This window comes from Scatophagus argus, chromosome 5, assembly GCF_020382885.2.
Source record: "Scatophagus argus isolate fScaArg1 chromosome 5, fScaArg1.pri, whole genome shotgun sequence".
NCBI classification, from domain to species: domain Eukaryota; kingdom Metazoa; phylum Chordata; class Actinopteri; family Scatophagidae; genus Scatophagus; species Scatophagus argus.
In genome coordinates, this window is record NC_058497.1 from 19,851,852 (window position 1) to 19,976,726 (window position 124,875).

General features: G+C 40.5%; 11 protein-coding genes, 1 long non-coding RNA gene and 1 other non-coding gene across 16 annotated transcripts in view; 5 read left to right on the top strand and 8 right to left on the bottom strand.

Moving 5' to 3' along the window:
- Positions 1-18,908: 18,908 nt before the first annotated feature.
- On the bottom strand, positions 18,909-53,183 carry traf4a (tnf receptor-associated factor 4a). Its single transcript, XM_046389517.1, has 7 exons — positions 52,585-53,183; positions 27,845-27,896; positions 24,516-24,620; positions 24,120-24,281; positions 23,373-23,534; positions 22,916-23,071; positions 18,909-21,835 (listed from the first exon to the last, which is right to left on the bottom strand). The coding sequence occupies exons 1-7, from the start codon at positions 52,725-52,727 to the stop codon at positions 21,203-21,205; spliced, it is 1,413 nt and encodes a 470-aa protein (XP_046245473.1). The 5' UTR covers positions 52,728-53,183; the 3' UTR covers positions 18,909-21,202.
- An 825-nt stretch (positions 53,184-54,008) lies between these two features.
- On the bottom strand, positions 54,009-65,876 carry nek8 (NIMA-related kinase 8). Of its 2 annotated transcripts, none has more exons than XM_046389516.1 (15): positions 65,446-65,784; positions 64,492-64,697; positions 63,172-63,404; positions 62,924-63,055; positions 62,314-62,522; positions 62,144-62,223; positions 61,857-62,041; positions 61,116-61,263; positions 60,558-60,634; positions 60,124-60,241; positions 59,829-59,979; positions 59,115-59,278; positions 58,702-58,854; positions 57,025-57,183; positions 54,009-55,710 (listed from the first exon to the last, which is right to left on the bottom strand). In XM_046389516.1, the coding sequence occupies exons 2-15, from the start codon at positions 64,625-64,627 to the stop codon at positions 55,682-55,684; spliced, it is 1,974 nt and encodes a 657-aa protein (XP_046245472.1). In that variant the 5' UTR covers positions 64,628-64,697; positions 65,446-65,784; the 3' UTR covers positions 54,009-55,681. The 2 variants fall into 2 exon arrangements, with proteins under 2 accessions (XP_046245472.1, XP_046245471.1); XM_046389515.1 differs by lacking the exon at positions 65,446-65,784 and adding an exon at positions 65,791-65,876 and having other exon boundaries at positions 54,010-55,710.
- A 4,871-nt stretch (positions 65,877-70,747) lies between these two features.
- tlcd1 (TLC domain containing 1) lies at positions 70,748-78,662 on the top strand. Its single transcript, XM_046389521.1, has 4 exons — positions 70,748-71,497; positions 72,485-72,567; positions 74,827-74,909; positions 76,707-78,662. The coding sequence occupies exons 1-4, from the start codon at positions 71,292-71,294 to the stop codon at positions 77,103-77,105; spliced, it is 771 nt and encodes a 256-aa protein (XP_046245477.1). The 5' UTR covers positions 70,748-71,291; the 3' UTR covers positions 77,106-78,662.
- Positions 74,470-74,575, bottom strand: LOC124060001. Its single transcript, XR_006843484.1, has one exon. It is a non-coding gene; the product is annotated as a U6 spliceosomal RNA (small nuclear RNA).
- A 1,863-nt stretch (positions 78,663-80,525) lies between the features above and the next one.
- Positions 80,526-86,697, top strand: rab34a (RAB34, member RAS oncogene family a). 2 transcript variants are annotated; one of them, XM_046389518.1, is made up of 11 exons: positions 80,526-80,776; positions 82,111-82,189; positions 82,277-82,368; positions 82,462-82,530; positions 83,142-83,243; positions 83,367-83,431; positions 83,587-83,638; positions 83,723-83,804; positions 84,798-84,888; positions 85,923-86,030; positions 86,120-86,697. In XM_046389518.1, the coding sequence occupies exons 2-11, from the start codon at positions 82,115-82,117 to the stop codon at positions 86,185-86,187; spliced, it is 804 nt and encodes a 267-aa protein (XP_046245474.1). In that variant the 5' UTR covers positions 80,526-80,776; positions 82,111-82,114; the 3' UTR covers positions 86,188-86,697. The 2 variants fall into 2 exon arrangements, with proteins under 2 accessions (XP_046245474.1, XP_046245476.1); XM_046389520.1 differs by having other exon boundaries at positions 80,527-80,776; positions 82,465-82,530.
- A 70-nt stretch (positions 86,698-86,767) lies between these two features.
- zgc:174895 (uncharacterized protein LOC100126024 homolog) lies at positions 86,768-89,282 on the bottom strand. The gene is made up of 5 exons (XM_046389522.1): positions 89,092-89,282; positions 88,822-88,915; positions 88,397-88,543; positions 87,360-87,455; positions 86,768-87,275 (listed from the first exon to the last, which is right to left on the bottom strand). The coding sequence occupies exons 1-5, from the start codon at positions 89,212-89,214 to the stop codon at positions 87,133-87,135; spliced, it is 603 nt and encodes a 200-aa protein (XP_046245478.1). The 5' UTR covers positions 89,215-89,282; the 3' UTR covers positions 86,768-87,132.
- Positions 89,283-92,957: 3,675 nt separating this feature from the next.
- proca1 (protein interacting with cyclin A1) lies at positions 92,958-97,379 on the top strand. The gene is made up of 4 exons (XM_046389523.1): positions 92,958-93,791; positions 93,896-94,028; positions 95,024-95,158; positions 95,276-97,379. Exons 1-4 carry the CDS (start codon positions 93,263-93,265, stop codon positions 96,999-97,001), a joined length of 2,523 nt encoding a protein of 840 aa, XP_046245479.1. The 5' UTR covers positions 92,958-93,262; the 3' UTR covers positions 97,002-97,379.
- On the bottom strand, positions 96,329-99,566 carry LOC124059499. The gene is made up of 3 exons (XR_006843397.1): positions 98,852-99,566; positions 96,651-96,696; positions 96,329-96,452 (listed from the first exon to the last, which is right to left on the bottom strand). It is a non-coding gene; the product is annotated as an uncharacterized LOC124059499 (long non-coding RNA).
- Positions 99,567-101,781: 2,215 nt separating this feature from the next.
- On the bottom strand, positions 101,782-105,814 carry LOC124059497 (dehydrogenase/reductase SDR family member 11-like). Its single transcript, XM_046389526.1, has 7 exons — positions 105,548-105,814; positions 104,043-104,252; positions 103,298-103,392; positions 102,495-102,624; positions 102,210-102,302; positions 102,055-102,120; positions 101,782-101,908 (listed from the first exon to the last, which is right to left on the bottom strand). Exons 1-7 carry the CDS (start codon positions 105,677-105,679, stop codon positions 101,867-101,869), a joined length of 768 nt encoding a protein of 255 aa, XP_046245482.1. The 5' UTR covers positions 105,680-105,814; the 3' UTR covers positions 101,782-101,866.
- A 2,780-nt stretch (positions 105,815-108,594) lies between these two features.
- LOC124059496 (dehydrogenase/reductase SDR family member 11-like) lies at positions 108,595-111,568 on the bottom strand. The gene is made up of 7 exons (XM_046389525.1): positions 111,257-111,568; positions 110,421-110,630; positions 109,676-109,770; positions 109,390-109,519; positions 109,094-109,186; positions 108,939-109,004; positions 108,595-108,792 (listed from the first exon to the last, which is right to left on the bottom strand). Exons 1-7 carry the CDS (start codon positions 111,386-111,388, stop codon positions 108,751-108,753), a joined length of 768 nt encoding a protein of 255 aa, XP_046245481.1. The 5' UTR covers positions 111,389-111,568; the 3' UTR covers positions 108,595-108,750.
- Positions 111,569-112,314: 746 nt separating this feature from the next.
- Positions 112,315-116,681, top strand: ca4b (carbonic anhydrase IV b). The gene is made up of 8 exons (XM_046389527.1): positions 112,315-112,486; positions 112,661-112,705; positions 112,798-112,962; positions 113,347-113,492; positions 113,583-113,675; positions 113,886-113,952; positions 114,217-114,380; positions 115,406-116,681. Exons 1-8 carry the CDS (start codon positions 112,426-112,428, stop codon positions 115,589-115,591), a joined length of 927 nt encoding a protein of 308 aa, XP_046245483.1. The 5' UTR covers positions 112,315-112,425; the 3' UTR covers positions 115,592-116,681.
- Positions 116,682-118,999: 2,318 nt separating this feature from the next.
- si:ch211-105f12.2 (RIMS-binding protein 2-like) lies at positions 119,000-121,353 on the bottom strand. 2 transcript variants are annotated; one of them, XM_046389530.1, is made up of 5 exons: positions 121,030-121,353; positions 120,549-120,705; positions 120,098-120,201; positions 119,901-119,972; positions 119,000-119,821 (listed from the first exon to the last, which is right to left on the bottom strand). In XM_046389530.1, the coding sequence occupies exons 1-5, from the start codon at positions 121,249-121,251 to the stop codon at positions 119,756-119,758; spliced, it is 621 nt and encodes a 206-aa protein (XP_046245486.1). In that variant the 5' UTR covers positions 121,252-121,353; the 3' UTR covers positions 119,000-119,755. The 2 variants fall into 2 exon arrangements, with proteins under 2 accessions (XP_046245486.1, XP_046245485.1); XM_046389529.1 differs by having other exon boundaries at positions 120,098-120,219; positions 121,030-121,341.
- Positions 121,354-124,419: 3,066 nt separating this feature from the next.
- The window catches only part of ywhag2 (3-monooxygenase/tryptophan 5-monooxygenase activation protein, gamma polypeptide 2), a 6,883-nt gene continuing 6,427 nt past the window's right edge, over positions 124,420-124,875 (top strand). Inside the window, exon 1 of the mRNA XM_046389528.1 lies at positions 124,420-124,684. Within this exon, the coding sequence (XP_046245484.1) occupies positions 124,598-124,684 (87 nt within the window). The 5' untranslated portion in view covers positions 124,420-124,597. The remainder of the gene's footprint in view (positions 124,685-124,875) is intronic.

Below are 124,875 nucleotides of genomic sequence, written 5' to 3' on the forward strand. Positions count from 1 at the left end.
GCATTCATATTTACCAACACTGGACCTGAATTTACTTTTAAAAATCTTATTTTTGCCCCTCCTCACTTTCATAGTTTCAATTTGATTCAGTCACTAAAAGACCACAAAACTCTGAGTGTGACAGTACTAACAGGGCACTAATCAGGGCTAAAAGGTCCCACAGTTTCATTTTCATGTGAAAAATAAAGATAATTCTGATAAAAGTGATAGAATTTATCGTTGTTATATTTGCGTTATAATGCAGCAATCTATGTGATCTTTATTACAGAAAGTATGACACAAAAATGTCATCATAATTTGTTATTTACTAGATTAATTTATTAGAAGAGGAAAATAGCAGTATTTGTTGAAGAACCTCTGACTTTCGAGAACACACCAATGCCCCTGTGTATTTGTTTTTCCCCACCAGCTGAGTGCCGGCTCCTGTATCTGGTGACACTGACATATTACCTCTGTGTTGACAGAGCTCTGCCGGTTCATGCTGCTGGCTTGTGTCTTGTTTACTTCTCCTCTTCAGCCTCCCTGCAATCATTTACTATCAATGGGACCCATCAGGAAAGGCTGCAGGCCAACCAGGACCACCAGCAGCACCACCACCTCAACAACTGCACCAAAGTCAGTCTGGCAAACTCTCTGCAAGAACAAAGGCAGAAACAAAGTGTGCCAAGAGTTAGTGTGTGGCATAAAAGTGCTGATCTTGTGTGTTAATCAGGGAGAAGAAGTGCTGAGGCTGCTCATAAAGCCTAATGTCTCAAATCAGCCTTAGGACGCACTACAGAGGGTTATAAATACTGAAGTTGGTGAGATGATGCAACTAAACTGCACTGTCTGACTTTAAAGTTTTGAGAGTCTTGTAGAGACAGATCCAGCTGGTCCTCCACTGCTGCAGATAGCAAGGTAACCCTCCCTCTGGGCTTTGATGGCACAATGTTTAATTCATGAAGAGGCCACGACTCCCGCCGATGCTTTAACACTCAAGTTAAATGTACCAGAGAAGAGAAACAACTCCCTTACTACAAGACTACATGTCAAAATGTGTCCACTTCAATTATTTAACAGTAAGAGCAGAGCAAGAAAAGCATTTTGAAAAAAAAAAAGGTCGGCTGACAGCTGCAAACATGAAGGTGGTAGGTTTTTGTGTAAGAGCTTGTTTTTAATACTTATCCACACTTTCCCTTGTCATCCATGAGCGGCGAGATCCGCTGCATTTTGCCTGAGTGCATGTGAAGTGGTGCTTCCCACAGAGAGGTAATCGTGCCGCTTCAGGTCCTCATGAAGCTCACAGAGAGATTACCAAAATACACATTCAGGTGGGGACATGATCAGTCAGGGAACTGCTGGATTAGTTACCAGTTAACTATCACGACATCTGGGAAATTTAAATTCTGAAAGCGGCTTAAATCCACATTATGTTATCGAGAAAATGTACATTATATTATGTTACCTGGTGAAAATATGTGTTACATGTTGCTAAATCAGATTTTGGACCAACAAAGTAAAAAAATATTTGGTTTAGGGGTTGTTTGTGAAGAATAAAAATAATGTCAAGAATTTATCATAGCATCAGAGGCCTCTAAAAGAAGTAGAGAAATAGTTACGCTGACAAATGTATAGCACATAGCAGTGTTTTGATGTGCTTGCATGAACCTGCATCTCCGCATTACAACAGGGATTACCAAGAATTGAGTGGATTTCATAATTGCAGGTGGGGATTACTGCATTATCTCCTCAATCCCAACCCTGTTGTTCAATATTTCACCTGCAGCTTACAGGACACGCGGCCCATGTGTGAGACTCTCTGTGAAATGCATTTGTCAGCAGGGGTCAGCGGCCACTGGACTGCCATTACATAAATCCTATTCATATCTGACACATGATGTAAATCTCTTCAGAGAGAATCAATTCTGCCCTGACTGAGGCAGATGAAGACGTGAGGTCTTCCCCATTTTGGGCAGAGGTGGGGGTTGAGAGGACTAGAAGACATATGGCTGTTTCCCCTGATGAAGGACTTTTTCTTTATGTTGTCAGAAAAGCAGCACACCAGCAGCAGGCAGAAACACCCCTACAAGAATGGGGATCCTGCTGGGGTCAAAGGTCAGGACCGTCCCTGCCAGTCAGAGGAGAGAACTGTGTCCATCTGCAAGCTCGTATCAAACCAGGAGATCACATTTTGCCTCTTCGTCCTCCTTCCCCAGTTTCTGCTCTGTTTCTGAGAGGTTTCCATGCACTGACTATGGTTCTCTGTCTGTTTTGGCGACATTGACAGAAGATGGATTGTATCACAGGCAGATGTGTGAGTCACCTCCTCTACCTATCATCTATCTTTATTTAATCTGTCTCCATTTAGCTCATAAAGACAGTTCATGACCTTCCAACCTCTGTTCCTTCATCCTCAGCTGTCCCGAAAGGCTCAGCGGACTGAGATTTATACCTGCTCAAGGCCATTACAATGCTATCGCCCTGATTTCTCACCACCTTTTGACATATTACTTACATGTTCGATCGGCGAGTTTCTGAGTCTCTCACTCATCCTCCACCATAATCTAGTTTAGGGAGACTTACAGTAGATTCTTTCCTTGAGCTGGACAGCAGGTCCTTTCCTCTTGTGGCTTTAGGACGGGTAATTTTTCTGTAAAAGGAGGTCTTTCTTTCTCTCTCAGAGGGCTGTGACTGCGTTGTGAAATGGTTTCAATCTGTGGTTGGAACAAGAGATTGAAATGTGAATTACGTCTGTATGAAAGACAGCTACAGTGGGACAGTTTATGAAGTGTTGGCTTTTTAAAACCCTGATTGTTTCACAAAGAAGTTTTTTTTTTTTTTTGAATTTACCATTTAATTCAAAAATGCTTGTAGCAGGGGCAACACACTCTGTGAACAGCTAATGCAACGTAATACAGCTGTTCTTCCTACTTATGGATGCCCATAATGTTCAGTTTTGGTTTGCACTGTAATAGAGGACTTAAATTATATGTTTCTTTCTTTCTTTCTGTCTCATGTATGAAAATTTGAACTTAGCCAATTTTATTAAAAAAGCAAATTGCATACACCTAACCTTTGGCTGAGATTTTTATGTATCTGCCTCTGAGATTTGGATTGTGGATTATCCAGAGTGACCAGGACACGGTTTCCTGAAAGGCAAGTTGTAGTGTTTGTTATTGTAACTTTAATGTTACGGGCCTGTTTAAAGAGCTGGCAGCTCCACAAATGAAAGAAGTCACACACACACAAATCTGAAATCCAAAACTGTGTGCCTGGCTGGATATCACATGAGGGGTTTAAGTGACTGTGCTTTAAATCCTCACTCTACACAAGATTCACTGATGCAGAAGGAAGAATCTGAGATGTGAATGACCTCATCTTCATGTTTACCTCACTGAGATAAAGATGAACTACAGACATCCATTTCTGAGTCACTTAGACGCATGTTTCAAAGAGGCCATGCCAGGCTCTATTAGCTGCGCCCTCCTCCACATGTACATCCTGTCACTGTGACACTGTCACACACGTATATGACTTGATAAGTCAGCGCTAATATTACCAGAGCAAAGTGTAGCTGCAGCTAAAGGAACAGGATGGGAATGTGAGACATCCTCGCTGACGTTTTCCAACAGGGCACTGGCAGTGTTACATACTGTACAGCCTTGGTGACTGAGATAACACATCATTATCTATTTTCAGTTGGCTTTATTGAGCTCAGCCTGTTATTATGTATGCAGCATGGAGACGTGGAGGAGAGGGGTTAGGCTATAGGCAGAAAAGACATTTTCATGGTTTGAGCGTTGGAGAAAGTGAATATTTTTCCTCAGTGTACTCACTTCTATCTTTGGTGTTGATTATTAAAAATAATTCACTCTGAATTGTAATCTGGAGAAACTTTGCTGAGACGGTTGTGACTCTCTTACAAAGCCGAGATATGAACACTGACAATGAGAAAATTGTATGATTTTGATGGAATTCAAAGATTTAAAATATTTTGCCCTGGTTTGAAAGGAATAGCTCTGAATATGAGACATGTTGTGAAATATGCTTATTATGCATAGATTAACAGACAAAGACTGACTTTAGAGGTACTGGTAGGTGGATTTTCTTCCCTTTAGATAGGGCCAGGCTAGCTGCTAAGATTTCTGTTAAGGCCCCAAATGTGATGGAAGTTAATGTGACTTTAAATTTCAAAAAGCAACAATATATCACACAAAACAATGTTTCTGTTTCTCTGGTGGCAGAAATCTCAGACAATATCAAAAGTTTGCCAAAGGAAACCAAAACCCTCTGTTACTCCAAGAGGTAACTGAGAAAACATCTTCTCTTATTTTGTAACTTGGGTGACCCTTCAGAATTGTTTGGACAGCAGTTTGTGCTGTTTACCTTCGTGCAGCAGCTCACTGACTTTAACCCAAGCAGGGAATAAGTTCAGTGTGTTAAATGGCAACCTGAGCGCAGCTTGAAATGGGACACCAGACGTTACACTGTAATCTCCTGACACACTGAGCTTCCCCCGTCATTCATGGGAGTTTCAGCAGAAGCCTTGCTTTTTCTCTCATCTGACTTCAACATTTTGCGTTAAAGAGTAGGAGGGCACTTTGGAGTTTCAGGTCCATTGTGTTCAGGTTCTGCAGCCAAGCCTCCTCTGAGGGGAATGAGGGCACTGATGTTGTGCTACAAATGGTTCCAGTGGTTTATCATTGGTGGTCCATGATGCAGGCTGAAAGTCCCTGAGTTGTTTGACTGTTCAACATGGTTTAATGTTTTACTCTTCCCCCAGCTGTAAAAGTCCACGCCTATATAAATGGAATGTGTGATTCATGTTGAGTACTTTTCACGATGACACAAAGGACGCTGGCGACACTATAGTGTATTAAAAAAGCAGGAATGTTGAGTGCAGTCCAAACTGAAGAATGAAAGCCAATCATGAAGTCAGTTTACAATCTGCACACAAGGCTAAATGAAGACTCAAAGGATTTCTGAGGTGTCCTTGAATAAAACGCACACAATCCAGGGACCGTTGGACTGTAGGTGAACCTGTACTCTCACTCTCTTTGATACACCACACACATAATTCAAGAAGAAACAAAAAACATCAGCGTGATACCGTATTGCAGTGTAAGAGCAAACACTGGTGCTGCTGACCATTTCACAAAATGATTCAATTTAATGGACAAATATAGAAAACCTTACAGCTGCACTTTTCAACATTTTTGTATTAACGGGATATAAAAGACTGCATGTAATATAAAAAGGGTTGCTTACAGTGTCAAACCCACAGAGAAATATTAGCCAACCTTGCAGTTTCAGCATTTTGGCATTTTTCAGCTCATTGTTTTGGTTTTACAGCATGAAACTTTACTTTTTTGATGCACTCTCACTGCTCTCATCCACCCCCTTTCCACTCACAGCTGGTAGTTGACAAGACAACCGCATGCTACCTGATCAGCAAAAAAAAAGACAAACACAACCAGCAACTAACTGGTAATCATAGAGGAGAACTGACCTGAAAGATTTTTCAAAAATAGAGAGAAACAAGGTTCAGTGATGGACTTGGATTTGTTGACTGGCCCGTAACACAGCTCCAAATAACACAGTATCTAATGTTACTCTATGTTTGCTGACTAAGTAATTTGCTGTTTGCGAACACATTTGTTGTATTTTAGTGTATTATTTTCAGTTTGTCATGCTCCCCCAATTTGCCAAAAAATTAATTAATACTGCTTTAGGCTGTTTATGTCTCTCTATTAGCAATTTGCTTGGATTAGCTGTATCAAAATAAATCTAAGCTTTTAAATATGGCCTAATTTGGGGGAAGAAGAAGTAAAACCTCAAACACATAAGTTGTGGATCACCCCTAAAGAAACTTTTCTTCTCGTCAACAGTGGGTGCCAAATTCCTGCAACATTCCTCAGACTGCTTTACAAGAGTGGCCATCCTGCAACAACAAGTCTTAAATGTACATTGTGTTTATAGAGAAAACAAAGTGAGACCTCCTAACAAAGCAGTCACTGCTCAGTCAGGGCGTGGTGGACGCCACCCTGTCACATATAGCTAATCCACTCCATGTGCTTGAAACCCAACACACTGACCGACAGCAGAGGCACCATGGATGGCTTGTCAGTGATGGAAGGCTCCTCGGTGACCCATCAATACACGACAGCACTGCCTAATGATCATATTCTTCATCTTCCATCACCTGCCCAAGACCAGCAGCTCAGTCTGCTCCAGCATGCAGACTACAGCCAGGGCCCATGAAGCAAAAGGTCACAGGGGCCACAGTCCAGGCACCATGAGGCTGTATGTTTAAAGCCCTAAAAAGAATAAAAAAAAACAATACAAAATGCCTTTTGCTGGGGAAACTTAAAAAAATTATCTGAACACTGCCTGAACTTTTTGCAAGTCAGTACCTGTATGTTTGAACGAAGAAATACCAGTACTGACTTGCAATGAGTCAGTACTGGCATGTGTGAATGAAGATATCCACAGTAGCAGATTTAAACCTAGTACTGTAAACTCATGAGAGTGAAGATTTTAGATTGGGAAAACAGGTCAGTTTGAAAAACACATGCATCTATAACATAATACATTAATTTTTGTTAGTTTTGCATTCACAGCTGCTCAGGTTATTGTCGTCAATAATTGATACATCATGATACATCAGTACTTGATATTTAAAAACAACTTTACAGCAGCTTTGTGCTAACATGCATACAATGACGGCACTAACATGCTGACTCCAGCAGGTACAAGCATCTTTGCATAAGATATGCGCATGCTAACATGTCATTAGTTCTGCAGGTATTTGGTCATAAATCAAAGCAACATCTGAGAAGCATTCTTCTTCTTTTTTTTGGCAATCCATTCAATAGTTATTGAGATGTTTCAGTCTGTACTAAAATGGTGAACCAACCAAACAGCAATGTCATGTTTCAAGTGCTATTGTTCTGTATGTGTCCATTGTATAGTTGGTTTTACAGTATTTTCTCTTTCCTTCTTGACACATAGTGTGCTTACATGAACATCAGTAGGGCTAGCATGTGTTAACCATTATTCTAGACATTTTCTGCACTTACACAAATTTGGTCAGACAATCCATGAACAATGGATTGTACAAAAGTACGAGACTAAGGGTTTAGGGTGGTGTAGGATCAAACCCCCCCCTAAAAAAAAGAACAATCAACCAGTCCTGATCTGCACTCTCTGTCGCTTGCCTTTTCCACAGATGTAATTATCCGGCTGTATTTGGCATGTATCATTTTCATTCAGCTGGTGAAATTAGCAATAATCACAACTCTGAGCACGACAGTGGCGTTCCAGCCGGTCAATCAAGACAATAGTTTTGGATCCTGCAAACCCAGAAAAATGTACCGCAGATCCCTCTCTCAGCATCTCTCGTCCCACGTGGCTACGCCTTAATCAGAAACAGGCAGACTGGATCAGGTCCCACATGTGGAAGACTGGATTATGAAAGCTGTGAACAATTAACATGCATGAGGGTCTGCCCTGCCTCGGTGAGGAAGGAATGGTATCTGCTTATGTTAATTTCTCAGGATTAATTTAAGAAGCTTTTAAGGGCACTTCAGTGGGAGGGATTTTTAAAGGAGAGTGACTTTTCTCCTACTTTGTCAAGCCAAAATGTTCCCTGCATTACTGAAACAACTGCTCATCTTGAGAACTGCCGCCTGCATGAATGAGTCGAGTGTGAGCAACAAACTGCTTTGTGCCACCACACAAAAACAGTTTGGGACTTCCAGGGACGAGTTTGTGTTTCTGTGTGTGTCTGTGTGTGTGTGTGTTTCTGTGGTGTTGGCTGGCGCCATATTTGGCCTCATGGCTGCAGTTCCAGATGTGATTTGTCTCTTACTGTGCAGGACTGCTCAACACACCCAGAGGAAGAGGATGAGGAAAGCTCGGCAGCAGGATGGAGAGGGAGGAGAGACCGCTGCAGGGTAACTGAAACGTGATCTCCTCCTTCTCCTCTCCCTTCATCATCCTCAACACCCTGAACTGCCCTGTGTGACACATAAATCACTGTGAGAAGGTTGGGATTTCAAGGGACCATACAGAAATCCCTTGGGCAGGGAGGGGGTTCAACTTTGTGTTTCAATTTTAAATAAAGTGAGGCCCTGCCCAGTGTTACTACTGATTTCTTTAGACTGTCCTCTTGACTGAAACATTGTTCCCCTTAAGCGGTAAATTGGTTCGACTCATCTAATTAAAAGAAGCAAGAATAACAAAAAGAAGCTAATACTTACGCTATTTTGACAGGTTTATTTTCCTTTATTTTTGGTTCAACCACTGACTGGTTGACGTGACCCCTGTGACCCCTGTGATCTCATTGCTGTCAGTGCATTAAGATATTTTATACATTCATATGTAAGACACCAATCTGCAGCCAAAGACATGTTCTGTTTTCTGTTTCCAAAAGAGGAATGATGAGCCTTCATGTATTGCCAAAAGATCTGAAAATCCAAGAAAAAATTCCAGCAAAAACAGTGTTTTTTTAATTATTCTACATAAAAACAGAAGGGTTTTGCTACAACACTTAAACTCCGAAGTCGGACGCTGTTTTTCATGTGGACACTTTAAACTATATGTTGGTCGACTGTTTAGTTTTTCTTGTTTGTTTTTGTTTTGTTTTTTTATCTGCTGAGTGGTAGCATCTGTTAATGTTAGCCAATAGTCTGCCAAGGCACATGCAGATTCCTTTCATATTCTGACAGGACGTTTTATATGGCTTGGAGGTGTTGACAAAGAAAGTCTGACTGTTCTTCGGAACTGATCTCTGGTTTCAACATGCTTGTCTGAATTACTCGTTTAACCACTTGCCTCTGAGTCATGTACAGTTTGTGTCTGTTTGGTGGTGAGCAGAGTCAAAGGTGTGGTGTTACACTGGAATGTACAAAATGGATGGATAAATTAATGTAAACAACCTGCATGCATCTGCTGGGTCATGTGTTGTATGATCAGTAAAACAATATGCTCCTCCATCAGCTTAAAATTACAATACCCTCCCACTTTTCTGCTCTCGCCATCTCTTATAATTTTCATACAGTGCCCAGAACAGAACCAATGAAATCATCTCGTTTGATTGATACTGTGCTGTGTGCACTATCAAACAAAGTTGAAGAGATCCCTGTGGTCTGTTTCTACCTCCCCCAGTGGACGCCTGCCAGTCCTGCTGCAAATCAACCTCACTGGACGAATTCCGTTATTGCATTAACTCTCCTGTCTTGTTAGGGGCCAAATATTGCTGATTTACATACGCAATTAGCAGTGCTGAAGGGGCAGATTTCAGCCTCACAATAGTTGTCATGGTCCGGAAGAGTAATGCAATTAGAGCCAATTGTTTAAAGACGCCCGCCCGATTCAATTACTCGTGTGCAGCTGACAATTACTGTCTGGCTGTTTGAGATGCACGACTAATGAATGACATCAGGACACGCTTCCACCTTGCATTACTTTACGCCTGCACGAGTTTCCACAGACACAGTTGCCAGATTTCTACAGGATAAATGTGTGTTGTCACTGTATTTTGACTTCCTTTATGTGTAACGTGATCTGGTGAGAACAGAAGCAACAAACAATTTAGCGTAATATTACAATCAGAACATTTTTATCATCTGCTTTTTGCAGTTTTACACTGCAAGAAGAACACTGAAGTCTTTGTAAAGATGTTGTCTTACTCACGCCGGAGTTATAAAGGAGGTAATAAGCAGTAGGAATACTTAGAAGGGACAGAAAGCTCCACAGAGAACACTGAGCTCATTGTTTTTAAACTTTTGCAAAAAGTTGAGAAAGTTCATGTCCCACAGCTTCAAACGGCCTGAAATCACAGAGGGATGTGATTTTATTAAGAGCAGGGAGGATCTGTTTGTATGAACTGCCCAGATTTAATAAAGTATGAAAATAATTCCTGCAAGCCTGAAATGTGTAATATTAAGCTTTGTTTGACATATTCAGCTGAAATTGTCCTTTTAGATTAGATGAGATCAGCATCTTATTAAACCTGCAACAGTGCGCTCGTTATAATAATATTTATACTTCATGCAAACATCAGCTGCTTATCTCAGGGGTTCTGATGCTACACAGACTCTGAGTTCCACATGAACTTCATGCATACAAGGTTGATTTGGCTGGTAACCATTGGTAATCAATATCCAGTACAACCGAAGGGATTTTTACACGTTTGCAGGTCTATGGGAGTTCTAATGTGAATGTGAAAAGGTTTTATGAAGCCTATTGGAGATCCAGAGGGAGACGTGTGCGTCAGTGCTGACTGGGACTGAGGACAACAAGTTTGAAATCTGTTGGCGTTTAGTTAGAGAGAAGTGAACTCACCAGACCTCTGCTCCTCGTATCTGATTGGGACAAGCAGTTTAGCAGTTTATGTTAGCTGCTAGTAGCATAGCACACTGAAACTGCCAGCAGAACAGTTGACAGTTGGGGTTACATTGTGTGTAATGTAGGCATCGTGTTTTGACAAGGAAATGATATGTATGAAATAGAAGATATCTCTGGTTCTCCTTTATGAAAGTGACTTTCTGCTTTGCCCCATGATGCACTTAAGATAAAAAGACATCATCTACACTTGAAAAACAGTTGCATGCTGCAAGTTATGACAGAATAATAGTAAGTATTGTTGTTTTTCTTATTAAATTTCATTTCTGTTTACCAGCCACCTATTTGTGTTTGTGGGAGGCAGATCTAATCTACATGTTAAAGATGTGGATTCAAAACTATGGGGTTCACAAGGGATACTTGATTATGTTATTTATCTGTGTTATTCATGGAGTAACACCTTGGTAGCAGCTTGGCATGCTTTACTGGGATTTATATCAACATGTTAGTTATATTGCTATTTACATTAAAAGTCACACAAAAACATTAAAAATGAAAACTACCATAAAATAATAATATATCATATGTGACAATAATATGAATTTGGACATTTTGCATTTTATGTGTATTTTTATTGGTAAAAAATTATTTTCTACAATTTAGTACTGATATTTTTACACATTCTCCTACCACTGATATTGGGTCATCTGTCAGTTTTTGAAGAGAAAATAAAAGTCTGTCTATTCAAGCAGAAGCACAAATGACCATAATTGTTAGCCTTTTTTATTTTTTATTTTTAACTGCCACCTTTTAAAACCTGAGGAGCAATATTGTTGCAAATAAATGTCAGCTTTGTGTCAGGACAGCTTGGCCTGGCAACAAAACATCAATTGTTTCCAATTGGCAGAATTTCCTGCCCTCAGCCGTGGCTGTGGCCAATCAGAGGCCAGCTTGGTGGAACGGAGCACATTCACTGTGGCAACCGCTCCACTCTACCTCCACTCACTAACACTCCTCACACCGTCCTCTCTGTCTTTGTCAGATGTCCAAAATAACACCCAAAAGGTGACGTGAAGCTGGCTGTTCCTGCTGCTCAGGATGGGGTAAATCCTCACCTAGCAGAACACGGGGTTTGCATGTGTTTTATATACTGAATCCTGCTTTTTTGAAGACCTTTTCCCATTACACCAGCGTTTATGAGGCAATACTTCACATTAGGAGCGGAGGTTATCTCAGAGGTTGAGGGCGGTGACTACAAATGAGTAAGACATGAGACAATCTGACCAGAGGCTTGTGCAAGGCAGTGTCCCCTGCCTATATAGCAGATGCTGGTGGGAGAAGCACTGATATTTGAGCCACACCACAGATGTGGGAATACGGCTCAAGACAAGTGTGGGTGGTGCTGTGTGTTTCAGCGCAGCTCGGTCAAAAGACAAACCATTCTTGTTTGAGTAACCCTTCACTGACTGACTGCATCAAAACACATGTGTACACAGGAACAAATACGCACAGGACCCCAGTGGGGGGACCCGCATGTGCTTATTCCTCAACTTGAGTGAAATGACAGTGTTGGCTTTGGGAGCTCAGAAGACTGTGAAGCCATGTTTAGAGGATAATCTTGGTCAGACCATCTGGTCAAGATTTTCCTCTTTTTTTCTCTCTAGATTTCCTCTTTTTCCCATGAATTCCTTAAGGATGGAAAAAATATCCTTTTGTAGTGTTGAAATGCAACTGAAAGTCACATGGATATTCTTCTAATGGATAACTGAGCTGCTTTTGTAGAGTGAGCAGACTGTGCAGCATCCCAGTCCAGTGGTGAACTGTATAATCTATACTTATGCTATTACTGACCACTTCCAGTTGCTTCTGCCCATCTGGATGCCTCAGCATTCCCATTGCCCACCCAGTTTAATCGCTGTTGACACAGGAAATTTAATATCTTGGTGATGATGAAAGTGGTTGTAATAGGATTAAACTGGGCTTGACAGGAGTGTGACATTGCCACTGCAGGGCATTACTCCAAGAGTACAACACCGAATTATACTGACGACGGGATGCAACCTGCTGTGTATATGCATCAATGAATTTTAAAAAATGTAAGGACATATCACTTCATTAAGTTAAATATGAAAAAGGCCGTAAGTACTAATTTATTTGCATGTCTTTAACTACAGAACATACACTCTTTAAATGTCAGATTTTCCATTTTTAAAAGCAGGTTATAGCTTTTTCAGTGCAGCCATTCCATTTCATTCACCTCTTTAATGCATAAAAGAAATTTGCTTATCATCTCAGTGATATCAAATTTGCATTAATTTATTGTCATTATTACATGTTCTTGTGTGATAAAGCAGTTTAAGAACACAGTCTTTGTCTCTTCTCTTTATTTGTGACTATTTTTTGTGTCATTATACTTTGTGGTTACTATTTATGTTTGTTGTGTATAGTAGACACTCATAAGACATAAGATATTCTAGTTTTACTGCTACAGATCTTTCTCGTATCTCCTGCTGTCACATGCCACTTTCCCTGATTACAATCAATAAATTTTATCTTATCTGATTGTTGATTAAACAAAAATCCTCGTATCATAACACACTCAGCCTTTCTGTCAAAATTTTATGATGAAAAAAAAATCATGATTGCTAACACACAATTTTGCTAAATTATGTGTTAAAAACCATTACTGAAAATCAGTGGACACAACAATCCACAGTGTAAACACATACTGAAAATCAACCACGCTTTGAAATGACCACTAAGTTATTGGCTTTACTGTACATGACTTTAATTGCCTAATCAAACTAATTGCTTCTTCTGAGGGATAAGAGGTTTAAGATAAATGGATGTGTAAGACTGCAGCTTCACTATATGTCATTTTCGCTAGCTGATGCCTGCTATTCATCTTAAAAAATCATTCAGTGAAACTCCAGAAAATGTAAAATAAAAATAGGCCGAAAGACCATAAGATTTCTTTTTTAGTCTGGACTCAAGGGATCTTAAAGTCTCTTGCACTTCTCATGTATCTGCCATGTGGCCTTTTACCATGTGGCCAGATTATGGGTTGCATGGATAGAGCCACAGAAAGCCATTACTTAGGGCTAAAGGCAGGAGTTAAGATTATCTACAGGACTTCAGGCCAACGAGATTTGTTTCCACAAGCACAACACAACACTGTGTTTAGTAGTGAGAGGATTCTGGGGTGGCAACAGTTAAATCCAAGATTAAGCTAATTTAATTCAGCTTGACAAGCACTTTAGTTGAATTTCTGAGGAAATTTATGGTATTTAATTACACATGAATGTGTCTCTCACAATGAAAACGGATGTCTGTCAAAGTAAGTGAGGTATTGTTTCAGTCAGTATTTACTGTTAGAAGGAGAATGGCTCCATGTTACTTGGAGAGCACTGAGACAAGGAGCAGACACAAAATTGTCATCTCATAAAGTTAATGTGGTGAGCTACTGAGCAAAATTACTATTAATATAGAGCCGTGATTGTTTCAAACAACAAACCTTCAATATTCACTCTTTTTTAGCTTTGTTTTTGGTCCCCACCAAATCCTGAGGGAAATATGTCGCTCTTTACCTGGTAAATCCTCCACTCCATTACCATTAAACTGTGTATGTTGCTGACCAAGAACTGAAAACAGCTGCCTGCTGCGGTTGAAAACTATGTCATGAGCGCAGTGAAAGTGAACCAAAAAAGTTATGACTAAACAATGACCTGAAACATGCTAAAGTTCCATACAGCCAAGAGGGGCTACAGGTGATTTCAGGTGATAATTTTCTGCATGTTCACAGAGTTTAGCTTCAATTTTCTTTAGATTTTGGTAGCCAAATAATATTGTCCCAGATAACCTCAAACTGGGCCTTAGATCCCTGACTAGTTGGGCTAGTTTTTAACAGAAAGGGTTCCTTTTCACTTTGGATATGACTGAAACTGAACATCTACCCTGGGTATCAGGGGAATATGAAAAATAATGTAGAGCATACCAAGCCACGAGGTCACACAGTACAGTCAGAGTGACATTCTTCATCTGAGGTTTTTATTTGGATGACCACGAAGCCTCCAGAGGTTCACACGCTGCTGGGATGATTTGTCATCCTGAATGTCGACTCATGTAAGCAGCGGTCACTGAAGGGCCCTTTCAGGTTCACCGACTCGGACCGCAAACCTCCTGCATACACACTGCACACATGACCATGAAAGTTAAATGTGCACTGTTTTATCTTAGAGGGTGCTTATTAAAATGCCAAACCCTGGGAATGAGTTTTATTCTTAGATATGCACACAGAAAAATGCTTAAAATAAAAAAAAGGAGGTAATTGAATGCTGAATGTTTGGCAACGGAAAGAGTAAATATTGAACCTCTTGCCGTTTACTCTTGCTCTGTGCACAGTTGTGGCACACATGGTAAAGTTTTATTTGGCTTGCAGTGATAGTTTGGTAGTTACACAGTGCATATAAGGAGAAATATTAGAACTGGTATAAGTAATTAAAATCTCAGTAAAAGATGGAAAAAGTATTAATGCAAGATGAGTAGTACCATCTCTGCAAAAATGTTTACTATTTTGTGTTACATTAGTTTACAAACCTCAGATGACCTACACATATTACAGCTTGTGTGTTGAGATGAGTAAGGTTTTGGACAGATTTGGACAGCAACAGATTTCAAGAAGCCATATGTCAAAAAACACATTTTCTCTTTCACAGTATACAAACAGCAGCTGACAGACCCTCACACCTCTCTGGATTTTTGCATCAGAGCTGTTGGAGAATCCTCACAGAGGGTGTCAAATTCTTTTTAAAGTGTGTGTCTGCAGCTGATGATGAATCTCAAATGCTTTTGTGTGCTTTTCCAGTTGACAAGAGAACAATGATGAGCCCAAACATTATTCAGATTTTAAGAGGTCAAGCTAAACAATATGAAACACCTGCTTATAATACGAGAACATATTAACTATTCACAGTTAAAGCTGTAACAGATTTTCTTTGGCCACTTGGAGGTAAGCTATAAACACATCATTGACATCATTAGCTTTTAAATTGATATCTTGACATTTTTAGCAACCAGCTGCTTTTCTTTATTTACACACCACACAGTACAGTATCATCATTCATGTGGAGTTGTTTATTTATCTGCCTGATGAATGTAAGTTCAACATTCACACTCTTTTGGCTCTGTTTTTGGCCTCCACCAACTCACCAATATCTGGCTCTATAGCTGCTACAACCTCCACCAACTTTATCTGTCAGTTCTGGAGCAATTACAGCTTGATAAACAGTTCATAGTGAGTGTTATTGAATCAGAGTGCCCTGGAGGACAATTTACATTTTGAATTTTTGAGAAAATTAATAAAGAAGCAGAGTTTTTGTGTTTTGGATTCCAGCAAGGGTCCTTCAGAAACAACAAAATATATTTTATTTGTCAACTATTTGTTAACTTTTGATGCTGAATTTGATCTGTCTCTATAGTCCTCCTTAGTAGAATCAACCATTCAGTAGCTGAAAGACATTTATTACAATTAGTCAGAGTCTCTGGCTGAGCTGAACACCTCCAGGTTCCTTCCACCTAAACGAGTGTGTTATTCCACTAATCCAGGCCAGCAATTGATCCAGGACTGACAGCATCTGACTGCTGAGAGGTAGCCACGGTGGGTCTGACTGACCTTTGGCCTCAGGTCACTGCTCCCGGTCTTACACAGCTGGCTTTAAAAAGAGATGAAAACTATCAATCACTCACTGGATGGATGCACATCAGAGGCGAGAATAAATCAATACATAGAAGAGGCTTTTCCTTTTCTTTCCAAACAATAAACCATCCAGCTTTATTTTGCTGTTTTTTTTATTTCTTGCAGCACAGCTGTTGTGTCAGGGTAGCTAGTGGGTCAGTGAGGCCAGACAACCTTATCATAAACAGTGTGGTATACAACTCTGCATCATCCAAGGCGAAGGTGCTTGGAAACACTTTGATGAGAGTTTATGGAGAATCTACAAGCTTGTTATCAGGGTGTGCATGAAGCACAAACAGTGAGAGCATCAAACAGGCCTCTCATTAGAGTTTCAGCTTCAGATATTATTTTTAATGATTTATGTACGTAATGTGTTTTCATTGCATCCTCTGCTCATGTCACAATGTTCCCAAATGTTATACAATCATTTTACACCTTTGCGGCTGTTCCAGCTCATTTCAGATAAGTGGAATTATATCAGTGATTCACAGCTAATGCCTCTTGGTTTGGAGGGATGGGTGGAGTGGAGCTGCCCGTGAGTAATAACAGACTAGATTTTGGATAATCCAAGTCAGAACGTGCAAGAAGGTCAGATTACTTGATAAGGTAATTCTGAGTGTCAACACCCTTCAGATAGATTCAGTCATTGTTGAGGATTTGTTGAACATGAACATCAGTGAACATTTACAGTGTAGCTAGTATCACTAACATACTGGGTACCTGTACTGGGACAGATATGCACTGTAAGACTAGAGGTCCTGGCACGAGAGGGTGATAACTCTACCCAAAATACTACGTAGTAACTATAAGGTACAGTATTTCTCGGTTCTTCTGAAATTAAAATTTATTTGTTCCATTTTTCCCTCTACTTCTCCCCTTTGGAAGATGTGTAAAGCATTTACAATGGAATTTCAGTGTTACTGAGAATTTCACTCTGACACCAATGAGCTTGATAAGAGAGCCTTAGTTGAAGGTGTTCCCAGAGCTTTCAACCATTCCTCACAATCTGCCTCAGTGGACCTTGATTTAAGATTTTATTTGCTTCGAAGCTCAGTGTTTAGATTTCGAGCTTCTTGTCAGATCATTTGTCCAACTTGTGAGTGAACTCCCGATGTTTACCTTCCCTGTGAGTTTTGTCTCCCTGCTGTAGAACACAGATTCACCAACTCGCTCACCCCCATTCAATTCCTGCACTGTGAGGCAAAATTGTTTTAACTTCAATATGAGGGATGACAGAATGGCACCGCCTCACAAGCCACAGCTCCTCTTTGATGTGTTATTTTTTTATGGGCAAGGAAAGCCTCATGGGTTGGGCCTTTCTCCGCCCTCTCCACCACCACTGCCACCTCCTCCTCCTCCTTCAATCCAGCTGCCATCTAACTTTTAGCATACGTTGACCAAAGGTTGGGTGAGCTCACCGAGCAGGAACGTCACTGATGTGTGTGCAGCGTGTATGAAAACGTGGCCGTACCTGCAAATCATTTACCACAGTGAGCAGAAGGTCATTTGAGAGAGAGAGAGAGCAAAGCTGAAGGGCAAACCCTGTACACCGAGCTGCACGTGACTCCGCTCTGCATGGGAAACATGGAGCTTGCTAACATGTAATTAGCTGTTACTATTTTAATTCTGCATCGCCCTGAAGCAGCACAGGGCTGTTGGTTGTGCACCATGTGCCAGGAAAGTTTGAGGCTCACAAGTCTCCTTAAGTTCAACTGTGAAACTTCTGTGTTGGTCTGAGGAGAGAGACAGAGGGGCCTGTCCAGACCAGAGGACCCCTCCCTGAAATTAATGAATGTGGGGAAACTTAAAAACAGCTGACCTGAATGAAAGATAGCTTTTTTCATCAATATTTTCAAAAGGGAGGTTGTACAGAAGCGAAAAAAAAAGTCATGATGTATTCCTAAAACAGATGTTGTTTTCATATTAAATGGAAAAAAGTAGGCTGAGAAAGTGGAGATGATATGTTTTAGGAAGACTTTGGCCAGCTATTGTACACTAAGTGGAAAACAGGACTATCCTCCTGAGGGACCTCTCAGTGACTTTCACGTTAAAAGCTCATTTTCCTCTTCCCTAAATCCTGCTGCACTGAACATCATCCAAACTGCAAGCTAATGCAAACTCCTGGCAAGGCTTCAAAGCAGGGCTGGTGTCTGCCTCACTTCCTCGACCCCCTTTCCTCTGCTTCTTTGCTTCCCTCCATTTCAAGTAGCATTGGAGCTAAAGTTACAGAGAAGACCGGACAGAAACTGCATTCACCTCTAACCTAGATCACTGAGTAGGTGTTGAGATGGAAATGTAGCAAATTGGCTGTAGATTTTCCAGAAGCAGTGCCTCTTTTTAGGACTGGAGTACATTCAGGGCTTTGCTCTAATAAAAGTCTTTCGCTGTTAATAATCAATAAAACAGCACAAACTTTGCACATCTGACTGGAAAACTGAAGCTAATAAACAAAACCCTGTACCCCTAGCATCCTAGTTTTGAATATTAATGAGTGGAGAAGGCAGGACATCTTTCAGTATCATTAAGAATTAATACTGATTACATATTTTATCAATAGTTCAGTGGTGTTTTAAATGCACAGTATGCAGCCAGGGATCTCTTAAACACAAATCACAAAAATTTCCACAATACAAATGTTGTTGTTGAATTTTTTTTTTTTTTTGTATGGATGTTGGGAGGTGCTGCTGGTATCCTATGAGTGGCTTCTCCTCAGGCCAGATTTACAAATATGGTGACCCAGTGCTGCTGTATGAATTTTATCAGATGAAATTCAGAGGATTTAAGGAAAGTGGATACAAGTGATGTTTTTTGGCTTTGTCAGTAAAAAAATACCAACTGGTAAAACAACTATAATATATGGTATTTTATTTCAATTAAGAAATTGACAAGCACTCATCAATCAACATATTAAAACATTTGTGCCATCTGTGCAAACTCACATGATGGCTTTCTAAAATAAATACTTTTAAGAGGAAATAATACAGACAGAATATATGAGGCTCAAACCACAAGTACAAACAAATTATCCAAATGTCCAAGAGACGAAAGGGTCTGAAAATTCCCAAAGTCAACCCCGACTCTCCAACGAAAAGTGTTTCGTATAAAACAGCTAAGTATTTTTAAAAATACAGAATCTTACAAAAAAGTTGTATCTTCTCACTTCTTTAAATCACTGTAAAATATCAGCTGGTATTATGACAAGAAATCATGATTTTTTTTTTTTTTTTCCATGTAGAATAATAAAAGACAGAATGTGCTTCTGCGTTTTTTACATCAGTATTCACAAGCATCATGAGTGTAGTGAATCATCAACGTCCTCCACCCGTCTGATGGTGCTGTGATGGAGACAGGCGTTATCGCACAGGGCAGAGTCCTTCCAAACGTTGGTTGCCATCACACCGTGTGAAGCTGAAGACAAACACCAGTGACAACAAAGGTGGAGTCAGTCCAGAGACATCCACCTTGTCGTTTACCATCTTTACAAACAGGATGCCGTCCATGCCCAGACTATGTAAAACAACACACTTCACAGCCAAGTGTTCATTGTCTTTATAGGTTATATTACCAACAGAGTTCACATTTTCTGTGTATAAATCAAAACAAACTTAAAAAAAAAACTATTCCTTTTGACAACGTGTCAGCTTTTAAATGGTCCAAAAAAAAAGAAACAAAGTAGCCATCAACAGGAGAGGATTTCAAGAATACAGGTTACAGTACAAAAATGTGGTCCAGGTGGTAGCACATGAAGCATGCATGTGTTTATGTTGCCCTGCTCACCCCTAAAACCCTCATGCGAAGACATACTGTATAAAAAGGCCACATGGCTTTTCCTTCACTACTAAATGCATGTGTAATCCGACAACTGGCCTCTTTTTGATCTGCTCATCCAAAGTCTGGTGAAAGGTGCTTTTTCTTCCTATTGGTGGACTCCACATTAGACACGAAGCCTCACAGCGTCCCTATAAAGTCTGTGTTTGGTACATCTGCACACTCCTGAAGCTTTTTACGACTGAGTCAAACTACTGACAAACACAAGTCACACACAGGTCCCGCGATGGGAGCAGTTCACTAGAAGAGACAGTTGTGACAGTGTTTTTTTAATGTGGTTTTAAAAGAACAGTTTGACATTTTGCTAGGAGCCAAATGAGAAGAATCATACCACTCTCATATCTTTCTGCTCAATATAAAGTTGCAGTCATACAACCCATATAACATATAAACAGTAAATTTATCATTTTTATGCTTCAGCTTTTGTACAGATTAAAAAATAAGATAAAATGTTTTAATTAGTGGGATTTATTTTAATTACGATCCAACAGAGACTCACTGTCTCCCTCTTTCCTAGTGTTTCTTCCAGGCTGAAGGACAGAGAGAACCAAATGGACAGTCGTATTGACCTTCTCAGTCCACTTTAAATCAAAATGTCAAAGCAGTCCTTCAAATTCCGAAAATCACCAATCACCAATTCAATCAAGATTGAAGCTGCAAATTTCCCACTTCCCATTTCGATTTGATGCTCGTGTGTAGACAAACCTCAGGAGTTCTCTCCTGCCAAGGGCTCTGTGTTTGTTAAGGGATCAATGGGAGTATACTGTATGAGCGTGTAAACAAAAGGCAGTTGGGCTTGAGCTTGAGTCTGGTGAGCTCCCTCTTCTTTAAGTCACCCCGACGGGACATCTCTAACCAGCTTCTAACTTTCTCTCTAAGTGCAGAGGCTTAGTGAAGCCCTTCACCTCTATCCTTATATCTTTTCCATAATCTTTAACATCTGCACTGTGGAAATAACAACAAAAATATAACTTAAGATAAACTCTCTAGGCACTGTTTGATTTCCAAGGCTTTATGTTGTAGACTGTGATATAAAGGTCAGCAAACAGATTTTTAATAAAAAAAAAATTAAAAGAAAGACCAGAAAGTGACGGTTCTGCAGACCAAACACTTTACCTCTCACCTCTGTGAAACATCTAGGTCCTCCGAGTCAGCCCACACAGCCAAACAGACTCGTATCAAGCTCTGTGGTGGAGAGGCTTTCAGGGCAGAAAGTATCTAAAGGGTAAGTGTGTCGAAGTTTTCAAGGTTAAGAGTCAGTTCCAGTCTTTAACCTATCTTTCTCCTTCATAAAAAGAAAAAAACAGCTGGATTTTAAGCCATTATCTTCTGGGGGATCTCTATAGAAGCCTTGATGAAGATGCAGTTGTCTCGGATGTAGTTTCTCTTCTTGATCTCCTCGTGTGAGATGAACTTGGGGTAGCCGAAGCCCAAGGTGCTCTCGTCCAGCGAGTTGCGGCTGCTGCAGGGCTTCTGGAAGTTCTTCCAGTTGGGATCAGGGTTGAAGGTCTCAGTGATGTGCTGGGGTTTGGACAGTGACGGGTCGCTCTGATCCAGGATGGAGAAAGTCACCTTGTAGGAGAAGGGCCACTCCAGCAGGCTGTCGTACTCTCCGGGCAGCACGCGGATGTAAACGGAGAGGTGGGAGCCCTCGCCGCTGCCGTTGCCATTGAGGAAGGCCGACACCTGCAGCTTGTAGCCATAGCGGTGAGTGTAGAAAGGCGGGCTGAAGAACTCATGGTTGCTTCGGAGTTTAGCCTCCTGGAGTTTACGGGAGTAGTCGTTGAGCTTCCAGATGAGAACACCGTCGTGACTGACAGACAGCTCCTCCATCTCCCTCCGCAGCTCCAGGATCTCCTGTCGCTGACGCCCCACCAGGTTACACATCATAGTCAGGTGAGACTTAGTGGTGTCTTCCAGGTGACGACCAATGGCCAGTTTGGGGCACTGCCAAAGAGACACGAGATTAAGCATGCGGAAGCTGCTGCATATACAGATTTTACACATGCACAACTATATAAAGTATTGAGAAGCTAATATCTGTATCTGTTTATTGCACAAAAAAATACATATCTGGAGAATTGCTAATTTTTCTGTAGAATTGCTTTACAGCCATTTATATGTTCAAGAATTGCACTGAGCCATTTAGCTTCTCTCTTGTCCATTTTGGATGCACTTTTGAGATGGTTCCTATAACTTCAGCTCCTCAACTAATATGGGATTGTGAGATAAAAATAACTCCTGCGCACAACATCAGTTCCATCCTCCACTGCATAAGAAATAAATAATCTGGTGAATACTGATGAAAAGTTATTGAGGATGAACCTCTTTGAGTGTCTGAACATCAAACTTAAAAGCACCTGCACCTCAGTGTTTTTAGCCTTGACGTGTGAGCACAATGTGAAGTCATGCTGTAAAAATATGGAAACATTAATATTAGTGTGAGAAATATGGATGCTGTCCGTATCTATTAAGTTCAGAGTGCCTCGTGTTCATGCATGGATATTACATCCACAGATCAAATTCTAATGATGAGTCTGCCACACAGTGAAATTCATAAAGAAGCGAGCATTTGACTTTTATATTTAACGGTCACTTTGCTGTTGTGGAGACATGTTATTTTTTTGCTTTGCATTAGGCCAACAGTAGATGTCAGATATCAAGCTTTCCAGATGCTTTGTAATTCTTAACAGAGCGAGGAGCTGACAACATGAAGTACGCTGCTCATCTGCTGCTCTCCCTCCAACGTGACCACATTTTCTCAAATTGACGTCAGTTTCAAAAATAGACAGAAATGTGCTGTCAGAATACAGAAGCGTTGCTCTCATTAAAATAGACCCTACAGGCAGTACTGTATGTTTGTAAAATCATTACTTTGGCCACAGCGATCAAGGATATGAAGGAAATATAATAAAAACAAGCATGTAAACAAACAGGATTAGCATACTTCAACAACAGTGCTAACAGAAAAGTTTTTCCAGAGGGTGAAATAATCTGCTGAGGTCAAATCATGCAGATCAGTCTTACTCTGTGTTTGCAGCCGGCGTCTTTGAAGGGGCACAGAACGAGTGCGCTGCCGCAGTTGTCCTTCACATGGTTAGCCAGATCCTCTCGGGCGATGTTGGGTGTGCCACACTGGTTTGGGCACTGGACAGGAAACCGAGGGCAGTGGTACTGGTGGTTCTGCAGGGGAGTCGGCAACAGTGTAAATAGCAGCGACCGACAGCGTGAGTGATAAGAACACAAGCTGCACAGCGGGATTGCAAAGGACTGGCTGCACAGGGACAAAGAATGTCCTCGAAGGTTTCAAAAAAAATACTTGTGGTATTAAAAATGTGGCTACAAAACAAGACCGGACTGGAAGAATGGAACCTACTTGAGTAAAGCAAGTTATCAGTTATAAGCTAGTTATGTCACTAAGAAGAAAGAATTTAAGCAGTCCTTTGGGAAGAGTTTTTGGGGGTTAACTTTGTGTGAAACTGACCTGGATTGTGTCAAAGACAAACTCCTTGCCGCAGTATTTGCAGGGCTGTGTACGTTTGGGACACTCGGCCATGCTGTGTTGGGACAGCAGTCGACGCATCATCCTCGCACCGCACTTGTTCTCACAGTAAACACTCTCCTGAGGACACACGCCCTGGTGGTTCTGGAATAGAAGGCAAACATGACCAAAATTCAGAGTTGTGTCAACACATGCCACAAATACATCAGATAACATTAAGTGCTACTGTTCACTTAAATCCAGTTTATGTGCAGTGGTTTACAGGGGTCATTTCAGGCCTTACTCATCAATCATTTGTCAGTGGAATTAAAAAGGTTTTGACTGGTATACAGTCTTTAACATGGCTCCGTGTAGTTCCAAAGTGAGAGCCAAAAGTCCCTGTATTCATGTACAGAGGCGAGACCATGTGGGCCAGAGCAAACAGCATGGAGGAAATGACAGAGGTGTCAGTGAGGAGACTCTGAGGTCCTTCAGCCTGCTCGCTGACGAAAACACGCTCAGTATGAAAGACCCAGTCAAAGCTTCTTTCCTTCTGCCAACACACGTGTTATTTCAAAACAGACCAGCGCTCTCTGAAGGCAGCGACACACGTGCGCTATTCTCCCCTGCTGCTTTTCACAAAGACGTCTTTCATATAAGGATGGAAATTATGCGACGGCACCTTGGGTTGTTTACGTCAAGCTCACGCTGAGTTTGGGTGGTAAAAACAGGTTTGGAGTTGGTGTTTACCTCGTAGGCTTCACCGGTGAACTCGCTGCCACAGAACTCACACTTGACCTTGCGCTTGGGGCAGTCATGCTGCAGGTGGTCGGGTAAGTCGCGGCGCGTCAGCTTGACGGAGCAGCGATTGGGGCAGGGTATCACATTGAAGGCGCAGGTGGAGAAGTGGCCCTGAGGGAGACACGACAACAGAGGCATTAAGCTCGCACCCACCGACATGTTGGGTGTTCAGCCAGGCCGGAAAACAACAAGAGGAAACTAGGGAGGAAGGATGGGAGCAGGTGTCTGGGTGAGATATACAAGTCAGATTGTTTGATAAGGCAGCAGAGATAAAAACAAAAATAAAATAAAGACAGAGGGGAAACAAATGAAGGGAAAGTGAGAGATAACATCAGAGCTTCTCACCTGCAGCTGCTTCATCTGGCCAGTCCAGCGGCAGCCCTCCTCGCTGTGGATGCAGCGGATGGGCAGGGCCAGGATCTGCTGCTCAAGCTCCGGGTCCGGGTAGATCTGAAGAGGAGAAGCAGGATGAGGTCACAAGGTGCCAGAGCATGCTGGAATACTGGAAAATACCACTGCCATACAGCAACAACGTTGATTTTTAGTTTTTCAGATACACTTCTATCCTATATCTGCGTTTAATTCTTGTTTATAAAGATTTAAGCATGTAAATTTTCTGCATTAAAATGTCTAAGTACAACACAAGCTTTGTCACATACAGCACTGAGTTGCATACTTATATTATCCCAAAAGTTCAGTTCTCCCAACAATGCCCAAATGCGGAGAAATCAAGAATATCACCAGTCTTACATTTCAAATTTACTCTTTATTCTCACAAGTCAAACTGTTTGTGTTAGAAAACTGCAGCAGTGAGTCGACTTGGCGACTGCAGTGATAATGACTTGGCTCATTTATTTATTTATTTATTTATTATTATGGGACCTTTGAAAATAGGGATGCAGAGAGAGAAAGAAACAAAGAGCTGTGGAAAAGATTTATCTTTGCTCGGTCACTGAGCGATGGGGATGAGTCAGTTTTCTGTCCAAACACCCCAAATCCTCCCCTACAGTACACAGTCCTGAGGATTTACAGCTCTGCTCTGCATCTCCATCCCCCACGCTGTCACACGAGCAGAGTACTGGTCAAACAAGAAAAGCCACTTCCTCAAAATGTCACAACAGCCTTCTAAACAAATAACAGCCGAGTAACAGCCCAACTGCGTCCACGTGCCTCTGCACAGAAACATGGGAGCCATTCAGCAAATCATCTACAATAAAACTCTTCCACTTGTCTCTTTCATTGTTTCTAGCTGCTGTGTTGAAGAAGAGGCGCCTTCACCAGGCTAAATGCTTTCTTTTCGGCATCTTAAATCTTCACCTGTTAAATATGCTGTGCAACATTAAAACACATGCTTGACTTAGTGCACTCCACTAAGGCAAGGAAGGAGACTTTTTGCTGCCATAATCACATTCTTTCAGGAGAGGCAAAGAGGGAAAAATCCTCTAAAGCAAACTGAAAACACCCACTCATTGTTCCAGTCTTGGAATCTGCAGGGAGATGGCAATAATGACCTTTTAATAACTTAGTCCCAGCCAGATCAGGGGGGTTAAGCTCTTTGGAGCTCCAACTTAGGGGTTTATTCTGTCTGCTTTAGCCATTGTTAGTCCCACACTACTACTAGAACAACCAGGAGCACAATCCTTTAATGACTGCAGCGCACTTCTTTTGGAGCGAGTTTGTGCACCTTTTCATAGGACTGTGTGCAGCGAGCATTACAGTAACCCTGATCGCAGACCACCAGGATGGGGTAATCTGCAGGCGGCTGGGAGCATGTGAGGATAAATAACGTCTGACAGGTGTGCCATAAGCCCATCCTTCCTGTGGGGAGTCTCTGCTATTACAGGCGCCTTCATCGTACTCATCTCAGCATGCATACCCTCGCTGCTGCCCTGCTGATCCTGCTGCAGCTCTGGGTTGATGGCTAATTCAGGCTAATGCTAAGCAACTGCATGGAAGCATTACATACAGCGGCCTATGTTCAATCAATGCCAAAGGCTACTCAGGCACAGGGGCTATCATTTATCTTTGGTTAGTTTGTTAAGCATAGTTCAGAATTGAGCCCTTCTTCTTGTGCTGCACTCTCTCACTTTTCAGCAACAACATCACGTGAGAGAGAAACAGCCTGTGACTCTGAATACAGTTAGTCACCACCTTTTTGCCCCAAGGGGACAATCTGATTAACTGCCTTTAAAAAAAAACAAAGAGAAAAAGAGCTCAGTTAAAATTAAGTTCTGTTTTTCTGGACTGAGAGGGATTTATTTAGAAACAAATGCATACTGGCTAAGACCAACCGAACGGCCTGTTTTCTTGCTGTGATGAAATGAAATGAAATGCAACCTCTGACTCTGAGTTGAGGGTTACTGCTTAAATGTTATCCAAAGATTCCCAAGTACAAAAGTTCAGTTTTATTTTAACATTTTAAGTCAGTCCTATCCTAAAGTTATTTTGCTCTTCAAATTTGGCAGTTTGCATGTCATATCCCAACTATATGCAGATGTAATGTCGCAGGATTATATATATGTCACTATCTGAGATGCGTGTTTCCTCTCTGATTTGCATGTTATTCTGGTTGGACGTGCACACAAGGTTATTAGCCTTTTTGCAGCACCTATAATTACACTATTATTCTGTTATCTCTGTCAAATCTGCCAGGCCTGTCAGTCAAGACAGAAACATCTCTATAATACTGGATGAAATGTTTGTGATCCTCTGACTTTTAATTTACATTTCAATTTAACTTATACTTTGGTTTTATGATCATATACTAGCAAAACTAATCAGTATCAGCTGGGCTTTGTGTTTATTGCTAATCAGCAAAATGTTAGCATGCTTAACTCAGATGACGTTACCTGCCTGACATCAGGATGTTATTGTGAGCATGCTAATGTGCTGACATTAGTATTTAGCTCAAAAGTATCGATGCTACGTGAAATACAAGTGTGCACAGTGGTGTTTATACTCAAACAAAACATTCTGTGAGAAAGGAAAAAGTCAATGACGTGTACGGCTTCTCAATGCTGGATGATGCATTGATCGATTAATGGATACTAATGGAGACTGAAAGATGTGCCTGAATTGGATTGTGTTCACTGAACAGTACAGCGTTTGAAAAAACGTGTGTGCGAAAATTCACAATTACAGGAACAGATGAGCCACAGACATAAACATCGTGAACACAAGCACATAATACTGTTGATATGTGTGTTAGAGCTCTTAAAAACTAAATAAATAAATAAAAATTAAAGAAACAAAAGACAAAATTACTCTGTGGTTTCTCAGCAAAGGATCATAAAGGTTCCTGTAGAGGCGAACCTGTTCAGCCAGTCTACTTCCAATGCTTTCATCTTGAAATGAAATTCACAAGAAGCACATGACCAAACACCAGAATCATTTGCAACAACTTTTGTGCTCGACACAATAGACCTGATGACGCCATTCATGACGCGCACCCTCGCAAAGGGGGCACTGAGTCAAGAATAGCTTTAGTGTTTTTATTGTTTAATCTGTTATTTTACTGTTATGCACTTTGTAACTGTTTAGAAAAGCGCATTAATACAGTCAATACTATCATATTTGACGGGAAAATACTGTTCTAACAGCTCTGTGAAGTTACATAATATGAAGTTCAGGGTGAGGAGTGAGTGAATGTATGTTGCGTGAGGTATTAATCGCACCTTGGCATAGTCCAATGGCAGCTGATCCTCTGGACACTTGAACACGCCCTCACTGCAACAGAACAGCAGAAAACATTTGTTATTATTGGAATCACTCAAAATGAAAGATGACAGACTGTTTTTCTCTTTATTTTCCACTGCTCTTATATTATATAGCATTGTGTATATTTATATTTATTTTTTGTTAGGCAATTGGGCTTATACTGGGACCGGGGAAACTAATTTCGTTCCACTCATGTTCTACGTGTGTGAAATGACAATAAAGCTCCTTGAATCCTTGAATCCTTGAATCCTTGACTGCAGACAAAAACTGTGTACAAGCATCTCAACAAGGACAATCAGCCATTTTTAAATCACATTCAGCGCTCAGTGAGATCACCACCTCTGACCCTGACTGAGAAAAGCCTGAGCTAAAAGGAACTCCTCTGACAGGCTGTGAGAGCAGTGCTGCATTGACCTCAGCTTTACCATCTCTTCAAACGCTCTTAATATGAGAAGTTCTCTGAGTCATCACACGATATGACGTACAAACTCACACTCACAAACACACACTACACAATAAAGTCAGATCTGTGAGCCGCTGCCTTTATTGACTTCGGCTCTCTCATCTTCTCCCCCTCAGAGGATCCGTCTGCACAGATTTTTATTACTACAGAGGACAAAAATACAAGTTGAAGCCTGATCAGTTTATTATAATACATGAAGTGATGATCAACTTCCCACCTACTTTTACCCTCTCACAGCTTCAAGTTAGCGTATAATTTTTGCAGACTAGATAACATGTGCTAGTTTGCAACAGGCTCCCGTTTTCTTGAGAATAAATCAGTGTGTTCCTCAAGTAATAAATAAATGACAACCTAGTGGTTTGCAAGAGTAAGAAGAGTTTTTGTTATTTTCCTCGTTTTACTACAGGCCCCCACGCAGCTTTTGTGGCGCCACAGAGGAGCCCTTACTTTCCTGTTTTAGGGCCAGATGAGCGAGTGCCATTGCTCATTAAGGCCGACCCTCTCGCAACGGTCCAACCCTGATGTCATCATGAAATATTCACACTAGTAAATAATGGAGGCAGCAGACACGAAGGTCAGCTGCAAAGCAGTCGTAGCTTGCAGCCGCACAACTGTCTCAAGCGCTTGGACTTTTCAATTTTCAATTATCAATTAAATGTTTGGGCAACATTGCTTCCAGCTGCGATTTATTGCTGAATCAGTAAAATAATCTGCACTTTCATTGATAATGAAAATAACCCTTAGCTGCAGCCTTAACTTCACATGAAGCTTAGGCTTCACTGAAACTACCAACAACAGGGATGCACAAAAATGTGTTTTGTTCAAAGGTCACATGCCCTGAAGCTTGATCTGACCTCCAATGCAAAGAGGCCTCTCATAGCCCTAGCCATGCTTAAATCATGTTTAAACTAATTAAGGGACAATGGTGTGCAAACATTAAGTGTTTGCCCCTTATTACTTTAATTTGGTTGGCTGGAGTGTCACCTGACTGTAGCTCCCAGAGGCACAGGGACATGTGACAGGACATGTGCACTTCACCCCGTCTACCCAGCTGCTATGAAACCAGGGAGTGTATGCTGAAGGGGGGGATGGGAGCAGAGGTTAGGTCTGAGAGGGAGGGAGGGTGATGAAAGGGGGCTGTGGGAGGGAGGTTAATGCATGACGAGACAGCAGTAATTCTCCTCCATTAGGGTCACTGTGCCAGCAGGGAGCTGGAGAACAATTAACAAGCCACAACGGGCTATAAAAGAGGGTCAATCGATTGGAGGCTAGGAGGGCCCAGTCAGCATCTCATGTGTAGTGTAAAGTCATTTACAGTACTCAGCGTCATCACCAAGGAATCATCTAACACAGTGGAGGGAAAAATATAGGGAGCACTGCCTGTCCTGAACCCACACTGCAAGAGGAGATGGGAAGTGACAGGCCCTCAGCTCCAGACAAGGGGACAGCCAGAGGCCTCCATCCAGCTTGGGCCCCATATCTGACGCACAGAGAGGCAGACAGGCGAAAAGAGCCTAGTCACAGACTGTCAGGATAATTCCTTCCCTGGTCGCAGAGAAGCTCCTGCAGCCACACATTCATGTGTTCGGCCCCATTGCTGATAATACCACTCGCTCGACTTTTGGTCGCTCGTGAGAAGAACTCGCTGCCGCTTTGTGACAGCACATTAGCAGTGAAAGGTGGAGGCGATGTGTAACACAGCTCCACTTCAATTCCATCCAGCTTCTGCGACTAACAATTTCTGTGACTACTGAGGACTTCCTATCAGAGACAAGCAAGCAAGACAAAAAGATAACTAAGCATTGCTAATAGAGATGTACAGAAATTACTATTTAATCTAGGTTTAAATTTTAAGTCATTTAATTGTTTTATCTGCAAAATGTCAGAAAGTACCCCAAGGATTCAAATTAGGCCTGAGTGATATGGCAATTATTTTGATAAATACTGTGATAAGTCACAATATTAAGATGGTGAAAATGATGAACTTTATATCTGCTCACTAACTGCTCCACACTTTAGCACTGTCATTACGAGTAAGTTAGCATATGAGCAGCATCATGTTAAACTGGCTGTTACCATAGAGACATGCTCAACAAAGTTGATTAACATGTAAGATAACGTGCTAAACATCAGCATGTTTGCACTGCCCTTCTGCGCATGTTAGCATGCTAACAGTTAGCTAATAAGCTAACATTTAGCTCAAAGTGCAATCTCACAAAGCTGCTAGCATGGCTAAAGGCTCTTTGACTTGTGCTTGGCCGTTGCTTCTTGAAATGATTAAAAGATTATCAAATTGTTTCCAATTAATTTTGCTGTTGATCCACGAATTGATCTTTTCCACTGTAATAGCAAATTTGACTCAAGGCAAATACATTAGCTGAGAGACTGAAAACAATGTTGATTATTGAGAAATCATCTAAGTCATTAATTAGGCAAAAAAACAAACAAAAAAAAAGCCAAAATGTTTGCTTTTGGTCCCAGCTTCTAAAATGTGAGGAACTGCCCTTTTATGTGATTAAAATAGGTTTTGGCTCCTTTGCCAGACACATCAAGCATCTGAAGATAGGCCTTGGATTACTTGCCCTTTGTGTAGGCCTACATCATAGTGCACCTAACAAACAAACAACCACCTACACAAATGTCACACAAAGGTTTGTCTTCTACTGATCCCTGACCACAGTTCACACCCTTGTCAGCGAACATTCAGGACGAGTGCTGATAAACAAGTGTTTCAGTGCTGTGTTGGGATGCCACAGTGGAGCAGCTTAAGACTGGACAGCATACAGTATAATACAACTGCCTCATTAAAATTTCATTGCCTCCTTCTGTCCGCTCATACAAATTCACAAAGACATCACATTCTGTTAGAAGAAAATTTGCAGAAAAAAAAACACCAATTCTCCTGCAGTCTCACCACTCAAATTCATCAAAAACGTATCCCTCTCCTGTTTAATTGCCCCCCTTCTTTTCCCTGGCCTGAAATCTTCTTTTCAGGTGCAGATTAGACAGCTATCCATTCATGTGGATGAACCACGAGAACAGCCGTCACAACATGCTTCGTCACTCTGCGCACGGCGCCTGACAGGCAGACGGTGAGACGTACAAATCCCTCAGGTTTAATCTCACCGGTGCAGAGCGGAGGGGTGTTGTACAAGCGACAGCAACCAGCCTGCAGGCCACACGGTGGGGACATGTTGGTGACACAGACCACAGAGTAACCTTGAGACCTGCCCTGGATTAACCAACAGAGAGACTACTAAACAAACCCGCTTATGTTTGCCAGTGTAGCAGGCAGGGCTGTTCAGACACACTAAACAAGCTGAATGAAAACCTTTGGAGAGCACAAGTCTGTGGCACATAAACACTTTAAACATATCTCCGCCACATGAGGTATTTTCTCATTGACTCAGATAGCATTGGGATTGACTGAACATATCTCCTGCTGGAGTTCACTGCCAGCTTTTATGCACACACTCGCTCTAAACCCTTTTTGTCTTTTCAAGTTCTAGCCAGGATTAACTTCTATACACACAAGCAAAACCTTAAATTCCACCAGTAGCCTTGATGCAGGCTTTTGGTCTGACAGCTGAAATCAAACTCCCAGCTTCTCTTCTCAGGAAGTTGGGAGAAAACAAGAACTTTGTTTTATCTCAGACAGAGTTCCTGTAATCTGTCAAATCCCTCTGGTTTTGAGTTTGTATGTATAAGACTGTTTGCCATCATGATTTCTTTCTTTTGAGCCTCTTATTGTGAACTATAATGACTAAAGATATTACAGAGATTATAGATTATAGTCTGGAAAGTTTATCAACGCCTTCACGACTTTCTCATTCCCTTTTATGTTTTATTGAGCAAGCACTTAATAGATTAATGGAGAAGATTAATGCTGAAGAAAATAATTGTTCAGGGTACATAAAGAGTCTTGTATAGACCTTAATAATATGTGTGACTTATGTGGATCGCTGTTGTACTTTAATTGTGGAAACTTCACAAAAAGAAAGCATTTTTCCAAAGATTTAGTAGTTTATTTTCATGTTTTCTCAGTTGTCTCCGGAGCTGTCTAGCCACAACCCACAATTAAAATTCATTTCTTCCCAGTGAAAACTGAGGAACTGCCTGTGAGCAGCTCAACATTTTGGTTCAAACAATCTGGGACAAAAGTGTATATCCACTCCAGAGTAAAACTAATTTAGTGTGTGAAATGTCACCATACCTTAAAGTTAATTTTGCAGGATGAACACACAAAGATACTCAAAAGTTTGTATTAGACTTAAATATGGAACTGGGACACAGCTTAAAGGTGTAACAACTCCTTCTAGCAGCCCCTACAGGCTGTGCTATGTCTTAAACCAACCGACAGCCCATTCTTGAAACAATCTGCTCTCATTACCTCGACTATAAAGCTGCAGAAAGTGTTTGGCCTGCAGAAGCTCTTCCACTCATCCTCATGACTAGCTGGATTAACACTAAGGTGAGCACACTATAGTGGCCACTAAAAGGATGCTGAGTGACAGAGCTGAGGTGGGGTGGTGTTCCCACCTGTGGAACCTGATACATCATGAGCACAGAGATACCTTCGCCCACGGCCGATTTGGCTTTGAGCAGAGCTCTCTGCAGCCCTTTTGTTTTTCTGAAAAGGGAGGAGCAGCTCCTACTTTCACATGAGTGTGATGACACACCAGCCCACAGGTGGATCGACTGCTCGTTCACAGGCTTTCTGTGTGGGACAGCCACACAGAATGATGCTGTGACAGCTTCTTGTGTGGGATTTAATACTGACAAGATAAGCTGTCCATACCTGTGGTTTGCTAGAGATTATATTGTGCATAAGCCCTCCCTGACATTTGTGGTGACATTCTCTTCAGGTGCTAATAACAGGAAGGCATTGCTAATGCGTATGAACAAGTCACCTTCTAACACACTGAGCTACACCTCTTGGTAAACTAATCTCTTCCAGTATCGATAAAGAAAACCACCAAAATCTGTCTCCACAAATAAATAACTTAAATAAATGTATTCATACTCTGTCTTAAAACCTGATTAGGTTAAGCTTTAACATTACTTGTTGTAGCTTCTGTTAGCAGGTATACAGTTACTGCTAGCTGGTTGCTACTGGTCTCATCTGTTGATTCACAAAATCTTTCCCTGTAAACAAAGCAAGTTAGAGATAAAGTCTTGCTGGATAACAGACTTCTTTTTGTGAAGCTTATTATTGTCCTTCCAAGACCCAGAGAAGCCTTTCACCGAGTTAAGCTGTGAATACTTAAATCCGTATGAAGAGATACTGAAAAGAGCATTATCTTATTTGTAGGACTGCTACAACTTACTGTTCTCCTGTAATTATAATAAATTTATTAAAGGTCACCTCTGTACTTAATTTTGTTCCAATCTGCTCTGTCCTTAGTCTGTAAAGTGCACATTTTGTCATTAAGCATTGATCATATTTCACTAAACACAAGGCCATCTGATGAATATTCATCCACTGTGATTTAGAATTTCAGTAATTCAGAGGCTTTTACCCACAGGCAGCTAACAGATCTATTATTTCACAAAGGATCCATCACAAACTCAGCGATTTTTTGTAAAAAGCAGACTTTATTTATCACATGAATTTCTCCAAAAAGCACAGAATACAGGGACAAATTCTTTATATGCCCTGTCAATTCTTGTTCTTTGCAAACAGGACATTATTCCCTTCAATGTATTTTCGACAGTGAGGGTTTTTTTTTTTTTTGAAAGATTTGAGGAACCTGTTTGTTGAGGCCTGTCCATAATATGACACCTGTAACATCCCATCTGATTTCCTCTGTCCCTAACAGCCACTGGCAGCTGTTTCATATAGAGTAACAATGGCTGACAGTCTGCAGGTCATGGTCGTCAGCAAGACAGAAATAAATTACATCTGACTCAGTGTCAGACAACCCTGAAAAGACAGCCGGAAAATTAAACTGCTTCCTACCGTGGTTACACATATTCATATAAATCTAGCAGAGCTTAACTTTTAAGTGCAGTTTAAAATCTCTATTTTATGCTTCCTTATCCAGAGAAATACTATCTTTATTGTGTTGCTTTGCCAAAGCAGTACAAAAAAAAATGATGCAAGTGGAAGAAAGGCACTACTACGAGAGTACTATGTGTGTGGGAGGATGTCTGGCCTCTTTCCCTGGCTTCATCTCCAGCACCCCATGTAACACACCCACTGGGACCAAATGTGGACCAAGATAGAAAAAAAGACATTAAAATGAAACAAAATGGGAACAAAAGAAAGCAGGTTCTGATGCTAGTGGGATATTGTATCCTCTCTTTTGTAATATGCCTACGCAGAGATAATTTCACATTTCACACAAGCACTGTATGTTTGTGGATCCTGACTGTCCAGGACACCTGAGGCCATCCTTGCTCATGCCATCTTCTCTTATGTAATGATATTCATTTACCCATGCAGTTCACCTCACCATGCTGACATTTGTGAGCACAAGCCATCTGTGAGCGAGTTCACACAGCTATAAAGCTTCCAAAGGTTAACAAATTCTCAGTTTGTTTTTCTTAAATGTCAGCCCTGCTCTATAGCACTTGCAGTAGATGAAAAGCAATATAACTATGTACCATATATTGTTTAAGGACTCTGATGGAGCTTATTTATATTTCAACCTGACAACAACCCAAAATCTTGGGTCCTTAATTTTTTCAGAATGGCAAAAGCTCGTGAGGAGACAATAACAATATTTGGAACAGAAGCTGATTGCTCATTTGCTACTTCATACCTGGGCAAAATCTCTGATAATCTTTTGGCACGGGATGAATATCTCTTTAAAACACCTTTGGCTACTAGCGCAAAAGCTTTTGCACAGAAATGGCTGCAAGCAAACCCTTACAGCACAGACAGTGAAATACTAGTGTATACTGACTACTGTTTCAGCATGAACGTAGAACAGAACCAAATACACGGCTTTCAGATGAAACCCATGTCACTGAAAGACCCTGTTTCTGTGTTGTTCATCTGCCCATTTTACCAAAAAGAAAAGCTCAAAATCCACAGCCAGCAAACTGTACTACTAACCTAAAATATGACACAACAAACAGATACATTATGCCAAAGCTGTTAATAGAGGACATTCGTGGATATTCAGATCAACATATGTTGCAGTTAATGATGTACTAATTCTGTTAACATAATTTTTGTATTATTGCATGTAAGAGGGGAGGGAAATAATTACACACTTTCATGTTTTTATGCTCTTTCTTTTCTGAAAGCAGATCTAAGTTTCCTGTACAGAAATTTTTTTTTTTGTTTTATTTTTGTTTTTATTTAATAAAGGAATATCTGAGAAACTGCTGGGGCCAAATCAAACAGTCAGTTTGAATTTACGAGCAATTAGATAGTGACTCATCAAACTGCCAGAGGTGCAGCGTAGACACACTGCCATGATAGCAAGCTGAAAAGGAAAAGAGCCACCTGCCAGAGGACAAGCTGGCTACAAAACAGAGTGAAAGAAGGAGAGGGGGGAGAGGAAGGAAGGAAGGAAGGAAGGAAGGACAACTGAATAGATGGAGGGAGTATCAGAAGGAGGAGGTGCAGCCATCTGCGGGCTGAGCGCAAGCCTGCAAGATGCCATAATCCATCCTTAAGTGTGCGAGGAGGGGGAGACAGCGCTCACAAGTATTTATAATCCCCTCACACTGTCTCCTTCCATCAGTGTGATCAGGCTTTGACATAGAGTCTTTATCAGAGAGGGGAGGGTTATAACATGAAATGCTAATCCAGCTTTCACATATTCAAGATGTTTAGGATTCCCTTCTTACTCGCACCTGTGATATAATGACTTCAGAGGAACAGGTCAACATTAGGGAAGTGCAATTATTTTCCGTTTTGCATCGAGTTAGATGAGACGACTGATACCAATCTCATGTCTACAAGCGGTATCAGTCATCTCATCTAACTCTTGACAAAAACTTATTCACATAATGTCCACATTTGATGTTATGAGTAAAGCTGAATGGTACATCATTTTGGGAAATACAGCTAGCAGCTAGTTACCAAATTAGTGGGCTTTAGAGACTAGAAGTTAACTGTTTCCCCATTTCCAGACTTTATGCTAAGTTAGCTAACTGGCTGCTGGCTGTGAGCTTTACAGTACCATGCAATCATAAGAGTGCTATCAGTCTTCTCATCTAACTTTTTGGCAGGAATGAAAATCAGCAGATTTCTTCTCGAAATGGTGTGGATTTCAGTGGCTGTATGCAATTTCATACCTACATACCAGCCTACAGATTGCTTTTTACGGAGCTTGGCAAGCAATCAGATGAATAAAACTGCAAATGCAACAGAATGCTGTAGGATCTTTTGTTTTCCTGGTCGATTTCATCCCCCAGATTATATGCTGTACGCAGGAGGTACTGGAAAATCAATCCACTTTCATTAACTGCTGCTGATCTGGGTGCAGGGTGGGGGTTGAGAGAGTTACAGAGAGAAGTCTATCCCAACAGTTGTACCAGGAGCTGAGCTCACACATGCATGAGTGCAGTCACCCTCACCCACGCAGTCCACAGCACATTAAAAAAAAAAAACAAAAAAAAAACACACACAAGACCACCATAATGGAGGCGTACCCACACGCAAAAAGGCCTGCAGTGCCTACATTAAAGGAAAGGAGGGCTTGAAAGGATATGCTTTACGTTTGATCTGGTTGAAGGGCGGTTGGTGGAGGGGCGGGGTGGGTGGAGGACTGTGCCTGGAGATCAATGAAAGTCCTGAGCTTTAACATGTCGCACATGTGAGAAAGACCTACTGGCCTGTGAAAAAGCGCTAAAAGCTGCTGTCAAGGTTGCAGCAGGTGTGAAATACTCCACTCTCCATTTTACTACCCACTGTCACACATTTGTGAAGATTCAAATGATGCGACAGAACAAGAGTGATCAACCGTTATTCACCAGCTTAGCCCAAACGGGAGCAGTTTCATGCTATAAATTTCTCTAGACATGTGTGAATTTTAGCTGTTTAAATCGGCTGTTCTAATTTTAGCTCAGCCGAGGGCAGACTTCTGCTCAAAAGGGCGATCTGCAGCAAAGATGGTTGGCTTCAAGGAGCTGTGGCACTGCCACACTAATCCTGTGGAATGTCTGCACAGGACAGAGGGGCTCTGAGATTGCCAAGGCATTGCCTGGCCTATTAAAAGGAGGGCTGTCTGCCAACTGTATGCATATGGCTTTGGAAAACCAGTACTAAACACAGTCGCTTTCAAACAGCATTAATGAATCAGCTATTGGAGTCACAATCATCATGAAGCACAGCATGAAATCGCAGCACTAATACAGATTAAGTGTGGAAGCAGCAATGCGCTTCGGGCCATTGTACAAGCTGTCTATCAAAATAAGACAAAATGGATGTTATGCATTTTCAGTCATTATGTGAATTCTGCAATAATGAGCTGTGTCATCCAGGGAACAAAACCTTGAAAATGTACAGGGGTATAGTTTGAGGAAATTTCTGTTATCCTTAGTTCTGAATTTACGCAATTCTTGGCCAGTGATTTTCATTTTATTAACCTATGCTTATTCCCTTTTCTTGCTTATAGTAAGACTAAAAAATTGATACCACTGTCATGTATGTCTGTTAAATATGAAGCTACAGCCAGAAACCTTGCAGCTTAATCAGCTGACATAAAGAGCAGAAACAGGTAGAAACAGCCTGGCCTGGCTCTGCCCAACAGAGCTACCAACACTTCTGAAGCTCCCTAATTAACACATTATATGTTCTTTGTTTAATGTGCAGAAAAACCTGTTTCCAGCTGCTGGCTATAACATTAGCTTCTGATTTAGCGGACAGATAAGGAAGCCATATCAGCCTTATCCCGGCAAGAAATGTCAAACTGTTCCTTTAAGTTTCAAGTATTTTACATCCTTTTTATAAACATCTCACTGAGCTAACATATTGTTGATGGCTGGAATATCTGACAGATGGTTCACAGGGAGCTTAGGCGGGTAATGCTCTGTAAATCCAGAGATAAGCATATTCTGCATCAAAAAGTATTTCACTATTAACAGCCTTTCACTGAGTAGCAGCAGATGAACCGTCCTTTAAGTAAACAGGAGATTCACACAAGATTTAAAGGCCAGGAAAGTTGCCGTTCATCCAGGTGCCATCTTGCAATATGACATCAAGCTTTAATGGAGTTTTTCTACTATCCTGCCTCATAGTATTTCTAAAGATGTTTTTAAAAATCCTGAGACAAAATCCCACAAGGCCTTTGTGTTTAAGAGACATCAAAATTCAAAAAAGATTTTCCATGCAGAGTTTTCTTGCTCCTTTAACCAATTAAGACGCCTTGTACGAGGTCATCCCATAGCAGGATCATTCACAAGCCTAAATTAAGGGATGTGAATTTCAGCGCAAATTAATCACCTGCTCTATGAATACTCATTCAGTATTTATGTATTTGCTCTGTTTGCATTGTTTACAGCTTAAAGAACATTTGATTTGCTCAGAGCTATGAGTTTATGTTGTTTGTCATAGGTGCTTTATATAAATATATTCCTATTTTTTCACATAGCCGAATTTCTTTGTATTGTACACACACTTGGCAAAAAAAAAAAAAAAAAACCTGATTCTGACCACATGCAACAATTATTTCTTGTCAAGGCAGTCTTAACTCCTGAGGCAAAACGTAGGGGAATATGCCAATGGGTTGTTAGTTAGCCCTAACAGCTCATTATTCCAGCATAACGACCTCCTTTTGCTCTCTGTGGGGCTTGTTTTATGAGTTTCAAAACCACCAAGATCTACCTCACCCAGCCCAGAAGGCAGGAGGGACAGTGACTGTTTAAAGAGAAATTACAAGGCATCAATCAGGGGCCACTGAGAGCTAAAGTTTCAAGATTTAGCAGCACCTATACACATATGAGCCCAGAAGAGGGAAAGATAAGCTGTTGCTTTGGATGCCCTCATCATGAATCATATTTTATTGCAATTCGTAAGGAGAGTGCTTCTGCTCCCTCGTTTATGAGCGTGTTCTCTCAATGCCAGGGCCAACGGTAAGTCAAAGAAGACAGATGTTTTTAATGCACGCAAATCTACTGTGCGACTAAGGGGTAAAGAGCCTCAGATAAACACAGCTCTCATCACCCTTCAATTAAAACTATTTTTTATCGCTGAATGACTGACGCTCCTTGAAAATAAGCAGCGCAAAAGTGAGCTGTAAACAAGCTGAGAGGGAAAACAACAAGCTATCTGCAACTAGACAAAACAGACCACGACAACTTCTTATATCACATCCAGGAGGAGACTGACTAGTGTGCAGATTATCTCACCTCACTTCGGTCTCGCCTCCACTGCAGCAGCAGGTGGGCAGCGCAGATTATCTCTCCGACCAGTGACATCTCACGGATAACAGATCTTTTAATTAACCTGCACCTGTTCACCCTGAGCACCAGAAAAGGAAATGAAATCTGCAACCATGTCGACAATGTACCCATTTCAGTCTGTTTAAAGGAAATCTTTCTTGTTAGATCCTAAAGTTTCATCCCTCAGTTGTGTTACATCATGCACTTTATGTGTGATTTTATGCTACAGCTGCAACTTGTAAACTCTGAGAGTACAAATCTTCAGTAGTACTCCTAGTCAGCATATCATGATGCTTGTTGCGTGTATTGAACATAATCTGAACAGCTCTGCAGTCATGAACCAGCTGCCTTTTCTTTTCTGACCTTCATAGATAAGTACTCCACACACACACACACACACACACCTCTTGAGCTGACCTGCTGTTTGTGTGCAAGATAGCAGGTGTGGGTAAACCATTATCAGCTTTGTTGTGGGAGGGAGTTATTTCAGTCCAATCCCACAAGAACACCTTCGGAAAAAAAGGTGCAATGTCCTCTGTGACACTCCCATTAATTAGCTAGAGGAGGAGGAGTCCTATTCTGCAGAATCATTAGAGTATATAATTTTTTTCTATTTTTATGTGTTGACACATTAAGTCAGACTCATTGATTGTTTGATTTAAATGTCGTGAACCTGATAAGCACATTAGTTTCTGCATCACTTGTCTGCCAGACAGCGTCAGAGGTCACAACAAACTAACGACGGTGCAGAACAGAGATAGGATAATGATTTGGATTTTCTCTTGTCAAAGTCTGTGACCTGCCTCGCTCTGATTCACTGTTATCGCACAGCCGAGTGCGGGAAACACAGCCGTGAGTCTGACGTTTCATGAGTCACTCGTGCTCCTGTCAAGCAGGAAAACTGCAAACTTTTCGCACTCCTCAGTCTCATCTTAACTTTCTTCCTCCATGCTGCTTACTTTCAAAAAGTAGTCAAACTGCGGCCTCACTTTCCTCCCAGATATCCAAAAAGAAAACAGTTATATAATGTGAATTTCTGCTTCCGGCTAATTTACATTTCCATTGAACTGAGAGCCGCAAAGCTCCTTTTCCTGATTTGTCAGTCTGAGGTGTGCACATCACTGGCAGTGACAATTTTAGGTCCTGTGCTTTTGTGTCCATGGTAACTGGGAGGGAAGGTGAGGGCTTTTTAGGTGTGTGTGTGTGTGTGGGTGTGTGTATGTGGGTGCAGTTGGCAGACACTGAGGACGCACACACATACACATGCACTAATTCACAAAAAATAAACAATGACTGCTTCTATTATCCGCCACTATAATCTCATCTGCTCTGGCTCCCGTTTGCTCTTATCAGTCTGAATCTGTGAAGAGGACATGTAGATAAAGTCCAAAACAATACAGAGACCCGCCCTCGGCCCGTACGTGTCCTCCCGCGGATGACTGTGAGCCAGCTCAGAGCTGCCCCTCCTGCAGTTGTCCACTTCTCTGCTTTGTGGATGCAATTTCTTTGTTCAGCGAGGCGAGGTGCTGACGTCAAATCGCCTGCTTTGTTTCAAAACGCCTCAGCTGTATTGTTCCTCTAGCATGAATTCTTCAACCTGCCCGTTGCTGGGAGCAACAATGAGATAAATGACAAGATTTTTCAATCAGCGCATAAAAGAGCAGCGGAGAAGAAAAGTACAAAGAAGTATTAGCAACGAATAGAGATGTCATCCCTTCCTCATCAGAACAACTCGCTTGAGCAAAGAGAAAACACTGCACTGAAACGCAATTTTTTTGATTTTTGAATTACACGCTGTGCTTTTCTGCAGTGTGAGGAAAAGAGTTGTTTAGTTCTGCAACAAGTTATGTAAATAAGAAGAGGTGTCGCTGATGGGCTGCGGCTGATCACATGTTTATGTAGCCTATGGTTTGTTGAATAATCAAAGGTAAATTTTACTCGCTTCACATCTTCAAGGTAAAATACTTTCTAGTTTTTCTTGTCTTCATTGATATTAATGTCATTTTCTTTTGGTTTTGGATGAACAAACCAAGTAACCAAGTAATCTAAATGTGTCAGTAGGGACATTGAGAAAATATGATGGCCCTTTTTTAAGATTATTCCCTGACATTGTATAGATCAAATGATTAACAGATTAACTGAGAGCTAGTTGGGAGATCAACTAGTAATGAAAATAATCATTAGCTGCTGAGTCATGTGTCCCACAGTCAGCCAATCCCCAGCCAAAAAACCTGGAAAACAAGTGCTTCTTCATCCTGAACAAGCTGACTGAATGATTCATCTGGACGAGCACCTGACAGAAGACTTCCTGCACGGCTCCCTTTCATGGGATCAATAGTTGGCTTGTGTGGAGGGAGAGGAAGACGGAGGTTCAGAGCATTAAAGTGTTGACATATCTGAAAATGAGCTGCAAGCGAGAGTCTGAGACACAACACAAGGGAGTTAGTGTACTCAACAGAGTCATTGAGCTGTTTGGTTAAAGGACCACCACAGTAAACAGACCAGCTGATGAGAGGAAGACGGAAGAGCCTTGGCAGGAAGGAAGCCCTTATGGCTGTGTGGGAAAAAGAAAAGGGCCGCAAAGGCTGAGGGGGCAACTGGGCAATGACCTTAACACTGATGTGGCCCCTGCGGATAAATGACTCTAATTCAGAATGTGTTCGCTTCAAGTGGAGGGCTTAACTGCTCCACCAACACCTGTTCAGCCCTACAGAGGAGCCTTTCACTGATGGCAGGTGTCTCGGCAGCGAGTCGCCCACTTCCCCGCGCTCTCTGCTCCTCTCCCAGCTGCTCTTCTTTCAGGCCTCAGACACAGATTCCTCACATGCCTGCCTGTCAGCTCAGCAACCGCTGCAGCGATCACTCAGCCGCCTGCTACTATAAAGACTACTCCCTGACAACACCTCTGCCAGAGCATCGCAACGGCATCTCGCATTAAGCCTACTAACGCCGCAGCATCAATGTGTTTATGATAAATTGGCGTGTACTTTTCCCTATGCTAGATGGCAGACGTTTCCTAACAGTGTGTGTAAGCTTCCTATATGAATAACAACATGATGTTGCTTCTGTTACAAACACAAGCTTGACTCACATTCGACAGAAATCAACTCAAGTTTCAACTTGCTGAATCAGTCATTTCCTGACTTGATCTTTTATATTCATTTCCTAACTGGGAAATTTCCAGTGATAACTGAGGGTACGGCTGCAACCAACAATTATTGTTTGTTAATTAAATGAAGGAATGAAAAAATGGCAGAAAATAGTGGGAAAACAAGTTACAGCTCAAGCTATTCTTCATACAGCTTGTTTTTGTCTGAAAAAACTAAAAAAACATACAATTAACTATCAGATAAGACAAATAAAAGCAAGTTAATCAAATATAAAAATAGATGCCAGTTAATTTTAAACTAATTAGCTAATGGGCTTTGATGTGGGCTTATTGGTGTCTGACTCTGCTTTCTTCAGTTCATTTAACACCCCGTGCACAAACATTTGACGCAAATCAGAAAAACAAAAAAAGCATCCTGCTGGAATAATTTCTGTGGGAGTCTGAACATGTGTGTATTGCTGTATGCACACGCACACTGGGTCTGTCGGCCTTCCACTCGCTTCACTGACCTGTGCGCAACACAAACAGAGGGGGTGAGGGGGTGCATTCAGTTAGCACAAGACAGAGCAGATGAAGACAGGCTGAGCACTGAAATGGTCTTCTGTGTAACACCCCCACGCTACAAACCTTCATTATAAACTCTTGCAGGGGCTCAACTCAAAGTCTGTGGTGCTGCAGTGGGAACAGGCAAGAGGACATGTATGTGTTATGATAAATATACCTTTTATCTAAGCTGTTTCACATAGCATGCATACCCGGGCACGTGTAAGCACTAGCCATGCTATTCAGATCTGGGCCAACTGGCTGCAGTCCAGCAGCAGCAGCAGCAGCAGCAGGGCTGGGTTTGGTGGCTCGGCCTCAGCACGTTCGCTGTGCGAGGGGTAAGGTACTTCGCTGCATAGCTGGAATGTTTTCCGTCTTTGTCTAGCCCAAAAGGCTGGGAGATTGGTTTTAGAGGAGGGCAAGTTGAGGCATGTCTACCAACTGGTTCTTATAGAGCGGCTGTATACATACTGCGGCTGCTCATTTAGTTTCCTCAGATTCTGGAACGTTAATATAAATCACATTGATAAACAGTAGGTAAAAAACATTAGCTGTCAAACGGGAGTTAAACCAAATTCCCTGGATAGTTTGGAACAGAAAATAGAGATGAGTGGTTGAATTATTACCCAGACTGTCCAATGAAAACATCAGCAGACAGATCCTCTTGGAAAATTCAAAGATATCAGCATTTGCATGGCACTTTTGCTTCAAAGACGACTCAAACTGAGGCTACGTGAAAAGAAAGAAAAAAAAAGAAAGAAGAAACAAAACATTCTTCCTCTCACAAATGAAAACTTAAAATCAAGACACGAGTTCAGTTGACTCAATGAGGTCTGGTATGACTAGGAACTTTACATTATGTACTGCTGTGTTAATCAACATTAGTGAGTCATTCTGCTGACTTGATAACTGATCTTTTTGTGGTCTGACTAAGTTTACCTTCAAACCATTACCCTCTTTATGTCCACCAACTAATCTAGTCTAGATTTAGTTGCTAACTGATGGTTTGTTTGATTTGCTGTTTATTGCTTATGTGCTCATTTTTTAAATTAAAAATGATGCCATTTAAATGTGATAATCAAACGTCAAATCCTCAACCAAAGTCCAACATGTTAAACTACTAAACAAACAGCGATGCCAGAAAAAAAAAAAACCCAAAAAATCCAGAGATATGAGCAAACCACCTGCGACGATTGCTTGTGAAACAGTAATTGCAGTAATCTGAAGTTGGTGAATTCAGGTGAGTGGAAGTTGAGTCACGGCTTAAACACTTTCTATAGACCACAAATTGCCCAGATCTAAACTTACACATCGTTCTCAACCACACAGCGGTGAGAAGACACTGTGTGTGTGCATGTGTGTGTGTGAGTGTGCATATGTGTGCGTGGGTCACTAATTTGGGTAAGCAGTTATGGTTAATACTGAAGTCAGCCAGATTTCTTTAGAAGCACACACAAAAGTGTGATCATTTGGGATGTATTCCTGTCTGAAGCCACCGCTGGCTGAACTCTCAAGGTTGTTTTGTGAATCAAATAAAATCAGTCACTTTCAGAACTCTTTCAAAGGCGATGACTTGCGCTTGAACTGGCTGTCACTAATAAACTCTCTCGCAGCAGACGGATGACCTGAAAGTGATGCGTGGAGAGCTGCCCCGTCACATCGAGAGGCTCAAACATCTCAATGAGAAAATCATCCACCTCAGAATGTTAAAGTGCCCCTCCATCTTCCGAGAGTTTCATCCCGACACAAGTGCCTTTTCTCGTTTCTTTACATCCGCACACACAGCTGTCACAATACAGAGTCGTGTAATAACATATCTTCTCAGTGTTGGGGGACCTGTGCAGCTGTGTGAAACGGTCAGGGCACTTTCTCTCAGCGATGTCATCATCACAGCTGCATCTCTAAAGCCTCTCAGCTTCCTCCCAAGAGATTTGCCACAATTACCTTATCCTGAAATAGGCCGGCTAACATCTCTCTGTTCGTCTGTCTCTGTGGAAACACTGGGAGTTTCACAGCAAATTCAGAAATGACAACAGTGAGGATATTAAGGCTAAGACAGTTTCTTCTGCAAATGTCTTTTTGTCCATCAAAGCTACAAATTACTAGAAAACTAAATTATTATAGCAATTTGATTTTTTTTAAAAAAATATACACAAACTGCTTCACTTTGTTTTCTTTACTTAAAACTACAGTGGAAAAATGTAAATTTTGTTTACAGCTGAATTGAAAGGCTCACGTGTTATTATGAGTTATTCGTCTGTCCGTAATGTCCCCTGCAACCTCTCTGGTGTTGATACAAAGTGAAAGTAGACTCATTTTAAACCAGTTTTGTGGGTCAAAACTACACTTCGACTTCATTTTGCATGCTAGCTTCTCTAAACATGGGTAATTACTGGCTATTGAATGTCAACATCCATTTCCTTACACCCATAAAACACTGTGATTTAGGCTCGCTTCCTGTTGTTTGTTTGTATTACATCCGCAGGCTTTCATTTTCAGCTTAGCGCAGCTACTTAAACGTAAATCCAAGTCCAAATGTCATTCTTCATACGAGACATGACAAGAAATTCAGCAGATTTTTAAATAACGATTCATTGTTTCAGTCATTTATGGGGGCATTTTTTTGACATTTTATGGTAAAATGATTTATTTTCTCAGTTATCAGTGATTAATCATTAAAGCAACTGTCAGCTGCAGCTGTAGTTCATAAAACCAAAACTGAACCAAACTCTACAAGTCAAACTCATTTTCAATAAAACACTTGAGACAAGCTCCTTTTGTTGTAGGAAGCCTTATTCTAACTCTAAGTTTCTAATTCATAAGGTAATACATTTGAAGCAGCACATTTGAACATTTGAAGCGTAAACATCCATGTTAAAGTTTAAAGATCAGTGACGTCTTCTATAATCACTGGTTTCAAAGTCCACGAGTGTGAACATTTAGTAACTAGTGACTGCTGCTAGAACAAGAGAAACGTGCTAACTGCACCGTCCCTTGACTTGAGAGTGTAGGTACATTTAGGCATGGAGAACTGACGGATAAATTCCCTGGATCTCACAGCACTTCCTCTCCCTGCACGTGTCTCTCTTCTCTGAGTGAACGGTAACTTCTATGCATTGATGTGTTAAAGTTCACTGGGCTCTTTCCAGCTCCGTCACCCCAAATACATCAGCTGACAGTAGCCTCAGTGCACGGCTCTGAAGAGGCCTTCACAGACCCCAAAGTGCCGAGCGGAGGCCTGAGGGCTTTCACTCGGCTGAACACAACATCTCTCTGTGTGCAGCTCACTGACCATCGTTGTCGTCGGAGAAGGATGGGACAGCAGAGTCCCCCGAAGTCTCCGGATCTGGACCCAGGATGCCTGTGCAGCCTTTCGGACACCTGCGGGGGACTGTGAATGTCTCTGTGATAGGACTGAGGGATGGGGATGGTAATGAACACACAGTCATTCATCAGCCATCCATGGCATTGCTCCCATTCAGATACAGATACCCACTGAGACACAAAGCCCCAGCTGCCTCAAGTGGCAGACTTACACACAACACTGGGCACCAATGCAACACAGCTCCATTTAGCCCTTTAAGAAACGCCCTGTCACAGCAACCAAAGTGCCTCCCTATACATCCCTCTGCACAGTCGCGCACACAATGGACAGAAGTGGATCCGTCATGTGTTTAAAGGAGAGGAATGGCTTCGATGTTGACAGAGCTAAATGCATTTCAGATCTGTTGTTTGATTTTAAATCATTTTCTACAGCTTTAAATTCAGCAATTGATCTAAACAACTTTCTCTTTGAGAAGTGTCCAGTCTTTGTGACATGCTAATCTAAGCTAAGTAGCAGCTGGCTGTAGCTTCAGGTCCACTGTAGAGGCATGAGAGTTGTATTCGTCGTCTCATCTAACTCTAACAACTTATGAACGCATGTAACTGCAGACCTTTTGGCTTATTAGTTGCCTTTGCTGCTTTTCTCTGTTTTATCTCACTGTAAATTTATTATCAAAACTAACCATCTAAACTAAATATCAGGGCTTTTTTTGGGTTTTCTGAGAGAGCGAAAGGTGGACATTTTATGGATTGAACAGTTAAAAAACTGAAAAACTAAAAATCCTTATATGCATACCTAACCTCACAGGAGGTGTCAGTTTATCTCTGCCTACATATTCAAATAAGACTGACAGTCGCTGGTGGAAGAAGACTGTAAAATATGGAAGAGGCGTTTGAGTACTTATGATGCTCGTGCTTGTGCATCAGCACATTCAGACTATGAAAGTGTGGGAGGATACAGCAGAAAAAGTGAGTATCACCTACATCAGTTTGGAGAGAAAAAACTGCAATGCACACAAAAGATGTGTCAAAGTTACAATGAATCACCGCCCATTCCAGAAAAGCATTCCCCTGGCTCTTGGATGGTGAATAATCGAGCCGAGGAAAATACTCATATTAGCCTACTTTGGAGATCCTCGTGACTCTGGGTAAGTCAGCAATTCCAGTGCTACATGACTGCGTGGAGGCCTGTATAGGAAGACGCTTCCGAGCCCAGCAAACCAATTACACCCTTGTCAGAGCTGTGGCACAGCACTGCATCATCCCTGCAGAGACACCGAAGTCACACTGCAAGGCACTGCTGTGGTTCAGAGGACCCAGGACTGATGAGCCATGAGGCCTGGCATCTGTGGCACGGCCGTAAGCCCTACCATTAAGTTGTTGATTCGCCTTCATTAAAGGGGCAGTGTTGCTAAAACAAAGGCCTGCCCCAGCCAGCACACGCAGTTGTTAAAGCATGTGACTCATATTTGATTGCAGTGGGTGTTAAAGCTGCAGGGCTGGGCTGCATTTGCCCCAGGATTCTCCCTCTAAGCTGGGGCAGCCTCCAGGACGGCTGCTGCCCTTCAGTATTTACACATTCCTCCCGGGCTGGACGCACAGCCCATTAGCATCACATGCTAACTCGCATGTAGACACAGAGGAGGAACACACCAGGCTCATTTTCAGCATGGAGACATGGTAAAGTAAGAGCAATTCATGCGTTTCCTCGAGTGCCTCTCAGGGAAGTCCCACTTCAAGACGAACCCTCTTCAAAATAACTGTGACTGAGAACTGGCTAACACTTTAGCATTTATTAGCAGTATATTAAAAATCTAATGGTTTACAACACACTAGAATGTAGTTTAAGCAGAAATAAATGTTTATTAATGTTCTTGCCAACAGCTACAACCTTTCCAGTGTAGTGAAGGCTGGTGTATAAATTTATTATATTATATTATTATTTTTAATTATTAATGAGCACTTACATCTATACACAACTTCAGTATAGTGTGTTATAACCTGTTTATTAGTTGTTTATATAATGCTAAATGCTAAATGGGGGTGCTAAAGTGCTGCCATGAAGGCAATATTTTAATTATTGTTGAGACAGAACGATTAACAGTGAAGCAATGCCATGCAAGGCCCCGACTGGATGTTACACAGCCCACAATAATTGCAGGGAAAAGGATCAACCTTGCGGCACAACGGGTGAAGCATTAGCTAACTACTGTCTGTCAGAGTCAATAAACTCGAACTCAAAAGATGCGAACGCTCAATGACAGACAAAGAGCTGAAGCTGGCCTCAACTGGCACACTTTGGTAATTAAAGAGCTGCGGATTTGTTACGAGTAAGCGAAAGGAACATCTGCTGAAACATCACCTGCTGTTTATAGAAATGTTTACTTAAGCGTTACTCTACCTAAGAAGTCAACCAGGACCTTTGATTTATCTGGGAGACGATGTTTGATTATCTGAAAATCTATATAAAGTGTACTTATTTAGACATCCCTGCGACACAATCGACTGTAAAATCCGACACGAGATCGTGGGGCACTACTTTTTCCATAAGGCAGCTCTTTGATCGAAGTTTTTGAGTTGTAGCTAATGATTAATAAAGTATTCACTAATCCTTTATAGATAACCTTTAAGCCATCACAACATAACATTTATATGCCAGGTTGTGAAAAACTTTCCCTTGGGAAATAATGCGGTTGTGAATGTTTTAATCAGGTCTTCACTGCTCAAGTCTGCAGTTAATGAAGAGATGTAATCATCAAATCTACAGTTGCAAGTGTTGACCTTCTGTGATGGTTAATGTTAATAAGTCATTGCTAAAGAGTTTTACTCATCAAGTCTGCAGTTCTAAATCTTAATAGTCAACAATGAAGGTTTTTAAGGATTCTTACTGATGATATCCAATAAAATCCAATATAAAGAACTGTAAATGTAAATGTTATAAACTGTTAATAAAGCCATAAAGTTTCATAAAGGGTCACTTTTTCAATTTTCCATTTTTGAACTCTACATGTGCACAAGACATGTGCACAGGTTGCACAGCTGTAACATCTGGAGATCATGCAGGTCAGACAGGGAGGAATCCCACTCATACCTGCACCCACATCCCAACTGAACAGTTACTCAACAAAAACTTTTGCAAGTTGGGAAACTTTTATAAAATTCAGTCAGTCTGTGGGAGTTTAACAAAAAAAATAAAAGAGCGTAAACTGGAGGACGGAGGCGGAGGCGGGCAGGATGAGGCAGACAAAGCGTCGGGCCAAACTCATTGATCAGCGGTGAACTCTGTTCCTCCCTCGCTCTCTTTGTTCATCAGAGTTTCTGCTTTTCAACCAGATGCATTTTGCTGCTGTTTAGTGAACCAGAGGAGGCTTCCTGATGACTCAAGGTGCAAACGAGGAACTCACGAAAGAGTTGTTAATGTATTCCGTGCATTGTTGATTCACATCCCTGCGTCTTTCCTGTCAACTAGCAGACGGTTTTTATCTGACGTAGGGATGCTGTGAGAAGCATAAAAAGTTGACAGAAGCTTTACATTAAACATCCCATCTTTCCAGGGTTTCTTCAACCTTCATGCTGTAAAACTGAGGACATTTTAAGATCTTTTTCAGTCACAGTTAAATAACAACAAGAGCATTTTTGTAACTGAAATAAAACTGCAGACCAGTCAGACTGAGTTGATTTCTTCCTGTAGAAATGAAGCTCACTGAACCACAGAGTTTTTATGGGCTGTAAAACAGGCTTTAAGAACTAAAATGTTATATCTAACTGTATTCAAGCACTTCAAGGCTTGAACTTGTCCACAGAGAGTGACGCAAAGAAACACAAGCCAGTGGCAAGTTTCTGTTTTGTCTTTCTCCGTTTATCTTTCATCAGGGCACATGAGATGTGAGCCTGCAACACAAAGGCCGCTCTTCAAAATGAGCGACAGATATGACTCAGGGATTAGAAAAACAACAACTCTGTGTGTGAATAAAAGAATATGCACTTTCATTCACAACATGTGAATGAATGAATTAATGAAGCTTTTAATTACCTTCTCATGCACACATCTACAGCCAGCCTGCATGGGCTCATGAGAAGCCACAAACTGGTATGAGTCACAGCGTTACATTTCACAATCAGTACTACAAAGAACTCCACAGGAAAAAATACTAATTAAACAAGCTTGAGACCAAGCGAGCAAACCCAAAAATATCAAGGCAATTATTTTCATGATCAATTAATATTGCTTTCTCAATTAATCATTTATGAATGTCTATGTGTCCAAACAGTTTCCCACATTCCAGGTTGGAATCTCAACGCATTCAGCTTAACACTGAAACCATTATGAAAAGTTGCAGATCATATTCTGTGATTTTGTTCATCCGCACACGAGAACATTTTAGGGTCTCATAGAAACATTTCAGTGGTTCTTATCACTCCTAAATCCTCATTGTTTTTACTAGAGCTGAAACATCTGGTCAACGAGGGAATGAATCCGCAACTTTTCTGACTGTAAGTGTACACAAACTGGTTGTGGACTGAGAAATTGAAAATATCAAACAAATAAATTTCCTGTGAGAAAACACAGTGCTTCCAGCTTCTCCAATGTGACAACATGCTGTTTCATTCCTCTGTTTTATATCTTCGTTAACTGAATATCATTGGGCTCGGACTACTGGTCAAACAAAACAAGACCTTTGTGAAGACAATGCTTTGGGCTAAACTGTGGTGGCCATTCATCTAGAATGAAAATCATCATCAGCTGCAGTTTTTGTGCTGTACAAGTGAAAATAGGATTCATTTTCCACCTAAACCAAACCACACAATCTGTTTTCCTCCTGAACATCTTTGAAATCTGACAACACCAGCTCGCACCAGTGCAACCAAAGATCTGCAAGATAAACAACAATTCGTTTATCTTAAAACATCAATGGAAAGACATGTGATTCATGTCCACGTACAGAACCTCCTCAAAGTCTGAATGGAGCTCTTCTGCACACGGAGACACCACACACACACAGAAATAAAGCAGACAGTCTGCTCCATCCAATTCAAGGTTTGCAGTTAAGCTGTTGGTTTTAAAAACTGAGTTTCCTTCAAGTGTGTGACAATTACTGATTGTTTCAGGACATTGAAATCTACCTCCAGACAAAGACTTTCTTTCTACAAGTCTTCACACAGACTTCAATGTTCAGCAGATAAGGAAGAGGAGGAGGAGGAGGAGGAGGAGGAGCAGGGGGAGGCAGACTCTCCCCCACACACATCAACCTCATCATCCTCAACCTGCGACCCCATGCAGTCTGAGCCACCCTGGGGGCAGAAACACAGACAGGATGAGGAGGGCAGGGGCCCTCTGCAGGACACAAACACCACAACATGAAAGGAATTAACGCTAATAATCACGTTACCCTGAGGATTTAATGAGTTAAAAATAAACACAATCTCCAAAAGAGCAAACTGATAATCTACATCACTGCAAATGATGCTGCCACAGCATAAAACCCAATGACAACATCCTCGAAATACCCTAAAAGAAATACGCGACTGCTCAAAAACAAACAAACAAAAAAGCAAAAGCAAAGGGGAAAAAACCCTCAGTCATGTTTTTTCATGTTGTCACAGTGGCACATAAACGCATCACCTAAGTCGCTGCATATGTGGCGGAGAAACAACACCTGCAAACCTGCAACAAGGAGGATTTTCAGTCCAGGTAGTGTTTACCGGACTGGACTGTCACAGTAATTGTGCGGCAGTAGAACAGACTAAAAACGAATATGAATCCGAGCTACGGAAAGGTGAGGAGGACACACCTACACACACACACACAAACATCCTTTATTTACTGTTGCTCGACCGAAACTAGCCAGGCTGCACTCTCCTGTATCGCCTGCAGAGAGGTGGATCACACAAAACACACAAACACACACACACCGTACCTCAGAAATTCTTGCAGACAGGTGTCACAAAACCGATGTCCACAGGTAGACACTTGGACCGGCTCCCGCATCGCCTTGCTGCACAGCGGACACTGGAAGCGTCTCTTCGGCTTTTCCAGAAACTTGTAATCAAACCCGGGCATCGCTGCAAGGTTCCGTCGAAATTTTCTCGGCCTTCAAGCTGCAGGTTAAAGGTGTGAAGATGTCCTCTGTGATCCTCCGTTAACCCCCACACCCCTCCTGAAAACGGGGCTATTTAGCTGCACTGGCGTTTAAGCCGATGAGGGGTTCATATCACGTCTCTTCCGCCACTGACTGTTCGGGCTTTTAAAGGAGGGGAGTCCCTCCCCGGTTTCTCCTCCTGCAGCCCGGAGACCGATGGCAACAAAGGAGCAGCACAGTCCGGGAAAGGCTGCAGAGATGATCGCAGATTAGCCTTCTCTGTGTGTGTGTGTGTGCGTGTGTGTGTGCAGGTTTACAGCTCAGGGTTAACGTGACCGAGCGTGGCCGGCTCCACTCCGTCCTCTGTGGATGCAGCACTGACACACTGAGCACAATGCACAACCCCTCCGTCTGTTTAGGTGCACCGAGTCCCGCCTCCTCCTCCTCCTCCTCCTCCGTGCAGGAGGAGTCAAGAAGCTGAAACGCTCCGTTCACACCATTTTATCTCTCTGATCTCTCTTTACGGGTCTTTAATGGGGCTTTGGTCCGTTTGAGGCGGCCTCTAATGAAAACGTGTTATTTGTTTTCCGTGTGCAGGTTTGATATTTATTATTCCATTTGCGCAGGAAGTGTACACAAGTCGGTCGTGCATTGAGAAATTGAAAATATCAAACAAATATATTTCCTATTAGAAAAGACAGTGCCGAGGAGGGTTTTGTTATGAAGCTTTAAGTCAATTAAATATAAAATTTGAGCTACTACAAAAGCCTACAGGAAAGTCAAAGGTGACAGGCGCCCTCTGCTGACCGAGCAAACGCACATAATGAAGAAATAAAATCTTTTCTTCCTGTGTTTCATGTTAAAATGCTGCCTTTATATCCGATGAAACTGAAGCTGAAGAAATTTAAATTATATGGATACGCTAAAAAAGAAAAAACAGCAAACAAACAGACCAGCTGGACATCGTTTCGTGTCAATATAAATAAAGGGCACATTTTACACCTGCTGTATTGCCACCGGATTACATCATCATTACATCATCATGAAGACAACAAAGGTAAACGATCCGTGTCCTCAGAAAAGGTGTGAGCACATCTCAAATAAGGAGCAGCTACTTCAAAAACTGAATTATATTGTGAAAAAACGGGTGATTACAGGTGTGTCCAGTGCATATTAATCTGCAGAGTATGATATAGGATATGAAACAATAGTTACAATAATCAGATCACCTGATTATTGTAACTGTAACTAACGGTCACAGTTCTGTGAAAATTACACAAATTAATGTGTGACTGCATGATTAATGCGGGGATAATGAGGACTGTGCGAGCAGAACAAAGCACATGTAATCAGACTGTCACTGAGAGAGTCAGCACTGTGCTGTAGGTTAGTTATTAATTTTAACCTGCTGATGTAGAACTTGTTTAATTTTAAAGTCTAACTTCCCAGTCAAGATGCATCAAGATGCTTAATTTTTTGTCTCCAGACATCCGTTAGCAGCCACGAGAAACATCAGGCGGTCTGAAAAATTCAAACAAAACATTCATTTGTGCATCACAAATTCTGTCTGACTTCACAATAAACTGTGAAAACATCTTCTCATATGACACAAGATTTATCACACGGTTGTTCATGTGCTGCAAAGATTTCACTTCTTAGTAACCAGAGGAAGAAAGAATCTGAGTACAAACACTGTGTTCATTTTTTTTTGCATTTTAGTTCTATTCCATCATATTTCAGAGGATATTTTTTTAATATCTGATACCTTTAGTTACCTTTTGGCTACTTTCAGGTTATTAATACAAAATACAGTCAACAAATAAGCTGCAAGATCAGTGATGCTTACACATTAATGCATCAATAGTTATAATGCATTTATATAATTTATATTATTCTGAAATGGGCCCTTCTTCATATTAAGTGCTTTTACTTTTGACACTTTAAGTGTATTTGCTTAAACTTTCATTTCAGTAAAATTCATCCATGACATTTTCACTCCTGTTTTGCAACTTTGTTTTCAGTTTACATACATATACAGTATACCATGTCATTGAAAACATTATATGAATATATATATGTATATGTGTGTGTATATATATATATGTTCACACTGAATTACAATACAGAATCCTGCAAAAATACAAAGCTTCTAACAATCCCACAAGGTAATCTGTCACATGATGTCAGTGATGAAGCTATAAACATATATATAATCTACTGGGTGTGTCTCACATAGGAGCAGTGAATGAATGAACAAGGGAGTGAAATAAACCACAGTCATTAAGTCACTAAGACGATGCTCAGTCGAACCCTCGACAAAACATCGTTGTCTGGTTACAAACGTATTGAGGGACTAATCCAATAAAGCACAATGTGACCACTCACGATGGGATCAAGAATAATGTGTTTGGTTCATTTGACTGATGAGCTACTAAACGCTCAAGAGGCTTTCATTCTTTCCATTTCTGTGCATTGTATCATCATTCACCAGTGGCTTAAGAGAGCTCAGGCCAGTTTGACTTTTACTGGTCTTTATCATGCTAACCCTGCACGTGAGAAAGGACAATAGTTCACCGTGTGAAGGCTCCATAATGACTTCCTGTAATCCAGCCTCAGAAACAGTGTTGCAACATTCCTTTAACAAACCTGTTGTGACATACACCTGCTGCAACACACACAGTTTCTGACCTTTTCCTGAGCTTTGCTGGAAACCACTGAACCCAGCAAACATTCATTCCTGGAGCAGAAAAGGAAATATACACAGTGGAAAACAAAGGAAGAATTAAGGCCACAGCTGCAGTGTGAAAGGGAATCTTTCAGCTGCAGAAGTGATGGGCCTCTGGGGGGGAGTTATTCAAAGGACAGTTTCTCCTTCAGCTCATGCTGCCACCAGGCTTCATGACCGACACTGAACAGGTTCATTTTTAGGACAAAATCATCTCGGGACAGGTTCTTCAAGCAAAGCTGGAACAAGAGGGAGAAAGGGAAAAGGGCAAAACGTCAATAGAGCTGAAAAGAGCAGACAGAAAATTAACTGGGAACTATTTTGATGAGCCTTCACTTGCTCGTTTCTTCACAATTTATGATAGTAAACTGAACATCTTTGGGTTTTGGGCTGACGGTTGCTTAAAATAATGCCTTGCATGCTTTTACTCATTGCCAAGAATGAAAATCTGGACACATACAGTACTTAAAAAATGGCCGGTATCAAGGTAGTCAGATGATTGTAATCATCTGCAGAAAACATGTAGACTTTCAAACAAAAACATCAGTTTCATTTGTACACTAGCACCTGAATTTCACTAGAGACAAAACACCTGACAGTACAGGAGCTTAAATCAGCCTCACCACCTCACTGCCATCTTGTTGATGTGTTAGACAGCTTTAAAATAACTCTGCTACAGAGCGGCACTTTGTAAGTAAAATATTAGAAGCTCCGCTGTGAACTGTTTTTCTGAGTTTCTGTTATTTCTTTCAAAAGACTTGACTTTAACTCCTTGTTCATTCATGGTACAGATACATTTAGCTCTTTAAAAGTATATACACCGCATATGAAAACATAATCCAACAGTAACACAGAACCTGCTAATGACCTCTGTGAGTCTTAGTCTATGTTGGTCTCCATGTCCTTGTCACATGGCGCAGGTCAAAGAAACATTTAAACAGCAGCCCTGTAGCCAGGATTACTAACATTTCTGTTACTTATTAAATTGCAATGCAGTTTAATCTTCTCTAAATCTGCAGCTATTTTCAATTTGCAGCATGGAGGGACGATTTAATCCCACCTTCACCGTTCTTCAGTTTTCATTAGAATCTCTGGCTTTTGCTTCGTCACTGCTGAGACGAAGAGGTACAAATTGCTGACTTTTGTTCCTCCCGGTAAGAGGTCTACATCCCTGTCACACATTTCACTCTAAGATCAATAGCCACACCGCAATACTTGGATTGATTTATTACTTTTGGCATGCAGATCGAAGGTTCTGATCAAGTATGGCTGAAAGGAAGATGTCTGTTGATGAGAACGGTGGGCTCTAACACCGATTATATGAAACAGCGCTGTAGTCATGTCTTTTAGCCTGTGTGCCTTCAAAACTACAAATGAGTCCTTTCACAATTCTGCATGGAAAAACATGCGTTTCTGTAGACGTTATCAAGAGGAGCTTGTCTCATGTTCAGCCTGTCTCTCATCTGGGGATTAATCCTCTTTCAGTTAGATTTCACCACATCCCAACATCTCTCAGTGTTTGTTAACAAAAGGGGTAATAAGTGAAATATTACGTTTCACTGCCAGCAGAGTGTTGCCATGACAACAAGCCACTGATGTCACCACAAATGGGTGACTCTCGTCGAGCTGCACCGCCTTCGGTATCCCAGAATCCTCCTCTCTTCTTCCAAGGCGGCCGCGGGCCCCCTTGCCCCAGGTGTACACCTCCCCTTCTGTAGGAAGCAGGAGAGGAAGGTTTCGGTCAGAGTTTCTCCAAATCCACAGTACAGACCTCAGGATGAATTAATCCACACAAATCTTTATCTGACAGCTCTGTCTCTCCTGCAGTGGAAGCATAATGGCTCTGTCTGTAGGAACTCAAAGCTGAACAAAGACATCCCTCAACAAAGAAAACCTACAGGCACGACTGGCACTGCTGGGTTTCTCCCCAGGGAGCCAATCGCTGGCACAATGTGACGTTTTACCATTTTGCCCTCAGATTTAAGAAGAAAACACACACAGACACACATGTACAAACACATACACACACATTTCCCATCTGTAAACCCACAAGTTTAAAAGAATCAAACCAATGGTTTTGTGTGTTTAGCCCATTAGTCTAAAATCCTGTATAGTTTACGTTACTGCCAAACCACACCATATGTTACCATGTAACAGTAAGTTTTAAACCTTCAACTCACTTCACTTTGACATGAGAACAAACTTGCAGAGGCCTGAAACTTGTTTGTGCAACAAAATCCATCACAGTGATCGTCTAATCATCTTTGTTCCTGAGCTAAAGTTACACTACTATTGTGGGGTCACATAACCGCTCATACTGTTTGACCCATTCTTGGTATCCCACAAGTCCTCCTCTTTTCTTCCAAAGCAGCTAAAGCCACAGAAATCTGAGAAATGTTGTCTGAACTCAGAGCTGAGATGAACCCTGTTGTGTTTACTTGTGCAACTCCTACTCAAACGAGGATTTAACAATGAGGGAAAATAAAGTGTTTGTCCTGTTTGAAAAATGCTGCCTTTGTGCACAAGCGCTTTTTGAAACTGCTATCTCGAGTCAGCAGCAGAACAGCAACCATTTTATGCAAAACCATAAAGTTCACATCATCCTTTTGAGAATATAATGTGTGTTTATTATTTCAACGGCTGAGTTTTTTTGAATGCACCAGCAAAAAGAGTTTCAAATTAGCCTCCGCATGCAATAGTAAAAGCATGCAATGGCAAGAAAACTCCTTTAAAAGGCCCTGGACACTCATTTTACAGCCACACAGGTGATTTCATCTAATGTCGCTGAACAGAGCTCTTCTAAGGAGTTTGGCTGAATTTCACTTTATATTTGCTTCTATGTGGAATGGACCAGACACGTTTGATTCTGGTCATGTAATCCTTAGCTTCACGCAAAATTTATCTTGACTAAACTGTGACAGGCACAATGTTGGAGAGATGCTGTTTGGACGCAGTGAGTGTAAGGACATTGAGAGAGGCTAATGACAGTGAAATGGCTGATAAAACACTGTTTTGAGAGTGCAGACTATGCTCGACAGACTGTGCTTGACTGACATATTTCTGACTCTCCTGTTAGCTTTGTTGTATCTATTATATCATTCTTATTAGCTCAAGACCTCACATCTGCCCATCTTCAACCTGGGCCAAAATGACTGAAAACACCTGCGGAGGTGCGCAGGGCCTTTAAAAACAGCGAATGTTACAAATATCCTGTTGTACTTTGCACTCACCAGATCCGATAGCTAAGGTGAAAGCATCTCCACAGGCTGCCATGGTGATGCCCTGCAGCCCAGGCACCAGGCAGGGCACACGACTGCTATGACGAGAACTGCAGCCCATCTGGCCATGCTGGTTGCTGCCAAAGGTAAAGCACTGACCTTTTTCTGGGCAAGAAGAATTGTTGGTAAATGAGACAATAGCTTAGCTTTAGCACTTTAGTTTTACTGAAGACATTTATTGAGCAATTTACCCAGGCCGACTCTCACCTTATCTGACGCTGCAAAAACCTAGAAAACTAGTTTGGCAAGTAAATGAAACAGTAACCTTCTTTTATGTCATACCATTATGGAGGGAATCACACAGAAATGCATACAAGTCTGTTACAAAAATGTGATGTGATAGCTTCATAATGGGAATATTTTACCTGTAACAGCAACAGAATGGGCTGTCCCAATATCAATGTAAACTATCCTCTCGCTGTTGAGTGGGGCTGATTGGACAGGGGTGTAGGAATGAACTTCTTCCACCTGATTTGAGGGATTTGGTTCCTCTCCAATAATTATTTTATCCAGCCCGAGCTTGTTGAACCTGACCACAACAAAATGACAAACTTATGATATTTATAACAGGAGAAATAAAGTAAAACTGTGCATTCAGCTCAGGAATATTTTCTACTTCTGTTTCCCTGTCAGCTGCAGGTGGCAGCTGAGCCACAGGTATCTGAACAATGCTGCTCCGAAATAACTACTGTTGTGTTGAATGTTTCTTCGACGACTCATACGCAGCTCTACATCCTGTCCAAGCCTTATCTGAGACAGAGGGATTAACAATGAGAATGTTTTTCATTTTCAGAGAATGCTGCCTCACAGGTTGTGCACTATGAAAGTAGCTCTACGGACCACAGTGTCTCCTCGAATCTTACACCACCCCATGCACAAGTGAGAGGTGAAACAGGAGGCCACTTTCACAAAATGCATCAGAACGTATCCTCCATGGAAAACAGCGGTTGCGTCTTCCCATCAAATGTGAAATAAAGTTTCACTGCCGATAATTAGTCAGTGACATGTTTACTGAATAGCCACAGATTTAGATTAGATTATAGAACAACATAGCAACATAGAAAATAAAAATGTAGAACCTGTTGCTTCCACATGCCACGATGTTGTGCTTGGTGCTGATAATCATGGAGCAGTCGACTCCACACACCACCCTCTGGGCCTCGAATTCCACAGGTAAGCACACCTGCTGTGGAGAGTTGTGGGTGTCTTGGGTGCCGAGCCCGAGGCGACCTTCCAGACAGATGAAGACGCCCAACAGTCAAGCTGTGCACTAAAATACTGCTGTCACAAATCAGCCACATACAAAAAAACACCAGAAGATGGATACTAATATAGATGCAGGGAGTTTGAAAACAACCGGTTCATTTACTGTACCATTGTCTCCTCTTCCCCAGGCAAATACTTCTCTTTCATTGGTCACAGCGAGTACGTGGGAAGCGCCACAAGACACCTGAACCAGCTCATAGCCAAGGAGCGCCTCAACTATCTTGGGCTGGGTACAAAAACAGACAGAGGGAAGAAATGCCACCTTTAGAATTTTTATATTCTAGATTTTTATTAAAACTCTGTAGGGACACAGTGACCTGATTGCATGTCATACCACTTCCTCATGTTGGCATCAACTAGTGGTACTGCATTACACTGAAAGTTGTTTTAAATGTTTGACCTAATTTTTAAAAAATAGCTGAGCAAAATTCTAGAAACAAGAGTAAAACTTATAGTAGGATTTTTGCATTAGACACCATCAATTTAAGTTTGGAGTTTCTAATATGAGTGTGCCATTCAAATATTTCCCTTCGGACATGTACCTGTGTTACATCATTGAAGTTACCGTGGCCTAGACAGCCGTTGCTTCCACTTCCAAACGTCATGATAATGCCCCTGTCTGCAAATTGAAAATAAAAAGAAGGGATTAAAGACACCATTAGTTGATGAGAGTAGGTGTATTCTTACGTGGACCGACAGAGTGCATCTAATCCCTATCTGGGAAAGGCTAATCTGCATCACTACAGTGAAAAGTGATGAAAGAGAAGCAACTGAGTTCAGAGGAAGGGTCTTTAATCCTGTGTTATCTTCTTTGCAGTGCTGCATGGACTCACAGCAGCCGCCTAAAGCACACTGACTAACAGAGCTCCACAGTTTATTTTCCAAGTAGATCTGATCAAGTCTAGAGAAAGAGCTGACTGTATCCTAACTTGCATACGTAGATTCAGCTGATGTCTCAGTGTTTTAGGGCCTTGTGGTGCAGTGTGTGGGGTCAGAAAACAGAGAATAAACATTGATTTCTTTTAACAGAGCTCTCCGCTAGGCTGACTAGACATAGATGCGATGTTTGCTTGGTTATACAATGCGAAAGGCCCACCAACCTGTCATGCAGGTGGTAAAAAGATCGCCACAGGACACAGACTTGATGGTGACTCCAGACTGACCCTCGAGGAAACGTGAAATGAACTGAGGCTGCATCGGCTCCACAACACCGGGCAGACTGGCCTCGCCAGACCCCACTGATGGAGCCTGTGGTAATAAATGATTATTAGAGGTTAATGGGGAGAGAGTGAGAATGTAAAACGTGTGGTAAGTAACTAAAAATGTTTAAAGAGAAATCCACTCTCTGATGCACCATTACTGAGCTGATCAATAAGCTGTGAAGTACAAGGCCCAGCAGCAGTTATTATTAAGATCCCATATTCCATACATTCCCCAGCCAGCTTCATTACCCAGAGATCCCCAGAGCAAAAACAATCCAATACAAAAAGTACAAATCGAAGGTGGCTGTTTTCACAAAAGGAACTACTGGAGTGTGCAACCCCTGCCTCTTCAATACTTTGCCCTTTTTAGGCGTTTTTTTATCTTTTATATTTTTGATAGCAGAAAAAATCTACAGCTGTTGTAAAAATATGTTGAAAGGCTAAAACAATCGCTAAACTGCATTTGCCTAGAAAATAATACAAATTAAATCCTCATTTATCAACAAGTTGGCCCAGAACAGCTGTGTAGATCACAGCTGTCAAGTGTTATAGGGAGAATATTTCCTTTCTAATGCTTTAAGTAGTAAAACATAAGTTAGAAATATTTAAAAAAGAAAAAAAGAAAAGGTTTACACAGACCTCCCATGTAATCAGGCGGCCTGATTTGGTCACCCCCATCTTCTGAGTGCGGCCCAGAGACACTTGCAGCACTTCGGTGTTGAGCATCGGCAGGCGGAGAGGCGCTGAGATTCCACTTCCCCAGGTATACACCGAGGACAGTGGGAGCGAATGCACCTTCCCTGATCCTAAACCAACTGATCCGTCTGTTTACACCCAAGAAATAACAACCACATTTGTAATCAAAGTGCTGTGATCAACCTGATACAGCTCGTTCCGTTGCCAGATAACAATGCAATGTGTCTGACCTCTGGACCTGTTGGTAGGAACTCTTCCTCCTGGTCTACCTTGAGGACCAGTTTGCACAGCAGATAGTGGTTTCTCAATCCTTTCATAGAATGTAAAGAAAGAAAGATGTCATTATACAAAATATAAAAATCTTAATCTGTATCCGTATAGTAATGCATTAAAGCGTTACCTGCGCATTTTGACGTTGCCTATATCTGTGTAGAGGTTAAGCAGGGGTCTGATGCATATGGGAAGAGCCATTATTTCATTGAGTTGAGGCCGTTTGGATGGATCCAGATTGAGCATGTTGAGGATGAGCTGTCGAAGTTCGGGGCTGTACCGGTCTGAAATTGGAGCAAATGTTCCGCTCATGATCTTCAGAACAAGGGCAGGTAGATTCTGAAAGCAAAATTTAAGAGTGTTATAGAGTAAAATTGCACAATGCATTATAAATATGTGAAAAATCACCAATCTACTACCCAAAATCCCCTTCAAAGGAATAATATTTTCACATTTATATGCCACTGTAGGAACTGGTAGTGAAAACAGATTGAGTGCAAGCAAAATTCATGTGAAATTTTGTGAATTATTGATCTGTGTTGAAATCAAAAGCCCCAACAGTCTGCTTGAGAGTTAAACATGAGATATATCAAATATTCTAAGAAATTGTAAGAATCCATCTCCCATTTATGCATTACACACTGAATAAGAGTAATACATCTTCAAAATTATACCACAAAAACATATTATATGAATCACTACATCCGTGTAAGTGAAGGATAATAAAATGCTTTATGTACAGCAGCCTCAAAGGCTCTCTTAAGGCTCGCCAGCTCATACAGCACACAGCCCAAAGCCCAGATGTCACTCTTCTGGTTATATGGCTTTCCTTCACAAAGCTCAGGGGAGATGTAGCATGGGGTCCCAACCACCTGAAGTGTGAAAAAATGAGGCATTGATTGTGATAGCTCATTTTAGGATTCAACATTGCAGGAAATGTATGTGGTTGATGTGATCACATTTTCAAACCAAAAGCAAATCAACTCACCGTGTAAGCTTTGCTCTTGCTGACAAGTATTTTGGAGATGCCAAAATCTCCAATTTTGACAATCATCTGGTGCTTGTCAAGGAGAATATTCTGTGTCTTAAGGTCTCTGTGCAAGATGAGTTTGTTGTGGACGTGGTACAGTGCGAGTAAGATCTGCACAAAGAAGTGAAGGATGGTGTCCTCATCCAGAAGAGAGTTGCAGCGCTTCTGTATGTATTCAGCCAGGGTTCCTCCTGCATGAGGAAAACATTGAGAAGAGAATAAACAAAAAAAGGAATATTTGGTCCATTAAAAACATAATAAGTAAGAAAATGATCAAACTGGTGAGTTGAATGAACATGAGATGAATATCATCGCCTGGATTTAAGAGGCTTTAACAAAACATGAAACAAGAGCGAAATGTTAATGTCAATAAAAAAGATTCCCCAAAGCAATCAAGTGTAATATTATTAAATATTACATTTATCTTTTTTAGCTGCTGTGGTAAAGCAGTGTGCCTTTTTGGATCCTGAGTCATTCCTGCTTCAAATTCAGAAGCAGGAATTCATACATGCTATCAGTGATTTGCTTTGATGTCAGGAAAAAATACCTGTTGGACTATTTTGAGCAAAGCCAGGCAGGTAACACTACAAGTTATTATGTAACATTTTTGTCCTTTTACTACTAAACTTTAATTTAGTTTAGTGTAGTTTAATATGGTTTAGTTTTGTTGAGATTTTGAGGTAATAAAGTAAAAGCAATTAAATGACAATTGGCTCCAAAAAGGATAACAACTCCAAGACTTACCTAAACCAAACTTAACTACTATAACAGTAGTAGGATGATGATAACAACATGGCATAATGTTATGAGATCCCTTTGTATTGCACTTTCACATAGCAAACAAATATGGACATAGTCTCAGTATAATACATATTGTATTCGTTTCAAGTGCAAATGAGGCAAACCAACAGACCACAAGGATGAGACAGTGCAATTTAGAACAAATGAGTAAAGACCTTTCAGAGTATTGACAACAACATTTTGGTCTTTAACTTGTACAGAGGAAGAGTTAAAAGGAGCTTCATCTGAGAATGTCAGGCAGAATACTGGCTCTGGGCCTTTGGACTAATTGATAGTGATTTACCTTTTTTATATATTGTATCTTGTAATATATCAGAAATGTTATCTGATCACATTGTCCCTCAAAACACCACCACACAGACTGATATTACATGTTTTCATTTGACTTGACATGGGAATCAAAAAGGTTTGAAGCCTTACAGCACTAGACAATGAACAAAAGGGGTATCACGTAATGAGATATTACAGCAGACTTACCTGGTGCATACTCCATAGCTATCATGAGTGCCTTGTCCTCCAGGAAGTTCTCATAGTACTCTATGATGTTTGGATGGTTGAGCAGTTTCAGGACCTGACACTCGTTCTGAGCTGCCAGACGCTCGTCCCGTGACATCTGCTCTACTGGGATCTCCTTCAGGATGACAAAGGCCCCATCGCTGCGCCTACGGCACAGGTGAACAATCCTGACAGGCAGGGAGAAGGAAGAAAAACGATGTGCAGATTTTATTTCAGAAACAATATGATCAGGTGGTAGTTTAGATCTGCTGTTACTACAGGGATTTAGTACTAGTTTTGTTTTACACAAACAAGCAATTTATGTGGCTTGAAAAATAAAATATGTGAAAAAAAAAACCCCAGTGGTGTCTTGTGTTCTTTGCTTAGTGTACACATTTACACTTTAATGTAGCATATCATCAAAAGAAAAAAAGTACTCCTGAATTTCGTTGTATACACTTTTCAAAGGGCAAGTAATGAAAAAGAATCCACAAACATGTTGCGTTCATGTGCCTATTGTGTGTGAACAATCACTAAACATTTTGCACAGATCAAGATTTAATGTACAAAAATAAAGATGTACATTACTTTCTGCATGTTTCAGTAAGTTAATTTTGCTGATACGCGAAGTATATAAAACTAAATTTCGTCACATAGGCTCATTAAAACTTAAAAGCTACGAGTGTAGCTACTTCACAGTGTTTAAAGTTTTAATCTACAAAGTAGCTGGTATAGTAGCTGGTATAATTTGAAATAAATTTAGCTGTGTAGAAAGTACAAAATTACCTCCTGAAATGTTGAAATTTATATGTACATGGCACTTTACTCAAGTTATGAACTGTTCTTTTGTACAGTAGTTTTAAAAAGATCTCTTTGTTTCTCTCATTTCTTGTAAATGTGAAGAATATGCTTTAGTAAGCGTTAACCTTGCCTTACCTTACTCAAAGATACTTTATAACCTGCCTGTCTAAAATATCGGAAAAAACTTTCGAAAAAAACAACAACGACGACAAAGCCAACACAAAGTGTAGCCGAAAAAACTTGCACTATATGCTTTTAAAACGTTACTGCATCTTCATAAACTTTGTTTAATACTTTTTTCGACATGTCTTCGTTTGAGGGCGGTGCACGTCTGACGGATCCCGTTACATTTTGGGGGAAAAACTGAGGCTTTACGGACTTCTGGCCGTCCAGGTTCATGTCTTGATACCGCATTTTCAAACACGCAACAGGAATGGCAAATATGTGTAACGAAGTGCAAAGAAAAACCTTAAAAATTACCCGAAAGCCCCTCTTCCGACAACTTTGATTTTCTCATACTTCTCCATCGCTGCCTCCAAACGTTTCCGCCGTCTCCAGGCAACCCGTCACCAGCACTATAAGAAGCAACGAGGGACAAAAAAGGCGAAAGGAAAACTCTCATGCCAAATTGAAAAGGAGGCTCAGAGACGTTACAGTAATGACTACTGTCGGTACCGCATATCTTAATAAATGTTTTCAGTCACAGAGGAAGAGATTTAGAGACAGAAAAGGAGAGAAAGCCAGCCATACTTTATTTTCAGCCTGGAAGGAAGAATAGATTATAAAAGTAAGTCACAATACCAGGACCCTGAAACTGATGCAGCTAAATGGAATTCGGTCACTATTAATAAAATTAACTCCTGTGCTATTACATTGACAAGTCAAAATGTCTCTGTTTTTATCACCTGACCTGTTGCAGTTCTGTTGCTGATTTAAGTGGTAATATATTTACTCCTATACTAGTTTCTTTAGCCTTAGCCTACTTGATTATTTCTTAAGTCAGGACCTTTGAGTGGAACCTTCTTTAACCATCAGAAAATATATAGTTGTGCAGCCCGAGGATAGACATAGATAGGATAGGCATAGAAATCAGCAAAATATAATAGTAATCTGGTTTTATTTTGTAATTTCCACTTTTTTTCTACCAACAGTATTTGAGTTTGAAGTCTGTCATCTTAGATTTTATAGCCATAATGAAGGAAAGATCGCCATCCAACCGACATTGCCTCCTTTCTGAAAACCAACACAGTGTTTTAGATCACAAACTAAATTACTGCTTTCGTTGAAGTACATTTTATCTGATTTTATTTGTAATGACATGTTTAAAATGTCTTGTGAAAATCTGGATACAGTGTTTTCTAAAAACTGTGCCAGGAAACAAATTAAGTCAAGTGACAACTGAAATGGAGACAGTGAGGCAGCGAGACAAACAGTGAGACAGACGTGATTAGTTTTGAGCGTGGACTTCAGATAGTGTAGTCTTACATTCAGACGCCTGGTGATTATAAAGCTCCTTCCCCTTGTCTGAGATAAGCAGGAAGGAGGCTGCATGAGCACTGTTTCCCCTCTCTGTCATGATGGGGATAATAAATGCTTTGTGCTGTGACAAAGCCTGCTCTGTGTTGTGCCGAAGTACGTATCTCCACTATTATCATCAATCGAAATAATGATATTTCACCACAAACAGTGATCTTCATGTAATTGAACCCTTTTAGTTTTTAAAATGATTTTAGGTGGAGAGAAGAGAGGTGAGTAGGTGGTTTTACAAACAATAGTTTACTCTTTCTTGTGGGTATAATAACTCAACAAAGGGAGCAGTACGCTACTCCTCAGACCAGCTTAGTGACATATTTGGCATGTCATCTGTCAGCAGGAGATCTGTCTGAAGACGAGACAGTCAGTGACCAGGAATGTACTGTGTGGGATAGTGAAACTGATGCTAAACACACGGTATGACCCAGAGGCAGTATTCGCTGGAGATTTCTCAGGGTAAAAGGCTAACAGGAAGTTGTGGGTGATGGTGGTACGTCACAGAAATGCTTTCACCTCTTTTTCACACTTTTAACAGATAGACATTATGACATGGAGTTTGCATGTTCTCCCTGTGCCTGCGTGGGTTTTCTCCGGGCACTCCGGCTTCCTCCCACAATACCAAAAACATGCACATTAGGTTAATTGGCTACTCTAAATTGTCCCTAGGTGTGAGTGTGAGAGTGTGTGGTTGTTTGTCTTTGTGTGTTGGCCCTGCGATTGACTGGCGACCAGTCCAGGGTGAACCCCGCCTCTCACCCGTAATCAGCTGGGATAGGCTCCAGCTCCCCCGCGACCCTGACGGATAAGCGGTATAGAAAATGGATGGATGGATTATTACAGTTTTCAGTGTAGCCCCTATAACAGTTCAAACATGACAGCTTGGGGGTTATAAACACATCCTTAGTAAATGATTCTAATCAATGTTGAGAAAACATCTTAAAAATAGAAAATGTATTAATTACCATTAACTCACACTTTTCTGGAAACAGCTGCTCTGAAAAAGAGCCACTTTACTGCCTGAGAATGAAACTAAATCTTCCTCTGGCCGAGACAGAGCTATTTTTGTTTGGCTATTTATGATGCACTCCCTGGAAATCAATTAACCCTTGGATTTTCTTTCTACTGGCTTTACTGGACTGGAGTCTCCACGGTAGCCATTTCTCAACAGCCCCTCGAGGGGAAAGAAAAATCACCCAACGATCAATATGGTTCAGTGCTGAGCCAGGCACAAAGATTCCCACCTCAAAGACAAACACATGATACTGGGAGACCTTTAGGCCTGGATGCAACAACACCAGCAACAGCAGCAGGAGCTTCTGCAGAATGAAAGCTTTTGTGTTTTCTGTCAGAAATCCTGAGCTCTGTCTTTGGAAACCCGACGCGATGAGGAACTGTAGGTCTCTGTGATGGCGCAAAAGCTTATCTGTCTCTCACAATACAACAAAATGAACCGTAAAGAAACCAGGAAACACAAGAAATCATATTAAGTTACATTTTCCTCTCTAACTGCAGGGTGTTTTTTTGTCACAGGGAGTCTTGTCCTCAATGGATAGATTAATTATACAGTTCGTGTTTCATGCTTGAAGCTTCATACTTTAGCAAATGAAAAAGGTGCATATAAACCAATTGACACTGATAGCACATTTTCTTTCACTCTCTCAAACCTGTATTCAACAATTACACGTGTATTTATTTACAGTTATTCCTGGGGTGCTACATAATTTGACATGAAAGATATTCCAGCCTTAATTAATCACAGGGAATTTTCCAGCACATCTAATTGTTGGGTTTCCTGGAGTTTTATTTATTTATTTTGATGAAGGACCAGGAGCCACTGTGCTGAAAAACAGACAAATCTGTCTGCATGAGGCGCTTGTTTTTCCACGTGAGGTTTTGCTGCCATCTGGTTGCGTCTTTTTACACTGAGGCCTCGGACCTGTGGGACATTGTATTTTTCTTTGGGTATGTTTGCTTTTATTTAATAGTCAAGGTAGAGGAGAGAGTAGAGAGATAACAGCAATCAGCAGGAATTGCAGTCATCATGAAATGACGTATTTGAGACACAGTGTAAATGCAGTGCCTATAATGCAACACAGACGTTTTCAACATAACTGAAATTTGACACGAAGTTGTATAACTCGATAACAGACACTGTGATTTTTGATTCAGGGACAGTATCTGTCTTATAGAACATAAAACCAGTTTGTAAATGTGGAACAGATGTTACAGCACAACATACGAGCAAAAGACATCTAATTTCAAAGGAAAGCAGACAAACAAGAGAAAATTATGAATAAGAAGACATAACAAACAAGGAAGACAGAAGTAAAGACAAACATCAGCTGCGAATTAACTACAGCAATTTTTAGCTGCTAGAAAAAACCAAACTCATCGTGTGTGGGTTTATGGTTCACACAGTGGTGCAGGTGGTAATGAAGGGTCTTAGCTGCTCACTTCCTTTTTCCCCTCGGGAAAGCAGAGAGGCCAACTGCAGGGAATGAGAGCCATGCCGTGTTTATGGAAAGAATTATGGCCTACGAGGGACGACATTACTGTTACTCAGCCTGTTTAACATACCAGGTTTATATTGTTATGCTGCAAACATAACAAGGATGTGTATAGTTATATTATCAATCACAAACATTGCCACCCATTTACCTAAATAAAAGCCTAATTCTGTAATAAATCATCTAAAGTATGTTAAGTACTGAATGCAGTATCCTTATGCTCACTATGACCTGACCCAATAATTGAATGTTTTGGAAATTACTGTAAAACATGTAAAATGAACCTGACACAATTTTTTAGCGTATTTAGCTAACCTAAACTCTAGCAACAGTAATTCTGGATGTGCTGAGGGCAAACAACTGACTTAAGGCCTCGGTCAGAATGAACAGACTTGCAGTTTGCATGAGATAAAAGCATCAGCTACTTTCTCAAGATCTTAAATTGTTAAATATTCATTTAGCTGTTGTGCTCAGCTAATGGAGGCACCCTACAATTTTCCTTATCAAACTAAAGCACCAGAAAGTCAGCTCAAATGTCTACAATAACAGAATAAGCTAAAGGGAGAACACAGCAGTGCAGTCAGTGACAGCATCAGTCACAGTCTTCTATCATCAGCATTAACATGGGAGCCTGTGTCATGTTGGTGAAATACACTGTGAAATAGATGGGAAATTACAGAGGACCTGGGATTGACCTTTGTGGTACACCACCCAAGCTTCAACAGTGAAACTTACCAAGAAGAAGGGAGCAAAATCAATGTAGAGTCTTAAAGATGATAATTTATGGCCCAAAGCCCCACATGGGCCCCAACAGGGAAGTCACTGATGTGAGCCAAAGCTAAAACAAACAAACCCTAACTGATTGCTCTCAGCCTCTTTCAAATATGATCATGTCTCTTTGAGTTTTACATTTCAGAGGGAAACATTGCTCTTTTTACTCCATGACAATTATTTTGCAGTTGTGGTTATTACTTTGATGATTGAGATGATTTGATGATACTTTTATGATTAAGGTCCACCTAAACCAACATTAAAATACAGCTTATGCGTTCAGGACAGTATAATTATATAGTAATTAGTAAGTAATATCAAAGCCTAATTTAACAACAGTTCTGCAAAACGAGTACTTTCATTTTGATACGTAAGGGCATTTTACTTTGGCAAAATTTGAAATACAATACCTTTACTTGTAATGGTATGTTTTGCTGCTGTCACTTAATTGAATAATCTGTGTGCTTCATCCACCTCTGTAAAGCAAACAGATGACTCCTAATCTAACACATGGCTTAATAAAACCCAATAATAATAATGATAAATGCACGACGCAGATAAAAACTGCCCTTTACGCACAGTGCACAGTGCACAGTGTACCGGAAGCCGTTCAAAACAATAATACAGCCAGAATTTTACGACACCTTTCATTAGCCCTGCTCCGTGAGTTTGGGGCCTTACGTAATTTGATCTCATGTCTCTGCCCCTCCTAGTCTGTATGTCCAAAGGGAGCAGCAGTATCACCACCCAATTCGCTCCTTCTCCACCACTCCCCTCTTCGTTCCGCTCAGACATGTGGGCTGAGCGCGGCAGCACATAGCACTACGAGGCGCTGCGTGAAGGAAAACATCGTCGCTCTGGAATGAGCTGTGACGGGAATCCCCTCCAAGCTTTCCTCTTTATGCTCGGGACCCTCAATAGAAGAAAAAGGCTCCAGCATCCGTCGGACATCACCTCTTGCAAGCTGCACTTGATAAACACGTGAAAAAATTTAAATAAAAGCAGAGGATCGTCTCCCTGCAGACCCCTGAGCTGGAGGACACTCCCATCACATACTGTGCACAGCTGTCCGTCACCGGGTCCGGGAGACGCTGACAGGAGCGTGAAAAGGGCGAAGGCGGGTAGAGAATAAGAACTGGGAGACAGAAGGAGAGCAGGGGGGAGTTGAGGATGGACGCCCTGATTCCTGTTCTGAAGAGTCACCCAGGACCGGCCGTGCTGGTGTGCTCTCTGCTTTTCAGGGTGGTCCACCATTTGCTGCAAAAGCTGCCTGTGCCCAAAGTGGTGAAGCAGAATGACCTCCACTCCTGGAAGTGGAGGAACCTCTCTGTCTCCATGGTGCACTCCCTGCTGACGGGGACGTGGGCCCTGGCTTGGTGAGTCTCCATCCAAACATCTGTCTGTCCACACTGGGACACCATTGTTAATTCACAGTCCACATGACTTGTTATGTGTGTGTCTGCGGGTGTGTGTGTGTGTTTGTGCAGCAGTGACAGTCTGTGGCAGCCAGGAGAAGAAGGGCATGTTCAGACAGGGTGAGGGATGGGGGAGACAATGGCATTTGTATGTGGGGAGGGAAATGCCACTGTACAGTATGGGCCTCTCAAGCCTGTTATTGCAATTTTCTTGTACTGCTGAATTTCAGTTAAACACTGAGTTTTGTCAACGCCACATTCAGCCAGCAGCCAAGACTGCTCAGGTAACAGCCAACAGATAAATCAACTGGAAAAACCTGCTGGCAAAATGATTATTGTGAAAGCATTGTGAGAGTGAGTATTTTCTGGGGCGGAGACAGAGCTTGTGACTCATCTTTTAACGTTAAGGAGTGGGACTTAGGTCACATTGCTGCATTTAATGCTCAACAGTATGAACTAGTACCGAATAAGAGGTGAAAGAAGCAAGTTTTTAAATTAAAAAGGAGTACCAACAAAACATGTGAATCAGTACCCTGCCTAACACGTCACAGATAGTTATTTATTAACAATAATTCTGTTGTGGGGTGTTTATACAGGGAGGGGACGCAGAGAAACCTTTATTGTTTGAGGTGTGCCCCTTTTGCCAAAGAGCAGAAAGAAGTTACAAGAAAATAATGCAGACTCAGTCTGTTTCAGAGAAACATAGAAATAAAGATTTAATCTTCAGATATGAAGGCACATATAGAAACTAGAGTGTAGATATTCATAAAATGAATTATTTCTGCTAAAGGTAGGGATTTCTATTCGCCATGGGGGGTTAAAAATAAGTCAAAACACCTGATATTAATGTCTCTGCTTAGTCAGGCTTCTCTGCCCAGGAGTGAGCCCAAATATGTCTGAGTGAGGCCAATACAGATCCATCTATCCATAACATGTGTCCTTCTCCAGTGTGGTGGTCTGGCCGGAGACGTTGAGCAACATCCACTCCCACCACACCCCTTTGTCCTACCTGCTCGTCTGCGTCTCAACAGGTCAGTAAACACATCACGAAGAAGAACGAAAACTTCAGGGCAAAGATAGTTAAACAACTGTGACGTTTTTGTTACCCAGACATTTGTGGAGATTTTCTTCCATATTAGTTCAAAATTCTTGATCGCACAGGTGGATTTTGCGTTTGTTGATCAGACTGCAGTGTAAGGAGAAATTTTCTTGGTCATAGTGTTAAACAACAAAGCATTTTCATCACTGATTAATCAGCAGATTCTTTTCTCAATTAAGTATTTACATCTGTAAAGTTTCAGAGCATAGTGACAAGGGCCTCTTTTATTTCCGAAAGCCCAAGGTTGGGTCTTTAAACGTCGTTTTGTCTGACTAACATTCCGGTACTCAAAGATATACTCAAAGTATGACAAAGAAAATGAGTAAATGAAAATGTCTTCACATCTGAGAAGCTGAAACGAGTAAATGTTTGGAAATTTTTGCTTGGAAAAAGTCAAACATGAGTCATGATTCATAAAACTACTTTCAGTCTCATCTTCTGTCAGTCAATTAAGTGACAATTTGTTGCAGCTACAAATGACGGAAATTCATGGGAAAAGTGTTGATTGACAGTGTTTTCTCTTCCACTGTTCAACTGAACTTAACTCTCCTGTGCTGGGCCGTAAAACTTCCACCTTTCCAGTTGCTGCTTTTCAAGGGAACAACACAAACGCCCGCCCCTCTCACCTGACACTCAGAACATAGAAGTGGGCGTGTCGTCTAAATCACCATGGACACCAAAGATAATCCACCAAGGACTTGGTGGTCTGGTTGAGCCTTGTTGAATGTGGTTGGGTCTTTTATGTGTGTCTCTGTGTTGCCATGAAGACACAAATCTGTGGAGAGCCGCCCTAACAACCACAAACAGATATTAGCTCCACTGAGGACCAAAACCGCCAGATACTGGAGGTCATGTTCTTTAACATAGCGGCTGGTTGTGTAGCCTCAGTGTGCCAGTCATATGCAGGCACAGAAAGACTCTTAGTCACCTGAATACCTGTGAGGCCTACACAGTTTGGTTACACTGTGAATAGTTTGGTTGGTAGCTTCTAAACATAATGACAAATAATTAATTCTACTGTGAGTTAAGTTCAACAAACATTGACTCTTAATTTCTCTTGATGGCTCTCTGGCTGACAACAAGGGACACAGGGGAACTCCTGAATTGTAATTTCAGATATATTCAAGGTTATCTTGTAAACATAAACAGAATATGATGTTATTTTGGACAAAACAGAGTCGTCTGAGTTAGTGAGTCACAAATGTGTGGTCACAGTGTCAGAGCCAACTAACCTCATCATCTCAGCCGGTCAGACATTTAAATTCACTTTGCCTGGCTGACTGATGACATTGTCACTTCAATGAGACGACGAAGCCTTGCAGTGCAAACACAGCGATAGCTTCTCTGTAATATTTGCCTTCCATTTTCAAGTTGTGGCTAGAACTGACATAAGGGTAATGCACACAAATTTGACTTGTTTGTCAGACAGGAAATCTGACTGAAATCACAACAAACTTGTTGGACTCTACTTACATTAAATGCTGTATATTTATGTGTCAAAACACGTGTCAAATGTAAAGTTAAAATGAATTAGAAACACAGTGATGTAATACGTCGATGATAAGCCTTAAACAAAAACTGAGCTGTATAAAGTTAAAGTGACATATTTTGTCATTGGAGGGAACTTACTCCAACGAAATTTGTTCTCTGCATTTAACCCACCCAAGTGACGTGCACACACACAGCAAACCCGGGGCAGTGGGCGACCGCGTGCAGCGCCCGGGGAGCAGTGGGGGTTAGGTACCTTGCTCAAGGGTACCTCAGCCATGGACACCGGTACGGGGAGTCGAACCAGCGATCCACCGGTTACGGGTCCGACACCCTAACCGCTGCCCCAAATGAGGAACACTTCACGAATTTGCGTGTCATCCTTGCGCAGGGGCCATGCTAATCTTCTCTGTATCGTTCCTGTATAAAACGAACATGTATGTGTGAACAAACTGCATTAATCTGTCATGTTAGACAGACATGGATGTTTTAATATTTTCACTGAAAACTTAAACTGGCAAACATGAAAACAAAAGTGGATTTAATTCTCAGACTCATCTACATCCTGTCCTCTTCCTGGGTTGTGACCCACACACTGAATATCTATAAATGACTTTCCTACTGTTGCTTGAGCTTGAGTGAACATATTTTAGCAGCAGTTACGTGAAACAAACTACGTTTTTCATTTTCTCTTCCTTCTTAGGATACTTTGTGCAAGATGCCGGTGATATCATCCTGACAGGACATGCAAGAGCATCATGGGAATTCTTACTCCATCATGCACTGGTAAGGCGGCGTGCCTGTGGTTGTGTTTTGTTTTGTTTTTTAACTCTATCAAGCATGTTTGGCTCAGATAAGATATCAGAGTCAGTTTGTCAAGGTCAGGAACTCAACAAAAACAAATTTAATATCAAAGTCACACCTGTTTCATACATGTGTGAAAAAATCTGAGGAGAAATTTGGGTATTATTCTGAGAGAAACACATGTAAAAAAAAATTTATATCAGATTTGGTGTGTTGTAAATTAAGGTTGAAAGATTTGTTCTATATGCTGCTGTTGATTTTTATTGGCTGTTTATTTATTATTGTTGGTAATAATTCAAGTATCTGCTGACAAACAAATGACATACACTGACTGTTTTTGCAGCTGAGTTGAGCTGAATGCAGCCTGTTGCCACTGAGCAGAAGATAATTGTAACTTATGAGATCTACTGGCAGACTTGTGTTATATAATCTGTTGAGTGTGTATCCCTGGAATATCCACTTTCCATTAATTTCCTTTTAAAGTAGCTTTAAAGTTTCACCATCATGTCTGAGAGGGCAGTGTGTAGTGTTTTTTTGTTTATCTTCTTCAGTGAAGTTATATGATGCTTAAATTTTCTTCAGTAAAGTTATATGATGTTTCAATTAAATAAGTGAAACGTTTCAAGACTTTCAGGCATTTTATACGCATTTTCATATATTTGGCATTTTTTGGAGACTTCTTCTCTAGAATTTAAAATGAATTTCTGTGAGTTTGAACCTTTTTTGATGCACTGTATGAGTTTTCATGATAGTGGAGTTAAAGAAGTTTTACGAGCTGCACTATTGAGAATCATAAAAATCTATATGTGCCAGACACCTAAAGCTGACCATTTTACAAGCACACCAGAGATTTGTAGCTCGTTGAATACACTTTGTATTCCTACAGGGACGTTTCTTTTAGTTCCACACAGTGTAATAGTCAGACTTGCAGTGACATGTTACCCCATTATTGCCCCATTAACGGTAAAGATTTAAGACCGACAAAGCTCTCTCTATATATCTCTGTATATTTTCCATCCAACCACAGTTTTCTGCTGTTCAGTGAGCGTTACACTCTCACAGAGCCACCAGCATGACTGTCAGTGTAATTCAAGCTTTACTCAGCTGTCTAAAAGGGTTATTTCACTCAGTTGACCATATCTCTATATACATCAGCAGAAAATGTTATTACTGTAGAAATGCTTCCTGAAAACTGTTGAGGGTGACTTTTCTGGATTATCCAGACTAACTAGGTAATTTGCTGTGAACGTCACAAATTAAATTCTTTTCAGCCCACATTGGCAAGACATGAGTCCAGATCTTCACATATGGATAAATGAGTTAGTTTCATGATTTGACACTAGGCAGGGGTTTTACAGATCTTCAAAGCTGACTTAAGGTTTTAGCTGTGCCTGAGTCAGAGCAAAAATTATTTAAGCCCAAACCTGGAAAAATAGTAGGATTATTTACAGATGATGACCAGTTTTATGGTAAGCTAGCATGCATAAACTCATTTTCACATACAGATTTCCCCTTTTCTTAGAGATGTGAAGAATTGTTTTGATAGAATTAAGATTTTAGATGAGAACAGTGGAAAATTTTACTGATCACATTTCATAGCAAACAGGAAACTGTAAACTGCAGACAGAGGGATCCATGTCAAACTATATTTACTTAACAAAGTTAGAAGGTACTTTACAGGAGAAAAAAAGAAACAAAAAAAATGCAAATAAAAAACAAACAATGACACCATCCAGTAGGACTTCACCTGTCACCTGTCTGTGTCTGTGTCCTCTTCAGGTGATTTGGTGTTTCCTGTACACCCTCTACACTCAGCTGTACGTAGCCGGTGCTGTGATAGCTCTCTTTGTAGAGGTCAACAGTGTCACCCTGCACCTGAGGCTGATGCTGAAGCTGGCAGGCGCTCAGTCCTCCTCCACGTACCACATCAACAAATATGCCAACCTCTTGACATACATCACGTTTCGTCTGAGCACACAGTTCTACCTCACCTGGTACATCGTCCACAACTACTCCTGGCTGGACCGTGGTGGATACTTTCTCTTCTCCATGATAGTGATGAATATTATGATCCTGATTTATTTCTACCGCCTGCTACGTGCGGATTTCTTCTCCTGGAGTAAGAACTCTGTGAGACAGAACGGGATGCATGACTCCAAAAAGTTTCTCAGTGATTGACCAAGGAAAATTTACAGGACTATATTATGTTTTTATTTGGGGTGGGTGTTTACAGATTTTGTCTTTCTCCAGACCATTCATTGTGACATCAGGTTGTTGTGTCTCACTGCCAAAGAACAAACCCCCGCAAAACAACCTTTGGTGGATCAAGTTGTAGACGTGTTCAGAGCTGCGTTCAAGAGATTTTGGAAAGTTGGTCATTTGGGACTTCAAGGGGAATAAGACAACACAACTCTGCTTTAGTTGAAGCCAGAATTAACTTTTGAGATTTTTACCACTTTATATTTACAGTTTACTTTCAGAATCACATAATCTCAAAGGAATAGGTCAACATTTTGGGAAGTACATTCAGTGGCTTTCTTGGCAAACGCTGGCAGATTTATACCACTATGCCTGAATGGTAAACATGCCGCTACTGCTAGCAGCCAATTAGCTCAGTTTAGGATAAAGACTGAAAATGAAAATAGCTGACCTGGCTCTGTGCAATTATGAACAAATTCTACCATAAAATCTGCAATTTATTGTTTTACACTTCAGTTTTTGTACAAATTAAACAAATAGTGTACGACATTTATGTTAAGCCAAGCTAATAATGACTGTACTCGTATATTTGGAGTGCAGACATAACAGCAACTGTATAACTTTTAAGCTAACTCTCAGCGAAAAAAGTAAATCTCCCAAATTGTCAAAACTGCTACCAATAGATTACATCTCAGCATCATGCGACCTTAAAATGTGGCATTTTGGGAAAAACGTTTTCTTGTTGTCACTCTGTGCTCTAAATATAAAGCTACAGCCAGCAGATGGTTATCCTAGCTTGGAATAAAGTCTGGGAAGCAGAACAAAAAGTCCACCTTCAGTTTTTGTACAGATCATAAACAAGGTAGACATAACGTGTTAACTAGAGAGCAGATCAGAGATACTGGTAGGTTTTTTGTTTTGTTTTGTTTTGTTTTTTCTTGCCTTTGGGCACCAGACTAGTTGTTTACCCTAAGCTAACCAGCTGCTGACTAGCTAAGCTAACCTTGTGTAGCTTGTGTACGGAAATACAAGAGCTGTATCAATGTTCTCATCTAAATCTTGTCAAGAAAGCTGATGAGTATTTGTCCCCGAAAAGTCAAACCTTGTCCTTCAGGTTGTCAAACAACTGAGTTCAACATGTTGCCATAATAAATTTGCAAGGGTAGCAGTGTTTTTATGTAGCAGGCTAACAGCCTGCAAACTGGGATCATCTGATAACTTTGAAATTTAGAAGCAATACTGTTTAATAAGATTTTAATAATTATTATGCCTGGAAGGGATCATACCTTTTGTTGTTGTTGTTGTGTGTGTGTGTGTGTGTGTGTGTGTTTGTGTGCACGAGCGTGTGTGCCTGTGTGTGTGTGTCAGTGCATATCTGTCCACAGCTAACAGTTCTCATTCTGGCATACTCTATTGGACTCATCAGCATAATATTTTTTTCTGCACATTTATGACTGTATGCTCAAGGACCTCATGTGGTTGGGCGATTCACAGTTTTTGATAAAACCTGTCTTACTTCTCTGTTTCATACCTTCACTGACTGTTGACTCCTTACTTCTCTTAACTGGCCAATAGGAGCCACTCGTGACCAGCAGCTGCTTCAGTTTGTTCCCAGACACACCTTGTGTGTCTTATCTGGTATATGTATACATAGTATGTCCACACTCTCTGTCTCTATGATGCCATTGCTGGCTGACAAGATAATGAGCGTGGCTGAACTGGTGCGTAAGACACCATGCTGTCAGTTTAGTTGGTAACACACAGGAATGCAGGACAATTAATGGTCCTTATATGAAATTTGTTGGCGTTTAACACAAGTTGGGCTGAGGCAGTCTGATCCTTGAGCACATCAGGAAGTGGGCACCATGAGAAACCCTTTGCAGCGCAAGCAGCAGCACAATCAGTACTGATACTGCATCATCAGTAGTTCTTCGTGTGGAGTAATTCAGTAGTACAGTATCCCCACCATGTGTACCTTATGTACCTGTTTACAAAAATAATAATACTCCCTGTTTCAGGACATTGAACGACAACCTTCAGGTGAAGATGCGTTTCCTCCTCCTCCTCTTTCCTCAAAAAATGTCTAATTTGTAAATAGTGTCCCCAGATGTGCATTCTTTTGTGATATGTTTCAAATGGTAATACGAGTAAACACCATGTGGAATTTAAATGCTTCCTGATCATGCCGTAAACCATCAGTGCTGACAGTGTCATTTAGAAACTTAATGATCAGTACATTTCATTTTGTAACTCAGCGCCGAGAGCGTTCAAACAGACATGGACAGAGTCTGGATGTGTCTGATCTGTGCGTCAGTGCCTTTACCACAGTGCCTTTTGAAAAAACAAGAACAAAGCACAGATAGAGACAATGTACAGTTATGGAAGTACAGGTGTACTGCAGAGTGTAAACTGTATGCCTTTGTAAAGGTTGGGCCAAGTAGAGAGATTAAACTCATTTGGCCATTTGTTGCGCTAACGTGACAGATGTTTATCAGGGGCCCTGTATTGTGAGTGGTTGAGTCATACCATAAATTAAAAGAATATTTAAAATCACTGGACTGTTGATGTATATTTTTGTAAAATGTTGTCCTACTTTTGCCATGGCTGTATATAATTTATAAGGTTATATAAGTCAGTTTTACTTTACTTACTTATTTTGTTTTACTTCTTTTCATGTCACTTTTTACTTTTTCCTCTAATGCATTTCACAGTCTTAGTTACTACATTTACACACACAAAACAAATAAAGAAAGTATAAGTTTAAATTAAAACTCAACAACGTGCACATTTGCACATTTGGCTATTATTATTATTTACTATTACTATACTATTACTATTACTATATTTACTATTATTTACAGCAGTTATTTTTCATACAAAAACATCTTCACAGATCTGATGACCACCACTGTTTCTCAGACAGATGGTCACGGATTTACTGTTTGTAGCCAAGCAGAGATCAGTGAGAAAAGAGCTTAGAGCGCCCCTATGGGCGACATGTGGAATTGACGGACCGGAAACAAACAAGGGTACTACAGAAAGGTTACAGTATTTTCTTCTTTAATTTAATGCAAATACAAGGAAATAAGATGTATCGTAAAAATATTACTCACATCTGGTAGAAAAAGAATCATTGTCAGTTTATGTAGCTATACGCCTAGAAGAATAATGCTTTCCTGAACGCTTTACAAATAAAGAAAATGAGGAGGTAAAAGAGGTGTAACGGAGAAGTACGAATAGGTACACATAAATAAATATGACAACTAAAAACAAGAAAAGGGAATCAATAAACTAGAAAAATGTTCAGCTTCTTTTTGCACTTTCAAATAGATAGAGAGATGATTTTTTTTCCATGTCTAATTCCCGATTATTCCTCATTTCTTCCAGCAGGGGACCGAGTAGAGAAAATGTGGGAGGACAGAAGGAAAAAAAAAATCTAGTTAACTGAGTCAGCAGCGACGGGTCTCGTCTGCCGCTGCTCCCCCTCAACTTCCGCGGCTCGACATCAGCGCCGTTCACCGTAAACTCATCACGCCTGTAGCGCTCAGCCATGAGCTCGACTGGCTTTAAGTTCCAGTGAGAAACATCCGTGGAAGCAGACACGAAGCGCAGCACAGCAGAGAGAAAAGCAAAGTTCCTGTGTCGTTGAGGTAGGAGCCTGTAACGCAGTTTTTTACAGCTTAAACACGCTGCTTTTTAAGAGTTTGATCTGGTTATGTACGTGTAATCCAAACTCATAACGTGTACCGATGTACTGTAGTATTTTATCTGGTACTTGAATGGGAGATTGAGTTCTCAAAGCTGCCTGGTTGTAGTTTTATGGTGGACCAAACCAAGTCTGGTAAATTAGACTTCTTTTTTTTGCCGGGAGCTTTGATGAACAATGGGATTAAAACTGATCTGCACAGTAAGTGGATCAGCTCTGATTACAGTTGTCTGGTCTGACTCTGTATGTGGTCGTGTAGCGACACAATGGATGAATATTTTCTCATTACAGCATTGTTTGACTTGGGTTTCTGCCCGAATGTCTCCTCATTTCCAGGCATCTGTAGCCTGAACTGTGCCTGGCTGGACCCCAGATTGACTAGTAGCACACAGAGTTTGATTCACTGAAAACTGTTGTGGAACAAACATTTGAAATACAAGTTAGTTATTGTAGGAAATGTTTTTTGTAGCATCAAAACATAAAAACTAAAGACCAGGGACGATAGAGCTACAGCTAATAATCATTTTCGTTAAAAATTAATCTGACCCATCTTTTGATTGATTGATTGATTGTTCAGTGGGAAATGCAGATCGCAGTCTCCTGGATTCCAAAGTGATGGCTTAAAATTGTCTGTTTGGTTCAATAGGCAGACAGAAACCCAAATATATTTGTTTTACTATCAAAGACGTCTCATAAAAACAGTACTTATTCACATCTGAGCACCCGAGGTGGTGAGTTCTTTTGGCCCTTCAGTTAATGATCAGTTACAGATTCATTTCCTGTCGATCGATTAATCAGTCAGAACAAGTCATTTAAAAAAAAAAGCATGATCGATGATAAAATTAATTGTTAGCTGGAGCCCTTGATACTCAGTCTTACAGCTATATGTAATGTATGTAATGAGATAAGCAGAAAAAAGCAGCAAATCCTCATACTTGAGAAACTGGATCCAGAGAATATCTGTTTCACTGAAACAATTGATTAATCATCAAGGTAGTTGTTGCATAATTTTATGTTGACTGACTGATCATTTCAGCTCCATATGAATGGGAGAAGAAAAGTTCAAATCGAAGATTTTTGTTTATTTGTGTACATTACATGTTGGATGAAGTTTCATTGCATAATATGACTTTAAAAAAGCACCAGGCCTGATGAGTTGGCCTAAAAATCATTCACTGTTATCGGTATTACGAAGAAACCGCTTCAAGCCGTTGAAATGCCCGATTGTTGATGTTCTCGTTCTCTTTCTGCCCCGTCTGCTGAATGTTTGCGCCGAAGCTTCATGTCTGTCCGAGTCTCAGCCATGAGCGTCCTTCCTCCTGTTCGACGGGACCGTATCGTCGCTCAGCTCCCTCAGGTAAAATCATACGCTACTGTTGTGACCTCGTTGTCTGCCTGAATCAGTGTCTAGCCTCACACATCCTCCTTCCTCGTTGTCTTGTAGTACTTCAGGAAAGAAGCAGCCCTGCACACTAAGGAGGACTTCAACAATAAAGTGAGGACTGCCTGCCAGGAGCATCGCACCGGCACTGTGGGGTGAGCACAGGAACAGGAAGCTGCATGATACAGCAGGTGGTGTTTTGTTTTGGACATTTATTTACTCGTTGCTTCTTGTTTTATTCTTCTCAGCAGATTCAAAATCTCTAAGGTCATCGTTGTGGGCGACCTGGCGGTGGGCAAAACCTGTCTGATTAATAGGTAACCTCAAACACAGTCGCCTAAGGCTTGAAAGCAGCTTGAGGTGCAGTTCTGGAAAATAAATAACTTCAGTAAAGAACTCGGCGAGCAGGATGTGTGTGCCTCCCGCAAGGAAGCCCAGTTTTTTATTTCATAATTTAAAAGTGTAGAAATGTTAAATCTGCACCCGATTTGCAAAGTACCGTTCTCAAGTACACTTTTGAGGTACTTTTACCTTACTTTATCTCAAATTCCTGCTACTTTATACTTTTACCAAACCCAGCTGTAACTTTAAAATACTGCTTACATGTCAAATAATCAGTAATTCTACACCAAAATTATGATATATTAAATAATTTAGCTCTGAATGGGACCACTCTGCCCAGCGCGTATTTCTAGTGACGCCCCTTCAACTTCATCCCAAGTTTAAACTAACGTAAAAAATTTATCCTTAACACAGTCGATACTTTTCTTTAACTTGAGTGAACGAACTGTATAAAAGAAATGTGATTAATAACAAGCACATTTAAACCAAACTATAGCCTCCTTCTCTGAGGTAATTACTGTTGGGTTGCAGCCCAGTTACGGTCTTGAACCCTACTGTTATCTGGACGCTGTTTTTATGTTTTCAGATTTTGCAAAGATGCTTTTGATAAGAACTACAAGGCCACGATTGGTGTCGACTTTGAGATGGAGCGGTTCGAGGTGCTGGGTGTTCCCTTCAGCCTACAGCTGTGAGTCGGACGTCTTCATTATTACGCACACAGTAAAACAAAGTCTGTGAACTGAGTCTGTCTGATGGGACGCTGCTCACCAGCCCCTCTGTGTTTGTGTGTGTTGTGCATGTGTGTTACAAGGTGGGACACTGCAGGACAAGAGAGGTTCAAGTGCATTGCGTCCACATACTACAGAGGAGCCCAGGGTGAGAGATTTGTGTGTTTTAGATAGATAGATACTTTATTGATCCTGAGGGAAATTCAAGAGCAGCAAGCCAATAAGAAACATACTAAAGACTCTCCCTTTTCTGTGGACAAAATGTCAGTGTTTTCACTGATGCAATGTTTTCTTTTCTTCTAGTTGTGATTATCGTGTTTGACGTTAATGATGTTGCCTCTTTGGGCCATGTGAGGTGAGCTTGTTCATCATGAGCAGACTGTTTGCACAGTTTTTGTCTCAGCCAGAGGACTTAAAAGCTTTCCTTTTCTGACTGCAGGCAGTGGCTCGAAGATGCCTTGAGAGAGAACGACCCCACTGCTGTTCAGCTGTTCCTTGTTGGCACAAAGAAAGACCTCAGCGTATGTCTTTACACTGTTTAAAGAGGGCATGCCTGTGAACATTTCTGTGTCTGTTGTTTGGTTTAGTGCCAGCAGCACAAAGCGTTTATGTGGTGGCCCAGACCTCTGGAATGTAGTTCACCCATCTTTCATTAGACTCCAGCGCAGGCTGAAATGATAGACCTGCAGACATTTCTAAGACATTGACTGTTTTCGGTCAGTGTTGGAAAGTAAGAAGAATATTTGTTAATTTGGGTTATCTGGGATACTTTTCCATTTCACGAATGTTCCTTGAAAAAGTCTTTTCTTGTTTCAGTTTCCAACAGTTATAATAGTTTCCCTGGATAATTTTCCAGAGCCCAAGGTGACCTCATCATATGTCTTGTTTTGTCCAACCAACTGTCCAAATCCCTAAGAAAAGCAGCAAATCTTCAAAGTGTGTGACATGTTTGCTTAAACATGTTTTAAATGATTAATCCATCTGGTGACATTCCTGGAAGTTCCTCTGAAGTCGCAGTGTAGCAGCAAACCTACATGTTCACAGTGGTTACTTTGAGTCCTCTAAAGGGCAACTCCACCCATTTTACACAAGTTTGTTTATAGGTCTTTTGGAGTGCTGCGAGAAATAGAAGAAAAAGGTTGCAGAAAGCCTCCAGAGGGAGCTGTGTGAAGTCTGAGGGGTTGACTCAAGTGATGTCACTGGACTCAAATGATGTCACTTGAGACAGCTTTGGTTGAGACTGAAGATCATCATTTAAGTGATTTTTCAAGCAGAAAAAATATCATTTTTGACTTCTTAGTGGTATGTGCTTTTCATTCTTTGTCTTAGGTGAGAGAAAACTGTTAAACTGTGTATCTTTGGGGTTTTAAACTGTTGATGGACCGAAACAAGCAAGCACTTTGAAGGCCTCACACTGGGCTGCAGGACGCTACCCTATTCATCAGTTATAAAGATGCCTTTTGTGTTTAACTTGGTAAAACATGGGACTCTGTCTCCTCTGCTTTCCCTCACAGTCTCCTGCTCAGTATTCTCAGATTGAACAAGATGCCCTGAAATTAGCTCAAGAGATTAAAGCGGAGTATTGGGCCGTGTCGTCACTGACAGGTGAGTGTTCGGATTCAGATACAGCAAAATGACTCCACCTTTGTGTTAGAGACTGTTTGAAAATTATTAGCTGGGGTTTTTTTTTATTGCTAAAGGGAAAGTAGTCACAGTTCTTCTGTGGACCAGTTTCTAATCATTTTCTTGTAAGATTTGGTCAAAAAAGATTGAATAATTACATAAAATTGTTTAATAAAAAGCATCATGTAATGTATACCTTGTTGATCATAGTGCATTTTGCCGTATGCAGAGGACAGCATGACTTTAGTTGTAGTTTTGCTAGCAGGACCAATATGTTAGTTTTTTAAAACTGTAGATATAAATTAGTTGTGGACTGAGTATCAGGCCATTTCTTTAACTAGGTAACAGTTACCTTCACATTATTCTGTATTAAGATAAGATAATCCTTTTATGAGTCCTGCAAAAGAAAAACAGAACTATAGCAAGACCGTTAGATGAGTCATGTAGCGTTGCAAAGTTTGAATAGTTGTTCTTTATCTCATTCATTTTTTACATAGACAGTGTTAAGTGACTCACAGTTGGTCATTCGCTCAGGATATGAACCACTGCATCAGAAAACATCTGGTTCTTTGATTTGAGTATATATCCACTGAAGTTATTATTGGGCAGCATGGTAGCTCAGTGGTTAGCACTGTTGCCTTAAAGCAAGAAGGTTGTTGGTTTGATTCCAGGCATTGTGTGTCCGTTTCTCCCAAAGGATGCTTTTGTGTCCCCCATATCAAACCGTATATTAGGGTGATTCTTCCATCAGCGCCCCTGACCAAAGCACTGATCCCCCAAACACAGTGGCAGCTCACTGTTCTTGATGCTTGGTATGGGATAAATACAGGGATCAATAAAGAATAATTCAACGTATTGTTCCTTTAACATTTTAATCTTTGAGAGCTTAGGAAGGAGGGTGTGGCAGCTCTTTTCCAAGGCAACGGGGCAATCAAAAGCTATGTCGAACTTCAGTTTCAGCCCCACCCAGTCATTTTCACAAAGTCCCTTACTGATTTCTCTCTTCTTTATCGTAGGGGAAAACGTAAAAGAGTTTTTCTTTCGAGTTGCATCGTTGGCATTTGAGACCAACGTTCTTGCCGAGTTGGAGAAAAGTGGATCGAGGCAAATCGGGGACGTTGTCAGTGAGTATCTGAGCAGTCTTTCTCTGCGTGATCATGTAAAACATCACATTTGTCACACGGTTTAACACCCGGCTGATGGTTTGTTTCAGGAATTAACAGCACTTCAAACGATCTGTATGCTTCATCAAAGAAGAAACAGGCGAACTGCTGTCAGTAAGGATGAGAGCAGGGGTTGAAAAGTCAAAGGTGCAGACTGAAAATGAGGATTTTGTCCCTCGGTGGAAAAAGACTGGCTGCTCTCCGGCTCATGGGAGGGATTTTCTGTGGTCAGAGCAGGAGGAGGAGGAGGAGACACGCTGGAGTTCAGTTTTTCCTGGCCTAGAGAGGGTTTTGCTCAGTGCAATGTGGATTCTTGTGGTGTTGCTCAGATTGAGTTTCAGGGTGACACAGCAATTGCACAAATACGACTGCTCTGGTTCTTCAGAGATGCCAAAGAGTGACTGGATTTTTTAACACGATGCGTGTGTGGATGCTTACCTTACGTAGGGCTTGAGTCAGATATTCTGTCTTGCTGCTGTAGCTTCTCTAACAATTAAGATTTTTCTTCACAATAGTATTCTCTAGTACTTCAGTATACTGTTTTAAATGACTGTTTTACTCTTTTCATAATATTGTAGACAAGAGGGTCCTAACATTTCTGTAAGAAAGACTGTGCAGTAAATCACAAGAAAAAAAGTATGAATTTGAGGGTAAAACAAACAGAATCTTGTGAAGCAGGATTGTTGTTGTTGACCATGTTATTGTAGACATGTTTTTTTTAATCCACATTGTACGCTTCAGCGGTACTTTGTTTTTTGTTTACATTCAAATCAATGACTGAATTGGGATGATCATACTTACATCAGACTGAATGTGTACGAATATTTTACCATTTTGTTATCTTTATTTTCTCATGGTACGTTTTACATGTAATAAAAGTATTAAAAAAGAAAAACATTTCAGAGTGTTTTGAAAATAGAAACAGCTTTTAGGACAAAAATAGAAGTTTTTAAGAACAAAACAAAAATAGAAGATAAAACTATTTCTTCACCATCCAAACTTTAGAAAATAAAATTATTCCTCTTCTTTTTTACTAAAGATGGAACAAATCTTTTCTTGTTGTTCAGCTGTTGAAACTTTTGAAGGAATCAAGGTACTTCTGGTCGATTTGGCTCTGGAGCTCTTCCGGGATGCAGTGAGAGAATTTGTAATTCTCTTTAATCCACTTTCCTCCTTCAGTGTTCTCGACGGCCACGGCTGCAACACCTGCAGGAAAGCGAGTGTGATGCTTGTGTTAGGATGCTGAGGGTCACTGAATTGCGGTGCTGTAACAGAACCGTCTTGACTGACCTACAACAGTGGCTCCCAGCCTCTCCACCAGCTGGATCGCAGCCTTCATTGTGCCTCCAGTCTCTATCCATTGGTCCACTAGCAGCACCCTCACACCTGAAGGAAGGAGACACATCTGAACTATTTGTAAACAAGGGGTCTTCTTTATTTTATTAGTCTATTTGTTATACTACATCTAGTGCAACAGACAAATAATAAATAAAAATGTTTTTATAGCATGTAAAAACTACGGATGTAAAACGTGTGTGGGGCAGACAAATGTGATGCTTGGTGCGTCTGATGTAATTTTAAAGATCCTTCAAATCTTAGCCTACTCGAGCTTTACTTCACACATTAACACTAGAGGGCGCTGTGTCACAGCGAATGAGACGACATAAAGCTGAGGAAATCTGTGGTTTAAATCATTTGGGTCATGTTTTAGGGTTAAGTTAATTTCAGAGTTGTGAAGATGAATGAACAGAGGCAGCAACTATTTTCATAATAATTAAAAATTTTAGTCATTTATTCAAGAAAAAACTTTTGTTTGGTTCCAGGATCTCAGATGTGAGGATTTCATAGTTCTCATATATGATAGTAAACTGAATATGTTTGGCTTTTGGATTGTTGGAGGAACAAAACACCATCTTGGGCTATTAAAGGTGTTATGGATATTGTTTAGTATTTCTGAAAAATTTCAGACAATTGATACAACAAGAAAATAACGATTGATGATTTATTGATTCATTGGATTTTTGATGCATGAGAGGTATGTTAGAGCCTAGTCAAAGTCATCGTCAAATGTTCATTTTTTATATTTCAATTCTGCGTCTTATCTTTACATGAATAATAATACGACTGTGCATTTAAGCTTTTCTTGCCCATCACACACACAGTTTTGGTGCCAGATGATGGTAATAACATTATAATGTATGTCTGAACTTAATGACATCTCACTCACAAACCCTGGGTTGTCCATACATTTCCAACTGGGTAAACATTCACCTCCTCAAGAGGAATAACCAGTATGGTTAAAGGATAACAAGCAAAGGGAGACTAACCTGGTTTTAACACATCCAGTCTCACTTCCATAGTCTTCTCTCTGCCTGTGTAGTCGCTGTAGTTTTGGTTTTGGGTTGCGACACACAGGTGCCCCGCTTTGCGGATAGCCAGAAAACCTTTTCCAAGGGTGGTGGCAACAGACGCCCCTGAAGAAACATTAAAAGCATTCATCCACTCAGACAGAATGAAATCTGGACAGTAGTTTGAACTGGATGAAGAATGTTTTCACACATTGTCATGCCATGTGCCATGAGGCAGGGTGTAGATATCTAAATTTAGTATCTTTGCTAGAGGGGTTAGGTTTCATCACCAATGCACCAGCAGAGTAACTGCCCCTCAAAATAAAATTAGTGAGGGACAAGTGTGGCTGCCCTTAAGCTCCCATTTATCTCCCTTCTTAAAATGAATTGGTTTGTTTTCTTACCGAGAATGAATCCCATTGCATCTATCCCAGCAACCAGGTCAATGGTGTCATTGTGGAATGGACTGAGAAGGTCTTTGACACAGTCTGCAAGAGCCTGAATCAAGTGCCAAGACAGTAAATGCCCCAAATGCAAAAATGTGCATATAAAATGCCTTCACAGCTTGTATTTTTCTGAAGTTTTAAATGTCTTTTTACTATGTTTGGTGAGAGTGAGGACTGCATGGTGACCCTGTTAAACAATAAGAATTAATCCTTTTTTAATCATTATACCTGTGAGTTGCAGTAGAGTCTGGATGGGTCCAGCCAGGCAAACGTTGGTCCTTTTATATTGGGCGCCATGAGAGAAAGGTACCATCCTTTATGTCTGTCTGTTGGAACGGCCAACACGTCCATTTGGAAAACAACTCAAGTCTCTGTTAGAGAGAGAAACTTGGGTGAATGAACTGGACTGTGAAAGAGAGAGAGAGAGAGAGAGAGAGAGAGAGAGAGAGTTGCCCATATCAGGTTCATGTGGGGTGAGCAGTGGGTGGGAGTTGGCTGTTAATAACACTGAACTTAGTTACTTATTTTATCTTCAATCGGTGCAGGATTTCTAATTCAAAATCAAGAGACGTAATGATTTGATGACTAGTCTCAACCTTCTGACAAAGTTCTGCACGACCCAAAGCTCAGATAATAAATTTGCTGCAAAGGAGATGAGTGTGCAGATGATCCAACAACATCCAGAACCTTCTTGTTTCGTATTAGTCTGTGGTAGTTTATTTACTAAAAATCCTGCACACTTTACATCGCTGCTGTCCAACGTATTAATTTCCTTAATACATTTCCTCACATTTCAGGCAGTCACCACTTTCCATTTAAGTCGCTACAGTTTGCAGAGAATTAAAACTTTCAGGAGCTGCACTCAGTTCTTGTATGATAAATCAGATCAAAGAACAGGCTGTGCGATGCATTAACACACAGCTGTATGATAACTTAGGCAAAGACAAAAAGCAGACAAAACATTCAAGTGTCTGAATGTTGCTCTTTTTTAGAGTTGGTCATGTATTTACAAATGGCACTGTAAAGCATCTGTGGTTTGCATTAAAAGGTCAAAAACAAACAAACAAACAAGCAAAAACAAAAAAAACATCCAATAACAGTAGACTGGCCTTTTATATTGCATTTATATTTGATTTCAAGCTCCTGAAATCAAATGTAAAAATATGTGTCACATTAATGCATCACATTTACGCACCACCATCCTCCCCAAACCCAAATATGTTGGGTTCAGATCCAGCACGCGGGTCACATAACACCTGAGCATCAGCACCGGACTGAAGAAACTAATGATCTACCGAAAGTGTTAATTTTTTCCCTCGTACATACTGCATGTTGTTATTCTAAATGCTGCTCCGAGCTGCACTCTTCAGACGTTTGCCTTCAGGTGTCTAAATAAGCAAATCTGCTCATAGCTGGAGTAACAAAATCCACCATCTCACTGTATGATGGTTATTATAGCCGTTAAACAAACAGGTCTGAAATTTCATCTAAGGTTTGTCCAACAGAGTTCAAGCTGAGCTTAAGACTGAGCATATTCACCTCGTTGCCAACAGTAACATTACTTTCCCACCGTGTTGTCTTCTGTGGATCTTCAACCATATGAACATACACTGGATTGCTAACATGCTTTCTGTCTGCACTTTGTAAACTAATAACACTTACAAAGTTATAAATCTGAACAGATATCAACATAGTAACATGTGAATTTCCACTCTGCGGGAATAATAAAGGACTATCTTATCTTGTGTCTGATAGTGATTGATTAAAACGGTTTCGAAATGCTTAAACCTGCAGTGACATTTTGGTCCACTTGGGGGCAGCAGAAACAAGCTGTAATCAGAGCACCAGAGACTTATAACTTTTAACAAACTTATTTTACACATTCAGCTATTATGGCGCGACATTATCAGAAATATGGAGATATATATTGAGGACATATTTCTGTCCACCAGTATTCAGCCACCTTTTATCTCTGCTTTTTGGTGCAGTGAGACTGAGCCTAAATCTAAACGGAGAAGTTTCAGGTCATTAGACCAAAACTATGAGCTGAAAGACTCTTCATGGAGAATTGAGGGGAGATGCAGAGCCAGGTGACAGTCGTCAGTGGTTCCATCATTGCAAGTTACATTACACATTGTCATTTGATCTATTCTTAGCTGCTTTACAGTTTGCATTCACCTAAAACAAACAAAAGACTGAGCAGAGAGCTGTATAACTTTAAAGAGCAGCTCCAAACTGAGTCCTGTGGATTATGACATGAGACAATGTAGATATATCTGTTGTTTTTGCTTGAATCACTGTCCATCTGTGAACCCTAAGCACATCAGGATGATGAAATGAACTCTCTGAGAAGTGCCCCTGAGTCAGACATTGACTCCTCAACTCCTCCAGGGGGCGCTACTGCAGCTGACCTGCCTGTGGATGAGAGCAAGGAGCCTCATCTGCTGGGAATCGATGTAGTACATATTTCAACAGTGTCACCTTTCTGTTTCACGGTGCTGTGTTAGTTGACTCCATATCTCTCCGGGTCAACAGCAGGATTATTAGCCTCAGTTTGTTCCAAGTCCCTCCTACAGTGACCACTTTAATTCATGAGAAACTTTTTTTTTTATGCCCTCCTCCCTCAAGATTTGGTGGTCGAATGTTGCCTCTGGTGATTTTACATCATTTCTCTCCGCCTTCCGACAATCCGATTTCAGTGCCTTGAGTAGGCTGGATCTCCGCCTCTAGAGCTCCCTGTAATACAAGCCATGTGACGAAACACTGGGATGATTAGAAACCCAACCTGACAGGAGGTTTTTCTTTTCTTTGGGAATAGACTCTTGTTCACAGATGCAGAGCACTTTGTTGTGCACAGAGGTCAGACAGCCATTGATTAGACACTGATTTTCTGACAAGAGTTGATGGCATAAAGTGCAGCAACACCACAGCTGCAGATACATTAATGACTGAAAGAAATAAGGTTTTTATTATTGTGTCATGCCCACATATTTATGGGCCAAATGCAGAATGCCACATATCCCTTTTCAAACATCATTACAAAAGTCCACAACTAAAGTAGCACAATTTGAAGAATTTTCAGTCAAATTTGCAGATATTGATTCAAAATTCACTAAAATACAAGTGCTATATAAAAGCACAGAAATATAAATACAAATTATAGTATCCATCCTTCCTTCTCTCTTGAGTTAGCAAACTTCAACACATCAATCTCTAACAGCCTTTGAAGTTTTGATGATGTTGATGATTCAGGATTTTATCGAGACATTTTATGGAACATTAAAACTCTTAAATCACTAAATACAAAACAAAATGGGACTCGCACACAGTTCACACAATCTATTTTCCAACTGAACATTTTTCAATTTGCCAACATCAGTAGTTTAGACATAAAACACCAACTCTCATTGGTACAATGAAAGATCTTTGGCTCATAGATAAACCAGATGTAACACAGGATTCAGAGTTATACTTTAATTAATAAGAACATGTGTTCTTATGTATTCTTCACCCAGATAGCTGAGTGACCGGGAATTATTGTGAGTTTTTGGGGTAAATTATGGATGTGGAGGCAAAAGCTTAATGGTTAGCACAGTTGGTGATGAAATCTTATACACAAATAATTGTTTTTATTGATACACAAAAAAGTGGTGGTGGTTGGGCAATATGAAGAACAACACTTGGAGTATCAGCTGCTCAGGATATCTTGACGCCACACTGTCCATTAACATTACATGACCGGGTTTTGTCTTAAACCAACTATCAGCTCAGCCTGTGTTGTGGGCTTTGCGTGCACCAGAGACAAAACCTTTCTCCACATTCCACAATGAAAGAGTTTTGTCTCTACATTGTGATTTAGGTCATCACCAATTCAGTGCCTGTTTAGTGGCATTTGAAAGATGTCCAATCTCCTGGGTTGGCACAATCACCCCATTCCTGTTACCATGGAAAGCTGGGCGAGTTAGAACCTCCTCCATGCGTTTTCCCAAAGTAAATCTCCACTTTCTCGGCGCTGAGCTGAGGGGGTTGGGAGGTAACTTGCGGTCACCCCCCCGTTCCCTTGCTCTCTCTCTTTGCAGTTAAATATGCCGGAGGTTCACGCTGAACACACCCACAAATTAACCCTCTCTTGTCCTTCTGAACGTTAGTGAGGTAGCATCCTGGTAGGTGAACTCTCCTCTATCAGCGGTCTGCCACTGTGTAGATAAAGATCTTCTACCCAGGCTGGAAATCTAAAGTGGTTAATTCGGCTGACTCCTCCCAGCGTTTCCATTTATCGTATTAATAATCACACCACCTCGGCTTCGCCTTAAAAGTGGGAGGGCTGCTCGAGAGCGCCGGAAAACCGCGAGGAGCTGTCTCCGTTACGCGTGGTGCTGAAAGTGCCACTCGCTGCATCATGTGGTCGGTCTTCTTTGTCTTTCTGTCTTACCTAGACAGAAACTTCGTCAAGGGCGACTTCTTGAGCCGCGCTCTGGACGCAGAGAAGGAGAGCAAAGAAATGTTCTCCATGCTCAATGGCACCTTTTGCGCAAAAATGTCAACCGTCAGAGAGAATTTCCTCTACCAAGTGTCAGACGGAGCCGAGGTGGTGCGCACAGTCGTCAGCCCCGGCGGGAAGCTCGTGAACTGCTCTGTCATAGTGAACCAGATGCAGGCGAAATCGTTCATGCACGAGTGCAGGTTGGGGCTGAAAGAGCAGAGAGCCGGGCGGCAACTGGAGACGCATTTTGCGCGCATGGATGAAGCCAAACTGATGTGCCGGCAGTCTAAAGAGAGGTCGGAGCGCAAAGGCAGGGCGTCAAGGGATGACACTGATGACTCTGCGCAACAGAATAAGGTTTTAAAGAGGTCAAAGAGAGGCTTTACTTATCCTGGGACCCTTTGGTGTGGAGCTGGAAACATGGCTGATCATTATGACCAGCTGGGTAGGTTATACGACTTCAGAATTTTAAAGAAAATTAAATTATTCATGTGCGTGAGTGTGTGCAAAATATTAAGCAGCTCAATACTACTGACCTCTATGTTGCAGGAGAATTTGCACAGACGGACAGCTGCTGCCGAATCCATGACCACTGCCCTCACGTCATCCACGCCTTCTCCTCGAAATACGGCCACACCAATTTCAAGTGGCACTCCATCTGTCATTGTGATTGTGATAACACGTGAGTAATAATATTAATCATAATAATGATAACTTCATCATATTTATTCATTCTCACGTTATGGATCAGCTCTCTCACCACTCAACTGGACCACTTGACGTTAAGGTTTGAAACTCATGTCTCACCAGTTCTGCGTTCTGATACTCTTTTAAAATGAGTGAACTGCATGCAGAAGGTGTTTTGAATAGTGTAGGTTACTGGTTTGCATATAATGTGTGAAAATATGTGCAACAAGGACCTCTTTTCATGTTTTTTAAAAAAGAAGAAAAAAAAATAGGTAGCATTTTGAATTACCCATCAAATTGGGAAATGCAAAGTATATGCAACACATTCTAATTTGAATAAATGTTTTAGACTTCATTAATGACTATACATGGCTTATTAAAATAAATTAATTGCATTCAAACTTTAGGTTACAGCAAATGTTAGCAGTTAAATGTGATAATGAATGTTAAATATAATAATGGCTATTGTTTTAATAAATAACTTCTTTGGCAGGAAATTTGCTATAAATTACACAGACACAAATTATTATTATTACTACCACTCAATAAGAATAATAATAATGAGGTATATTGAAATGCATGAATGATGTTGATGGTGATGATGAAAATATCAGGTCAAACTGATTTTGTGTGGCTGCTGGTTAGACCGTGATGCCAAAGGACAGGAATAAAGTTCAAACTGAATAATCTTAACAATATCGCAGTGCTCATAGGATTATTATGTCTAAAAAAGTTTATGGGTTATGCATAATTTGAAAAAACTTTGAACTAAACTTTGGTGCTGCAGACATCTTCAAAATGCATTAGACTCCAGGCTGTATGTCTGTCTGCCTACCATTTAAATGCAACAGCTGCATAGCTGTTACTCCACCCTTAGATTTCAAACTACCTCATCACCTCTTTTTGCCTTTGAATGATTCCTGAGAGAAATGACTAGAAATTGGACAAAACTTTTGTTCTCTCTCTCTCTCTCTCTCTCTCTCTCTGCAGATTGAAAGACTGTTTGAGGAAAGTCAATGACACGGCTTCCAGGGTAGTCGGTCAGGCATTCTTCAATGTCATCGGCGTGCCTTGCTTTGATTTTGTCTATGAAGAACAGTGTGCAGAACGGCACTGGTACGGCATGTAAGTATCAGTGCACTCTGGTGTAAAACCTTTAAGTAGATTTGTAACATGCTGAGCTGTATTACTTTCTGAAACCACCACACATAACCCACCCCCCTTTTGTTCACCCTCTTGTAGGTGTAAACGATATGAGAAGCTTCCCATTGCTGTGCTGAGAGAGGCGGTCCCGTATGACTTTGGTGGTATTGAAGTCATCGATGAGCTGCCGTTGCCTACTTCCAAGAAGACAAATTCCAAGAAAAGCGAGAAAGAAGACCCACCTGAGAGTACAACACAGTCTACGATGTCAGGCCCTGAAGAGCCTTCACTCAGAAATGTTGTCACTGCTGCTGAGGACTTCATCAAAGTCCTTGCAACTGTCTCCACCTCCCAAAGCTCCACCACAGACTCTGAGAAAGGTGAGACGCAAAGCTCAGAGAAAAAGAAGAGAAAGAACACAGGGAAGAAGAAGAAAACCACCAAAAAGCAGAAAGGAAAAGGAAAGGGGAGGAAGAGGAAGCAGAAAGCAGAGTCAGGTGTTAAAATAGAGGAAGGAACTGCAGTTTCGACTTCTGGCAGCAAAACAGAAGGAGTCAACGCTCTGAGTAACTTCATCAGTGACTCACATAAACACAACCAGTCAGGTAAAAAAACAAACAGAGTCAGTGACAACGAATATGAGCTCGTAGGACAAGAAGAGCCCTCCAATGAAGTCATGAAAGATGAACCAGCAGTGGATAAGGATACTGTTTCCGTTACGTCACCTCCAACAGTCCAGAAGAAACCAGCAGTAGAAATCACTCTTTCTACGCCAACAAGCACAGCAACTAATGTTCCACACAAAGCAAAAACTAGAAGGCTAAGAAAGGGTGGGAGAAAGAAGAGCAAGACAGTTCCTCTTTCTTCTTCTGAAGAGCTTGCAACGAACACAACAGACATTTCTGTCCCCACCATCATTACAATAACCCCAGCGGCACAGTCAGAGCAACAAAGCTTTGGGAACGGCACTGAAAAGCGACCACTCGTCGGTTCTGCCAAGATCCCCATTGTAAGCTCCAAAGTCAAAAGGAATAGGTCAAAGGAGAGAGGAGGAAGAGAGGAGAGGAAAAAAAGGAGAAAAGACAGCTTGGCTTCTCCCACTGTGGCTACTCCCCATGAAAATTCCTCTGTGGACAATCTGAAAGTGATCCCTCTCACTGGGGCTCCCACTGTACCATCGGTGCTCACCACAAAGCATCGGGTCTCGCACAGGCTGGACATTTATGGAGGGAAGACGTTCATCCAAGCTGCATCCCTGAACTCCTCTTTCAGTGTTCTGAAAAGGCAAAAGTCACAAAAGAAAGAGCTGAGAGGAAGGCAGAGGAAAACAGGTTTGCCTCTTTCAAGCCAAAATCCACACAACAGCTCTGGAAATGCGTTTCCTGTTCATCAAACTCCACAGATAAGTGATGCACCGCACCCTGCAATCCCTGCTGCAATCAGAATCAGGCCCACAGAAAAAACAGAAACTCACAGTGAATGGAGGCTTTTCACTGCTATCACAGCGTCCCCTGCTGTCCCTGCAAAGAGACACAGGCAGACAATCAGACAGCAGAGAAAACCAAGAAAGAAAGCTGTACCTATTGCTCTCAGCAATGCAGTTTCTACCCTTAAACGAACTGAACAAACACCAATGACATTTACAACTGCGCCATTCAAAGTCACCACTACTGAAGAGTTCAATCTACAGAGGTCTGAAAAGACCTCCATGACCACCTCAACACCTCCGGTCATGAGTCCAATTCAGTTATCAATTGAGAGAGCTAAAGCACAGTTCAGCTGGAAAAAGGGGAGGAAGACGGCATCGACTCTTAGACAGCAATGAGCCATGTGGTGCAAGCATAGCAGGATAGGCTGAAAATAAAAGGAAACTTAGCTGGCTAGGCTAGCTGCTGTCAAGCACATAAAATAAGTTAAGTACAACACTGAAAGTATTCTCAGCATAATCTTTTCTGTTTCAGCATTTAAATCACAGAAATGGAAAGAAGACATATTTGATTGTAAGGCAAGAATCATGTTTTGTAACATTGTATTCTGCATGTTCTAAAATAAAATTTCTGAATGATTATGAATGTATCTGACAGTGCCTCTGTTCATATTTAGTGGTAAAATAAACAAGAAAATCTTTTATTTGGAAAGAATACTTGGACGTTTTGGGAAATGTGCTATTTGTTTTTATTCATGAGCTACATGAGACTGTTGATAGCCTACTACTTTCATTCCTATATGCTAAATACAAAGCTACCAAAGAGCTAAAATGACATGTTGGTTTTCTAAACACTTTAATTTTTGGATGAAATGAACAAATTATCCTTGACATGTCAATTATAGGTGGTTTTGTCATGTCTGGACTGGGCAGGCTAGCTTTTCCCGCCTTTTCCCTCAATGCTAAGCTAAGGGCTTTTCAGGTGGAAAAACTGGAAATTAGAGGCTTAGCAATAACCTGCTTAACCTGATTTTATTTTTTTGTGAACTTTTTTTCCATACAGAAACCATGCCAACAAAATTCTCAAGCGTTTATGCACTGTGGTCTTTTGTTCACGGGGACTTTGGCCTTAATAGGCCCTACACCCCCACCCCCCCTCGTGTGGTTTAAAGCAGAGTCACATTCTCCACACAGATTAGGTGTTCACTTTGCACATTAGGCTACTTTCACCTCTAACCCTCGAGGGTTGTAACACCCAGCGCAGAGGCTGAAATCCTCCTGGTCAGCTGATTCTCACATGCTTGCATAAGAGGAATTTAGTTGGATGAGTCTGAATGGGTGAGATGTCCACATTAGCTCAGTTACATCTGATCATCATATTTTGTTATGCTGAGGAAAGATTTTACTGTATAGCATCAGATCATCTCATGAAAAACAGTGGGAATGAGGTAACAATGCAGACTTTCATGCCACAGCTCAAACGCCCAGATTTTTTGGATAACACCCAAGCATTCAGAGGAGTCTTGCTATTCAGACTCAAGCATAAACTGAAATGGCAGATTGACTAACACAGTTGGACCTGCGATAAAAACCATTTCTCACAGTGAGGGGGAAAAAAGTGGTAGGAATTTTTTCCATTTCATCATCGGAACATGTTCACGTTCTTCATGTTAAGGATTATTTAAGTTGACCCATACTTTTGGAAACGGACTGACACGTACTCAGAATAGCCAACATAGAGAATATTATTATTCCACATAGGTATGTATATAATTCATGCTCACACACTGAGTCTGTGTGTAGATTACATTTGTTAGGCTACTTTGTTCTGTCCAGATCAGATTTATTTGAGGATAAAGAATGATTAACACACTCGCAGAGTTCAACATACCCAGGCTAGTAGTAGCTTACTGTGCAAATGGAGAACATGTCCACACAATGCTTTGTTAAATGTGCATTTGCATGTTATTGTATTTATTAAAATATAAGTTTAACTTCACAAATTTGTGTAAAAAGTGATTTGTTTGACCACTTGGAGGTAATGGAAACAAGAAGTGAATGCAACGTGGACGCATAGTCACCTTTTAAGCTGACAGACGCAGAGCATCATTATCATTCATTTGGAGTTATGACTCCAGCAGGTAAATCTATTCCACATTCCCTTTCTTTTTGCAGTGAATCATTAGATCTTTTTCACTATAGACATCGTGCCTGCTGTGGCTAAAATCAATGCTTTGAGGGTAACTTACTGTGGCGTGATGGTGGCTTGAAGCAGGAAGGGGTGCGCAGGAATGTCTTGTGCGTGATATATGAGTAGCTTGATGTCACGCTGTGGGTAACAAGCAGGACTGGTGGACACCTGCTCACTTTAGGAACAGAACAAAACATGATTAAATAAAATGAAAGTGAATTCTACTGCAATATTTGAACATTTCTTGGACCTCTGTGATAGGTGCAGATGATGCCTCCCCCTCAGGGCATTGGCTAGATGCCTACTGGAGAGGGTTCGTGTGAGGGTTTTGCCCCCAGTTCATTACTGCTGAGATGGCTTTGAAACATGTGAGAGGTTGTATTGGGAGGCAGACTCTGGTCAGGCAGAAAAAACACACACACAAAGGAATATACAATCATGTTATGTGTGACAATGACATGGTCTGTGGCAGCCTATTAGGTGAAGAATCCAATAATCCATTATATTCACCAACACTGGAGAGAGTTTATTGATTCAGAGAAACTAACCCGTAGCGGTTAAATTGGCTGGTGTTGCAGTGATGGATGAGGGAACGAGATCTTCTGAACTGAGAAGCAAAACCGCTCATCAAATAGACCCTGATTCTTTAATTTGACTTGGTATAGTAACCTAAGTAAGCATATACAGTATGGAAAGTTAGAAGACAATTAAAGAACAAGAACAAATCAGCATAAGGGAGCTTCAATATACAGTACCTCTGCCACTAGATTTAAAAAAAAAACAACAAAAAAACAAAAAACTGTAAAGGTTCATGGCAGTCATCCTGAAACCAATTCAGGCTCTCTGTGGGAATAATCCCTGGCGGCATATTTATTTTCTGGTAGTGATGAGGGCAAAGCCACATTTTTCTGACACACCTTTTCTGTTTGGGTGCGAGGGCCTGTCCAGCTGGCCACAAACACTCAGTCAAGTGTTTTGCACAAATGTAGGCTCTGTGTAAATGGATATTCATTAACATCAGAAAGACGGTGGGTAGTGTTTGGCAGTCACAGACTAACCTTGGATTTCCTCTGAACAGGAAACTGGAAGGTTTCAGCAGGGCCTCCTCCATGATCTGTTGCACAGTGAGGTAAATGAGCTAAATGCTAACAGTGACAATGTTTGCATGGTTAAAGCAGACCGATGTTTATTCGGTAAAATGTAAACCAAGCTCAGCACCTTAGTTTAGAGTGTTAGCATGCTAACATTTGCTAATTAGCCCTAAACAGAAAGACAAGCCTCACGGGAACATGATTAGCTTTGCATGAATCTAACAATCGCACTGGACAAGTTTCTACCCGCAACATCTTTTCTTCATCTGCGTTATTAAAACTGATACCGAGGAAGAAGAGGCCAACCGCTCACTTGTCACAGACTGTACAGAAAACAGGACAGGAAACATTTAAAGCAATAGGCAGCAAAACATTGTGCCTTGTTAATATATAATGTAAAGCTCTCTTATACTTTGTCCCCTCCTCAGTGTGGTAACCTGCAGGATACTAACGGTGTCTGAAATATTACTGAAAAGTCTGTTTTTGTGCAAGTTGAAGAAGGTATAAACTTTTAACCTCATTAACCACAGTTATGTAACAGCAATGAAACAGCTTCAGCAAACAGTAACCATACAAAACGGTGTTGTATTGCCCCAAGATAATTGTATAGAACTGGTTCTGACTCATGTACATTTAAGGAAAATTATGTAGACACCTGCATGTGAGTTCTCATGAACTTGCCCCCAGAAAGCATGAACACTCACCATGAATATTCTGAAGGCATGTAATGCTTGTGACTTCGAGTGTGCAAAGCCTGAAAAAGTTGGTCAAGCTGCACAGTTCAGTGGAAGTCAATATTCCTGCAAATCTGTAAAACCTGTATTGTTCAGTTTTATTTACTTGTAACTGTGCTGTCAAGCCAAAATTACTGAATCTAATAAGAGAGAAGCGTATGACTCCAAAAATACAAGCTGTAAATGTTAACCTACATGAGTAAGCAAAGGATATTATTGGACATATAAAGATATACTATTTTCTCATCATCTGTTCCCCTACAGCTTCTCAGCAATCCAGTATATTAGATTATTTATCTGAAACAACTTATACTCTGTCTGTATAAGTGCATATATTCATACTGAACATACTCATACTGAAATGTTTCAGTGACACCTAGTGGGCAATAAGGTCTCAAATGTCACATTTGGCACAGATGTAGTACCCAGATATAGTACTTAGATAAAAGTATTTACACCACAAAGAGAAATTCTCCATTGGGTGCAACAGAGACCATAGCTCACCAAACTGAAATGATGAAGAATATCCTGAATGCTGAGTGACAGCCCTGACCTACACACACCTAAAGCATTACTGCAGTAATCTATGGTAGTCTTGTAGAAGATTTACAATACTTGTGCAAAAACAATCAGTTCATTATATTGACGGAAATATAAAGCAGTGTGACAAGACCCAACTTAAGGCCTGTTACTGCAGGCATAAAGTTGGGTGACACAACAGGAGGGATAAACGAGTCTTTTTCAACCTTTTTTGTGTCACAGCACGTTTTACATTGAAAAATCCTGCGGCACACCACCAACTAATTTTATGTATTTTGGTATTTCTATTTGATATTTTCAAATGATTTTCATATACATTACTAATACTGATTTATTAAGATGATTAGTTTTCTCTAATACATTGATTGATTTTTTATTTGGTTTTATATTATTTATTAATATATTAGTATAATTAAATATGAATCTCCAATCATGTCCTTTAGATATTTCACAATTTATTTATTTTAACTAGTTTTTATATTCTTGATATTTGTCTATTTTTATGGCTTGCATTGCATGTATATTTTTGACATTTTGATTACAATTTTGGACATTATTTGTTTCTGGATAATGATGTATGTATGTGTTTTCTGCCTAACCACAAATCACCACCACAAAGTTACTTCATGATTAGACAAAGTAATTCATTTCACATATGCACTAAACCACTTTGTCAGTACGCTGCATTAGTTGTCACATTGTGCAATATTATGACAGCTGCTCCACGGGTCTCATCTGAATGTCTCCAATCTGAAAGAAAAGATACGATAAGCTTATCTAATTATGGCTAAACTACTGATTTCAACAGTAAAAGAGCAAAAACTTAAAACAAGGATGATAAGTTACCTTAGAAAACACATGCACAAAACATGTACATGAGCGAGGAAATCACATACCTGCACATGTGGAGGGGCACTTAGGGCGTAAACAACAGAATTTGCAACATCTACTGCATCCAAAGGCTGCAAGGAAAGTGAAAATTGGAATAGTGTGAACTGCCCATTCATGTCATTACACCGACAATAACTGAGGGATGAAGGAATAACATTACTTTAAATTTAGTGTACAGATCAGCAGATTTCTCAGGATTGTCTCTGAAGAGCTGCTGAGCAAATTCTGTCTCCACTACACCAGGAGAGATGCTCTGCAAGAAGAAATGAGAAAACTTCATGAAATACTGTGCACTTTTCTCAGATTTACTTATAATGCAATGAATGGAGATGGTGAGGGTTTCAGGTTCAGCATGGTTTTACAAGCATTAATTGTTTAATGAAGCAGAATGCAGAGTTGACTGAATGTGGTGAGTTTTTAGAGAGATAAAGTGACAAAATCTTACTGTGGCTCTGATGTGGGTTTTGGCCTCGCGCAGCTCCTGTCTCAGGGCCTCCGTCAGGGCCGTCACAGCGTACTTGGTGGAGCTGTAGAAATGTATGTCTGCGCTGTGAACAACACGATGTCCACTCATGCTGCATACATTTGAGTTGTGGGAAAGGTTAACCAGGTCAGCACAGGCTTTCACAACATGTAATGATAGCATATCAGTCCCTAATACTTGTGAGTGTTGAAAAATCCTTACAGATGTAATTGTCAGTTCTTTGAAAGTCAGGTTTGACTATGTAATGCGAGAAAAATTGTTTGTTTGATCCTTAAAAGTCTAAGTTAAGTCTATGGCTACAGTAATTAGTCAATAAATCAATTGACAGAAGACTAATCTGCAACTATTAAAGCCATTTCTCCAAAAGAAAGGCCAAACATTTCCATTTCCAGCTCCCAGAGTCTGGTTTGCGAGGACTTCCACCTTTTCTTCGTCACATTTGACAGTTTTTGACTGTCGGTTGGCCAAAACAAGCGATCTAAAGACGTCACCTGAGGCCACAAGATATTGTGATGGACATTTTTAATTTTTTTATGACATTTTTTGGACCACAGTATTAATCACAACAATAACTGGCAGATTAATTGGTCATAAAGTTAATTGTGACCCTGGTTAAGTCCGCTTCAGTGTTAAAGAAACAAATATTTGGGTGACAGGAAGTGATGATTATTTTGCAAACTAAACTAATTGACCCTGAAATGTTAAAATCAGCACAACTGTACTCCATGAATATCACTGTACATTGTGAGCAATTAAAACTGCACCTGTTTAAGTTGATGATGTGCCCATCGTCAACATTTCTTTCTTTCATGGATTGATACGCTTCACGTGTGCATATACTCAAAGCAAGAACGTTCACCTGCAAAACACAAAGAAAAAAGAAGAAAGAAAGAAGCAAAAAAGTCAAAAGTGAAGAAATAAATCTGGTATCACTACAGTTGGATATTCTACTCATAATTTTTGGATATTTTATTGACGTGTTTTCAAAGAGTTAGATATTTTACCATTATAAGTTTTGTGTTTTTGTTTTTTTAAGTACTTTTGCTTGTGCAAGTATTTCAAATGCAGTTTTTCAAGTAGCAGTGTCACATGCACAACTGAGCAACTCTGAAAGTAATGAACAGGGCTCCACCTCTCCACCTGTATGCAGATTTCCCCTGAATAGATCAATGGTGGATGGTGTTGGTATAATCACTCTCCCTGCCAAAAGGGAATAGCAACAGTTCTGCAGGTTCGAGGAAAGTACTTCACTAAATGTACTTAGATACTTTCTAACACTAGTAACTGAGATGATTTCATATCAGGAAGGTGGTTTTAAACAGTCAGCAACATTATGTATGTCGCATTGCTCTATAAAGAGGCAGCAATCGTGCTGTTTCTGGGATTTTATTGTCTCAAGCCACACGTAATCAAACTTGACTCATGCTGCTCTGTCCGAACTGCTCATGTTACCGATGAGGTTTAATTAGACCACCACTGAACTAGATACCAAAACCACTAAGCTCTTACATCCAGCATGTTCCTCCAGCCACTGGTATTGCCATTTAACAGTGACTCCGGGTGAGCCAAGCCAGCGTTGTTGATGCAGACATCCACACCTTTGTGCTGCGCTTTGATGGCAGCGAACATGGACAGAATCTCCTCCTCCTTCGTCAAATCACACTTGAAAGGCACCAAAACGCCACTGTGGCCTTCACTTTGACACTGAGCTGCCAGTTTCTGAAATGGAAAAAAAAAAAGAATAACAGACAAATCAGCTGTGTATTCAGTATGTTTCCCACGTGTTTACACAATAAACCCCACCAGGCATTCAAATTATATTTTGATTAACAAAAATACAGCAAATAGAATAACAATAATAAATAATAAGAATTCAGCCTAGTTTAAAAATATTACGTCAACAATGAGTTTCACTGAGGACATCTGTCCTTTGGGCACTTTGTGTGTTATTTACTCACATCAACCTACTGCCAAATATGCTGTTTGAACACTTTGTCACCTAAAGCCAGGAGGTCTGTTCTGGCAAGCAGAAAAACAACTTTAAAGTGTAAAGTGGCTGTTGTAATGACAGGGTGGCAGCATCTACAGAGAATCTTTCTCCTTCCTTGTGTGACTGTGATCTCATGAAAGTCATGAGCGTTTCTTCTCTGTGACTGCACAGGTCATGTTTCGCAGTCATTCATAATCTGCCTTCGCCATCCCGGTGAAGAAAATATTGTGTCGAGCATAATTGAAAGCTAGCGTGAGAGAGCTGCATGTGTTGACTTTAGTCTTTACACATTCATTCATTCATTCATTCATTTGTTCATTTGCCAGTCAATCACAGGGCTGACACACAAAGACAGACAAACACACACTCACACCTAGGGGCAATGCAGAGTAACCAGTTAACCTAATGTGCATGTTTTTGGTATTGTGGGAGGAAGCTGGAGTACCCAGAGAAAACCCACACAGGCACAGGTAGAACATGCAAAATTATAAAATTTTGTTTCCTGTATCCCAGAAAAATGCTTTAATATTGTATTAATTAAGTATATTTTAATAATTATAATTTTGTATAATTATATAATGATTCATATTAATTAATAAACATTTATAGCTAAAAGCTGACTTTAACATATGGTGAGAAATGCATCGACACAGCAATTTAATCTCTCTACCGTTAGGACAGTTAAAGCTACTTTGACTTTTCCCAAGCCTTCACTTCTCTTGCAGTGTCACATTTATACTTCTTTCCATGATTTGTACTTCCACTCACTGAATAGATAGACAGATAGATAGATAAATATACTTTACTGATCCCAGGCTGGGAAATTACAGTGCAGCAGCAGCAATACACACAATAAGCTATACAAAATGTTAAAAATAGCAACATAAAAAAGTGGCAATATAAAATATATATACAAAGCAATATAAAAAAGTGTATGTACAACCAATAAACAGTGTAATGTTGTGCAAAATAAAATAGAATAGAATCCACCACGCAGAAATTAAATTTAAACATAGGAGCAAACCTGTATTTTTTCGACATCCCTGGCACAGCCTACCACCTTCATGCCATACCGAACCAGCTCTTTAGCTATAGCCGCCCCGATCCCGACCGAGGCCCCGGTCACCAGAGACACTCTGCCCCTCCAGCGGTGCATCACCAGCAGAACAAAAGGTAACCTGCTACAAGTTCAAAACCTTCACAATAATGAGGGCAGAGAGGCACCGGGGACTGTTAGCAGAGCCGAGCTGCTCAATTTCTACTGTCTGTCAGCTACTGGCTACTGGGGGGAGGAGGAGGAGGAGGAGCAGGAGGAAGAGGTGGAGGAGGAGGAGGAGGTTCAGTTCCGTTTATGCCCACTTTGTTCTAATATATAGTTAATTGTACTTTACTTGAGTATTTCCAAATTCTGTTACTTTATACTTCTTCAGAGGCAAATGTTTCCTCCATGACATTTATTTAATAACTATAGCTCCCAGGTTAATTACTGGTTATTTTTGCAGATGCAGATTAATAACACAAAAATTTTGTTAAAAAAAAAACAAACAAATTATTACCTAGCATGGTTAGCCATGTGTTTTATATTATTCTTTTACATCTGGAACATTTAAAAATTTTGCAACTTGAAAACTTGCTCCACCACTTCTTAAAATGTCTCAAGTGAAATACTACTACCTATACTGTATGCATACACAGTATTCACAGGTTGATCTTACCATGAAACCTGTGTTTCATGAAAAGAAGTGTTGTTGCATCGTCAGTTTGTGAAGTCTTGTTTTCATGATGTTTATGCTATGTGACATTTATAACCATGCTGTGAAAAGACTTAAGCTCAAAAGAAGAGAAATTCTCCACTGGGGGCAACAGAGACCATAGCTCACCAAACTGAAATGATGAAGAATGTCCTGAATGCTAAGTGACAGCCCTGACCTACACACACTGTTGCGACTTTCCAGTCCCACTAACACTGAGTCATTCTGAAACCTTTTCAAATAACACTAACGCTGCTCAACAATTCTTCTTGTTATTTGGCACACTGATGTCAATATTCCTTAAAGGTAAGGCAAGCTGGTAATGCCTCTCCACCTGTTTTGCTGAGTTGGTGACAAACTCCGGGAATCTTTGATCCTCTCTTGACATTGCGGGTTGCTCATCAGTGCTGCTTTCAGGGAAGTCATTCTTAAACTGTTGTTGTCAGAGAACCTCCAGGTTCACGACTGAAGATCTGTTGACAATTATTTGTGGATGCTCCCAGTTAACAGTCTCTCCACTGTTTCCTGGCAGTGGACCATTAACAACCCACCCCGGCAAGGTTCGGATGGCAACAAAATTGCATTTGGTTTTCTTCACATGAAATTGTATTTGTGTTTCATTCAGTTTGTTCTGGAATAAATTCATCTGCATTGACACTGAGTAACTGTTTAGATTGTGCCTTTTCCAAATATGATTTAATTCCATCCAAGACGGTGACGTCCCTTTTCCCACTTGTTGTGCTTTTCATCTTGAGAATTCCAAATTTGGCCATTTTTTCCTGCAATTTCAGTGTTCAGTTGGAAATGTATTTCATTTCCAAAGGACACAACTGTATTTCATAATGCTTGAAAACCATTCCTTTTGTTTAATGTGTTCATCCTCAGGGAGTCGAGGCAACAGTTCATTGAGTGTGGTTGTGGCATTTTCACAAAGTGTGTTTAAATCCCCCAAACACTGTTTCACCTGAAACACCTCTTCCCTTTATTCATGAGTTCTGATATTTTTTGGATCAAATCTTTAATTTTAAACACAAAACGTTTGCGTTCATTTTGCAGTTTTTCAATATTATTCACCAAAGCCTTTTTAGTGGGTTTCCACTCACTTATCCCAAACTCCGTGTCAGAGCACGAGGCAGCGTCATTTGTTTGACTAATTTTAACCCCTTTTCATTCAGTTTTCAGCGAAACGTGGCATTTAAATCCATCCACAATGCACAATCAATCAGAACTGTTCATCTCAACAAGGCAGCATCATAAAGCTTCGCATATACAAACCACAAAGCACAGACGTCATTCAGAGGACAGAGCAAACATAACGCACAGACAACACATGTCCGACCAGCATTCATTCATTCAGGTGTTCCAGACGGAGACACCTCGACACTGATACAATCCGGATTCCTTCTCCACACACATACATGCACAGGTGAGCTTACCTGTCCTCCATGACGGGTGTATGATGTCTTACTTTTGCTTGACACCGACTACTTTCTTAATGCCTTTTCTGTTGACAAATGTTGCGACTTTCCAGTCCCTTTAAAGTCGCTGGAGAGGTACAGAACAGGTCCTGTATATTTGTATGACACGCTGAGTCCAGGTAAGTTTCGCGGCATTTAATAGGAAACAAAATGGCTACTACAGCGGCTTTGTGATTACACACGCACACATGATGGAGAAGTGCACTGCCTGCGAATGTGTAACAAAAGCGACCAAACTGGACAAGAGGCGGTCAACAGAAAGTGCATCGCCCCAACTCGCCTCGCTCCTCCCACAGTGCAGGTGATTCAGCCCCTAATATCACCTACGGCTGTCATCTACATGACATCTAACATCATGTTAGCATACTGAAACTCTACTGTACTTTAACTCACAGTTCTCATTTTTTTTGTTTTTTACATTTTCACGTTAATTTTTATCTGATATTTTCAAACGATTTTCATATACATTACTAATGTTGATTTATTAAGATGATTAGTTTTCTGTAAGACATTATTATAATTTATAATAATATATTTGTTTTTAATATATTAGTATAATTAAATATGAATATCCAATCATATTCTTTGGACATTTCACAATTTATTTATTTGATTGTTTTTCCTCTAATAATTTATATATATAGACATTTGACAGACTTTCTTTTAACTAGTTGTTATATTCTCGATGTTTTTCTATTTTTATGGTTTACATTGCATGTATATTTTTACATTTTGATTACAATTTTGGAACATTATTTGTTACTTGGCGTATGTATGTGTTTTCTGCCTAACTACAAATCAGATTTTCTTCTGTATAACAATAAAGTTGAAATGAAACTAAATACATTGTCAAATCAGGCGTGTTATTCTGTAACTGCAAAATTACAGTACAAATTTTCAAAAGCAAAGTTACTTCATGATTAGACAAAGTAATTCATTTCACATATGCACTAAACCACTTTGTCAGTACGCTGCATTAGTTGTCACATTGTGAAATATTATGACAGCTGCTCCACGGGTCTCATCTGAATGTCTCCAACCTGAAAGTAAAGATACGACAAGGTTATCTAATTATGGGTAAACTACTGATTTCAACAGTAAAAGAGCAAAAACTAAAAACAAGGATGATAAGTGACCTTAGAAAACACATACACAAAACATGTACATGAGCGAGGAATTCACATACCTGCACATGTGGAGGGGCACTTAGGGCGTAAACAACAGAATTTGCAACATCTACTGCATCCAAAGGCTGCAAGGAAAGTGAAAATTGGAATAGTGTGAACTGCCCATTCATGTCATTACACCAACAATAACTGAGGGATGAAGGAATAACATTACTTTAAATTTAGTGTACAGATCAGCAGATTTCTCAGGATTGTTTCTGAAGAGCCGCGGAGCAAATTCTGTCTCCACTACACCAGGAGAAATGCTCTGCCAGAAGAAATGAGAAAACTTCATGAAATACTGTGCACTTTTCTCAGATTTACTTATAATGCAATGAGTGGTGATGGTGAGGGTTTCAGGTTCAGCGTGGTTTTAGAAGCATTAATTGTTTAATGAAGCAGAATGAAGAGTTGACTGAATATGGTGAGTAAAACGTATATTTTTAGAGAGGTAAAGTGACAAAGTCTGACTGTGGCTCTGATGTGGGTTTTGGCCTCGCGCAGCTCCTGTCTCAGGGCCTCCGTCAGGGCTGTCACAGCGTACTTGGTGGAGCTGTAGAAATGCGTGTCAGCGCTGTGAACAACACGATGTCCACTCATGCTGCAACAGAGGACGACAAACAAATATTTGGGTGACAGGAAGTGATTAGGGTTAGGGTTAGTATTTTGCAAACTAACAATTGACCCTGAAATGTTAAAATCAGCACAACTGTACTCCATGAGTATCACTGTACATTGTGAGCAATTAAAACTGCACCTGTTTAAGTTGATGATGTGCCCATCGTCAACATTTCTTTCTTTCATGGATTGATACGCTTCACGTGTGCATATACTCAAAGCAAGAACGTTCACCTGCAAAACACAAAGAAAAAAGAAGAAAGAAAGAAGCAAAAAAGTCAAAAGTGAAGAAATAAATCTGGTATCACTACAGTTGGATATTCTACTCATAATTTTTGGATATTTTATTGATATGTTTTCAAAGAGTTAGATATTTTACCATTATAAGTTTTGTGTTTTTGTTTTTTTAAGTACTTTTGCTTGTGCAAGTATTTCAAATGCAGTTTTTCAAGTAGCAGTGTCACATGCACAACTGAGCAACTCTGAAAGTAATGAACAGGGCTCCACCTCTCCACCTGTATGCAGATTTCCCCTGAATAGATCAATGGTGGATGGTGTTGGTATAATCACTCTCCCTGCCAAAAGGGAATAGCAACAGTTCTGCAGGTTCGAGGAAAGTACTTCACTAAATGTACTTAGATACTTTCTAACACTAGTAACTGAGATGATTTCATATCAGGAAGGTGGTTTTAAACAGTCAGCAACATTATGTATGTCGCATTGCTCTATAAAGATGCAGCAATCGTGCTGTTTCTGGGATTTTATTGTCTCAAGCCACACGTAATCAAACTTGACTCATGCTGCTCTGTCCGAACTGCTCATGTTACCGATGAGGTTTAATAAGACCACCACTGAACTAGATACCAAAACCACTAAGCTCTTACATCCAGCATGTTCCTCCAGCCACTGGTATTGCCATTTAACAGTGACTCCGGGTGAGCCAAGCCAGCGTTGTTGATGCAGACATCCACACCTTTGTGCTGCGCTTTGATGGCAGCGAACATGGACAGAATCTCCTCCTCCTTCGTCAAATCACACTTGAAAGGCACCAAAACGCCACTGTGGCCTTCACTTTGACACTGAGCTGCCAGTTTCTGAAATGGAAAAAAAAAAAAAAGAATAACAGACAAATCAGCTTTGTATTCAGTATGTTTCCCACGTGTTTACACAATAAACCCCACCAGGCATTCAAATTATATTTTGATTAACAAAAATACAGCAAATAGAATAATAATAATAAATAATAAGAAGTCTAGTTTTGAAATAAATGTCATTTTAAAAATAATAATTAAATCAACAATGAATTTCACTGAGGACACCTGTCCCTTGGGTAGTTCTGTTCGCTGTCATTAGATATTCATAATCTGCCTTCGCCATCCTGGGGAAAAAAATATATCGTCGAGCATAACATAAACCTAGCATGAGAGAGCTGCATGTGTGCGCATGCACTTTAGTCTTTAGACATCATTACGTAAACTTAGTTGAAGCATTTCTGCGTTTTGTTTTCTGCGTCCTATAAAAACGCTTAAATAAACATTTAAAGCTAAAAGCTGGCGTTAACATGCATCGAAACAGCAATTTAATCTCTCTACCGTTAGGACGGTTAAAGTTACTTTCACTTTTCCCAAGTTTTTCACTTCTCTCGTAATGTCACATTTATACTTCTTGCCTGACGTGTACAGTACTTCCACTCGCACAGAAATTAAATTTAAACTTAAACCTGTATCTTTTCGACGTCCCTGGCGCAGCCTACCACCTTCATGCCATACCGAACCAGCTCTTTAGCTATAGCCGCCCCGATCCCGACCGAGGCCCCGGTCACCAGAGCCACTCTGCCCCTCCAGCGGTCCATCACCGGCAGAACAAAAGGTAACCTGATACAAGTTCAAAACCTGCACAATAATGAGGGCAGAGAGGCACTGGGGACTGTTAGCAGAGCCGAGCTGCTGAATTTCTACCGTTTGTCAGCTACTGGTGCTCGAACGCAGCACGGGGGAGGAGGTTCAGTTCTGTTTATGCCCATTACGTCCCCGCGCTGCGTTCACATGTTGACGACGTGACGGAACAACCAAATTTGGTTTGGGCATACCCTAAAGTTGGAAACCAAAGTAAAGGTGAGGAGGACTGCAGATTCGTAATTCTCAGAAAATTCATCACTTTGAGTGACCCTTTTCACATTGCTTACATAATTTGACACAGTTATTATAAAAATATTGATTATAGTCGTTTTAAACTTCTTACAGTTTTATTCTTTTAAGTATGTATGTATATATTTGCAGGCCTGTGTGTGAATTTATGCCACTTGTATCTTTTCTTTCAATGTTTTGTGCAACTGTGTCAATCATGCAAAACAGAAATTAATCAATCCAGACTTAAAATATGATTAACAAGGAGTTGTTCCCCAAAGGACTACTAGCTTAAAGATTTCAGTGTCTGGTCCTGGTGTTTAGTTACATTTTTAAAATGTTCATTTATTTTTCTCATGTATAGTCCACAGGCAACATGAGATAAATTATGATATTTATAACATAACGCCTGTCCAAGTTTTAGCTTCCATCAACTCAACATGCTTGTAATTTTGCATAAATATTTAGTTTGTCTGCTTTAACAGTCTAAGACCAAATTAACTTAATGTTAAAACCAAATATACACATATCTGATCAGATATGTGATCCATTCGTTATCTTGTGAATATCAGTCTTCTGATATTGGTGTTTATTATGTATCACAGTAACTCATAGAAATCCGGAGTCATAAAACCAAAGCAAACCATGTGGGCGGGATTGACAGGTGGGCCTACCTGTCTTATAGAGGCTGGTTGGTCTCTTCTGGCATCATCTTGCAAAACCTCCAATACATGCAGACTGGGACAGCTACAGTACATTTACAATGCTGCTTGCACCTGTTTTATTTTTGTTTGTATCTTCCTTGAAGATTGTCTCTGGGGCAGGTATGTTTACGAAGGATCGAAAGCAAAAAAGAAAAGGTTTTATTAGAATTCCTTAAAATGAGACAAATTTGAAAAATGTGTTCAGGGTATAGACATTTTATCGAACTTGTGTGTTTTTATTTGTGAATAATTTTCTACTAAGGGACTTATTTCAAACCTGTTCTTGTACTATAGATTGGTGCTACCAGTCTCAAGTCACATGCAATCACGCCTGCGCAGGTAAACCTCAAGACCAAAGCCACTGATATTAACAACATATGAAATATGCAGCATTATTTGACTTATTTTATGTATACTACTCGCCTTCACAGGTCCAGACGTATGGGAGGTGGTTTCACAGCACTGCAGCGGCAGATCTCAGTCTCCGGTTAACATTGTCACAAGGAGGTTGCTGCCAGATGAACGTCTTACTCCTTTTCACTTCATTGGCTATCAAGAAACCTTTCACGGACACCTTATCAACAATGGTCACAGTGGTATGTCTTTGTGATAACTGCAGTTTTATTTAATGAAGATGTAGAAAAAGACAATAGGTCAATGTGCTTCTCAGTGACTTAAACAGCATGACTAAGGTAAAATGGCTTTAAAATCGTGATAAGATCTTTACCTCAGTCGTAAATCAGATAATGGTAATATCTTGGAGGTGGCAAAATGGATAGTAATAACAATAAGATGTTCTTGAGCTCTGGTACAATAAAAAGTTACTCAAGAAGAAGCTGCAAAACAGTGATAATTGTTTGAAATTTTCCACCGCAGACAAAATTAGAATGACCTCTTGTAATCATCAGGGGTCTCCATGGACCCCTTTTTTAAATCTAAAATTAATGTTTAATTAATTAGTATCTAAAATATATTTCTAGTTCAACTGGATTTGCCCTTCAGTATAAGGATCAAAGGGGGAAATCTGCCTGCGACATACAAGGCACTTCAGCTTCATCTGCACTGGGGCAAAGATGGAGGACCCGGATCTGAACACACGATTGATGGAGAACAATTTCCAATGGAGGTATGAAATGCAGGAAAGTATGTGTAACTACTGTGTAACTATGTGTGATTGTACTGTATTCAAATTACTATCACTTCATGCCCCTGATAGATGCATATCGTCCACATAAAAGAAGAGTACGACTCTTTATCTCAGGCTGTAAGAGATGACACAGGTGTGGCAGTTCTTGGATTTTTCTTTCAGGTGAATTTTTTATTTTTTTATTTATTTATTTTGGATGAAACATTCTCAAAACGTATAGATGAAAAGCAATAGAGACTCATAAACCTTAAACAACAAGGTTAGCACTTAAAGCCAAAATCTGTAATAAGTTCTCCAGCATCTATTTGAACCAAAACATTTAGTGTTTTCTCAGTTTTTACAAAAATGTGAAGTATTATTCTCTCATTTCAGGAGTCCAGGTCTGCAAATAAGAAATTTGATCCTCTTATAAATGCTCTGAAATTTGTCAGACAACCCGGTAAGTAATATCAGCTGACATGTAAAAACAACATAATTCTGCTTTTAGCCATTAAGTCTAAAGGATCCAGAATGTCCTGCTGATTATTCTAGTGTGAGGCCGAAGTGCAAATGTTATGAGATAACCCAGTGTTATAAAGCACGTTTTGTTACGAACAAACAAGTGGACTAGAACAGAGATGAGATGTCACGTTGAACCTATTTATTGTCTAATAGTAGACTAATTTCTTACTTCAGTTGTCTTGTTAATATTTTATAAAACCAGTCAGCAGCACAACACTGAAGGGTGTGTCCCTGGAAATGTTCACACAACTTCCGAAGAATATGGCCAAGTACTTTCGCTACAATGGCTCCCTCACTACACCTGATTGCACTGAAGCTGTCATCTGGAGCCTGTTTGAAAGCACCATTCCTCTCAGCAAGGAGCAGGTAATCATTGTCACAATACTGTAGCATCTGTCCAGAGGAGAAAAATAACTAGTTAAAAAACTCACTATGTTCCTGTCAAAACCAACCCAAGCCTGATTTCATCATCACTATGTGAAGAATTTTTCACAACATGTGATCCTACAGCTGGTTTGAAAGCATGAAATGCCCTAAAAACTGGAGATATGAAGTTTTTATTGGGATTTTAGGAGCTGTGTTGCTCACTTTATTAAGTACATCTTTACAGTCTTTTGGAATTCACAAACAACTCAAATCTGCCATAAGTTCTATTTTTAGAAAGTTTATTGGGTTCAGTTTTAGGTGACATTGCAGGACATTACTTGTATATTACTGAGGTCATGCATTGTACTGGGCTGCATTATACTAAGTGGTGGTTTTATTTTTATTTTTCTGTCCACCTTACATACATACATGAGAGGGTCCACTATTGGAATCACCTTGGAAAATATAATGCTGTCCATTAAACATTATCACTAATTATGACCTCGGTGCCAAAGATGACTTGACTTAAATTAAACCTGTATCATAAAAGTAGATTTTATGGTATTGTATTTGATTAGCTTTGATTGTGCAAGTGCATCTGAAAAGTTGCTCATTGATTGCCAGGTTGATATGGTGAACAAACAGGGTAGCAAATAGCTGCATATTTACACATCCTACAGTCAATGAACAACTGTAACATGCATTTGAAAATCCAAGTCCAATATTCACTCTCCTTGCAGCTCCACTGTAAAACCAAAAAATAATTGGCTGAAAGATGCTAAGTGTCATTCTGAGGGGAAATACAGAGTCAGGTGATGGTTCTCTGCAGGTTTAGGGCTATGTGCGCCACTTTTCATCTTACATGTAGTCAACTGATTCATTCTTAACATAGAAATATTGATTAGATGAGTTTCAAGTAAACATTAAGAGTAACTGTTGCAGTTCATCTTGCGTGTTTATAGAAGTTGCTGTCTTATCACAATGCAGAGTAGGTTTTCACCTGTCTGATTTCATTTTTGTTACAGATCAGTGCATTTTCCCATCTTCAGTTTTCTGATGGAAAGCAGATGGTGAGAACCTACAGACCAGTGCAGCCCATGAACGGACGGCAGATTTATTACTCTGGTGGCCATGTTGCTTTGGTTAGCACTGTGTCACTCATCACGTCAGTGCTGGTGTCCAGTGGACTCTCTCTGCACACTACAGGATAAAAGTTATTTTATCATTATGAATAAATATTGCCAGATACATGGAACATCATGAACTGTATATATAGAAGTAAATTTATGTCAAACTACAAAACAAGCCAATCCTAGCATGTGTCAGGTGACTCTTTTTTTCTACTGTATATAAAGTATAACTTGTATATTTAAGTTTCAGATTTAGCATCTTTTTTTAACAAATGGCACTGAAGTTTACCAATCTATCAATTGTTTTCACTTTTACAAAGTTACCATGACGGATGACTGAGGAATTTGAGCTTTGATTTGTACTTCAAAAAAATCTGACTTTGGTATGTACTGTTTCCTCTTAGATGTTTCTAAAGTATCATGTAATTAATGAATAATAAACGAAGAATGTTTTTGTATTTTTCAGGGGTTGGTCAGAATAACAGATATGTCATAATGTTGTGTTATACATCCACATTTAGTGAACATACTGAACTTATATTCTTCAATTTGTAGGCCTTAGGAACCTAAATTATCAGCATTTAAAGTATAACTTGAAAATGGGCCAACAAGACAAGCAAGTCTCTTAAGTCTGTCCATCAATTTTTTTTTTCTAAAACATTTTTATCTCAGTGTGCATAGTCTTGCGTACATGCCAGGCTACCAATCATTTTATGGAAGCTAAAGGGGATCCAAATAAAGAATGAAGACCATACTCCTTGCATCCATGCCATGATGTCTGTAAAACTATTTTATTTTGAAAATTTCCCCTTGTTCAGACTATTGCTGGAAGTGTCACCTCCACTAACGTCCACTATGTGGCAGCACTGAACAAGCCAGAAGTTTTGGATTCTGCTTGCATGCAGCACTTCTTTCAGTTATTATTTTTGACTTGCCAACAAACCCAAAGACATGAAGTAATGAGAGAGTATTTGGTTGGCAGGACTCGGATACATGTTTTGTTTTTTTTTTACATCTGAGAGGTTCAGACTTACCAGCGGCTCCACGATTATAACTGTTCTAACATGGTTTAATTTAATACCTTTAATAACTTCTTTTTTCTGTTGATGAAATAAACCATTGCGGTACTCAGCAGCAGTCATTTCAAAGTACATTTACAGCAACCACAACACAACAGAAGTTGAACTCACTGCATGAGATCAGTCATCATAGGTAAAACATAATTCAATCAGCCCTAAGCAGTGACAGGGACGATGACACCTACTGTGTCATTAGACGCTACGTTTGTTTTTAGCATGCTCACACTATCTATATCACCTTAAGTACTCGAGGAGATCACTGTGGATATAATCCCATGGTGGACAGAAATAAACGTCTGATGTAAGCACATCCTCTGGCGCAACAGTGCTGAGATAATCTGCAGGATGCACAGTCATGCTGGCCTGCTGCAGAGGGTCATTCCTCATTTTCTCGGATAAGACACACGAGGACTCATTATCATAAAAAAGATAAGCTACAATCTTTGTGTACGTGTGTGTCGTATCTGACCCTTCAGCATATCAAACGCTTTGCCAAGTCCTGAATTGCAACCTCTTTTTATTTCTGTCTGCTTGACTGACAGCTTGCCTTTTCTTCTTCTTTTTTTTTCTTTTTACTCACAAGGACATCTTTTCTCGGTTTGTGCACGCCGCCCATCCCCCACTTCCTCTTATTACACTTGGTGTGACTCTGAGGTTTGGGTTGCCGTGGCAACGGAGGACACAGGCCCGTCTCTATTCTATTTGTGAAGTTTCTGTTGTTGCAAGCATATTGCACATTTGCTGCTGGGATAGGGAAGAGCCTTGCACCACCAGCCCCCACCCACACCTTGTCAGAAACATGCAGGCGTGAATGAGTTCTCAGAAATATCAACGAGATATGAGTCTCTTCCTCTAATCTATAGAGAAGATTTTACTTTTGCACTTCTGCAAAATTATGGTCCAGTTAGGGGCAACGACGCTAAGGAGGCACCATACACAAATGTTTAACAGCTCCAGCGCCGCTAAAATTAGCTCACTCAATCAATAAAGTTCACTAATAATCTTTGATTTATTTTGATCTTTGGTCATTATGTCGCTGTTTGAAAGTATAAGCCTCAGTGCAGCTTCGGTAAAGAGTATTTTGTCCTGAGATAACCCATCCACATTCACATAAATTATTACTGGGGTCAATAACTGCTTGCATTAGTGTCTTCTGACTTCTTTGTTAAAAGCAGGTGTTGCCTTGTAACTGTGTGTCCTTAAAAGGAACGAGCTCACGGCTGGCAGCAGTGGTGCAGTCTGCATGGGCGTGGGCTTATGATTTGCATGTGCGTGTGCATGTGCGTGTGCATGTGTGCACATGTGGAAATTAACTAAGTACACACAAAATAAATTCTAAGGTACCATTACTTTGAGGATTTCAAGATTGTGAAATGTTTTTCCACTGGATGACATTTATCTTATGTCCACAGTCACTTCACTGAGTGAGATTGCATATTAAAATATGTATAATACTGAAATATACTGCATTATTAGAATCACTACCCAAGCATATATAAAGTAGTTGGAGCAGCTACAAGTTGATGATCCATTATTTATTTCTTAACCAAAGATTTATTTCTCATAAACATGAAAACATTTGATATATTTTACAACAAATTATTTTTTACTTTACCTAAGAGGACATGTTCACTGTTTCACATACTGTTCATACCACAGTGTGTGTGTGTGCATGAGCATGTGCACACACTTCTATGCATGTATAGTGTGTGTGTGTGTGTGTGTGTGTGTGTGTGTGTGTGACTGTTAGAGCTTTTCCTGTGTTAACCACGTGGTTCAGACAGGGTTAATAAAAAGATCACGTTCACTTCTGGGTTTTCTTTCTTCTTCGGAGTCCAAATGTCGGTAAGACCCTGACAGCAAGTGATTGAGATGAAAATATTGTAGTTGTTTGTTTTATTTGTTGTATTTTTCCAATTGAAATGCATTATAATATGCAGGAGGAGCTACTTTACACATTGTTTATATCCTAACAGAATAATTTTAAGCAACTTTATGGTCAAATAGTGACGGGGTGAAACTGGTAACAACTGGTTTTAATGTTTCTCCCTCACGAAATGACCTTAGGGAAGCTTCTTGTGTCACATTTTATTTGTGAAAACTTGCTTTTGCTCAACCCGTCACGTCTTCAGTGTTTGCCGTGGAGCGACCAGAAACCACAGATGTACAGTGTTGTCACCCATAAAGTAGAAAGCACTACTAAACTTCACTATACAGTGTAGTGTTTCCTACTTTATGGATGAGTATACTGTTGGCTGCAGAGAAATCTACAGAAGAAACCATCAGCCCGCCATGAAAACTTGCTGAATTTCTCTGTTGCTTTTGTCATTTTGTATTGTGTTCATTGTTTACAAATTCAATAATAATGAACCTGTCCGAATATATGCATATATATGTATTTTTTTTTTTAAATTGATGTCATAAAATCATATACCAGTACCAGCAAGAAGCTTAGAGGTGTGGTTAAATGAAAGCAGCAAAGCACCTTTACAAATTAAATACAGTTTATTTACACATTTACAACACTTACAGTGATTTAATCATTTCCTTTATACAAAATTTTCTAAGTGATTTTTTTTTACATACAAATTGCAGAAAATATATAAATAGGATATAAGGCAAATATGGACGTACTATATTAATACACTCTGGTCTGCAAAAAACTGAGACTAAGAGTGTATTATTAAGGCTAAAATAATGTACCTATTGCCATCAGGTATGATTGAAATAATTACAGTATGTTCATATTGTAATTACAAATATACATATAGCCTGTATTGAATTTCATTTTGTAAAATTAGCCATTGGCTCATGTTGAAAGTGAAAGCAGACAGTCAAATACAAGGTGAATTCCAAAAATATTCCTGACTTGTAATTTTCTGTTTCTTTGTTTACCCAATGATTTGTCATTTTTTGTCAAAAATTTTCAATAAATGAATTATGTGACAATTGTATAATGAGAACTCTTTTCACTTTGCATAATCCTGATCAAAACCGATAATACTGGCGGTACTGGATTAATTAGTCGCTTATCTGTACAGATCCCGTCACTGATTTGCAATCTAGAACAGGTGCAGTGCCGTGCTATAATAAAAAATGTAAAAATAAATAATTTTAACACATAATAAAACCCTGCTGATTTCTGACTGTGTGCGACAGTCAGCTTCTAATCCCAGGGCAGCGGCTGCAGAAAGTTTGATGGAACCAAACCTCGCCGTCCACACAGATCGCCCTAAAATTCAGATGAAATTTAAACTTGTGTGCAAAATTCAGCGCAAGAACTAACGAGCAATCATTGCATTGACACTCACATAGTAAAATCCATCTTGATCCATGTCACCTAACACATATATGATGTCTCCAGAACGAAAGCCAAGTTCAACCTTTGAGACACAAAAACAGGAAATTATGATTAGGATTTAAAACACAAACCTCGTTGTGGTATTTGAAAGAGCAGACACTAGCTGTTACGAACATAATGCGGTTCACGTCTCATGGTAGTGCTTACTTCACTGTCCATGTTGGGTGAACTCTCCCATGGATCGTAGTCAAATAAGGCCACCATTCGTCGGACGACCACGTCATCAGGGATGCTGGCTGTGTCGCTCATATCTGGCGTTAAAGACATACCTGTGAGCCAAAGTACACAAACACTGCTTTCAAATCACATGACTTTAATCCTAAAAGAGAAGAGAATCAATGTGCACAAGGGTGTTCACAACAGCCTTTGAGCAGGCTGACTGAAAGAAATCGTTAGTGCAATTTTTACTTCACACTTTTGCAGGATACACTTGACTTCTATATTACTTTCACTTCTTTGAATGCGTCACGCATCTTGTTTCTTGTTTTTTGAACTGTAGTAGCTTCCTACAGTTACAAACATTCACCCTGAGGAGCAGCTCTTTGCAGATAACCTCTCACTTACTGCTTAGAGTCCTGCAGAAACTGAAGCCTCATACCTGTGTGGTCCACGGGGACGAATCCCTGCTGCATAAGTAGATGCTTCAGGTACTCATCATCCACTGGGATTTCAGCCACCATGTTACTTGGCACATAACCAGAGAGACCACCGGACTCACCGTGATAGAAACCATCAGGGTCTTTGTCTCCAACCACCTAATAGATGCAGAGATGGTTAGTTTCATTGCTGAGTTTTAGAACAAATGAGTGAATGTACTTATTTTCTTGTTGAGTTGAGAGATTCGGTGAAAAGGCAGCAAATCACATCAATCAGTTAGAAATGGTGACAGGAAATCAAGAAGAAAAGAAAAAAAGCTCATATCTCACATTCGGCCGGCCTGAATTTGACACAAACAGGAAATAGGAACAGGAAATACAACTCATACATATGAGCTAAACTGAACAACATAAAAAAGCAGCACACCATTTCACCTGCACAGCTTTTAGATTAAGTTGCGAAAAGTAAAAGATGCTTTATACCTTGATTATCTGGCCCGGTACAAAAGGCAGCTCCTCTGCAGCCGTGTCGTAGTTGGGAGACATTGCAGCAGGGTTGTACGGGTAAAGAGCCACAAAGAGTCGGACGGTGGGTCTGGACACCTGGCTCGCAGTCTCAAGTTCCCATTCTGTGAGATCCTCTGGTGTGGCAATCCTCACTTCATCTGGGAATATCAAAACATCCAACTCCAGCCTTGTCTCCATTTACAGCCGTGTGAACGCTCGCCTGTCCACAGACAGATGGCCGCTGTAGACGGCAGACCTCTCCCTTCCCTTATCCTAATTTGAGGTAACTAAGCTAAGCAGAAGGAACAGTAATCCTCTTTGAAGCAAGTGGAGAGATTCATTAGTTCAGCACTGCCTGTTGCATTGTGGGACTGTACAATGCTAAGCTATAGCTGGGGAAAAAAAAGTTGCCAAAGAAGCCATTGATTTGTTGTCTGGGTCAGATAACAGCATGTTGTTCTTTAGGCTGCTGTTTTCTGTCAAATATTACCACAGTGGATATGGTAAATTAATTTCTGAGAAAACGGAGGCCTGCATTGAAAAATAATCAGTTTGATTCCCTGTATTGGAATATAAAAGTAGAGAAAAGAGTGATGAACCGTTCATTTCCTCAAAAGCAGCTGTTTACTTTTCATGAGAAATAAATTGCTAATGAAAAATACATAAGAAAATATAAGATTGCATCATAATCCTAATTAATTCTCTCTTTTTTTAAACTTTTCTATTGCCATTTAAAACAATCTGTTTGTGAAATTACATGGTACAATTAAAGTACAATTAAACAAGGGTACAAGTGTGAAGAGTCAGGTTTTTACCTGCTCCTCTCTTGACCTACTTTATGTGTCACTGAAAGTCAACAGTTCCTCACTTCATGTCTGGCCAGGTCAACAGGTGATAATCTCTTCCTGTAGAAGAAGGCAAGCTTTAACAATTCTGTGTGTGTGTGTGTGTGTGTGTTTGAGAGAGAGAGAGAGAGAGGGGAACACAGCAAAAGATAAATAAATTAATAAATCATCTAACTGTGCAAATGGACACAGTTGATTTAAAAACATGTGTTTGTAACTCATAAAGGAAATTTAAGAGACGCTCAGCATTACTATTTGTGCCCCTTGTTAACAGTGAAGTTCATTTGTGCTCTCCCGAACAGGATGTATACATACATACATATATATACCTTGATATTCAAGGTATTTGTACTTTACTTGAGGATTTCCATTTTCTTTTATTTCAGTCTTTATACTTCTACTCCACCACATCTCAGAGACAAATATTGTACTTATTATTCAGTTTGTCTGACAGCTTTAGTTACTAGCTAGTCCTCCTGTCCAGTGAAAAGCATGTATTTTCAAAAACTCTCAACTTCTCAAGACAGTTTGAAACGCTCTTGGATAAGCTGTGAAATGTGCTTCTCACAGGACAGTGATGCCACAAACATATAATGATTATTATAATGATAATAGAATATGATGATGCAGACTGAACTAACCAACAGTACTTAAAGTAGTTCAAATGAACTCAACTTAAGTGTCTACATCAGTATAAATTGACTACACATAATGCAACAGTAGTATTAACCCCTTGAACACAAGGTATAACAGTAGACTTTATGCATGAGTAGTTATACTTTTCATATTATATATATATATATATTATTATATATTATATAAATTTTGCTGATCACACCTTTTTTAAATAAGGTTTTGAACGCAGGGATCTGCCACTCTATGTGAGTCTTTACAAACCGCTGACCTGAGAACAGTTTCATTTGTGCATGTTTTAAAAGACACTTGTACTTTCAGTCGCTTCTCACAACAACAGCAACAACAACAACTAAATCTTTCACTTTCAGACAACTGACTGACTGAAAGATGAGATGTCTCATCCTCAGGTACTTTCATTTCTCTTTTGGACCAGAGGAGGGAGCTGTGGTCATCTGTCTCTTTGCTAAGCGTGTTCTGCTCTCACTGTGCTTGTAAAATCGCTGCACTAATCCAAACTCACCAGCAGAGTTTGCCCTTTGCGTAGCTCCATGGCATTTGGCCTCGAATGATGGGAAATGATGGGGTCTCAGATTACAGTCCAGGGACGCCTTGTGGCTGCCCTGCAAAAATGATTACATCATGATTATAAAAGTACAGAAAATCAGAATCTGTGTGGGATCATGTTGACAGTAAACAATCAAGTGGTCTTTAAATTCAAATCAAATCTTGATTTACCTTTAAAAAAACATTCGGGTTAAAAAAGAAAGAGGTCAGTTTCTCCTCCAACTGGGAAACAATAAGGGACTTTACCCCCTTTAAAATTCTGCTTAATCTCAAATCTTAACCTCATTTGATCTAATCTGACACTCTACATTGGATGAAAAGGTCACCAAATCCGTTTTGACATATGTGTTTAGCAGAACACAATCATCTTTCAAGAATACAACAATTTTCACACACCAATCCCTCTAACGTGTCCTCTTACAAGCCAAAAACCCTGAAAAGCAACCCAGGGTTCCCAAAATACGTTTCCATTAGACCGTTGACCCATCAACACGGCAGTGACTCCCCATCACACCTGCTGGCTGCTGATCCCAGAGTCACTGAGGTTCACTCTTTAAGCATGTGCAGTAAAAACTGATTCTCTGTGAAAGGGCCGAATCAGGAGGGGACACCATGTAAAATACAACTGTGCTCTCAAATCAGTGAGCCCATGGAGCAGCAGTGAGCAGTTCAGTGCCTTTGCAAACTTTCTTTCTTCAGTTTGCTTCTTGCATAAAGTTACTCTTGGAGTGAGTGAGTTATTTCTGTTATTATACTGGAATATTCCTACTTTTACTTATGTAAATAATTTGAATAGACCACATCCACCTCTGGGTTACAGGTGCATTGAGAATTTTCTGGATTAAACTGTATTTTGGTCCACATTCAGATCAGATCACCACTTATTGAGTATTTGGGCTTCGAGCTGTGACTTTGCGCTTATCTCTGCATAAACCAGCAAAAGTATTGTGTCAGGACCTGCAGTGAAGCCCAGATCGGCATGTGCAGGTTGGAAGTGAAACCTGGCCATCATACTTTAACCCCCTTCCCCACCAGCAGCAGCCCCCACGGCGAGATGCTGTGTCACACTAAGACCTCACCCCACCCCCATCGTCAGTCACGCTATACGCACCTCTTCCTTCAGAGGACTCAGTTTCCCAGAAGGCCTTTCACCCAGCTGCTCCCATCCATCCATCCCCTTTACTCCTACCCCTCTGGTTCCCATGTATGGAGTGTTACATCATTGACACCGACACCCACCCTTCTGAGTGATGACGCAGCCCGGGGAGAGTGTGTAAGGAGGAGGAGGAGGGGGAGGAGGAGGGGTGAGGGAGCGAGGGAGGGAGGGGAGAGAGGAGAGGGTGCCCCGTCTGCACGGAGAAACAGACAGACAGCAGGGAACAGCTGCAGCACCAGGCTCGCGTAGGATTTCACTGCATTGCGATTTCAAATATCAATCAGTTCATCCCCAAAACCCAAGCAGAGCAGCTCGACAAAGCAACCAAATATCCATCTAAAAAATGGTTGATCGCGAGCAGCTGGTGCAGAAAGCCAGGCTGGCTGAACAGGCTGAGAGATATGATGATATGGCAGCTGCTATGAAATCGGTAAGTCCATTCAAAAAAAAAAAAGATATGATTATGACTAAGATGTGTACGGATGCTGTTTTAGCGCTGCTCTCTTTGCGTAAAGGCTCGTCCCGCTCGGGGTTACGCTGGCTTGATATCACTGCATTTCAATTAGACATCACGGGGAGCAACATATAATATTTAATTATATGTTGTTTTGTCGGCCTTTC

Bases quoted from the DNA above. Each gene is read 5' to 3' on its own strand.
- si:ch211-105f12.2 (XM_046389529.1), bottom strand. From the start codon at position 121,251: ATGGAGACAAGGCTGGAGTTGGATGTTTTGATATTCCCAGATGAAGTG. The intron at 120,706-121,029 runs GTATAAAGCATC...TGCATCTATTAG, and splicing joins TACCGGGCCAGATAATCAAG to GTGGTTGGAGACAAAGACCC. The intron at 120,220-120,548 runs GTATGAGGCTTC...TTTGGCTCACAG, and splicing joins CGTCCCCGTGGACCACACAG to GTATGTCTTTAACGCCAGAT.
- LOC124059496 (XM_046389525.1), bottom strand. From the start codon at position 111,388: ATGGACCGCTGGAGGGGCAGAGTGGCTCTGGTGACCGGGGCCTCGGTC. The intron at 110,631-111,256 runs GTTTAAGTTTAA...TTTCCATTTCAG, and splicing joins GGGACGTCGAAAAGATACAG to AAACTGGCAGCTCAGTGTCA. The intron at 109,005-109,093 runs GTAATGTTATTC...CTTTCCTTGCAG, and splicing joins ATCTGTACACTAAATTTAAA to CCTTTGGATGCAGTAGATGT.
- rab34a (XM_046389518.1), top strand. From the start codon at position 82,115: ATGTCTGTCCGAGTCTCAGCCATGAGCGTCCTTCCTCCTGTTCGACGG. The intron at 83,432-83,586 runs GTGAGAGATTTG...CTTTTCTTCTAG, and splicing joins ATACTACAGAGGAGCCCAGG to TTGTGATTATCGTGTTTGAC. The intron at 83,639-83,722 runs GTGAGCTTGTTC...TTCTGACTGCAG, and splicing joins GCCTCTTTGGGCCATGTGAG to GCAGTGGCTCGAAGATGCCT.
- nek8 (XM_046389515.1), bottom strand. From the start codon at position 65,837: ATGGAGAAGTATGAGAAAATCAAAGTTGTCGGAAGAGGGGCTTTCGG. The intron at 64,698-65,790 runs GTAATTTTTAAG...CCTGCCTGTCAG, and splicing joins GTCGGAAGAGGGGCTTTCGG to GATTGTTCACCTGTGCCGTA. The intron at 60,242-60,557 runs GTACATGTCCGA...TTTTGTACCCAG, and splicing joins ACTTCAATGATGTAACACAG to CCCAAGATAGTTGAGGCGCT.
- zgc:174895 (XM_046389522.1), bottom strand. From the start codon at position 89,214: ATGGACGTGTTGGCCGTTCCAACAGACAGACATAAAGGATGGTACCTT. The intron at 88,916-89,091 runs GTATAATGATTA...CACTTGATTCAG, and splicing joins GACTCTACTGCAACTCACAG to GCTCTTGCAGACTGTGTCAA. The intron at 88,544-88,821 runs GTAAGAAAACAA...ATGTTTCTTCAG, and splicing joins TGCAATGGGATTCATTCTCG to GGGCGTCTGTTGCCACCACC.
- tlcd1 (XM_046389521.1), top strand. From the start codon at position 71,292: ATGGACGCCCTGATTCCTGTTCTGAAGAGTCACCCAGGACCGGCCGTG. The intron at 71,498-72,484 runs GTGAGTCTCCAT...GTCCTTCTCCAG, and splicing joins GGGACGTGGGCCCTGGCTTG to TGTGGTGGTCTGGCCGGAGA. The intron at 72,568-74,826 runs GTCAGTAAACAC...CTTCCTTCTTAG, and splicing joins GCTCGTCTGCGTCTCAACAG to GATACTTTGTGCAAGATGCC.
- LOC124059497 (XM_046389526.1), bottom strand. From the start codon at position 105,679: ATGCACCGCTGGAGGGGCAGAGTGTCTCTGGTGACCGGGGCCTCGGTC. The intron at 102,625-103,297 runs GTGCAGTTTTAA...AAATGTATGCAG, and splicing joins CACATCATCAACTTAAACAG to CATGAGTGGACATCGTGTTG. The intron at 101,909-102,054 runs GTATGTGATTTC...CTTTTCTTTCAG, and splicing joins GTGCCCCTCCACATGTGCAG to ATTGGAGACATTCAGATGAG.
- proca1 (XM_046389523.1), top strand. From the start codon at position 93,263: ATGTGGTCGGTCTTCTTTGTCTTTCTGTCTTACCTAGACAGAAACTTC. The intron at 94,029-95,023 runs GTGAGTAATAAT...CTCTCTCTGCAG, and splicing joins CATTGTGATTGTGATAACAC to ATTGAAAGACTGTTTGAGGA. The intron at 95,159-95,275 runs GTAAGTATCAGT...ACCCTCTTGTAG, and splicing joins GAACGGCACTGGTACGGCAT to GTGTAAACGATATGAGAAGC.
- traf4a (XM_046389517.1), bottom strand. From the start codon at position 52,727: ATGCCCGGGTTTGATTACAAGTTTCTGGAAAAGCCGAAGAGACGCTTC. The intron at 24,621-27,844 runs GTGCGATTAATA...TCTCCTCTTCAG, and splicing joins TGCCATTGGACTATGCCAAG to ATCTACCCGGACCCGGAGCT. The intron at 23,072-23,372 runs GTCAGTTTCACA...ACTCCCCTGCAG, and splicing joins TTGTCTTTGACACAATCCAG to AACCACCAGTACCACTGCCC.
- ca4b (XM_046389527.1), top strand. From the start codon at position 112,426: ATGCTGCTTGCACCTGTTTTATTTTTGTTTGTATCTTCCTTGAAGATT. The intron at 112,706-112,797 runs GTAAACCTCAAG...TCGCCTTCACAG, and splicing joins ATGCAATCACGCCTGCGCAG to GTCCAGACGTATGGGAGGTG. The intron at 113,493-113,582 runs GTATGAAATGCA...TGCCCCTGATAG, and splicing joins GAGAACAATTTCCAATGGAG to ATGCATATCGTCCACATAAA.